Genomic DNA, 119,060 nt, shown 5'->3' with positions numbered 1-119,060 from the left:
GAGAAAGAATTTTACCAACCAAATCTCTATCATTTTAATATGTCATCAATCCCACCCAAAGTCTTCAAGTCAAGCTCAGGGACAGATTGGTGTGACTTACTTATGTTCTTTTATAAGAACGAAGAGTTTATTTTTTTTATTAAAATGTTCCCAAGCTATTGTTATTAGAGAAAAGAGGCTGAACCAGGAAGAAGTGTGCGCTTTACGGGGAAGGTGATTGCTCCCAGGGACCCTGATTGCTTGTGGCAAAAATTCCAACAGGTTCAGAAGCATTTTTTAAAATGGTCTCCATCAATCCCACGAGAGCCCTGGTCCCAGCCCATCACCAGACATGTCTGAAAGCTGAGAGCGATGAGTGAGTCCTGCTGAATGAGGGCTTGTACCTTTGTTTGGATCTGAGTCACCTTCTGACAGGTTGCTCTGTATCGCACCAAAAGCATCCCTGTGTGTTATGCACGTTCATTGCCAGCTGGAGTTGTCTTATTGTGTTGAAAACAAACAATAATAACATTAATGATTTGTCCTACAACACACGCTGTCAGCAGCATTGCCATGGAAATGGTACTTCAGCACTTGACAGGTTCCTTTTCAGTTGTGCAAGAAAAAGTAATTGAAGATATTTAAAAAACTGACATTGGTATTACAAAGCGCATCTGAATTGTCTCCTAAGGGTGGTCCTGGGACAGGTAAGCCCATGCGCACCGTGAGCTCATGGTCACATCCTCCAGAGCAAGCTCTCGCACACCGGCACGCTTGGCATGTCAGTGCAACGTCAAACATAAACGGCAGCTGCCTCCAGCGGTAATTCTGCCAGAGAGACACGGCCAGGCAGGGGCCAGAGCAGAGGCACGGTGCGCAGCGCTGCACCACAGCAGTCAGCCAGAACAAAGCTCTTTTCATGCATGTGTTTATATACAAGGCAATTTCATATACACATAGATAGATACAGGTAGATTTTGTACTACACCTTGTTGGGATGAAAGGAGACTCTTTCTGAAAACTCCATTGCCGCATGCTACCTGGCAATATTACAGCAAGTTTTTACTAGGAAAAACTCCTCAAACTCTTTTCAAAGGGTCCATAAACTTATTCCTCCCACCATTTAACTTGTTACTAAGCAAGAGAAAAAAACCCACCCACTAATCCAGCACAGCTCTTGCACTCCCATCTGTATATTTTGCTCATAATACTCAGTACTGTTGAATTCAAACACAGGTTTAATACATAACTTGCAAGTTATTCTGAGAACTGAAACAGTCGTGTGGACTTCCTTGGGTTTTAGAATAGCTCCTTCACAGAAATGCCACAGTCAATCAGTTAAGAAAGCTAAAAGTAATTGGTCACCCACAGTTGATTGGATTTAGCAGTTGGTGAATGCTTTTTGTTCTTGGATCAACTACACCCACTTTCAAAGCTGATTAAAAATTTTTGATGATCTCTTCCACCTGTTCAGGATGATAACCTGGTTCCAAAATTAATCAGCTCCAAAACTAATCACCTCCAAAACCCTGGCTAAGTCAAAAGTAGCTCTTAGCAGACTGCACCCTGGTGTGAAGACAAAAGCAGGTGAAAAGTGAAGCAACACCTGTGTAAGAAAAGTTTTTAGACATCAGTTTTTGAAGCCAGTAACACTTACGTAAGCAGTATCGCTGGGCACGGGAAGAGTGGAGATGCTGCCTGCGAATATTCAGTAACTACCACTGGCTTAGGCTCTCCTCCCTGCCTCACCCAGCGCAGTAGGAAGCCACCACAGAAGTGCACACGCTGTGCAATGGCATCATTGAATCTTCAAAACTTGATACAACAGAAACGGCACTGCTGGTACTTCTGAAAAAATAACAGCCAGCTTATTAGATTGCTTTCCCCTCTGTGACTGATCAGCAAAGTCAGCAAAAGACCCTGAATCCTGGCTCTGCCATTCCCACGGCTCCTCCAGGCAAAGCTGAGCCACTGCTGCCTGCTTGGACTGTTGGATAATTGAGAGCATGTCGTGTCCGTACCACACCTGCCCAAGCCTGAAACTCATTTAATGGCAGAGGGGTCTGTTTAGTTTTCCATTTCTTTCATCCACCTGTGGATATTAGAGATCAAAAGTAGGTGCATGATACACAGATGTCCTGTCTCTTCAGCAACCAGAGTGGAGCACTCTGAGAGAGGCTGCAAAAATGACAAAAAAGGTCTCCCAGGACGCCATGTTGCAATCCTAACCACGTGGCCAAACAAAACCCATCTGCCATCATAATATGAACCTGAAAACAAAGCTGATAAAGAGAGGAGTTGCGGGACTCCACAGAAACCTTCCTGTCTGTTGTTGGATACCATTATTTCATATTGTTAAATATGTACTTCAAATATTTGCATGAGTAATGGCCACATAAAAAAATACAATAGACAAAAAGACCAACCTGGATGTGCTATCGCTACCTGAGTCATTGCCAAAATGTACTTTAAAGTATATTTTCTGGTGAAAAAGATAAATAAAAATTACCTTAAAATTTCATTTACCTAAGGTCTAGATCCTTAAGCTGATGTAAATCAGGGCAGTCCCAGTTCATAGCACCTGCGAGACCTGATCAACTCATTTATCCTTATTTTCTTATTATTGTCAGTGTCACCTTTCCTAGGTCTTTCACATTACGCTGCTTCAATCAACCCAGCAGCTTCTTTCAGTGTGAAGAACATGATCATTCAATTTTAACCTCACATTTTTTTCCAGAAGCATTTTATTCCAAGGGAGTTTTAACCAATTTTTCAAAACGGTGAAAGTAAATGCTCTTTAATACTTGTCATATATTGCAAATCTGCTGGCTGTAAAGTCCCGGGTAAGCTCTCAGACACAGATTAATCAGGTAGGCAGATGAGCCAGGCACTCCCCTGCTTCCCTGGGGATTCTCATGCTGAATTTTTGTGTTGAATTTCCAGGTGATCTCATTGACACGTGGCAATGAGATGGCACCAAGCTCCATAGCATTTCTGAAAATTTGAGGCCAGAGTTTTTAAGGGATTTCTGGATTTAAACCTACTGAAAACTCTATCTCTGATACCCGCTCACCTCCCAGATGTCTGCATTTTCAAAGCGTGTATGACTTGGCCAGCCACAGCTGCTGAACAGCCTGAATGCTGATGCTGTCCCAGAGCTAATGACCTTCCCCCAAACGAGCAGAAGCTCAGACAGCATCTCCCAGGGCAGGGGACACCCACCCATCCCCTCGCTCGCCGGAGGATCCTCCTGTACCTTTGACCGTGCTCAGGCCAGGTGAGAGGAGGCCCAGGTCAGGCCACCGGTTGCTGGTGAGGAGGAGGCAACACAACATCTTTCATGAATGCAACCATCCTGGTAACACCTTCCCAGGAGAAGGACTGATTATGAAGGCCATGAGAGGCAGGAAGGAAGAAGGGCCTGCAGGGGCAGGACCTGCCTTGGGCAGGTCTCTCACAGAGACTGGCTCAGGGCAGGGTTTGCAGCAGGCTCCAAGGCATGGGAGGCACCAGAGCAGCACAGCAGGTCCTCCACAGCTTTCCAACCTCTCTGAGTGTACGTGGCTTCTTGCTGTGACAGTCAGCTTCTGAAAAATCCTTCCCCCAGCTGATTATGATGGAGGCATTTGGGGAGCTTCATCAGCAAGACACTTAATGCAAGGCTGAAAATCCAACCGGGAAGCAGGAGCTCATTATGTGAGCTGCTGCACCCCTCGGCTAAGCAGCTCCAAAGCATCATTAAAAAGTTGGCAGTAGGCACCTACCTGCACCTGTAATTGCCTAACAGCCCTAGACTGCCCGGCCCGGAGATTTTAGTTATTGACCCCAGGGGAGGCAAGTTACCTTGGCAGAAATGGGAGGAGAGCAGGGTTCCTGACGGTGGTTGTGTTCTGCTGACCAGCAGGGTTTTGGGATTTTAAAAACAGTCTTCAAAAAATGAATATCAAAATGCCTCAGCCCATTTAATTTGTTACAAGATCTTATAGAACAGAATCATGAGTAACTTCAAGAGCACTATAAAAACAAGGATTTCATTATCTTTTGTTGGTCTGGTTACAGGCTATAATCCACAGCAGATTACTGAAATATAATTGCCTTATATATATATATATGTATAAAAGTAAGTTAGTGTAGCATATTCCTGTGGCTACTCTCTCCATCCACCCATGAAGAATACATTTTACTAAGCTGATTGGAACAGAATGCTTTAGGTTTGGGGTTTTTTTTAAAGAAAAAGTCTACATATTCCTGTAACTTTCTCAGAGGCTCCTGTAAACAAAGAATTATGTTCAGGGCCACGGCCAGAAATAAGATATGTCAGAGGTCTGTAACCCATTCAATAGCGAATCAGTCAATGGCCCAAGGGTACTTCCTTGCAAGGGAAAGGGTAAAATAACTGAGGTCAAGGCCTCAAACGCAGCTCTAGTTTTAATTGTGCTGTTGATTTAGAGCATAACATGCTTTTTTTTTTTTTCTTCCCAATTGTCAAAACCCATTTTGTTTTTCTTGACATGTCTAGAACAGCCCCAACGTCTCTAGATAAACCATGCCTTTTCCTCACACTACTCCATGCTCAGCCCATGGGCAGCTATGTACATTGTCACTGAGATGCAAATATATAGGCTTTATCTGTAACAAGAATCACTTGCCTCATACTACTGTATAAATATGCAGAAAGAGCGAGGGGCAGAGAGAGAACAAATATCTTTTTGGTAAGGAAATATTCCAGTAAAATCCACATACTTGGAAGAAAATTAAACCACTGGGGTAAAAAGTTTTGGTAGGATGATTTTGTAGATTAGGGAGCTAAAAGGGAAAAGGAACCGAGAATCAGAAAGAGAAGGGAGAGTACCCGAGTGTTCAATCCTCACTGGACATTTGGGAACAGTTGTTTCCTAAAAAGATGTAAAGGTTTTGCTTTCATTTCACAATAAAACTCAATCATTCATAAAACTTTTTCTTTGTGTGTGTGAAATGGAATCTGTTTTTCCAGCCATGACACATTCTCTCTTAATACACCGGCTGGCCGAACAAAGGCACCAGAGAAACACCCAGTTGGCTGGCTTGCTCTCTCGGGTACAAAAGGACACCATGAACTTGCTTTTAAAATACAACAAACCCAGTGCCATCGGCAAGACTTTCTTGGGACCAATGCTGTTATGATACGGTTCTGCTGGCTTCACTGGAATCTTTCTCGAGAAGAATTGGGTTGTAATATTTTGCAAATAGGCAAGTCAAAAGCTTAAGCAAGTTTCTAGAAGAGCCACCACCCTTTTTGTGGTGCCCCTGAACTGTGTACATATATAATTCAGGTAGCTAAAGTGCCAGAAAGTCTGTATATCCTAAACTCAGCAGCAGTGTTGTAAAGAAGTGATGGTTAAGGACATTACACCCTTGGCACCTGGACTTCGCAGCGTGCGCCCATATGCGTGTTACCATTACACAGCAACATCCTTTACACAATATCCACTTTCTCAGTCTTGGCTTGGAGCCCTTGTCACAGAAACGGTCCCTCTCCATTTTGTGCTGCTCCCAACACTCTCATGCCTCTGGTTTGCATTTCATTCCTCAGCTTCTCCCTCCCCTCCCTCCTGCTCCTTTCACCTCCTCCCTCTCTGGCCACAAGTCTCCAGCACGAGCCCACCAACCCACGCAAACGTAGCCCACGAGCAGAGCAGCAAGTACAGTAACTCAGCAGCAAGGTGACGGCTCCCACGTTAGAGGCGAAATCCTGGCCCAAAGGAAGCTGCGAAAACTGTAGGATTTCTGCCAAGGTGACGCCTGGCCCCTGGCAAAGTACAGACAGTGGGAGACAGGAGAGGGAGGATATTCCCAGCTGATCCCAGGGGAGCAAATGAAACAACATTATGATCCTGCAGGTTTTTCTCAGGCATGGCACCCATGGATGCTACCTGGTCTCCAAGGAAAAAGCATCGAGATCATTAACAAGGTCAGCCTGACTGCAATCATTAACAAGGTCAGCCTGACTGCACCGTCCTTCCCACGTTACAAATATTCCGCACACCATGCAATCTGTGACGGTAACAAGAAAAAGTAATGTGCTTTAAGGAGTGGGAGTTACGCAGTTTAAATGAACTTTGGGAGTGCGCTCCTGTGAAATCTACTGAAGAGAATTAATCCCTTTGGGGCAAACACCAGGATTATTACTCCGAGTTCTGTATTTGTATCTGTTGTGAATAAACACTAAATAAAAAAACCATGCAATAATTAGAAATAGTCCATATTTCAGGTTTGTACAGCAACTACTTTATTATTTTCAAATGCAAATGTTTGCATTGTTTGCTATTTTACAATTTTACAAACTAGGTATAAAAGACCATAAATAAATGACATAAGTTATGTGTACCTAAAATTCATGGAGGGAAAAAAAATTACAAATTAAAACAAAATAGAAAAATCTCTATATCTAACCCAGAGATCATTCAAATGCACGAACCAAGAAATGCTGTTAGATTTTTTCAGTATGAACTAAATTATAATATGCCTCATACATTCTAATTTTAACCACAGTCCTTGCATATTCCAACATACTTGCAGTGATACAAAAAAATAAATGCACTCTTTTTATTTGTCTGATTAGTATTTCAGATTTTTTTTCTTCTGGTTATGAAAATGTCACATAAAAGAAAAATACTGCTTTTTAAGTCCTGTTTGCTGGTTACTTACCAGCCTTTTGTATTTTATACATATATATTTTTAATACATAAGATCCATCACAAAATTAGTACAGCAAGAAACCCGGACAAACATCAACCAGTGGTGTGTGAGCAGGACAATTTCTTAACAAACAGAGGCTTATCATGCGAGACGGTCCTGGTGATGCCCTCTTCCCTAACGGGAAGCAGCGCCGCGGCACCCGCTTTCCTTCTGCCCCCAGCTCCCTCCGGAGCAGCCGCCGCAGGTGGCCCGTGTCGGGCTGCGCAGTTGGCACCTCCTGCACCCTGGCCATGCCCGGCCTCTGCCGCCAGCGCGGCTGCCCTCGCTCCCCTTCCACGGACCTGCAGCTGCTCCTCCGCCAGAGCAGGCAGAATTACGGTTAACGAAGAACTCAGAGGGTCGGTGAGGAGGGAAAAGACGTGGAAGCGGGAGCAACTTTGGGACACCACTTTATAGCTCTGGTCAAGGCTGCGCTCTCTTTGAACGCAGCGCATCCAGCTTCCCCCACATCTGCTGGAGCGACCTGCGGTCTGGCGGCAGTTTGCTGTGCTGCACAGGGCGCCGCGGCAGACGCCAGCCCCCCGCGGCCAGGAAGCAAGCGGGGAGCACCGCCTGCCCCGCTCCAAACAGCCAGTGGCCGTACGTTCCCTGGGCTCTAGAGCACAGCTCCACTCAAACTAGCTTACACTACATTTACAGTGAATTCTCCAAACACAGAAAGCTTCTCTAGGTAGTACCAGTAAGTCGCAGCACTGTTCCTCGGGCCACGGAAGAGTGCCTTCTACTGCACTTCACCAGCTCTTCTTCACCCGCACGAGGAACAGGACACATTTCACAACTCGCTTGCTAACTACTGTAACCTTACAGGTCTTGTTGCATTTTTGTTCCTGAACTGTGCTGTGAGCAAATGAAGTGTTTTCATTATTACGTTACAAGATTTCACAGCTTGCACACAGAGCAAGGTGCTTCTGTGAATGGAAGAATTGCATATATATGTTCGCATTCAACAAGTCTTTAAAATCCTATTTTTGCAGATAGAAAAGGCTACTTAAGAATTCAGTTCAGGGTTACCAGTAGATGGAAATGCAGGTGTTGCCTCCATCACCTTGCCATTGAGAGACTGATTTATCTTGATCATGAACAGGACATTAGTACGAATAAACACTTATGAAAATCTTTAGCACCCTTATGGATCCTGTAATCCACAACTCCAAAACTAACTTGAAATTGCCCCTGTTTCAGGCTGCAGAGCTACTCATTAAGGTTAGTGTGGCAGCTAAAAAATACACTTATAGATACAGAAATTTAAACATTTTTTAATGTGTGTGTTCTTGCTACCATTGCAGACACGAGCTATTGGCCTGCTCTCATATGACAGGGGACTCCTGTGCTTCCAGAGATGTTTTCGGCACATTCACAGGCAGTTCTACACACAAGGTGACTCGCACACAAACACACGCACACAAGCACACATACGCACCTTTCAGAGGAGATAATAATCCATTATCCATTCAAGGAAAAAAAATATATTTATATCACTGCAATGGCACGTTTTGTGTAAAATGTCACTTCAGCAACGTATATAGGCAGCTCACAGGAACTGGGTTCTTTGCTGCGGCACCTGGCCTGGCGTCCATGGTAAGATGTGTAGTGCTCCGTCACCTGCATTCATCCGAGATGCAGCAGTGACAGCCAGGGGGATGAGGAGAGAAAATAACAAAATATATAAATAAAACCGAAGGTAGGAACAGAAAGCAGAAGGGGAGAAAAAAGAATCCAGAAGTCTGCAGGGCTGACACAGTACATTCCTCAGGTGATAACTGGGTGCTGAGTCTTATCGAGTTAGTTATCTCTCAATGAAGAAAAAAAACGAGGTGGGTGGCAAGGAAAAAAAAAGAGAAAGTAAAAGTCACGCTTTCTTCAGGGACCGATGACTGTTCAGCGTGTGTTTTTGAGAATCAGTGCTAGGGAAGACGCAACCGTGGATCCAGAAGGCTTCATGTCTAGTCTATGTTCCTCCATGGTCAATATGATCAATAGGACGGGCTATGAGGCCATGAAAGCAAAATCTAAGTTCCCTGCACAAAAAGAAAACACAAATATATTAAACAACATGCAACAAGACAGACACGCACACCTGCCCAAATGCCTCCTCTTAGATTTCCCAGCAGAAGCACTGCTGTAGGTAGCCAGCCCCTCCTTGACTGGTGCAACTGCTGATTCACATCAAAGGAAAAGACCTGAACTCATCCCTGCACCAGCAAAGAGGTGACGTGGCAGCAGGTTCATGGAATTAAACCTCTCCCCAGAGAGGGGAGAAGGATTTCCTAAAGGACAGAGGAGAAAGTAGGAAGAGATGCAATTCTCACACAAAATGGTGGCTGAACAGCAAATGCAGGAGGCCGCAGCGCGTTGCCATGCTCTTGCTGGCTGGTTCGGCTGTCTTGGGCCAGCCAGACAAATACAACCAGCAGTTCTCAAAGGGTGAGAACCCTTTGCCTTCCTTGTCCCTTTGCTTTCCCTCACACTATTTCAAAGTCTGGCTTCCATCATGTATCTTAAAACAGATATGTAATCTCTCTATATATGTGTGCCACCTTTTTTTTTTAATCTGCTCTCTTCCAGCTAAAATCACATTCAAGCTGATGCACCCTCACTGGTCATATTTTATCACAGGGAACACAACCATCAATGGCAGTTCTGAAAACCTGGCATCTGAGCTGCCTTCACAGTTTTCATTCTATAGGGACACAGTTTTTCATTTTGTGTGGAAAACACTGGAGTGTTTTGAATTACCGTTACTAGACTCCAAGAAAGTAATTTTACAAACTGGCCAAAAAATTGGGTGTATTTTGTTTTTACATAAAAAGACAATCTCAACAGAATGCAACAGATTTACAGCAAGAGGAAACTTAAAGTATCTCTGCACTTAAGACGCAAAAGAATTTTTGTTGCAGAAAGTACAAGTGTCAGGTCTTTAAAATGAGTAACCACTTCTTATGGTGCCTGGCAAAATGACATTAAGACATGCTGGTTTAAGTAGTTTTTTAAAAGAAATCTTAAATTTCATGAAATGGAAAAGCTTTTACAAGTAATACTGCAGAACAGTTTTTACTAAGCTGTCATGACTTGACAGGATTCAAATTTAGCATCCCATATTCTGAACAAGTTGTTTTCTGAGAAAGTTGGGGGTGAGGGAGAGTTAGTGGTTAAAATCAGCAAGTTATTGTTAAAAGTGACAAAAAGTGATGTGAGTGATGATACAGTAAGTGCAACTTGTCCAACTGAGTGAGCTGTTTTGGATTTAGAATAAATGCAATTATTAAAAAATCTGACATATAAAGCCACTAAATCATTTCTGAATTTGCTGTCAGGTGCGGAGTGGGACCAAGATATTATAGACCAAAGAACCAGTCTTAGCACCATCAAAATATAGATCTCGCCTTTCTGACATTGTGCCTGGCACAGCTGAAACACAATGTCTATTCTAGAGGATGTGTCACGAAAATCCTCCTCCTACCCAGCACAGCATGAGTAGGCCCAATCCTGTCTCTTTTCTAAGGTCCTCTCATCACTTTGGTCCTTGAAAGGACTTTAAAATGACTCTAATTTATACACTCTGTTCAAAAAGAGTAATAAAAGCTCCAATATAAAAAAATACAAGCCTAAATGTGTTCAGAGCTTTACCAGATAAAGCTTTATCTGATGTGACCTGATGAGGACAATCACATTCCTACAGCAGTCACCTGCACCTAGCAACCCAGGGGATGTTTTCATTCACTCAGCTCTCCTTCTAAAGAGGAGTTGGAGATCAGCTTTGCAAGCAGGTCCTGCTCCATCTTGTTTGCCGTACTTGCAGAGGGGTGCTTAGACTGTAGCCACGCAGCCTATGCCTGGCACTCACGCCCACAGTTGCCTTGATAATCCAGCCTATGGGGCTGGTTTCAAAAGTGAGTTTGCTTCCCACAGCTGATGAGACTGGATCACTGTCTGAAGTGTAACACTGCAGTGTAACACAGAGGTACCACCATGCCTGCCACCCAAACTGTGCAAAGCCAGGAAGGCTGCAGGCAGAGTCTCATTTCTTTCTGCTCCCCCTCCCTTAAAACCACTGACACAGCAACTGGGACTGATCTTTCTAAAATACAAATATTGGTTCCACTGTTGTTCATGAGAGGACAGGAAAAGTCTTTGGTTCTTCTTGGCGCATTTTTGAGTATCTGTACTTTACAAGGTTATTCTTACTTTCTATGGGATCCATATGTGTGGGTTTTTCCACCCAAAAAATAAAGGCATCCCTACTGCTCTCAGTGTGAAGTGGGGTCAGGCTCTTAGCACTGAACTGAGTGAGCCTCAAGATGCACTCCTACACCTTGTCTGAACATCCTAACATGCAATGGCTTGAGAGCAAGACCAGGTTTTGAAACAGAGCAATTTTCACTGTCATCAAATAGAGCAAACAATGGGAAACACTAAGCAATTAGTCTGCGAAACCAGCACAGGTTCATACAAACCAGTTGGGAACCCCAAGTAATACATACTACAGCACCTCCCCCCCACCCCTGCAACAGTGATGAAATCCTAGCAGTTTAAGAAATAAAGCACCATGAGCATGTTGGACACTGTGCTTCCACTGACCTTCTCCGTGTGGCAAAAGGAATCACTTCTTGAAAGAGAAAAGAAGTCTGAAAGCTCCACAGCCACGATTGTCACAGCTGACTACTGGCAAGATGTTCACAAAATGTCTTTAAGTGGTAGGATTCAGCATGGCACAACAACAGCCAACAATCTCCCCAGAAGTCCAGTTTTGCCCAGTAATCCACAAGGTGGGTCGTTTCATGTCTCAAGCCCATAAACGGGTAGACCACTAATTGGCAGGCACTGATAAGCCAAACGATATTCTCACTGAGGTTTCTGCAAGGTATTAGTGATGCATCAAGTTTGCAAAAAATATCCTAGGGCAGATTCTTCATTCCAGTGAAAGATGCACAACGGTGGTTTCACCCACAAATAAAACACTATGGTTGTAATCCTACAGGTCATAGGGAGAAGGAGAGTAATTTTGTTTTTGTTCTTTTAAGCAGTATCTGGCAGCAAACATAGCATCAAAACTTGAATGTGACTTTATATTTATATAGATACATGTATTTTACATATCGTTGATCAACAGAGAAGTATGTTCCAAGAAACAATTTGTTCCAGGTCTGGTTTAAAATGACGGCTTGTCATTTCTGGAGGCCCCCCTCCCAACACACACGCTCGGTTTCTGCAATCTGTACGTCAAGCAATGCTGCAGATCTTTATTTCGACGGGCGAGGAGACGAAGTAAAAAAAGTGCAGTTCTTCAATTAAAGTGCATGGATGAGGTAAACTAATTTTGAGAGTTTTGAGTTTATTCAGTACTGGCTCAGACGGGAACCATCCTGCCATGCATCTGTTGCATTTGGGTGCGCATTGCTTGAACACTGCTCAAGATCTTGTTCTGGTGCGCGATGGCAGTGATCCCGATCCTTGCCAGGTCACTGTGGAAAGCAAGAGAAGAAGCAGGGGGCTGAGAACCATGGATCAGATGCTGGTGCAGAGAAAAATATTAAGAGTCAACCGCCAGCAACACAGCAAAAGCAAGGCAGATGTACAGAAATGTTTAATTAAATAAGTGAAGGCATTGTGGAGGCATTTTAAAGTTATCCTCCGTCCAAATGAAAGGCATTCCATTCCTTTAATGAGCGTAATGATATGCAGCACAAAGCAAAAGAAGCCGATTAAATCCAGATTTACCAGTTTTTTTGTTATATCGCTGAGTACTTACTCCTGGTTCATATGCACCACAGCCTCTAGGGTGGTATAGCCAGCAGCTGTGAAGTTATCCTTGTATCGCTCCATTTTAATGGCTTGGAGCCAGTCACCGACAGAAACAACCGCTGAGAACTCAGGGGAGCTGGGATCCAGCAGGGCTGTGCTAGGTCTGGATGCCAAACAGTGAAAGGACAGAGAAATGGTGTCAGCTGGATTATGAATCGCAAACCAAAGTTTGGTCTCTGCAACAATTATCCTCAATGATTAGGGACAGTAAGGGCAAGACGTCGTGCCCAGCAAAACTGGCGGCTCTCTGCACAACAATGTAGATCAGTGCAAGAAACTTAACAAAATGCAAAGTAACAGGCCAATTTCTGCCATGAATGAACTTGACCTTAGGTTTCTATTTTTGCTTCCAGATCTAATTTGAAACCACTATGCCGCTTACAATTTCCACCTCAGATGCAACCAAGTTCATAGAAAATGCTTTTACTTCAAAAAACAAAGAAGATGGCAATGCTGGAAGGCGTTCAGCCTGCTGGGTCTGTATCTCACACACAGCAATGCAAGACCTTGCCAATCCTGCATATGTCAGACCTCGGCTCAGCAACTATAGAAACACTACTGAAGTATGCGCAAAGGAACTGGGAGCTCACAACCTGCCAGACTGGTTTGGAGAGCGAAATTCAGGGCAGGTTCAGATAAGTCCTGCTTCTAGCCAGGTTCGCAGGCAAGCTCAGTGCATTCAATCAAACTCAGGACAGCAGGGAGTTAATCCCCTCTTTAATCAATCCACTCCTGACCAGCACGTGTGCCAGGAGTGGCGGGAACCGTGCGAGCTTTGATCTTTGTTTGCATTGTGGAATGTGCTTCTCATTTTCCCTTGCACAGATTTGTGAATAATTATTTTTACAAAATTTGCTTCTCTTATTAATATCTCATTTATTATTTCATGTATATTGTAAATTAGTTTCATTAAACCATTATAAATTACTACTATCTATGTACCCAAAACAATTATCACTTAGCAATTTATTTAAAAATGCACATCATCAAAGATTAGGTGTGCAATAGCATAGTTATGTCTTGCCTAAGGCACCAAGTACATGCTGGTAATACTTTGTACAAATCTTTTACTGTACTATCTAACACAAGCCCAATGATGGCAACTTAATTATATACAATTATGCTTCACTTATAAAATCATATAACACATTGATAATGTTATATGCATATTTGAAATTCATATTCCAAAGAGAAGAAATATAAAGATCTATAAATAGCCATGAACATTAAATGACCTTGAATAGGCTATTAACTTTTGTTTTTACATACACACACACACACACACACACACACACACACACAAAATGACCTCGATCAGGCTATTAACTTTTGTAAAATCTATGTATTTTGAAAGCACACCTGTAAATCGGAAAGAAGGCAAAATGGAGGAGTTCATACTGTGATTCTCAAATCAAATTATCACAGCAGATCATATTGTGATTCTCACCATGTAAATTATCTCAAGGGTGGATACATTTTTGCCAGGCTACCAGTGCAATTAGGGCAATCTGGAAGATATGTGGTGATAATGGTCTCACAGGGTTAATAAGCCCTCTTCTGATAATGTACATTGTAAGCAAGAGTCACAAAGGGACCTACAAGTTTAAAATGAAAATAGCTTTTTCCAGGATGTTGTTCTGCTGGAGGCTGAATCAGACTCTCTGTTACTCCTTCACTGATTCAAAAAACTCAATTTTGTATTGCCCAATGGATATTCTACTGAAAAATATTTTCCTGTTGTCTTCCTCTTGTTTCTTTTCTTTTCAGCTTTTTTCCATATTTGCTGTAAGCAAATTACCTTACAAAGCAAAGACATTTGAAAAAAATAAAACAAACCTGGTGTAAATTAGTAAAGCTCCTATTACTTCAGCAGTGTTTCACCAGCTTAAACAAACTGCTGATCTGTCCCAACAAAGATATTTTGGTTTTACCCTACAACTCTGGGAGTTTCCTTCCTATTGCGCTTCTTTCGCACGTACCAGGTACACCATGCTTAGCAAACAAAACAAAACACAAATGTAATGCGGGATCGGTGGAGACATGAAACTGGCTTTCCACAAAATTAAATTCAAATTCACATAAAAATTAATCCACACCTTCCCAATGCCCGCAAGGCGTTGGCTGTAATGCCGTAACGCTCATTTGCAAATCCTACACAAATCTAGGGTTTATAAAACTTGATGATGTACTTTTCCTGCAGAAAACCACATCACTCCTGTTAGCTAGACTGCATTAAGGCTACTTGTTCAAGCCCTTTCACTAGGGGGGAGAAGAAAAAGATGCAGCAAATTTTGTCTTCAAACAGAGCTTGCTTGCATCAGAAAGTTTTCAGGACATGCTTAAGACTGTGCTATAAACTGGTCAGCACTGGTGTGATACAGCTACAGTTCTGTTCATTTGATTTTCCTTCTCGCAGATCTAGGAGAGTCTGGGGTGCCCGGCGGGGTTCAGCAGTGTGCCAGCACGACCCCTCTACTCTCTTGCCCGGTGCAACATCTGCTGTGCAGTCTGGCTCTGCAGAGCTACAGAACACACTGCAGTCCCAGTGCAGAGGTTTAGGTGACTTGCAGCTTTGCCTGTCATCTCCACTGTACTCCCTCGTACATCACCATTACAAAAGCACAGCTGACCTGGAGCTCTCACTGCCTGTCCTCTTCAGGCTGTTGGGGTTGCGGATGAGTTTGTCCAGCATGTTGACGATCTGTCCAAATTTAGGCCTGTCACTGCGTTCCTTCTGCCAGCAGTCTAACATCAGCTGATGGAGAGCAATGGGGCAGTCCATCGGGGGTGGCAGCCGATACCCTTCTTCAATGGCTTTAATAACCTATAAATGGCACAATTAGGGATACATTAGAGAACATCAGACACTACTCACATCTACCAGCTGAGTATCATTTATCCTAGGGCGATCCAAAGTATGGAAACAAATCCACAATTAAGTGAAACAACATGGAAAATGCACTCAGACTCAGGCAGTTGGTGGTCTCAGAGCTGTCATTACTCCTCAGCAATTCAAAAATAAAAGGGTCCAGCATCCAAAGCAGACATCAGATACAGCAGGGCAACGTATCACAAAAGAGTACATGGGATACAGAGATGACAAAATAGCCTAGGTTAGAATTAAGCAACTATCCCTGTTGGACAGAGGGTTGGAGAAGCAACAGGTCTACAGCAAACCTTTGATATTTGTCAGTTTTGGGCGCGATACGTTGGAGATTAAATTTTCCCCATCATTTTTAGGGTGCAGCAGATCACCCTCTCCTCCTGGGCTGGCTCATGGCTGTCAGTAACATAGGCCTTGTAGAGAACCTGTTCTCTCACCACTGTATGCTCTGAACCAAGAAATGCAGAAATGGGAACCCTTTTGTGCAGCTTTATCAAGAAAGTTACAGAAGTCCAATGCAGAAGCATAAGTATTCATTTCATATTTAACAGAAACCAGAAAAACTCACAAGCTGAAGTCATTTCAAACCCTCCAAAAAGGGCTCCAGAGCTCAGTACTCTGATGGCTTCTTAGCTCTCTCAGGAGAACGGGACATGACCACGACTCAATTCCGATATGACAGGGACATGACCCAGAAGCCTTCAGATCTTAATTAATCGATATGACTTTGCTGGCAGGACTCACCATGAGACTAGAGACTAGGAGTGCACATAGCCTGAATTGCGCTAAATTCCCTCATTCTGGTCTTGTCCAATTAGTGGCTAAAATCCACTGGGAGGACAGGGCGAGGGACATGCTTGTGCTATTAGCAGCTATTCAGTGACCACAAGCAAAGTGGCTCTCACTACTCCAGAAAGTATGAAGATCCTTTTGATTTCTCTTGATTCAACAGACACTGAGAATAATTTGAAATCCACTGCTGCTTTGTTGTGAAAAGCACTGTTCTCATCACTGTTAAGAAGAAAAAAATGGCATGTCTATGCCATGTGCTAAAAAGAAGATGCAAAGACAGTAATACTGCCTTTCACTGTCCTGTTCAAGCCAGCTTTCTGACATGGGCTAGCACCACACGTTAGCAATGTATACCAGCCTAATACGCTAGCTCTGCGTTTGTTGCGCTGAGCTCCGCTGTGCTGTGTAGACATGCCTGATATAACTGAGACACATCTGGTGTTTTATTTTCTCGCTAAGTCTTGATGACTTCCTGTTCGCAAAGGAAGGCAAGATTGGGTGCCAGAAGAGACATTTCACATCAGAGGGAAATTAAAATTATATCCCCCGTTTAGATTAAATGCCATCCGCATCTAGACACTCTTTGAAAATGTTTAGCTCTACATAAGAAAGCAGATGACTTGTAAAATGACTTAACCACTCCCATGACCATATATTCAGATTAACATTTTCTTTTTCCTTTCTATGTTTGTAAATCCCCTGGGAAAAGAATTATGGATAATCTATGCCTCATTTTCACTGGTTTGGGTTTTTCTTTTTCATTTAATAAAAATTCTATTAGCAAAAGCTCTTATTAGCATTATTATTAAATACTCTTCTGGAATAGCAGCCATTGTGCATGCTCCCTCTTGGAATACACTGAAGTAGTCCAGATGGTACGGTTAAACAGGACATGCATAATTTAAGAATGGTCATTTAGGAAAGCTGCTTTTTAATGTCCTCGGGGGGCAGCTATGCAATTGTCGCAAGGACGCTCTGACTGATAATCAGAATTGGATTTCATATGTGTTGTTTTAGATATCCTACAAGAAATAAAATCATCTGGAAGAATTACAAGCATACTGGGGCTTGAAGAATTAACTACTAATAGGAAGCCCCATTAAATTCAAGTGTTTTTTCTTAAAGACTTTCAATAAAGTTGAGATCTAATGTCAACATTCAAATCTTCCCTCTCTTGACAGTATTACGATCTGACAATTTAAATATATTCGTTTCCCTTTCCTCCATTCTTCTTTCTTACTTTAATTGCTTATAATACTTTTCCTAAAATTAAAAAAAAAAAGGAAGAAAAAAAGAAAGGAAAAAAGATACATGCACAAGTTATAGACCCTAACTTGAGAATCCCCTATTCCTTGACCATAGACCAGACTTGAAGTATTCAACAAAGTCTTAGTTCCAGAGAGGTTCCCTGAGAAAACAGGAATCTACCACCCATGATATCCTTTTAAAAACCTTCAGTAAATGTCTTATAACCATATAGCAATTGACACAGAAACACATCAGCAGACATCTAAGGACAAAGATAAAGGCGCAAGGGGAAAAGGAAAGAAAAGGAAGGTCAGTGGGAGACTCACATCTTGATTGGACATATCCCAGTAAGGTCTTTCTCCGTAGGACATCACTTCCCACATGACGATGCCATAGCTCCACACATCACTAGCTGATGTAAATTTACGGTAGGCAATTGCCTCTGGTGCAGTCCACCTGATGGGGATCTTGCCACCCTGTCACAAATAAAAGAAACCACAGGCTAGTGAGCCACTGACCCAGTAATGTGCGTGGCTGACACTGTTCTACGCTGCCATTAAAAATACAAAATGGTTTTTTGTATGCAATTCCAGAATCCTTCTTAAAAAGGCATCCACTTCTCTTTTTCTTGCCATAAAACTGTCAGATCAACCAGGAAGCAATGCTGCCCATCTGTTTTCTTTAGTCACAAGGAGGCAAACCAGTAAATTGTTAAATGTATTTTTATCGGCCCTCTAAGAGATCTCTGCTTACGGCTACGGTGAAGCATGAGAACAAGCCAGGGGTTTTACAAAGTATATATTAGAGATTTAGTTGACAAAACAAATAAGTACATGCTGTTAATTACTATTTCCTTGCTTGCCTGTCTGACCTGTTTGGCCTGTTTCAGAAAAAATGGCATTATAAACATTTTGCTTTTCAAAAAGGTAAAATAAAGAGAGGATAAACCAGGAAGATTTATGAATACTGTGGTGTTTCCCACGGGCAATATCCCAACTCCTACCAGAGACGTGAGATGGCAAGTAAGCCTCTGGGCTCTCCCAGTCCCTGTGGGAGGAGTTCAACACCAGACCACGGTACAAGGCTGCTTTTGATACCTGTTGGAGAGAGCTACCTCTTGCTACAATACTTCTTTTTAAACAAATAAAACCACTTGGGCATCTGATTTGGGCCACTGAGGTCCTGCACTGTTTTAAAAGGAACTCACTCCATCCTGTTTATCTGATTTTGCCTTAGCTGAGTGATCCCAGGCCAGAGATTTCTCCTTTTGTTTATGCTAATATGCAAGGTGTTTTTAATTGAGCTTTTGGTTTCCTGCAGTTCCATCTGGAGAATGACTTAAGCTGAACAAAGGTTTTAGGGTTTTTTCATCTACTTTTATGCTTTTTTGATTAAGTTTATTTTGGTAGGGTTTTTCTCAGCAATCTTCTAGATAGTTTTTATCCATAACTGAGTGCAGCATGTGCATACTTAATGGTTTATTGTTCTAATATCTCTCTCAAGTGTTTAATATGGACTTGTTCCAAAGCCAAGTGAAATCAAAAGGGGTCCTTCTCCTGGCTTCTTTGGCCTTGCATCAGGCCCTTTGTGAATAGGGCTGCAGCAGTATATGCCTTGTGTGGCTATAGGATGCTTTCACTTTAATGAGTTATACTACTAATGGGGAGCAGAACGCACCATTCTCTTAAAAAAGGATGCTTTAAAAATTGCATTCTATTGCATCGTCTCTGGTTATGAAAAAGCTCTATTCCTCCTTTCAGACACAGATGCATAGACATTGTTTATACATGGTTGTCATTCTGAAAATTGCTAATAAGCTCTTTTTATTTAGCTGCTCGAGTACAGTGGAGTTCATCCAAATTTTCCTGATCCTTCATTACTGATACTAAATGAAGACAATGCACTGTAATGCAAATGTCATTGATTCCCTGTAGTCTACTCTTGAGAGCAAACATAATACTATATCTCCACTCACTAAATTCAAAGGGAAGCTTTTCAATCATTTCTGTCTTGCCCTTGTGTGTTTGTCTAAACTTCGATTTCCCTGAATACAGCTTTTCAGACCTCTGCTTCTTCCACTTGCCACCCTTATGAGTGAGAAATACCAAGGCTGGCCAGCATTTAATACTACATGAGTCTATCCTTTCCTGTAATGAACTGTGAATGCATTAAAGGATGAGTGTTGGGATTAAACTGCAAAATCTGAGTGCTGCAAACAAACTCTGCACTAGGGAGAACAGATGGAGAATGGCAGATATTTAAAAACGAAGAAAATAAGCAATTAAAAAAGGAGACTTTATAAACTCTGACTTTTTTTTCTTCACGCGCATGTTAATTACAGAGGTATTGGTACAAAGGCTGGTAATGGTCAGGATGTTGTTTTGTGGCCAGAAGTACTTGCATTAGTACTATTCCACATGCAGCATATTAAAATGGCTTTAGCAAAATTAGTTAACAGTGGGATGCTGAAATATAGATAAAATGGGAAAGAAACAAAAAATGGGAATGCAGGCCTCACACTTTTCCCAGTCAAAATTATTTAGGTCAAATTTATGACTAGCTTTGTCATGGGCAAAAGTGAATATTTTTTTTTTTTTTGGTGGCCTATCTACACTTGCTGAATCAAACCTCAGTGGGACTAGCCACTTGCAAATAATTATGCGTGTCTGTAGATATCAGAAGGAATAGAAGCCCAAGCTCTAATTTCTGGCATCAGATTCCTGTCACGCACTCTAGCACACTGAAGGAACCAGAGGAATACATGGGTCACATCCTCAGAGAAGAAATACTGATGTAGGCACTGATGTAGCAATAACACTACATCAATTTATACTAGCTATGGAGTCTGGGCCAATGTTTATTTTTAGGTTGTGATATAGGTTTTCACTTATGAGTGAGATTATTTTAAAACGAACCATTGTCACCTCGCACACAGTCAGACAAAACCAATGTGTAGGCAACAAAACCCACTGGACATTTTCTTTCCCTCCTTACCCGTGTGGTGTAAGCTGCTTCAGGGTCATCTTCCAGGACACGGGACATGCCGAAGTCAGACACTTTGCAGACCAAGTTGCTGTTGACTAGTATGTTTCGAGCAGCTAAATCCCGGTGCACATAGCTCATGTCAGACAGATACTTCATTCCTGAGCCAATGCCACGAAGCATCCCCACCAACTGGATGACTGTAAATCTGCCATCGTTCTTCTGCATATGGGGAAAGGAAGAAAATCACAGAGCATTAAGCTAAAAGCTACATTACTGCCATTGCTGAAATTGGCAAAGAGCGTATCTCTGGATTCCCATCTTCTCTCAAATAAAATGCAATGTTATTTCCTCACTCTTCTGACTAGTGTCTATAATTCACCAGTAAAGTACAAACCCAGAGGTTCTGTCACAGCTTCCAGTGATGCAGTATCCAGTTTGCAATGAATCTGTTTTTAATGAGTCTATAGCATTGCGATGCTTTCAAAAATGGAGCAAATCAGAACTGTTCGCGTTAAATGTGGGTTATTTAAGACCCTGCTACTTTAAACATTACATTTATTCTATATCCTTCCACTTTATACATTTTTTCTGGTTTTTGATAGGAGCAACACCAGAAAATAGAATTTCCCAAGTACAAACATGATTTCTTTAAAAATGCTGAATTTTCAGTATCTTTCTGCAAAAATGAACCAGAATGAAAACCAGAAAATGTTTCCCAGTATAAAATCTCGTTAGCTTATTATGAAGAAATCACCTACCCTGAGGAAGGCATCCAAGGAGCCATTCTCCATGTACTCAGTTATGATCATTACTGGTTTACCTACAGTTTGCAGAAAGAAAAACACAATTCCTTGATGAACACCAATGTTAATGGGATAAAAATGGGTTGCACATGATTTTACTGCCAAGACACCTGGCTTACACAATCTAATTTAATTTGAAAAGTACCGAGCTTATGCCTCAGCTGTGGGGAGCAAGAGAAGAAATATTATAGGACAGAAACATTTAAAGGGCCCCATCTGGAAGGTTAACCCTTTGGTTGACTCATTGACAAGGTCTTTAACTAAAGTGGCTCCTGCTCTCCAAGGAATATATGAATTGATAATTGAGAACTAAGAAACAAAGATCTGTTCAAACTTGACAAAAATCTTTAGTGTAATTAAATTGCTCGCAGACTAGAAAGCCTTTCTCTCAAAATGGAATTCGTGAATGCTTTGGTCTCTCTGCCTCTTTCAAAAGACCAACGCTTTAGGCGAGTTAGAAGCTGTCAGCAGCTACAAGGTATTCCAAGACAACTGGATTGAAGAATGCAAAATACAAGCTGTCCCTCTCAACTTTCTCTGTCCCGAATTTGTATCCTGTGTCTCTCGTTATTTATAAATGAGCCAAAGCCATTTGCCTCACGACGTCAACCACAGGATAAATGATTCAATGAATTGTGTCACATGTGGGGCACAGTGCTTCAGCAGCACTCCGCTTTCCATGCTGCAATAGAGAGCCAAGCTGAGCAATCTGAAGAGAAATGTAATGTAATGTTAGTGACATGGGGATGCTTTCTAGGCACTCTCCTGCCTAAAACAACAGCAAATACATAAATAATGCTCGATGTTGTCTTTAAAAGCTTTACAAAGTCATATGATGCTGAAACTGAAAACATAAGTGTGTACAAGTAACACTAATTATTTCACAGGATTAAATCATGCTGGATATTCAGCACCTAGATATTTGCAGAAATGGGTCCAATATCATCTCCATTCTACAAGTGAGCAATGGGAGATGTAGAGAAGTGACTTATCAAAGGTCGAATGGTGAAAGCCCAGTCCCAAGATAAGCACTGTTAAGCCCACCTGAAGTCAAGGGAGCACCTGACGCTCAGCACCAGGCTGGCATAGCAACCCTTCCTCTCAGTTTTGCTTTAGCTACAGGAACTACTGAGTCTCTTCCTAAATAAAAGACAGTGTCCCAGAGAAACTCTGCTTTTGTACTTTTGCAGCTCTGAATAAGGGAACATTATGGGGAAAGAAGAGTTCAATGGACATGTCACCTAGACTGTAGATAGCTCAATTCTGCCTTGGTATCAGAGGTATCGGAACTACTCAAATTTTCCTTCCTTCTGTCACCATTAAGTATCTGCTCCAGAACAACCAGCTATGAAAATTACCCTACCATGAAATGTTGCAGCATTGAAAGTTCCCCTAATCATTTCTACCTCAGCGCGTTTTTCACCAAGATGCTTTTCTCTTCATTTGTCAGGGATTTCTGTTTTTGAAGAAAACAATATGCTATAAGGACTGACTGTACTGAAAATTTTACATCATTTCACTCAGGCCAACAAGTATGTGTGATACATCACTTACTTCACTCATCATTACTTATACCTCTTCAGTCCCAACCTATCCTTTGCAGGCCTTTTACTATTCCTGCTTCTCCTTCCCTTCCCAACTGATATAAAAACTCCTACTGTTTTGGTCCCATGCAAACTGGCATGCCTGTGAAATGCCAGTCTGGCAGCTGAACCCTCTCTGATTTGCATGAACGCAGCAGAGAAGCAATGGTATTACATAAAGCAAACTGCTCTGGATGACGGGCTTAGTGACCTTGGCTGAGTACTTGCATCCTTAAGGAAAGGGATGTGATAAAACATCATTCTCCCTCTAATTCACTTTTGCAAGCATTCTTTGGTAGAAAGAGAAAAAACTCCAGCCAAATCTGCATATGTCACTGTTTCATTTATCCTTTGCAACTGTGACCGGAACCCTTCCACTGAACAAATACAGCTAAATGAGTTTTAATTAACCTTCCTCAATCAAAAGATACTATGTCAATGTAGAAAGGAAGAAAGGAAGACTCTTTCAGTGCATTAACATGTAATTTCATTACTCAGGCACTTCTTTAGCAGGGGAGGGGGATAAAGAGAGGAGAAGTTACCATCAGTGAGTCAATTATTAAAGTACTTGACTAGCAGCCAATAATGTATTCATGGTTTTTTGCTGCCTCTCTCAACCCCCATCTACACCACTATTTATCTCACATTTTAATTTTCAGTTTATTAAATGCATTCATTTATCACAGCATTCAGAAAACCTATGGAGAAATTGAGATAAATGTCTTCTTAAGTAGCCCTGTTTACCAAACACACCAGCTCTGAGGTAACCAAGCTGGCTTGCTGTGGAAGCATCGCTTACTGCAAGTCAGGCAATGAAGCGTTCTCGGGTCAGGCTACCACCTCCTCAGTGAAAATTTCAAATCATTTTAATTCAGTGACAACTGCATTATGCAAATGCATACAGTCATTTATAACTGCTAGAGCTGTAATAGCTCAGGGGTTTCTAGCCTCGGTGGGATTTCAACACAAAGATTCCCCTGTTGCCTTTCTTTTGCAGAGGTGCTAGAAAAATCACTGTCTGTAGCAAACACTGTGGCCTGACCACAACACACCCCGCCTTTGTTAAAACAACTACAAAAAGAGAAAGAGAGAATCAGACCTGCAAAATTTAAACAGAGTATTATGTTTTAATTTCAGTTTTGAGGGAGGTCCTCAGTAAACGATGCTCAAAATTAGTCCAAACCCCTATTTTCCCTAGCAGAATTTGTCTTGAAAAGCAAACAGCGACACACTGTATGAGCCATTTCCAACAACTGTGAGAGAAGGCAGACTAGGAGAGGAAAACACAAATGAGTAAGGGTAAGATTTCCAGAAACACAAGTGGCAAAGTAAGCATCCAGCTCCCACTGACATTCAAGAGGGAGAGGGTTTTTCAGTGGTATTGATGGCTTTGACAACCCTCTATGGGAGATACTTTGTTCTTCTAGCAATATTTTACTTTTTAACTTTTCATATCTAATTTTAACACCTTACACTGTTAACACCCTGCATTCACGTTCATCATGCACACCATCAGCTGCAGAGGGTAACCTTCACAAATTCCACCCTTTAACAGCAGCTCACAAGATCACTGTCTGCTTTCTTTGCTACCCTGAGCATGAGCCCCTACATCCAAAGGGTCTTTTAGGATTAGTGATCAGTGCCAGGCTTTGCCAACATGCTACCTAGGGCAGCTGGAGCAGGGACAATAACTACACCGTTGCAGTAACACCTTATCAAGTCAGACCCAAGCACGTCTGTCTCACAGGTGTATTTTCAGTTCTAGCCTACAAACAGCATCCAGTGAGCGCTGTCATTCTCTTTCTAAGGCAGGGTTCATGGCACAATGAATGCTAACAGACTTAAAAAAAACCCAAACCAAACAAACAAAAAGATCAGCCAGGTAAATTCTGCAGAGTGAAATTATCACACCTGTAAATTAGAGAAAACAAATAAGCAAGATTCACACTAAAATAGCTTACTTCATTTCAAAGGCTTGCTCCTTACATCTGTGCTTTGTACCTTAAACATACGACTCTCTAGTTTTGTTTTGGTATTTTTCCCCCAACCATTTTAAATTCTTTGCCTACCATCTGCTTTTGCCTATCCTGTAACAATCAGCTCACTCTAGCAAAGATGTGAAAGATGCCTGCTTGGCATAGCAAGAAGGGAAAAAAAAAAAGCCAACCTCTGCAGTATTAATTCCCCCTACAAAATCTTGTACAAGCTGCCTACAGATAGAGTAACAGTTGAAACCATAAACCCATTTGTAGCTGACAGCAAGATTAATGACTTGTCCTGCACTGATTTCCTCCTATTAGCTATCAGTGGATCTGTTCCATCTGTCATTTTACGGGAAAGAGGGTAAAAAGAAAAAAAACCCAGCATACACCACCACAGACTTAATTTCTCAGTGACTTCCAAATTGGCCTTGTCACGAAAATGACCTACTTACATTTAGTAACTACACCTTCCAAGTGGATGATATTGGGGTGGTCAAATTGTCCCATGATGCTGGCCTCGCTCAGGAAGTCTCTCCTTTGTTTATCAGTGTAGCCAGCTTTTAGAGTCTTGATAGCAACACAGATCTCTCTTTTTCCTGGTACTTTGAGACGTCCGCTGCATACTTCACCAAATTCCCCTTAAGGAAAAAGGCACAAGAATCCATGGTCATGAACATGAAGCACGCACTTGTGTTGTCAAACTGTTATGTCAGTTCATTTGGGGGAACTGCCATACAAAAATCATAGGATCCCGTGTTTTCTAAAAGCAAGTTTAAAACTATATTTACAGAACAAAAAATGCAGAAGTTCTGGCACTTACCCACACCAATAACTTTTTCAATCTTTATGCAGGAGGCATCAATTTCTTTGGCAAATTCCCTCACAGCTTGGTTTGGATCCTCATATGTAAAAGGATCCACATATGTTCTAACACCTGCAAGGCAGAAATGTTTTATTTGAAGTCACTGATCTACATGCTGCTGAACACAGAACATATGAGACTGAAGCCTTAATGATATACAACAGCAAAGAGAGTGTACAATAAAAATGTACTGCAAGCCAGGAATGACTGATGAAGGAAGGAAGGACTTAATGTATTTTCCCCCCAATGTGATTTTTTTTTTTAATGTAAACATTTAATATTTCCCAATATTGATGTAAGGAATCGGGCTTTTGCCAATAAATGAGCTTCACAAATCACTGCCATCACTAACAGGCCAATAGCCTGCCTATGGATCTGTGAGACTAAAACACATCACATTTCCCTTTTGGGAGCCAAGAAATTCCAAGCTCGAGTCCTAGGTTTGGTACCTGGATGACTGAGATGGAACTAACAGTAGGATTCAGTCCCGGAAAAAAGGCAGCAAAGTTCACATTTTCATTCTTGCAGGATTGTCCCTGGCCCATCCAGAAACTGCCTTAGCAGAGTATTGTGGGGAAAAATCATGCTATCACTAGCCAAGAACAGAGGTCTTCCCTGTTACTAAAGTGCATAGTTTTGAAGGAGAATGTTGCGAGAGGAAACCAGAAACATATTCATCTCAAGAGGAACGTCGTCCCTTACTTCCCTAGCATCAGAACATGGGACGTGTTTTATGAACTGAATCAAAAAACCCAAGCACCGCTGCCTTTTACCTTGGTTCAAATGCTTCTCCTCATCTGCCTCTTGCTTAGCCTTACTGTACTTACTGCGCCTGTCAGAACAAAAAAGAGCATTACAGTTCAAAATAAGTATCTTACTTTGAGACAAGCTCAGTCGTCTTGACCTGCTGAGACTTGAGCTGTTTGCACCTGCCATGACCTGTGCTTGGCAGCTCCCCTTCAACAGCTCATGACACAACATACACTTACCAGCGGGGAAGGAGACTCCTCTCCTCAAACTGCTCTAAGTGTTATTGGCATCAACAAAGCATCAAGGGAAACACAAATCTCCGCGTTTGCATCTCGGCATTTAAAGAAAGAGGAGAAAGCTTGCGTTTCAACTACTTTTTCTTCAAACGTATATTTGCAATTCTGTGCAAAAAAGGGCCAAATTGCTTTTTAGCCCTATCATATATGGATTTAAATGCTACAACAGAGGTGTTTTGGTAGATTGATTTTCAAACATAATTAGGCATACGCCAGTACCAACACACTTATTTAACTGCAAATTTAAAACTGGAAACAGTCTATTAACACAGAAATCAGGATGGCAGCAAAAAAACCCCAACTGACCATCAAAAATGCAGATCCCAAGGATTTTGTTTATTCTTTTAATCACTGTATAATTGAAGGGGGCAAAGAACTGCTGATGGCAGAGCTCCTCTACTAACCCTCTGAGTTGGATTACTATTTCTACACCTGCACACATGATACTGTATCCAGTTATGTATTTAATTACTTCAGCTTTAAACTTCAATGGATAAGAGGCATTAAGAAAAGTTAATACAAGAGTTTAGTCTGTTAGGGAAGCTATTGAGGAGTCAGCTCAGCCAAAAGTATACTGGGATCTGAAGTTTCTCAGCATCTAATGCTATGTAGATGTAGAGATTTGATTTGGGCTTTTACCCATCATTCACTGAAAGTTCAGAACCAGGCATAAGAACAGACATTGCCAAAGAGAAGGGCTTATTGTTGCTTACTCCTCAGTTTGCCTGTTCCTATGGAGGCCCAAGTCTCCCAGCATGTCAGACCCAGGTTAGCTAACTGGCAAGAGTCTGGGCTGGTGTGAAGAAGAGGGAAGGCAGAAGGAGAAACCAAGCCTGGAGAACAGGAGGTGAGACTGGCACTGCCTGCGATGTGCAACCCGCTGCCTGGAGTGGGGCAGGAGATGACCAGGCCAGCCGGGGACACTGGGGTGAGACTGGTTACAAGGCTGAAAACAGTGGTGAATGGGTAGAGGAGGAAAACGGGAGTGGGTGAGAGAAAGATCTGTCAGGAGATGTGAGTTAAAGGGGGGGTCAAAAACTGACAGATAATAGGAAGAAAACACATGACTGAGAGCCTCGCTTGCAGCAAACCTTCCTGAGTCTCAGCATTCCTCTCCCGTCAGCAAAACCCTTCTGCCCATTAGCAAAAAGCATCTCACTTCCCACTCTGCTCCTGGCCTGCGGGGAATGGCAGCTTCCCATCACTGTCAGCTGAAAGGCCATTTCCCAGCCTTTGTCTTTGCTGTCCTTTAGTGCTGGGTGTTAAACACATTAGGCCAATAATAAAAACTATAAATTAACCATGAAACAGACAGAAAAAAAAATCCTGTTTGACATGTGAAGACTACCTGATCTTTGAACCAAGCCTCGCAGCTCCCAACAACATCAACAGGACTTGTGTTCAGACATAAAAAGCAGGTACACATCCAACCATAAACGGTTGGGAGCTTCTTTTCTTGATGAAAGTGCAATTAAACGCAAATGACTCCAAATCACAAGGAGAGCATTATTAAAAACCACACTGGATCCAAACATCAATTTAAACCATTTATTTGCCTGAGGACTTATGGCACCAGTATAGCAGAGCTGAGTTAAATAAAAGGACTGTTCTGCTCCCAGTTACTGAACTGAGTAAGAAGGAAGAGGCCGCGCAAATCTCACCCAGTGCCATATGGGACCAAGTCAGCTAAGGGGACTGCAGAGATGGTTTCAGGTATTATACAGCTTCTCTCATAGGAAAGAAAAAAGGAAGGAAAAAAAAAAGATTCTGCATTTTAAGCAGGACCTCTTCAAATTCATTTTATTAATGTTCAGGCACAGATGGGAAATATGAAACACAAAACACACTTTGCATGAAAGCACTTTAAGTATGAAAAAATGCTCTTTACCTTATTTTTAAAAAGTACAAGCAGCCTAACAACAGATAAAAAAAATAACCTTCCCCACTAAAACCCAAAGACATGCAAAAAGCAAAGGGAAACAAAGGGATTACTGTTCAAGCAATATAATTGTAGCTTATTAACTTTAAATAATACCTTCCAACCTAACTGCCTACTTCCACTTCTCCCTGTGTCACCTGTTGACCTCTCCGGCTTGGCCGGGGGCAGGACACTCCTGCCCGCCATTGTCCCCGAGAGCAGGCCAGGAGCCTGCACCCGGGGCACGCGGGGCTGGGGCTGCCTCTCGGGGCAGCTCACCTGAGCGGCAGAAGGAAGCCTTTGTCGCAGATTTGAACCCCGTAATTACAGGGATTCTGGCGGTGGTGATTAAATAGCCGGCATTCAGGAAAAGAACACAGAAGCCTTCAGAAACCGTGGGGGTCAGAGACACAGGCCGGTCTACAGGTGGGGGCTGGCGATGCAGAGCAGGTAACAACGGAGGGCATTAGCGGGCACTGAGGCGAAACAGCAGGGACCCTGCGCCGCGCCGCTGCTCCCACCTCCTCCTCCCCAAAGAAGAGAGGGGCCGGGGGTGCTGCAGCGCTCAGGCACCAGGCTGGCGGGGCGTGCTGACCCAGCGCCACCAGCAACGGTGGGCAAACACGTTCCGCTGGTTACGGAGCAGAAGGTAAATCCGTCTATCAATCCGAAGAATTTCTGACAGAAACTTTCAGATGACCGGAGGGTTCTGTAGGGCCACCTTACTCCACTCAAGCCCTTTTAGAAAGTGGCTATTTCTGTTTTACACTTTCCAAAACCCCTTACAACTCTATTTGAGATACTCTAATTTCATTCAGTGTTCCTGCAGGGCAGAGTTTAGAAACACCCACGCTACCTCCTGCACTCTGCTCTAGAGATATGCTCATCTTAACCTCAGTAAGTTTAAACTAACATTTAGGCAGATTAGTTCTCATGTTAACACAAACGCCGTGGTCGCAGGACAGAACCAAACAGCTTGAGCTGCCTGAAGGCGAAGTCCTTTGACAAATTCTGTTGTAAAGATGAATTTTGGGATTTGAGCAATGACTTGAAAAAATGTAATGCTCAATTAGTAGTAATAACCCAGGGTTCAAAACTGGGCACTTACAGCATATGCCCAGTTCCCACATTTGGCTCATAGATGCAGAGGGGCCATGTCTGAAGGCCAAAGCACGGTTTTGTTTGTACAAATATGACTTTTAGGTCATGGCTAGATTATAAAACCTCCTCATGGGGACTGTATGGACAGAAAAGCTTTTTCTCATCTGAAGTCATTTTGGAACAAAGTATAACTATTTTGCTAATAACTACTGCTGGTGTACGAACATCATGAAATATCCCCAAAGCCCACACCTCTAAATGACATTGGTAAAGTGGTTAAAACCGTTAGAGTAATAGTGAATATTAAAGTAGATTCTGTTTATTGAGAGCTACTTCCAGCTACTGGAGAGCTGTGTATTGAGGAAGGCTATTAATTAGCAAGGCACCATGAATTAGTATGCACAGAGCAGTTTCACTGTCCTAGTATTTCATTCATCTTGCTGCGCCTTTCCCCTTCCACAGCCTCTCTGAGACCTACCAGTGCAGAGCTGCGGGACATCTCTGAACCCATGGCCACCAGGACAGTTTGATCTCCATTCCCACTAGTGCTTGGACCAGCCTTTTGTCCCTACTGTCCACCTGCTGTCTCTTCTCTTTATCCGAGTTGAGCACTTGCAGGCAGAGATAACTGAACAGACAGCCTGAGCGGTGAGAAGACCTGCCTGAGTGCGCACCCACATCAGCCAGTCTGTCAGCTACCTGGCTCCAGGCAGCCTTTCCTTTGACAGCTTTATGGCCGATACTAAAGAGAATCAATATGAGGGCAAGGGGTTGACATTTCATTTTCTAAAAAGTGATCCATTGAGGGCCAATCACCAAGCAGTGTTTATCAGCCTTGGGAAGCGACTTTTTTTTATAGGGGAGGAGGGGAAGGAATCATCTCAAAGCAGCTCGACAGGCTCAATTCTCCAAGGTGGCGACTCATAATTAGAAATCCAATGTATCCTGCTATCAATCCTGCCTTAAATAATAAAGTGATCAATAAAAGCGGAGGGGAGATTAAGTCATCAAGCTCAGTGATGCTATTTTCTGTTGCAACGGCTTTTAATAAACCTATCTCTCTGCATTACATTTTCATATGTTCTGCTCTTCTTTCTTCTTGCCAGCATGGAGGCTTGGAGTTGAACACCCACAGAAAGCTATAGCAATGCTTGTCTACTTTCCAGATATTGCAATCATAGTGACTTAACTGCTCTTTGAGATAATCTAAAGTAAGAGAGCAAATCAAGAGGAATTTGTGCACATTTATGGGTGATGCTATTAAACTGATCAACAGAGACTGACAAAACGTGCATCCCTCAGATCCCAGGCTTCAGATGCAGTAATGATACATCCAGTTTTATCTCAGAATTACACTGAAGGAAAATCATGCTGATCTTTTTAAATGAGACTGAACACAAAGATGAAGACAGAAACACTCACACTGTGTTTCTGCTACACTGTCGTGCCATTCGCAGGATTGTTCCTGATGCCTGGGTTGAATTTGGGAGAATGAACAAGTACTTGGTAGAAGATTATGGTCCTGCTCTGATGAAATAACCATCGACCCAGTCTGCTCTGTCACTGCATATGACGCTGAATGACTGTGGCTTCTGTTTTACAGTCATGTCCACTCACACTGGAAGGACTAACCCAAAAGACTAATGCAGACTAACAAAAAAATCACAAGCATAGTGGTCTGATGGCTTCGTTCACAACAGTGCAGTTGTTTATTCCCTGTCTATCAGGAGTCAGTCCAAGAAAATCTACTGTACCCATACCCATTAAACTTAACTTCAAATTACACTAACCACAAATCTCTAGCTGGCTTGCTTCTCAATGCCAGTTATTGGAATCAGCTTTGCATTTGAAGGGCAAATAGAGCTGGAACTATTGCCATTACATCACATGCTGCTTGGTACTAATGTTGAGAAGATCAAAGCTACATGGGAGAAGGCTTGTAATGCAAATGCACTGTTTATGATGCTAATCAAAGAATTTAGCTTTGTTTGGAGGAGACAAAAAGCTCCCTCATGAAAGAGAGAGGGGGAGAGAGAAGCTTAAGTTCTTACCTCCTGCTGATGACAAAGGCTGCAATGAGAATGACCACAAGAACAACACTGCCAGCCACTGAAACAAGAAGCACTGTGGGATTGGTACCATCGCCAATGATGGGGGAAGGAACTGGAAACAGAAAAGGGAGCATTAGTGTCAGACACCCTCAAAAAATCAACCTAGGTAGCACTCAATGAGGCTTTCTGGCTTGTGAAGGCAGTTTAGAGTAGCACTCAAATCTACTTTCAGGCCTTTATTATATAGTCATTTGACACAATTTTCCAACAGGGCCCTAATTAGCTGAAGACATGATGTTTGATAATGATTTGGGGAACTTCAGCTCACTGGGAACAAGGACTCCCTCTCCTTCTCCCCTTCAGAGGGTATAATGGCTATTTTTTTTGCCTTTCTAATTGCTTTCCACTCTTTCCTCCTCTTTTTTCTCTCAGTGGGGCCAGATGATCACTCCCCAACTGACGCAAAGAGAACAAGTTATTTTAAAATGTCTTCCCTCTTCCTGCTGGATTGATTATTTTCAGCTGTTAACATCCTGAAGGATGTTGCCACTAACTGGCATGACCTTAAATTGATTTAAACAGACCTGTATGTTCAAAATAAAATAGGCTTGGTCACATTGCCTTCCTGCTACCGAAAAGCAAACGTTCTGGGGACTAAATTTGAATGTTTCCTTGAGCAAAGTGAAAAGCTCTACTGACAACATAATTCAAACATTCTGTCTTTATATGACTATCTAAGGAAACGTGTAAATATGTGAGCTGAGGTAGGACACCTAACTGATCTCTGTCAATAGCTTGCAAAGGGGAGTAACAGGGTTCTGTTCTCCTGCAAATGAGATATTCCAAAAACATGAGCAAACATCTGCATTTACAGTAAACAACACAGAAGAACGTTTTCCCTGAACAGATACACCACAGTCCAAGCAACGAATGGGAAACTCCCAACACATGGCTCAGTTACATTTGCACTCTTTGCTCAAGGAAAAGAAAAAGAAATCAGTGGGCATGTCATTACCTGTGTTAGTTGTGAACTCAAACGGTCCACTGAAGTCTCCATATCCTGCTGCTGTCCTGGCCCGCACGTGAAATACATATGAAGTCAGGGGGTTCAAGCCTTTGATGTCAGTATTCCTGGAGGCTGTCTTTACAATGCGATAGCTGCGCTCGTTTTGGTCCTAACAACAAAAGAACACAGTGGTGATCAAGTAAAAATGCCTCGATGCACCGTGAACCATGGAACCCCGCTTCCTTGCCAAAACTGTCATGATGAAAGAAGATGAGTAACAACGATGGAATTCTCAAAATACATCCCAAGGGCTCCGGCTGTCAGCCTTGCTCAATACCCCTAGCACTGCGTGCTGCATGGAGCTCTGAGCAAGCCAAAAAAGGATGATGAGGCGCTAGGTACGATGCTCATATATCACTGATTATTTAAGAAATCACACAACTAAATCCTTTGGAAAATAGCCAAGCCTTCAAATAGGATCGTCTTGATGAACAAGCAACATTTTACTCACACATGCTGGCACTTTCTTTTTCTTCCTACCAGCCAGGAGCCATATAAAAAAAAAAAAAAAGATGAAAATATTTTAAGAAAGAAAAGACTTAGAAAATGTCTTCCAGAAAGTCCAATCTTAAAAATTGTTCTATTTTTGCCTGGAAAATCCATCAGAAAATGTAATAATCTAGCTTCCCTGCAAATCAGATGCCTTTTTATGTATGTGTTAGGGAAGCAAATAAGTGATTATCTTTATAAAAAAAAAAATTAGAAGTATGCATGTGTGCATGAGAGACAGCGCACACAAGCAAGAGCAGGTAATTGTTCATTTTTGCAGAGAACCTTCAAAGAAAACAGCTCTTTTCATAGTTCCATACTTGAGAAGTTATTTGTGGGAATAACATCTCCCTCTAACTGGGAAAGTATGAAGAATGTAATTTTCTTTCCTTATTCTCTGTTAAAAGCCCACACTACCACTCTAAGCAGAAGCTATTGGCAAACAGATCTTATTATTATTATTGTGTTATATACTTCATTATTATACTTCTGTCTATGAAGTAAAGCTAATGTCTCACTTCTGCCCAACATTATTGATTCTCATTATGAATATGCTTGCTACAAAAGCTCAGTTCCTAGGTAGGAAAAAATAACAAAATAAACTCGTAGTATACATCTGGAACAGCCTATGAGTCTTATTCTTTCAAGCAACCGTTCAAGCGCATGAAATATTTAATTGGATTTTATTAAACTGAATCTATTTGGTTTCAAATGATGGAATCCTATCTGGAAATAAACCATAATGGAATGAAGCAAAAAGTTCCCCCCAGACCCAAACGAAACTCCTTGCTTGTCCATTTTTGAATGGTACCTTTTCATAGTATTTGACTTCGTACTCCAGGATGACTCCATTTGGCCTGTCAGGTTCCAGCCAAGCCAACGCAACACTGTGCCTTGTTATCTCTTTAGCTTGGATCAAAGCAATTGGGGATGGAGCTGCCAGAAGAAAAAAAAAAACATTATCAGCAATAATTTAGTTTTCATGAGGAACATATATTTTTAATCATAGCTTTCGCGACATGAGCACTTTCAGAAATTGTGTTTTTCTTGCAGCGGGGAGGTTAGAAGCATTAAATATTTTTGCTGTTTTATCTAACAAAATTGCATTTAAACCTCTCTAATAAAGCTTGTTCTTGGATTCTGGGCAATACTAGATAGGTGGGTTTTGAAGTAACAATACAGTTGTCTAAAAACTGCAATGTTCATGACGCCCAGGTACAAACCTCCATAAGAGGCTAAGGTACTAAAGGATTTTTGTCCTTTGTTAGGTACAGCGCATAGACTTGCACTTTTGTTTTGGTCCACAGTGATTCTCTCCTTCCGTCTCCTAAAATTAACTGACGTTACTTCGTAAGATATTTGCTTTACAGGAACTATGAAATTCCTGAGGGACCAATCTAGTTTTCTCTAAAGCTGAGAAAATATTGCCACTGAATTAAGTAAGACCAGAATAAAGCTGAATACATATGAATTTGGACCCTCCCATGAAAACCATGAAACTTGTATTTCAAGAGTCTGAGCCAACTTGTGCTTCCTAACTTGCCCTGCTTACGCCCAAGTCCGTGAGCAGTCCCTGGGGAACGAGGAAGCTCAGCGCCCGAGGGCCAGATTCTGGCTTTGATAGCTCTTTCCCAGCCAGAAGACACCAGAGATTGGTCCACTGTGTACCACACTGGCATCATCTGACCCTGTCCCATGTGGCGCTATATTGATGCGATGAATAGAAAAAAGCAGCATTACACTATCAAGGGTAAAGGCTGCGCAATTTTTGGAAAAACTCTACCTAGCAACAAGCTAAACTCAAAGATCCTTTAAACTGTATCTGTGTGCAGTAATAAGGGCTGCAATGAAGAAGATAATGGAAAACATCTCATTGTGCACCCTACACTTTCAATAGAGCCCCTGCTAATGCTGAAGTTCAGGTTTTTGACTGGCTGGAGGACAATGCATTCTCCCTTTGACTGTGATAGCAGCAGATTCATGGCTGCGCTGGGGGAACGGGTTTTCTGAAGATTTATGAACCCGGCTGCCCCTTTCTTGCTGTTGTGTTGCTGTGTGGTCACGTCTCTAGCCAGCTGTTATCAAGCTCTTTTGATGCTGACAATAGCTGGTATAAATGGTGGAGTCTCCAGGGATAAAAAGGGACATTCATGAAATTTTTAATCTTATCTAACAAAGCTGTCCTGTATAACCAGAGATTAGAGGTCTTCCTAAATCGAATATATTTTTTCTTTTGTCCCCTGAAGCTGTACCCATCTTGCTCTTCTTTTCGCCCCTTCCCTTTCTTTTTGTTTCTTTTTCTACCCTTAACGTTGGGATGATGATCCATGAAAATGTTGGAGAGTAAAAAGTATCCTTGAAACATGTATCCTTGAAAACTACCAAGAAAGACAAATAAATAAAACAGTCACAATAAATGAAAGAAAAATTGAATGTTGAAAGCCTCAAACCTACTTGACCATATCAGACAGTTCTGATGGAAGTGAAAATAACCAGTAGGTGCCGCACAGTCACAAAAGGGTGTCTCCTCTTGATGTGAAACCATCAGGGAGCTGCTTCTCGATTTACTGTTTGACAGTTTGGCATCTCTGTTAGAAATGCCTCCAGAACCTTTCTCTCTTTTTCTTGTCTGTCTCTCACATGCAAAGGCAAATACTGGATGACAGAGGAGACTATAAACACAGCCAACAGGGAGGATCCAGGTGTGCTCCATCAAGTTATATCTGTGGCATGACTGAGAACCTGCGTAATAACCTCACAGCTCCTCAACAGAGAATCGGGCTTTTTCTTCTTCCCCTTTGCAGTAAGAATACTGCTCAGCTACTAAATTAGAAATCAGATTTGTTACCCTAAAACACACTCACACACACACACACACACGACATTACTGATAAACCAATCGGAGAGAAATCCGCTTAGTTAACCAGTGCCTCATGCAGGGCAGACAGGCAGTTCTTTTTACTGAGAATCTGTCACTTATGCTGATCTGACCTCAAGACTCGTAGAGAGAAAGTTCACTTTCTTTCCTTTATCTTCTTTTTAACCTCCTTGGTTTCCCATTTCACTTTTGCAGGCATTTGTATTGGAATTTAGTGAGTCTTTCAATATTGGGCTGGTAAATGCTGTATGAAAACGCATTTCTTCTCTGTTGTAAAATGGCTATTTGCAGCAGAAGAATATATCTTAACTGCCCCTTCTTGTGAAAGATGCGTAGCTTTATATAGTTTAACAAGGGCTTTCTCATGTCTCTCAAAAAAGGACAGCTGATCTTAGGCACTACACCATACTGGAATAAACAACCTGCTCCTGGCCTCCAGGACACAAAGAGGACTTGTACATTAATTCCTTTATTACTCCTTACAATTGTAAGAATGGCCCTATTTATTCCTTCCTGTCCTTTATATGCAAATTCATACTACTTAACTTTTAATCTCTTCTTTTGTCCTGTATTCTGCAGATGAGTAATTGGTTTCTGCGTTTGTTTTGACTGTACATCCTGCCTCTCCATATGCATTACAGAAATCCTAAGAGTGCTGAAGTCCAGCTACAGGATGAAGTACCAGAATTGCAAGAGGCTGTCCAGGAGCTCTTTGACATCTCTGCAGCAGAGACCTATAACGGTCTATGCAATACGATGGTGATTTGCAACTCTGTGGACCTTGAGGAACTGGGCTCAGTAACCACAGGGAGTACTATAGTTATCCCACCACATGGATAAAAATCCTCCATTACCAGTTCTCTCTTATTTCTGCAAATAGCCCTACGAATCAGGTTTATTTGTTTCCTTGTTTTCCAGGAGCCACCAGAGGACCTGAGAAGTTGAAAGGCTGGGCTTCTGGAAGAACAACAGGTCTGGGTCTCCTTGGACATATATTACCAAAAGGGCATAAGAGTCCGGTCAGTAGCGTCCAGGACAAAGAGGACATCACCACTGCCAGCTTATAATGGCAATCCAGGCAGCAGTCACAGCCTTCTGGGTGAGCTTCTGCAAAATATTTACATTCTTTGTTCTTCTCCCTTTTGCCTTTAAATTGCCTCTTAGGGATGATGTGAAGATAAACATGTAACAGGTTGTAAAACGATGCTTTGATCATGAGCAGAATAAAAGACAGAATCTTCTCCTATATGTGCGTGGGCTAAGTGTTCATTATATACACACATTCTTACACAAAACATACTGAGGACAGCTTGACCAAAAAGAATAATGTACAAAATTAAGACATTCACAGTAAGATCACATAATGCTTCTGGAAGAGAGTGGGAGACCACTTTTTCTTTCACCTTTTGCACTTTCCTCTTCCCTCGTCCCTGATATTTGGAAAGGAACACTAAGCAAAAACTTGTTTCTCAATCATCACTGCTTACAACAGCAAGCTTTTCTGCCACACGTGCACAGACTGTACATACCAAGCACCAATTCTACCAGAACGGCCCATTTCACAGGGAAGAATGACAAGGTATTTTGGCGTCTGAGAAGGGGTCCCCTTGAACAAAAGCACCAAGTGTAACTTTCCCTAGTTCAAAGCTCAGCTGTTCCTCTCCCTTAAAAACCCCACTCCCTACTGATGTGAATGTTGCAATTTTCTTTTATCTACTTCCTCAATAACCTGCCATTAAACACCTACCAGTAGTTTTATTACTGCGGTTCTGAGCTTGCAGCCTACAGAGAGAGAGAGAGCACAGATGTACTACAAAAACTTCACCCAAATGCCATAAAGCCATATCCCAAGGCTAATAAGTGCTGAATTGTAACAGTTTTGAGGCACTTTAAAGGATGGCAGAAGCAGAGTGTCAGTTTTTCATTACTGGTTCAAATTAGGAGAGGGAAGGGAGAAGAAAAAACCAGGAAATAAATAGATGCAATAAAGTCTCTGGCATGTAGGCATCCATGAGTGAAAACAGCCCTTTATAAAACTACAACACATGAGTACTCAGATATCAAAGATACACAATGCCCAGTGTTTTAGTGAAGATGCCTTCTTAACCACAGCAGGGTTTACTTTCCACTCCCCATGATTTGAATTTAAATGGATCATGTTTACTCAAGGGGTCTTTCACTGATTGAAAAATATACCCACAGTTTGTACATTATCTCAGCTAAATTCAAATAACATATTTAAATTTAATTACTTGAAGCTTAGGGGTTTTCATGCTTTTCTTTTCCCCTCAATTGCACACAACAACACTTATTTGTTCTTATCAATGGCTATGTGCTTTGTCAAGCATCAAAATTAAATGCTTGAAAGCACTAATGATGCTACTGTGATTAAGGGTTTTTACCTTCCAGGGTAGATACTAAAAGCCTGCTCCATGATTAATTACTTTAAAAAAAAAAAAAAAAAAAAAAAGATTTCTGAGAATCTAACACTGAAGAAAAGTCCTCTTAGAAATCAAAACAAGACAATAAAAGATCTTCTCTTTTTTGGGACAAAACACATTTACAGGAACCTGGCACATTTCAGGTTTTCTCTTTGAATATTTACCTTGTAATATTGTAGGTTTTTACATGGGATTTTGTAAATTATGTTATCAAATAACGTCACACCAGGAAAAGGATATACAACACAGAGAATCAAATATATTTTTAATCATTTCTAAAGGCAACATTCTCCAGGCCAGATTCTGGTAATTTTATTCATGTAAGAGACCAACTTACTCTACTAGCTGTCGCACTGACGTCAAATCAAGCCAAGGCAGAAGTATCCAGCCCTGTTTAGTTACATGTACCAGAATAAATTAAAAAGAAAGCAGTTCTGCTCTTTCCTAACATGTTGGTGTTCAGTTCTGCTTCCCATTAGTCCCTTGGGCCTTTTACCCACTCCTCTCTCTTGTCCAGGCAGAAATGCTCCTGTTTCAGAGTAACACCAGCCCTGTGCTTCGAGTACTCCTGGCAAATGGCTTTGCAAACAAAGAAGAATGCATTTTAGCATGACCAAATTTCCAAACATATGCATAAGCCATGTATGTCCATAAGGATAAGCACATGAAAGGCTTTTGCACATGTGTACCTATGTACACACACAGATTAGATGTCTGTGTACGTCTGAAGAACTGAGCTAGAGTTTGGCATTCCTGTTCTTCACCACCAGTATGACAGCTACGCCCTTCTCCTAGGGACCAGCAAGAGTCTGCAGGCTGGATGTGCACTTTAAAAACTAACCACATGCATGTTTTATTTTTTTTCATTATTCCTTCTGTATAAGTGCAGCAAACATTTGTACTAGTAATGATTGGGCCAGGTTAGGACTTGGACAAGGATCTAGAGGCCTGATTGCTCAACTGAGCCCCTGGAAGCCTCCCAAGACATTCCCGAGTCCTCTGTCTTCCCACCGTCTGCCTCTCCCTCCCCCAGGAATGACGACTGGTGAGGAACACCTCCCAGCTTGGAAACTGAGACATGCCAAGATTCAGGGCAGCATTTTCAAGCTTTAGCATTTAAAGCAAAGACTTTAAATCTATGCCACTAGAGTAAAGCGCCCAAGGTTATCCACCCACACATGAAAATCCTGGCCGACGTAATGTGAAGCAGTGTGACAGCTGAGCTTGGCCTCTTTCTCTCAATCCCTTCAATCAGCTGTAATACTTCTGAACTAAACTTTCTCTCCTTGTTACTAGAAATTACACTGCTCAGGAATAGCACCAGCTCGGCCACAGGATACTCTCGTAGGACACCTTCATCCCAAAACGACAGGCACAAGTCATCTTCCCTTTCTTTCCAGGCTCCGCAACCCAGCCACTGCCAAAAAGCTCTGAGAAAAACAAGTGACAAGCTCTGAAACCTAGCGACCACCTCACATCAGTTATGATTGTAATGATGTGTTCATAAAGAAAGGGGCTAGAAAATGAGATTTTAAAGACTGTTAACACAGCATTATTATGTTTTAAACATTTCCTCCGTTTTAAAGTTTTCATATCTTGCCTCTCCCAAAAGAACCTGTGCTGCAAATCTTGCCAAACCACAAAAGCTGGCTCTGACTTGCATCAAATCAAAAGCTTGAAGGAAACCCCAGGCTGTTAGCAGCAACAAATAGTAGTAGCTGAGGATTATTAGAGTGCTGTATTTTTACCACCCTACTCCAGCTTCAGTTCTTGGAGACGTGCAGTAGCTGCTGAGGATCCACAAAAAGCCTGTGTATTCTCTGGGTTGCACATCCAGTTCTGTGTCAGTTGTAGCACGGACTACTTCAGCATACCAAACTGCTCTAATTTAGATCAAACCAATTATAGGAGCTGAGGTCTGACCACAGTTCCCTGTGGTTTACATCAGGAACTGCAATGAGACAGGGGTGACGAAGAAGATTTTGCACACCCAGGAGACGGCTCGTTCTGGCTATTAATTTCTGAGGACCAGTTCTTGACAGCAATACATTATTTTCAGGTACTGGCCCTCCAATTCTGAAGGCCAAATAATGATGTCAGCTAATGCAATGCAGGTCTGGAGTAACTCCAAAGATCTGAATCTGCAACCTGCAATCCCAGAGATTGCCTTAAACCAAAAGACTATAGAATCTACATAGCATTTAGCAAGAGATCTCTATTACAACTCAAGCACAGGGTCTGTTTAGTCTGAGAACTGCTTGTTTTCTTTCTGCTAGCTTGCTAAGAAATCCTGTTGGCATGTTCTGACAAGGATAACTTAATAGTTGCCAACAGAAACATGGCAGAATACTGTGTATTTCCTGTATGTATGAATGCCAGTTTAAAACAAACAGGAAAACAAGTCTTTCAGTTGGAAGGCAATTTATAAAAATCTGTCTGAACATTACATCCACTTAAAAAAACCAGCACCGAAACACTTCTAAATGCTTAAACTAGAATGATAAACAGAAGAAGGGTGAACGTACTTAGCGTTGTGAATTGCTCTAAGAAACTCTAGAGCTATAAGCAATTTGTTAAGATGAGGAATTAGTCGGCAGCTGTCTGACCTGAGCAGGTTTGGAGCCGCTGGTCACAAAGCAGGTCACGTTGCAGTTACTCTTCCCTCTAGCTGAGGTTAGACTCTGACCCAATATAAACAACAATAAATTTTGTAGCCTCAAGAAGGCAACACTGATGCTCCACTGCATTATACTGGATTGAGAAAAGCAGAGAAAATGGGCCACCCAGTCCAGACAAAGAGAGATTGCCACAACTCTGAGAGTCCTCCTTTAGGGCCCGGACCAGTCACGCTTAGAGGTAGGATCCCATGACCCAAATTTGGGTTGCATGCTTCTGGGAAGCATGTGCAGTAATCATCCTCTTACTTCCCAGACGCTGGTCCAGCAAGCACAGACCGCCAGAAACCACTGATGCTGGGACACAATGTATAGCACCCCAGGGTCCAGTGGCTCTGGGGGAGCCAGAATGAGAAATTAGAGACCATAACATCTAGTTAATAAAACAGATAATGTTGGATATGGGGCATTCCCCAACCACTCAAAATAAGTAGTCTGGAGCAATCTGACCCACTTAGCACCATTCCCTCAGGGCAACTCTACCTCACCCACACACCCTGCTGTTCTTCCCGGGAAGACCAAGGTAGCCACCAGAGCCAATTCCTCCCCAGAAACAGCCTGTCCTTCGCCTTTGTATGGCAGCACAGGAGGAGGATCTGCTGAGCTGCCTTTTCAAAACAAACTCCTCCACTCCCCCTCCAGCCCCTTCCACAAGAAAATCAAAGCTACCCTCAAAGACACATCAGATGCCCCCAAATGAGACCCCTGTCCCATTCTCTAAGCCCTTCCACAAGTCAAGCAACCATCCGGCTACTCCTCCTCCCATTTTCCCATCCTCCTGCCCATGGTCAGAGGAGTTAAAACATGCCTGCATACACTTCATGAGTCAACAGACAAGGGGGGTAGAGCTGTTCTTAAATTGTACAGGACCAACAAATTAACTTACTGTATCTGTACCCTGCAAACCACTTCTTGTGCCCAGCTTTTGAACCACTTACAGTAGCGTATCAACATTCCATAAAGCAATACTGAAAATATCGACCCTGCTCTATTAAAATCCCACAGGGGCAACCCTTTGTCTCATGCTGCAAAGGACAGCTCTCACCTGATGCCACATGTCTATATCTATTAGCAGAACGCCTCATTTCTGCTCCTTGGTCCTTCCTTGTACTTACCATCAAGCCACCTGAGCATGCGGTCACCCCAACAGTTGTGGCGTAAAGCTTAACTCACCGTGGGGCAAATGTGTGATTTGGTACCCAAGGCAACACATCTCCTAATGCTATTCTCCTTGGTTCTCGCACAGTTACTTTTTATTTACTTGAAACATGGATGTCTAGATGATATATATATACGTGCTAAATAACTTCCTTTGTCACTTACTTTCAGCATTAAGAATATTAGATTTTATAAAAGAGCTGCTTAAAAGCCTTTTTGAAATCCAGACAAATAAAAGCCTCTGCCCTATATGCCACTTAGATGCTTTGGAAATACTGAAGTATCTTCTAAACGAAATAAATAAATAAATGTTATGACTCATTTTGCTAAAGCAGCATTTGCTATTTTAATAAATAGATTTGGCCACATTGTCTCATCCTGGCTTCTGAAGTGCTACAGTAATAGCAGAGACTTTGCCATTTGAGTTTCTCAGTTCAATCACCCAAAGTCAGAAATGGCAAGAATCTTGGAGGAAGAAAAGATAATAAAATTATAAACACTTTACTTCAACTGTGATACACAGCTCCAACAGCAACTGCAGGCTGGGTCTCAGACATGCCCTCCTGATCCTGCGGCACCCAAAAGAATCAAAACCCAGGACTCACCTGACAATAAAAATCACAATTCCTGTCTTAACACTTGAGAGTAAGAAATTGTTTCGAAGTCACCAAAGTTAAGGAATTTCACCCTTCTTTACTTTAAGCTCCATCACACAGAAGAGGCTGGTGCAGAAGGTTTGTGTTTACATATTTACATTTCAGCTGAACGACCTATAAATTTTAATTGTAGTTGATATTCAGAGCGTTCAGCTGGAACTCTGGTGAAGTACCTTCTGTACAAAGGTTAGATGGATTCGACATGATAACGATCTCTACCTCTGGGCTGTTAAGAAACTCCTGAGATTCGATCAAGGTTTAAGTTTTCTGGGCTCAGGTTAGTAGCACTTTGTGAAGGACACTGGTTTGACAGCACTTGGAGATCCTCAGTTCTTCCAGGACACTGCAACACACCCTGCCATACTCCCTATCAAAGTTCCTCTCCTTCAGGGGAAAAAGATACTCTGTGCTTTTGGAAAAATACCACAGAGAATCAGACTGCAGCACACCTAACTCTCACACTCGGAGCTCTTCCACCAGGTCCTCTCACTGGAACTGAATTAAGCCCCCTTTCCTTCATCTGCAATGGGCAGATTTCTTCAGGAAATTAAAAATCATTAATAGACCCGATGAGAGAGAAAACTATATTCTGCACACAGTGTTGCTGCAAAAAGTTTGCTGTTCAGTAAAAAAAAAAAAATTAGTGATGAGGGACAAACTGGGGAAGAGTCGTAAGCTTCCTGAAACACATAAACCTTAAAATTAAAATCTTAGTTCGTGATGTCAGTAACCGATTACATCATAGGTGGCACATAATTAAAATTATAAAGGGGTTTCATTATTTTGGTTTCATGCCGGATACTGAAAACTAGTGCATTATTCATTTAAAAATCGTGTCAATTAGAAAAACCCCAAATGGAATAAGCAATTAAATATTAAAGGTGGATGCCTCAGTGGAAAATAGTCAGAAAGATAATTGGTAAAGTTTCCTGTGCAATGCAAGTGCCATTACAAAGTCTGAACAATTTCAATCCTAAAAAATAAATAAAAAAATGTAAAAAATCAACCTCATGAGGTTATCAAGATTTGGAGTTGCACAAAGAAATCAGCCATGTTTATTTCCTGGAGGAGTACTGAGCTACAGTCTGAGTAAGTAAAAGCCTGTGAAAACAATAATCCCAAATTAGCTCAGCAATCACATAGATGGGTCTGTACTCCGAGTCTGGACCTTCATTTTCAGTCCTAGATTCGCTGCAGATAGGAGGACACTGAGAGCCCGCCCCGACTCCTGAGGAGAAGATCTCTGCGACAGGTCTCGCCTCCCCTCCGAGGCCGGGGCCCCAAAGGGTACTTACAGCGTGGAACTGAGAAGTGCTCAGGACGGGGACTGCAAGGAAAAATATAATCTTCTTTCAAAACCTGCAATTCAAACATCATTTCTTCTTCCAACAGCAGGCAAAGCACTTTTCAATGTTATGTCTCTCCTCCCTGTAAGGTTCATTGTTTTGTTTTTAGTTCAGTTTTGTCATCAACAGGTCCAAAAATTTGATTATCTTCTCATTTGATCCAGATGAAGCTGGTAACTTCCATTTAAGGATCAGTCAGACTGAAAATAAGCTAGGAAACTCCTGTGCTACAGAGCCTCTCTAACCTGTGATGTTCACAGCTTGTCGATGTAACAAATACAAATAAAAATATTCTCTGGTTAAAGAAAAATGCCACATCTGCAAGTGGGGCTAAAGAAGTCTCCTTCTGAGCCCAGGCCACTCTCTTCAAATCAGTTCTTCCCAGTACTTGCATAATTGCAGTTTTAACCTTCAGCATATGCAGCAGTGAAAGCAAACGCCTGAAACGCTCTGGGAAAGACCCCGCTGAGTCTGCACATCATGCCTGAAGTACGACGGAGAGCTCGTAGAGGACTCCCCTTGGCCAACCCTGTCCCACCGTGCCCGGAGAGCTTGAAAAACAGGGGATTTAACACTCAGCCACTTACATATTCCAGTCACTTTCTGTCTTATTTATGTGCATGCACAATATCCTGATAAACTAGAAGGGAGGCTGCCACCATTCCATCTGCGTTCCCTTTTATGCTAAGAAAGATAAATTGGGGCTGATTCGGAGGACAGATTTAAAGAACACAGTATGTTATCAAGACAAGCGCAATCTTCCCAGGGAGCCGTTGTAGTGGGTTGTCTTGAGATCATGCCTTTATTTGCTTGCTAAAATAAATGGACACCACACAAAACTCAATTCATATATGAGACATCTCTTCCAGCCCACTATACCTTCCTATTTTGCTTAGCCGAAACTGCCTTATTCTATTATTTATTGATGCGACCATTTAATGGCACATAGAAAATTAAAAATAATAAAAAGCTAATTAAAAACTTCAGTGCTTTCCTTTTAGTTTTCAGTAATCTATGGAACTGAAAGACATTTATACCCAAAGCACATTACAGTTTAAGGGTTTTTCTGCCTGTAATAATCCATGGATACTTTCAATGGATTTTAATACAGACAAAACCAAAGAGATTTTATGGAACAGTAGAAGTATTTAATAAAAAATCAGAATCAGTCAATCGTCTTTTTAAGACTAGGTGATAGAATTCAATAGCAGGGATAAAAATCCTAATAAATTCTGCAGGAACAGTTCAGAAGGCTGAGCCAAAAGTTATCATTTCCTTTTAAATTAACAGTAGGACTTTTCCATAAGGGATGTTCTGAAATACAAATGACCAGAGGAATAAAATACAAACGCTTGAGCTTCTTACGCCTCTCTAGACTGTACTAAAAAAAAAATCCAAAACTACAATCAGCTTTTGTTATTATCAGTTTACAAATCACAACTTTCAGAGACCCCAGATCCATTCTCGGAGTGCACTAAGAGTTCTGGGACTCTGGTTCTTGAATTTAGTAATGAAGGCAGATTACCTTAATCTAAGGCGACGCCATGAAATCCTTCAAGTAGATGCAGATAGAGGCTACACATTTGCCTGCTTTGTTTGGGAGGGGAAGCCCACTGGAGCCCTGCCATAATAATAAAGCGCTCCCTGCACACCAGTTCACACGTGGGGCTAAATCTGAAGTGACATTTCTCAATGAAAGGAGCAGTATTCACTCGTGTGCTCAGCATTTTGATGTCCGCCAAAATCTGGCAAACATGATTATAGAGATCCAGCAGGCATGCCACAGCTCTATTTAGTCCTCATAGTTCAACGCAATGCTATGCAAAAAATAAATAAAAAATAACGGGCTGCCTTGGGATGGCGTTCTGGGAGTATGACTTCATGCATATGGATGGACTCGACACATGTTTTGCAACTCCTCGTACAAGGACAGACTATCTGAACGAAAGGGGACCGCGTTACCCACCCTTGTGGGGTCTGTTCAGCATCCTGCCCTCCAAACCCTGAGCCAGTGCAGAAACTTTCGGCTTCAGGGACTAGTGATGTTTATTTGTGCTACTCTGCATGGCATTTTAATTAGTAACTGTGCGGATTTAAAACCTTTGAATGGACACACAGGGGCAGTTGTGCAGCCTGGCTTTTGTGTTTCCACTCTCTCAAAAAAATCCTGTTTGAGGACATCAGCAGGGGGTTAATGGAAGCTTTGATAAAGTTCTCCGAAGCCTTTTATTGTTGCTCAACTACAGACCAGACTCTGCTGTCTCTCTGGATGCTTTCCAATTAATTTAGTCAGCTGCAAAAACAACTAGAAAATTTAGAAGTCCATCTAAACATTCGGTAGCCACAAACATTCTTGGGCAAAATCTCCTTCCACATGAAAATATTTCCTTGCCAAATGTTTAAGGGAAGCACTCAGACTGGACGGCAAGCTTCACAAATGTGAAATGTCAGTGCACTGCCAGCGAAAGCAAACGCACAGTTAAATAGTCCAGAGCAAATAACAGCTGCAGGACCGTACCTTCATCTCTGTCAGTTTGGTAACTATTCATCTGTACCAACATCGCTGAGATCAGAATTTGATCTGATTTGATGCCTCCTAAAAGTAAATTTATATAATTTAAATATGGTCAATGCTACCCAGTCCTGAAATTAAATGCCCTTTCCCTCAGGAGGATATGTAACTAACCTCCATTTTCCATAGCAAACCATGAGCTCTTTTTAAAAATGAACCAAACTTTTATTTAAATGCTGCAATTACTTCTTGGCTCTATCTGACATGCAACTTGTCTAAGCTGTTCACTGAACCCTGAAGCTGGTTATTTACTAAGGATCTTTAGAAAGCACTTTTTTTTTTTTTTCCTTCCGACCAAGACTTGTATCCCCCACCTTGAATACAAATTCATGGAAATGGGTGGTGCAGACAGCTTTGCCAGCAAGCAGGCAGTTGTTATTTTAATTATTATTTCTTTGTGGAAAGCTGTAGTTACCTTAAAATAATAATTTAATCCCTCCCAACAATAGTTTTCCCGGTTTTGTTTTTAAGATGGGAGCACGTATGCTTATAACTACGCATTTATTACAGACCATCAGTTAAAGCCTGTGCAGGAACACAGAATTGTTAATAAGAAACTCCCACTTGCATCTGCCAGCTTGGAGGAGCTCCTTACTCAGACACATTATCTTACACACGTAATTAAACGCGCAGTAGAAGAAATCTGAAATGGCCAACACATGACATCTCTGAGGCTCTGAGAAATCTCACGCTCAGCACTGAGACTTGCCCATTCAAAAGTATTCCTAACTGTTTGCTCCCATGTAATTCCCAAATTTCTTGCGCTGGGATCACTTATCTTCTTTCTGGATCTCCCACCATGTTTATATTTGAAAGCTCTGTGGTTTCTCAAAATACATTATTTGGTTTGCTTCACCAAGTCCTCATGGTAACTCCCTCCAATGTAAATCTTCAGACAGCAAAAGCCAGAACACAACTCCCCGGGAGACGCAATGCAAGGGAAGAACGAGGCGGGTCCTTGTCCTGCACAGCCTGGCAGGTCACCTCACCCACTACGGCAGGTGAAACCCTGCAACAGCTGACAACTTGTCCCAACCCTTCTGCTTGAAAATGTGTGTACGGGGGGGATCGCTGCTTATGTCTAGCAGATAAATGCGAAGCCTTAGAAACCACACTGGTTTAGATTCAAAATGCAAAAGTGGCATACAATTAGCCTGGAATTCTGCAAGATGCTGCAACAAATCACTCGGAGTGTCACGCTCGCGGATCACCCCTTTTTCAAGCCTCTGCTTACTAGTTTTGAATCTCTTTCCCTATTGAATTCACGCTTGACACAGCTTCATTTGTGGAACAAGGAGACTGCTGATCCATCATCCTTAGTACAAACACCTTTAAAGCAAAATAAAAACACCCCTTTGCAACTCCCCTTTTCCATTACCCTGACATTTTGCAGAAAAAAAGAATGCAGCAGCTAAAAGTACCACATGCACATCCCATGCTCTGGACATCTGGCATGTATCCAGATGTTTGCCAAGAGATTATTTTAAATCAGGCTTGCGAGGAACTGGGTGGCCAGGGTGCTGTGACTGTTTATACACACCCAGCTACGTGCATAAGTTTCCTTCTGGGTTTGTGTGCCTGTAAAAGGACTCCTGGAACAGGCTATTTGTATCCTTTGGCTGCAGGGAACAAGTAACTGGAAAGGGTGGGACCATGCTGGTAGCAAGTACCTTGGGGGGGGTGGGGGGGGGGGGGGGAATTGAACTGACTCCTGGATGTCTGGGAAGGCTACAGCCAGGTACTGCTTTGTCCAGAATCTGGAGTGCCACACACTCCTCTGTTTGGGCAAAAACATGAACTTGCCCACATTCACAGCTTCCAGGTTAAGCCGTTCAATACTTTCCAACTGGTCCAAAATGCTCGCCTAGTAACAGCCTGTCCCAGCACCTTAATCCTGCCCTCCACAACGCCCTAAGCCTCACCAGCACTACCCCTTCCTCGCACCACCCAAGGGAGCTGGGCAGGGAGCTGGACTGGAAAACCCACCAGCCGTGAAAGGGGAGCTGACCTGCACGAGCCTCCCGATATCCTCAGCAGGCACCAGGGAAGGGTCAGATCAGAACAGAAAATTACTTATTTTGCCAGCTTACGCTATCTTAGAGGGTGAAACTCTGACACAACTGTATGATGAATCCTGTCTTCAAGTTCACAGAGCTCCTTCCCCAGCTATTTGGAGATGACGTCTTCCTTGGGGTTATACGGCCCTTCAAAATTCTGTTTCAGCACAACAAACAGCTCATCACCAGGATTGCATTAAAAAAAGGAAAAATTTTTGCAAGAGCTGAGCATAAAACTATAGAACTCTGAACAACTACAGACCTTGCTATTTTTTAAAGCAAAATTAACTCCTTTTACCACCTCCCTATCGATAAGATTCTCAATATGCACATAAATATCACCACATACAAAATAAATGTTATGTTCCCTCTCAGCGAACAGAAATGATTTACTGTTATTTATACTGAAACCAGGACTATACTCAAAGAACATGATGGAGTTTAGAGAATCAGATGGATGGATCGATCTTCAGAGTATCTGTTAATTTTATTTTCCACTAGTAGTTTAAGTGTATTCACGCAGTCACCTAAAGAAAGCTCTGCGACTGAAATCTACTTAACAATGTCTTTTGATGTTTCACTACAGAGTAATTCTTTATAGCCAAGTTATAAATATCCAGGAAAGTAGCACATTAAAAAGAAAATACTGAAAACCTTAGGTTTCCTGGCCTTTGCATGTTTTGCTTTTGATCTGCCTGAGCACCTATTACTTTGTCGATATGAGGAGTGCACACTGACCAAGGGCAATGTATGTCCATGAATTTTTACTGACTGCAAATTTAGCTCTGCACGGGCTAAACCACGCTGGCAGAATGTAAGACCTTATATGCATTTTCTGTGCTGTTCTGTACAACACGTGAGGAATGCTAATCAGCTGTTGAAAGGAAACGTGGGCTCTCAAAGAAGACCCACCGAAATGCAAAATGGGAATACATATTCCCCTACCAAAAAGTCCAGTAGAACTTGCGAGTCCTCTGGAAGCAAATAACACCCCACTTCTCCCCCCCCCCCCCCATTTCTAACTTAAAACACAATCATCCTCAAAGGATCAGGATCTTTCAGATTTTCTTTTTCCTTTTAGTAACAGAATTAAGAACATAAACAACAAACAAACCTACAGGCTAAATAAACCTGAGTAACAGTTGACATTTTCCTTCCCTGCACTGCATGTCAATATTTCAGGTTCATCACAGTTTGGTCACCACAACTGCAACCTGTCCCAGAAGAACGCTCAATTCACGCGGGTCTTTTCGGCGGCGCTCAAGTCCTGGTGGCACCGTGACCCATTTTAGTTCCTGCCTGGAAATGGATACTGAACAACCGCAGGGCTCTGAGTGACGGTGAGGGACCGGGGAGGATACAGAAGGGGGGGGAGGACTGCAGCACAGCCAGCCACACCGCTCTGCCTCCGAGATGAAGCAGCTCTGAGACAGGCGAACAGACAGCTAGACAGGCAAGGTGTGGGGGATCGCGGAGACAAAGGAGCAAGAACAGAAACAGGGAAAAATGGGACAGAGAGCCTGAGATATTCATAAGAAAGATCAGTTCTTGATCTTGAACACAGGCAGCTTGAAAACATCCCGTCTGATGCAATGGGAGAAGGAGTAAGTTTATTTATTTATACTGTGTTTTCATCCTAATTGGCACATGCTGCCTCCATCTAGCTGTGCTGGTCCACTTAAGGAAGCAGTGAGCCCAAGGTAACCTAACAAGGTAACAAATCACCAGGCAGTCTGTGTGTTCAGAAATACCAACCGTTTTAACTCCAACAAGCAAAGGAGCAAGAAGGACACCCACCCCTCATAAAATGCAAACAAAAAGAGGGGAGGAAAGCAAGCAGCATTAAGAGTTTGGATTTTAAATCTCATTTAGAGCTTGTGTAGGCTTCCCGCCCCCCACTGCTCCCCTGCCTTGTGAAAGCCTTTAGCATCCCTGCAAAACCTTGTCCTTGCGGTGCTGCCCCCGCGGACACGCACACAGACGAACTTAGCAGTGAACCTGGCTGTCAGGTTGGAGACCTAAACAGCTCAGCTGTAATCTTTAATAAAAATATAAACTGTTCAGTGCCTCTTCAAAAAAACAAAAGCTTCCTGCTTGCTGTGAACAAGGTCTCTTTATTGAGAGATTTACTTTTAATTTTGAACAGCTTCGCAGCATTATCCTTAGCGGAAAAAAAAAGCCCAGAGATTTTTGAGCTATTCAGTCAACTGCCTGGTAGGGTTTCTCATTGAAATTAGCTTCTCCTAGCAGCATCGCATGAGAATTGCTGGTTTGCATCTCTTCCACAAGTCATTTCACATTTTTAAAAGATGGACAAAGTGCTGATTTCATTTGATCGAAAACAGAAAGCCACAGAAGTCACCACTGCTGGTGGAGACCCTTAATATCAGTATTTCCCAGTACTCACTGTGCTAAGGGCACTGGTTCCAAATTTCAACAGCTCAGTGCTCCATCCTTTGCTTTTTTAATTTCTTTTTAATCTTACATGGGAAAAGAGTGGCGGTTCCTATCTCAAAAAACTTAAATAAATTATTATACTAAACGTGCAGAATAGCGAGCTGAATTCACCATTTGAAATTCTTAAAATGTCACAACATTGAAGTATTTTACTAGGAGATAGAAATTTTTACTTGGTTCAAAGCCTTCTCTCTTTAAAAAAAAAAAGCTATAAAAACCAGGACCTTTTCAAAGGAAGCAGGAAAAATACTTTTTCAAATGCTTTTTGATCCTACTTTGAATGGCAAAAGCTTATTTTAATTTAAACATTTTTCTACAGTACTGGAAACTGAAAAGAGTTTCTAAACAAAGGGGGAAAGTAAACTGCCTCATTTCATTATCTCCAGGAGTAAAATGGCAAAAGCAAACAAAAAAACACCTGTGCCTTTCAACTGCACCTTTTATGTCATTGCAACACATTTCTTCAATTTTGTATTGAATATACCAGTAACTGATTTCTCATTGCTTTCTGTCCGTCTCCAAATGCATACCTTCTGTAGGGGCTGGCATCAATGCAAGCAAACATACAAATATTCAGATTTCTGATTCTGACATCAGAAACTGCATTCTAAAATTTCTGTATATTTTCTTCAGATTATATGGTTGCATATTTGGAAGGTCAATTTGAGACTGCTGTTAGAGGAAGGATTTCCTGGTCCCTTGCAAACTTATCATCCCTACTGAATTTAACTCAAAGATGCACCTCTTGCAAACAATTCCAGCAAATTCCCCAGAATACAACCCAAAAGCACTGCTCATATCTAAAGAACTAAAGAACCACATTAACAACATATTTTTTTTTCTATCAAATGTTGTAAAGCACAAGCAAAGATAACAAAACCGATAAAGTCGTTTACAGATTTTCAGTGTTGGTAGTTTCATTTTTATTAGCAAAACAGGGAAAGAGTGTTATTTAAAGGAGGAGCTTGGCTCTAGTCTGAATTTAGAAATTGCTGCAAAGAAGCCAAGGTAGCTTTACATTAGTGTAAGAAAGGTGCAAGATCAAAACCAAGCCTGTGGCAGTGCTCTATCATGACATGATTTCCTTATAATGAAATATAGTGAAAGAAAATGAGTGGCACAAGAATTTTAATGCACCCCAGACACACATTTACAATGATTAAACAGATCGGCACTTGCAAAACCCAAGAGTCCAACTTTACAAACCTTTACTCAAGCAAGCAGTTTCACTGAAATCAATAGGATTAATTTGCATATGTAAGGACTATTTATCTCAGTTGAGATCTGTATGTTTAGGCCACACATTTCTATTTAGAGCTTCTATGCAGCAGAATACACAAAGTCATATGAAGAACGGGGAAAACACCGACACCTTGGAGTTAATTTTCATTTGTACCAGTACAGTTTTCTCCAACCCTCTGAAGCATTTGATAGACTGGGCATGTTTCATAATTGGAAATGTTGGCAAAAATACAAATTTCCTGATGTGAAGAACTGCTACTCATGGATAATAAACAAAATCAATTCTTATTTGCATATTCAATCAGATTTCAGTTTGCATATTAAAGCATAAGATGGTAGAATTTTCACACGGTAGATGGATCCCACTCACTTATTCATGCATATATGCATCCACTAATCCTTACACATGCCAAAATCAGTCAGAAATACTCTCTTTGCTAGGCATTCATAGCACAAAAACACTGTCCCTGCTGCTGTTCTCAACCTTCTCTTTTCGTATAGCGTATGACAGCATTCTCCGGCAGCTTTCTCCCGAGACTGTAATAGCCCCTGTTCTCTATTAGTCTTCTTTCACTAGGCAAAGCGATAGTTTGAATTTTTGACTCATAATTTAAAAGGGATGCTGTCAACTGTATGTGTAAAGAACAAAAAACACCGGACCAGATTTTCAAAGGAGCTTCAGCATGGACTTGACAATTTTGCTTGTAACTGTCACTGCAAAATTGAATGTCTCACTGCTAATATTGAAGTGTTCTGGACTGCAGTTAAAATTTGTAGATTCAGACTATGCATACCTATTTTTCACATGCATCTACTAGGAAACAGAATTCAAAATATTTATGTCATCCAGTACTATCAAAATATAAAATATTAATATTGTCCCATACACCATCAGTCTAATGATAAATGATAACCTTGTAAACTACGCTTTAAGGTGCTGAATGCCTGCAACATCTGTGGGACGTGAAGGCAATCAGCGCTGCTGCGCTGTGAGCAATTAGGTAACAGGTTTGATGGTCTTGTAGCCAGTCTGACAGTCTGGATATCTAATCTGCATACAGAAGAGTGTCCTATTCAAATGTATATAATTTTGTGCATGAAATTAAAATTCAACTGGAACCCTGTGCTTGAAACCCTAGCTAGCTGCAAACGAGAAATGTTTTCATGTAATTAAAGAAAAAAATCATACGAATGATCATAAAATCTAAACCGCAATCTGCTGCAGCAGCCTGTACTAGGTCAAGCGCAGGGGACTGAAAAAAGTAGAACTGCCTAGGCTATCTGAAATAATCAGGTATAAACAGAAATGGTATTTCACTCTCCCAGATGAGTGAAATGCAAAACTCGGCCAGCATGAAGATGAAAGCTCATATAGGATTTCTAAAGTAATGCCAGCTCTGATCAATTGAAACGTTGTTAGCAGCAGGATAAGGAGGTATTTATTTAACAATGGGACAGAATCTAATTGACTTTGCAGGGAGAGGAGAGCGAGCAGGCAGGCAAGGGAGCACCAGCTCATTCTTCTTTCGCATCTGACAGAGCCCTTTTTGGCGGGAGGTGGAAGCGCAGCCCCTGCGCCCCCCGAGGGCGCGTTCTGCCCTCTGCCAACCCCGGGGGCGCATTCGCGGCCAGGGGCAGGGTCTCCCCTGCGAAGGGCCGAGCCGGCGGCCCCGGCTCTGCCCCCCCGGCGCCGCCCCGGGCAGCTCTGCCCTTCTGCTTCTGCAGAATGCCGCCCAGTGTCCTCCCAGCGTGCTGCAGCGGAGCTCTGCTCCCCGCTGCCGCAGTCAAACCCTCCTCTGTTTTTCTAGCTCTAAAGAAGGTAAACTATCCATGTGTATAACCATGAAATAAGGGTTTGACCCAGTTACGCATCTTAGGGCTCCTTGCATTCATTCGCTAATGCTAAATGCAATGGATATCACAGCTTGCTTAAAAAACAGGCAGAAGAGAGAGGAAGAGAATTTGTGTTCAGGTTCCTACCCGCTTGGTTAGTTGTCACAGTGACTGACACAGCTTGGTCCTGGCTGGGATTTTGCTTGGACACTCCATTCACCGCCCAGACTTCAAAGGTGTAGTTAGTGTGCGCCAGAAGGTCAGTAATGGAGACCTTGGTGGTTTTCAAGCCGTTCTGCTGGGGGCTGAAGTGCACGCCACTGCCACAGGAGCGGCAGCGGCTGAGGTCGCCAGCACCGCACCTCTTGCATACCACATTGTAGGAGATGTCTTCCCGACCACCTTTGTTCTGGGGGGGGCTCCACTCCAAGTTCACCGATGTCTCGTTGACGTTGGAAATCAGGTTCTGGGGAGCAGACGGAGGGCCTAGATAGAAAAAGTCCACATGTTTTTAGTAACTGGAAAAACCTTACCTAATATTTTCAGACTTAGGGACCTGGGGGATACTGAGTGTGCAACTCCCAGGTAAGTCAAGGACAGCTGAGACCACACAGAATTTTACTTTTCCACGTTCTTAATAAAGGTGAAAAATTAACTGCTAAGTCAAACTCTGATCTCATCATCTGATGAACTAACAGTATTTTCCAGGTCTAAACGAGCCTGAAAGCCCAGTATTGCAATTAAACAAGAGTGGGTTTTTTTCACTTTCAGTCTTTATACTTGCTATGAAAAACTTAAAATTTACATATTTTACATTCATTTTTCCATGATCTCACGAGCAAAGCATCAAATGCACAAACTCCTGCTTCAGCTGAGATTTTCAAGGTCCCCCATTACCTACAGGCAGACTCTCGTTGAAACTGTTGATCTCACGATATTTTTTTCTTAAGAATAGAAGTGCAATATTTTGCAGACAAGTTAATGTCAGATATTCAGTGAACACCGAAGCCCATCAGGCAGGGTGCTGGACATGACACTTTGGGATGCAGGAAGGAGATCTGAGTAGAAAGCTGGACACAGAACTAAGGCTTTGAAGGATGGAGAATAAAGGTTACAATAGGAGAACGTGAAAGAATTGGGGAGGAAAATACGGTGAGTGGCTGAAAGAAGAGCTGATACAAGAAAACTGGTCGGGAACAGGACAGCATACAGAATGCTTGGAAATTAGGCTGATTCAGAGAGACAAGGTCAGCTCTTGCACCACAGGGACAGGAGGCTTTAAGATTGTAAACAGGCTGCCAAACAGTTCCCAGCTGGTTCCAGCATGGGGAGTATGGGATTTGGGGGCAGAGGCGGAGGCTGGCTGGAGACAACCTCCCTGGGCAGGAGAGGGCAGAGCCGGGCGCAGGGAAGGGGCAGCAGGAGGGGAGCGGAGCCCGCAGGAGGCAGCTCCTCCCAGCACCTCCAGCAACCCACTGGGACTGTAATGGTCGGTTCTGCCCGACCGGGCAAACTCCCTCCAGCAGTGCCCTGCCTCGCTCTGTAACCAACGCACAGGCAGAAATCTTATTTATATGCTTAAATCCCCACAGGCCCAAAACCAATAAGCACACTGAAAATGCAGAAGAGCCAATCCTGTGACTCTTAATCTAATTTCAGTACAGGTAGACACACTTTTTGTACCCTTAAATTTAACAAGGATGATTCAGAGCAACCCCATGAAACAGATGGGTATTTTATACATCATGGAAAGCTTCACCGATCATCGAAAGGCAGCCTGTTCTGGGGTAGGGCATGAGGGCGCTCTGACTACGCACGCAATACTTTGGGACAGGTCATAAGGCAAATACTGCATCGAATAGAAATGAAACAGAGAACAAGGCTTGCAAAATGTAATGATCCAAACCAGAATACAGTACAAATATCAGTCCTTAGTAATTACTCATAGTTAGAGCTTTAAATACAAACATTATTACCAGACAAATACTGGAAATAATTTTGCAGAAAGTAACAAATTCAATTTTTACTCAAGACACAGGAGAGCTTGTGAAAGTTGCTTAAATTTTATCAAAATACATTCAACGGTTGGAATTCACAAAAGGTTCAACCAGATCTCCTTGCAGAAAAGGAAGGGAAAGAGAAAGTTCTGGCAAGTTTCATTCCAGGTTTTCCATTCGTTTTATTTGTCAAATGTTATAAAACTGGAAAAAAAAATTGAGCCAGCACCAATAGTTTCATGAAGTGTGCAAATAAATCAATCATAATCTCTCATATGCGAAAGGTATAAAACCAGCCATCAGAGTAAGGTGGGAACTGAATACGCTATGATGAAATTCTGCTGAAATTACAAAGTGACTCAAGTGTAGCAGCGAAGAGGTTAAGCCGTTAAGAGGTGACTATGGTGAAGATTAATTCTGGCAGCCTTGATTCATCAGGTGTATCTAAAAGCCTGAGACCCGAGCACACTGTGGAGGACAAGGTTTTGAGGGCTGCATCACATCCTTGGGTCTGTGCTTGAAGCTGCCGGGATGTAACACATGTTCAACAGGAGACGACTTTTATTTTAGGAGAGGCAGGTAGGTTAAGAAAAGAGTCTTAAATTCCATACAGGTCAAATGTATCTACTTATCTTCAGTACCTAAATGAAAGGCCTCTGCCGCAAGAGTAGCTGAGCAAGGATTGTTTCTCTGTGCTCACTTCAGAAATACGAAATTAATATATTCATTTTGAAAAGAGGGAAATCCTCCCTTCCTGCCAAACCTTTGAAAGAGTTTCCAAGTTAATCGGGGCTGGCAGGTAGAATTACTGCAAGGAGAAGAGAGAGCCCGGGCCAGCCCCTGCGCCAGGGAGCCCTCCTGCCTGCTGCAGCACCGGGCTGCCATTCACGACTTTTATTTATGCACTGGCAGCATTTAGGACTCCTAAGGACAAAACTCTTTTACTGAAAGATCAGTTACCAAACACAGTAAGAGACGGTTCCCGCTCCAGAAATGCTTGGAAACTAGCAGGGAAAGAAAAGGGCAGGAAACTGGCTTTAATCTCTGTTCATCATGTGGAAATTGAGGTAGAGAGAGATGTGGTGAGACAACAAGGGCACACAAGACGTGCCTTGCACATCTGGGCATCAGACACAACTCTCCCAAATCTCAGCCTAGTGCCTCTGCCCCGTAACCAGCCCTCTTTCTACAAAAAGCTGGGTTTGCCAGCTCCCCTGGGCAGGAGAAAGCAGTCTCTGCTTAGCCTGCAAATACACAAGCCTCCTTTTCAAAAATACACTCCGAGTGCAATGAGGTGGAAGACACTCCTGAAATCATGAACCCGAGCATCAGCACAGGAACCGCTGAGCAGGAACTGACCTAAACCCCATCTACCCCAAAACTCCCCAAACTGCCTCACACCAGGGCTCTCTCTTCAGTGCAGGCAGGTGCACAAGGTGACGACATTTGTTCCTCCGTACTCTCAAGGAGGCAGGAGAATAAACAAAAGCCTCTGGAGGAAACCAGCATCCTCAGCAGACTGCAAGGCTAAGTTCACACTGTGCAGCAAAGGTCTGACCTCGCCAGAGCGGCTGCCAGAGCCGGTGGGAGCTGCCAGAGGCCGTTCAGTACCTGGCAGCAGCAAGCCCTGAACAGAAACTGCTCCTGTGGGAAACCACAAGAGCTTTAGAGTGAGAAAAAGCAAAAGGCATCTTCTTACAGAGCGTTCACTTGCTGGAATCACACAAGTCAGAGCATCGACTCAGAGCACGGCCGGGAGAGCTGAGATAAGGTGGTGCCAGTGCAAACACCTCCCCTCCCTGAGCAACGCTCGGCTCTGCCAGGGCTGCCCTCATGTCAGGGGGATATTCGTGAAGCAAAGTACTCCACACAAGGAAGGTTCATACTGCCACAGTTAGGGTCTGAAAGAGGTGCCTTTTAGCTCAGATACAGCAGCCAGTTTGGGGTTAAACTCAGACTTGCTCTGATGTCCATTAAGATATTTTCCAAGGCTCTAGGTCCAGTTTCACGTGGGAAAATGTGCCAGAATGAATCAAGCTCCTCAGAAGCAAAAAGTCAGTAATTAGTATGTGGGACAGGGCATTGCAGTGTCTAAACAGAGACGCAATGAAGCGGAAAACCAGGGAAGCAGATGCTTGCAGGTCACAGAGATGAGTGCACCACCTCCAGCATGAAAAGGAAGATGTGGGGGAGTCTCCAAATGGTGGGCTGACATTACAGTGAGGGGAAAAGCAATTTCTTTTCTTTCTGGAGCATAGTCATCAATGGAGCTGTTGGCACTGGGAGTCAGGGAGAGTTTCAGATTGATGGGCCTGGTTTCACATGTTGCAACACAGGGCGTATCTGCTCCTTCAATGGTGATCAGGATTTGCTTTGTTTCTGACAACAGAGCCACTGTGGATAGATGAGATGAAAACCCTTTCAGGGCCGTGGCAGGCTGGAAATGCCAGCGCTGTTTCAAAATGAACCCAGCTAGCAGGATCCTGCAGGAACAGCGTCCTGCCGGCCAGACCACCGCCTTCACGCAAACCCTCTGTCCTCCTGCAGAAGAATCTAGCTTCGGGGCAGATGAGAGGGGAGACAAGGAGCTGCACTGCTGAAACTGGTGCCAATGTCTGTGATTTTGTCCCAAACCCCATGATTTACAGCATTTTTCTTAAAACTGCTGATGGAAGCACGCTATTGCACGAGCCATTCGGCACTCTGGAAGCATGCAGCTAATAGTGCCACACAGCCCAGAAAAGCTTAAGAACATGACAGTCCCTACAGAAGAAAAAAATCTAGACATTTTTATTTTGTAAGACAACTAATTTTAAAGTTCATTTGGTGATGTTAGGAAGCCAAGTGCTCTTGCTTTCCTTGCCCAAGACAACAGAACCTGAGAGGTGGCTCTGCAGAGCCGCTCGCACGTCTCCTGTCAGGGGACTGCAAAGAGAACGTGGTTTGGTCACGGGGCCTGAAAGCCGGATCCCTCACCCAGCCCATTTACCAGCACCGTGAGCGGACATGGGGGACTCCTCTGTGGGAACACAGGGAACGGAAGTTTTTAATTTTATTCCTTCCTGGGGCTCCATAAATCTTGCTTCACAATAAACCCATCAAAATCAACTGAGCCATGAAGCAAATGGAAAGACCCTGGGTGGAGCAGTTCATTGTGTCTGTCAGGGCTGAGGAAAACACTGAAGAGTCTGTTTAGCAACAAATAATCTTTGTCAAGCTAATCTTGCTATCTTCCTCAACCCTCCTATTAGATTTACTTAAATGTATTGGGCAATGAAGATTGTTTGGCTTTCTCTTGCTGCAATAAGCTACAGCCATTATATCTATCTGTCTCTTTCACCCACAGATAGATGTGTCTGTCTTAAGGACAATGTTGTATCCTATGTCAAATGAATATGCAGGAAAACTAGAGCTTTTAAGGGGTTAATAGCGTGAGCATTACTTGTACTAAAAGGACTGACGTATTTTAGCACTCTTACCACAACCTCAGGCTGCATTTTAACTTTTCATCCATCAATATTTCTCTCCCTCCCTTCCTACAAAATACTCAAGTCCCTCTCCAGTCAGAAGCCTCCCACACACCACTGCAATTCTGATAAGAGGCTTGATGAAAACCATGACGAGGGCATGTATCAACACCTGACGGGCTCCCTCCTACCTTCCAGACCACGGGACATCTCCGTGTGCGATGTTACCTGTCTGCCAGCTCTGTGTGGATTGTAGGTCTCTGTGGGCATAAAGTCAGTCACATACAGCTTCCGCAGTGAAGGCCCTGTAATGAACTCGCCATCCAGCACTGAACTAGCGCCTGTGGGGCGCAGATGGCAAGGGGCCACGGCTGTGAAGCAAGGCAGGCTGCAGACTAACACTGGGCATAACGACATTTCATCAGTAAACTGTTTATTTGCAAGGAAAATAATATTTTCCATTTAAATCAGCTGCCATACACACTGATGGACCATCAGAGGTTGTTGGCTCCAAGTTTGCCCGTTGTTTGGATACCATCCTGCTGAGGAAGTCATCCCAAAGCCCCTTTCTTCCTGCCACCAAAGAATAACAGTGCAACTGTAGGAGGTTCAACCTAGTGGAACTGGCAAAATCGTTCCGCCAAGGAAAAAGTCTATCCTGAACGCAATTTCAAAGGCAAATAGCACAAAGACGATTAGCTGCAACTGAGTGAATATTCCTGCTGCCCTCAGGGATCGGTTGCGACCAGCCCTTCATGCATGCCAAAGGGAAAGTACAGACACCAGGACCCTGGGTGTGCCCAAGGACAGGGTCTAACCAGGCTGCACCAGGACTGCAAGTTCAGCACCGCCGCTGAGCCACAAGTCCAAAGGAGAGCGCCTCTCCCTTGACAGCTCCAGGTACCTCAAACCCATGTCAAAGGGTGTGCTGTAGCTGGGCTCCCAGAGCTGGAGGGACTCCAGCAAGACAGGCAGACAGGCGTGATTCATCGGGCATGCAGATAGACTCCAACCAAGTCAGCCCACCCTTTCTCCCTACAGCTGTAAACCTGACCAACCTATGCAACTGAAAAATACCTCTGGAAACCAACCCTGGGATCTGAGGATAGAACTGTAAGTGCACCGTGCTGGGGAACTGTATTTAAATGGTTATGACAAAGGTTTTAATATCCCTGGTTTTACATCTTCCTTTTTTATTCCTGATCGGCCCAGGAAGGTGCTTCTCTAAAAGTCTCTGTGGGTGTATGCAGTAAATTCAATTACAGCTTTCTACAACTGGACCAGACAGACTTGTTTGACATAAAGAATACTGTCTTCACTAAACCAGTTAATTTGGTTCAGCAACAGTGTATGGTTAGGAGGTGTGGATTAAAGGACAATGAAAGGAGAAGAGAAAGAAATGATTCCCAGCAAAACAGCTCCAGAGTGAATTTGTTGTCCCATAAAATGACAAGAAATAAGGAGGACCTTGCAGCTTGGTTCTTTGCTGTGCTAGGTTGACATGATGCCAGAATGCCACTTTTAGACAGCTAGCAGCCCCAAGTTTTGGGCAAACGGCTTTTGTTCACCAAAGCTATAGGCAAGTAAAAAAATTCTTTTTCCTTTTCTCAGTGGTCCCGTGGACAAAGCACTGAAGATAAAGTTCTGGGCTTTGGTTTGGCCAATTCTATCAGACCCGAGTAGCCATTATATGCTATTTTCTCAGGCTGAAAAACAAAAATATCACAAAACAAACCAAAAACCACCTCACCACACTTAATGCCTTTAAAGTGAATTTAGCACTTATGAGAAACCCACTCTGATGGCACCCAAAATAAAGCTCTCTCTAGCCACGAACAGCCACCTGCCCACACTCCTCTGTCTTGGCGTGTCCCCTGGCTTCTTACCAGGAGCTCCTTTTTTCGTGCTGGCTTAGTCCTCAGCCATTAACAGTGGTAGTGGATTATTTTGGCAGGAACATTATCCATTAAGGACTAAACTGATATTATCAGTATTTGGACTGTAACCACATCTGTTTACTACTAACCTATGGTACGGTTAATATTTATTACCTTGAAAGATCTGTCTGGGGGAGGAGATCTATTAAAAACGCAAGCTGAAACCCACACTCTCTATGGAAGTGCTAATGGACATATTTCAAATATATACCCTCAAGAAGGCAAGCATTCGTTATGAGCATCCTGTCAGTCACCAGATCAGTGCATTTAAAATGTACCCTCCTTTAAAAGAAAGATGGTTTCAAAAGATATGTATGTGGCTAAGTAACAAGCGGGATGAGGCTTTTGAGCCCTGGCAGGAGAAAATGATTAAAAAAATAATTTACTCCGTCTGTGTGTGCATGTGTGTAAAAGCACATTTCTCTATCAGGTAACGGATGTCTCTGCAGCCAGGGCAATGGATAATTATTTTCAAGTGGGTTGTCACCCTGCATTCAGTCTGCGTTCGCTTGACAGTGTGAAATCGGAAGGAAGCTTCATTGGCAATTCCCACCAGACATCAGAAAACCTCAAGCATGTAGAAAAGACTTTAATCTTCTTTAACCATTCCTGCACTCTCCTTGAGGAAAATGTCACCTCTCTTTTTTAAGGCAGAAAAAGTAGACCTTAGCTTGACAAGGATTAAAAATTATTCTAACAAACAGTAAAAATAATAGGATAACCTGCTGCAGTTTGAAGCTTTCTAACTTCACCCTCAAACTGAGAAAACCCTATAAACACACTGTTAAATGCAGCAGAGTGCCAACTACGGGTGTTTGTTAATCAAAGTCAATCAGGCAGACCAGCAGGCTTCAACGGGCTTTGGACTGGGACTGACAAACGGATCCTCTTTACGAGCCTGCTCCAGAGACACTGACCCTCTTCATCTCCAGGGATTTCAAAGGGAACCCAGGGTATTCAGAAATCTTGAGCTAATTTGCTACATAATAAACAAGATTCATAGAACACGGAAGGTTGCTATGACTCACTGCCGTTTAAAAGGAGCCTCATATGAACGGGCCCGTTTTGAATCGGCAGCTTGGCCTTGGCTATACTACAGAGGAGCAGTTAAGTCTTCGATAACTTACAGGAGCAGCAGTGCCTCGGAGTAAGCATCCAACTGTCTAATAGCAAGAAAACCTAACTAGAAATGCACTATCAGAAGCGGTGAAAAGCTTAGCACATCTTCTGCTATACAAGACCTGAAAGCCAGCTTCTGTGTACAACACAGCAAGAATAAAGAGAACAAATAAAGACGTGTAAAAAAGAAAAGATACATACAATGAACAACTCCGAATATCTCTGGAGCATATCTACAGAGAGCAATGAAATGTCACTGGAAGTACATCAAGTACCTTTGAAGGGGTTAGCTCAAGCCCTAAGAGGCAGTATGACTCTGCTGAGGCTTTTAGTTGTGTTGCCAGCCTCACCAATGTGGCCACACTGCTACTCGCTCAACAAGGCCTCACGATGCCGTTATTGTACGGATAGCCTTTAACAATTCTAATCAATACGCTTTAACTTGACCGTGATCCTAAAATTCATTTCCCTGGAGGCAGGGCTGAGTGTGAAATAGAGAGTTTACTATTTTCAGAGTGGATGCAAAGAAAGTAATTATTAAATAATCAATGTCTTTAAACTCTTTAAGTTCCCTCACTAAAATGTCTGGCAAAGCGGTGCCAGGCACAGCCATCAAGAAAAAGCACTTTGGCCTCCTCTTTCTGTCTCATAAAGCTTCATTAAACATGTACAACTGTGGAGCTGTCAATAATGCTTCAGCATCTGAGCTGTGAAGCCCTTCAGATAAGCCTTTGTTGTTGATCTTTAACCATCTGAAAGACAAGTTATAACACAGAGTAAATACCTGGGCTGTGTAAGTTTAGGCTCAGAAATAAAGCCTACACTTTCCTGTGACAGTTGTATATGTTGCTGCCACTAATTGCTTCTTTCAGCAGTTGTGGACAGGTCTCCTGTTGCTGTGGGCTAATTTACACGAGCACTGACAGTTCGGACAACCCTCGCTTCTTGTCTGCCTGGCTATTCCTGACCATTTATCATTATAGATTATGTGTTTTTACAACTGGCGAGACCAAAGTCAACAGTCTGCAAGATGCGGCAGCCACTTGAAATATCAGTCATTTGCTCTACTTCCACCCCTGCTCCTTTCTGTGTACGGTTAGCATTACAACTGGGTTTTAATAGGCAACTGATTTGGTAAACAATTCTTAATTTATTTACTCGGGCAAGACTCCTTTGACTTTAGTGGGAGTTCTGCCAAGCTAGGGATCTTGGACCAGCGCCAATGATAAAATGCCCATTTTACTGGCATGTACGATTTCCTATTGACTTGCCAAAAGAACCCTGGTTACCACCTTCACAACAGGCTTTGTTCCTTTCACCTGGAGAACAATCCAACCGATATTTCCTCTTCTCTCCAGGCTAAGGGAGTTAAGCAAAGAGGTCCAGTTACCACTGGTGGAAGTGTGGGAAAACTGACGCTTGCAGGTGCCACCCCTGTGGGCTCTGGGTTTCTCTTCCAGAAGCCACCATATAAGAACATTTTGTATTGCCACGTATGCTAAGGCACGTTATCGCATCTACTCTAATACACTGTGCCACAGACAATACCACCTGCGTTCACTCAATCTTTCGAGATAAAAAGAATTCCACTGCAGATACCAGAAAGTTATCTGACAGTCTGACAAGAAAGAAATCCAACCAGAAAAATAAGTTGTTCTGTCATTGGCCCAACGGCTAAATTTCTTATTCTGTTAGCCCTCTAATTTACTTCAACGACTCTACAGAACTGGGTCCTGACTAACCAAATCAAAGCCCCCACTTAATTGAGTAAACGTCTCTGTTAATTTAAGGCTCTGGCCAGAAAATCAGAAGACAGCTAATAAACAGTTGCTGTATTTTAAGGAGTGATGGTTTTAAGTCTACTGATTATAAACACACATTGTCAAATTACTCCCGTCTTTTCTCTTAAGCCATAACCACGCCCCTTCTTATTCAACGTTTTCTCAATTCCTTCAGCCCATCACCACAGACGAGGGGAGACAGCCTTCTCCTTTGAGATTCCCATCACTCACAAACCCTTTCTCTCGGTCTGGCAGCGATTGACGGTCTATTTTCCCAGCCTGTGTGGAGAAGAAAAATCATTCTCTCCATACTGCCTATCCACTGTTCCCTCTGCTCTTGCAACTGCCGTACTACACCTTAAAAGGCATTTTGACGTACTGTTTACATAATAAACAACCTTATATGATGTTTTAAGAACAAAACAATTTACTTAAGGTACGGACATATATAAAGACGTGGAAGAATTATTATGTCATAAATTTAACTTCTGAAGATCACAGGCTGTATTGGCATACACTTGATATTATAGAGAACGGCCTCCAACAGCAGAGGTTAGACGGAAGTAGTGCCAGAACAAGTATGCAAACCCGGGGAAGGAAGTGTGGCAAAGCCAATGCAAAGCTACCTACGACACACTAGCCAGCATGACCGCGCGTTGTACCCTACTTTCTTATTCTTCTAAAAGCCAGAACAGTGATGATCGGCGTCTGTCTGGAAATTCAGAAGAGGCACAAGTTAAGTTGAAAGAAAAAGAGCACATTTGTTTATTTAGAAGTCTAAGCAATCATAATAAACATATCCTCAAATAATCAGCTCCTGTGTAATTACTCATTTGCAAGCACAGTTATTAGGTAGGTAAATCCACTCTTTTTTGAAAATGCAGGTCAAATATTTATCTCTGAGATATATTAAATGCAACACAAGATTGCGCTGAGGGCATATATTAGACTGTAACATTTACAAAATTGAAGTCTTTAGACCTTTCAGACCTTTTTTAAAGCCTTGACCTTGGAAACAAATAAGGACAGTGTTATTTTAATGTGCATTCAAATTTTAACAACACAGTCACACAGCTCTAGTGGAATCCACATTGAGTTTCCACTGTAGATTGCTCATCATTTCATTATGGTTCATTATGCTGATAACTGTCAGAAAGCATTAGAAGCAGGAGCCTCAAGTAATAGCACTGAAATGGTAATTTAAAAACAATATACTTTCTGGAGGAAATACAGCAGTGGACTAGATTCAATTAGAAGAGGCGAATGTAAAGACAAGTAAGTGATGTTTGCTGTTTGAAGTCAGGCTCTTCGATTTCTTGATAACCTAAACTGGAGAAAGCCCTTTTAAAGTAGGCACTTTTCTCGTGCATCTCACTAAATTTGCTCTCATTATCTCTAAGCTTCTCTGGTATAAACTGTCTTAAATGCAATCGTTTTAGAAATATTTCAGGCCACGCCAAAATATCAATCAATCAGTCACTGTTTGGGTGGCACAACGGACTAAATTATTCAGGGTCATTTACCGAGACATATTTCAAGCTGGACAGTCTATGCTGGTTATCTTTCTTTTGTAAAGGGCTCCCAATTAAAAATCATTAATAATCTGAATCGAACAGACAATATAAGCAATACAAAACCGTTCCGTATTCACTCATAATGTGAGCATTGTTTGTTAAGAAACAGTTAGAGAACTCGACTCATTAACGGTGGGGACGCAGGACCAATGCCCATGAGCTTGGGTGGGAACTGCACCTGCCTGCACCAGGCTGCAATTCACAGAGTATCTCCTTACTGAGAAGGAAATGCAGGGATGAGGACCATGATTGAGACTGATTTTTTTCCAGCCTGATGGATTTGTGTGTTCGTAAGGCAATTTATTCTCCATTAGATTGCTAACCTTATGAAAGACCCATCCTCTCAGCAAGTACTGAAATATAATGAATGTCTTAATAGTTGCCTTAACATTATTTTTGTGATGCTTCCAAAAGGGATAAGCGTCCATGTTTTCCACAGTTTGTGCTCAAGTGTGTTACAGGTCAATCATACCATCTCCATGCCCAAGCACACAGCTGACAAGCCCACTGTGCTTCAGAGTTGAGAGTCTAAATTCCTGAGTTAGGTCAAAGCAGCAGATCCAGGGCAGCTCTGCTCCTCAGTGGTGACAGACTCATTGATGATTATCCCCAGGTGGCAAGCTTGAGGGAAAAGATGCATCAGTCCACACATGTATGTCAGAGTGTCTACACCTGGCCTTCTGACACAGCCGACTCCACCATCTCCTACGCTCACGTCCCTCCACATTCTGCTCTTACTTGTACGAGATTTAAGCCAGACATAACTACGTACTCTAGCAGAGCTAAAATAGAGCAGAATACTAAAACTAGAATTTGAGTTATCTGTTTAGATGGGATGCCTGGCTTACCTGAAGGTTAGGCACAGTTTTTATAACTGAACAGCAGACAGAGATGTCAGAGTGGCGTTATGGAAGGAGAAAATTCTGGAACGCCTCTGCTGACCAGCGCATCAGGAAGTAGGTGTTGCTTTTATTACTTACTACGGGAACTGCGAGAAAGGAAGAGGAAGGGGAATTCTCCAATTCCCTTTCATCCACTAGCACAATCAGGCTAATGGAAAGTCATAACAGTCTTCCTCCCCCAACCTAGAAGGCAAGATAAGTGACGAGGCCAGCCAGTTTATTACTAAAGGAAATCAATAGCCAAGGGTCAAAGTTTTACAAAAACACATCCTAAGAAGGCTGAAGTTCTTCATCTTAAAAAGTGTTTAGAAATAATAAAGAAAGGATCAATCCACAGTCCATTCCAGGTGTTCTCTCCAAATTACCCAATGTTACTTTTATTCACCTGGTCTAATAGTTCTTCAAGTGAACAGAAACCTGATTTTACAAGCCAGTGGAGCAGAGTCTATCTTTTTGCTAGAAGAATGGATCTCAGATACTGTGTTTTATTTCTTCATTAGTGCGCCGTCACACTGAGCGATTACTAAATGCAGGGCTGAATGAGAATACCAGGGTTAAAGAGAGCATAATGAACAAAGAAGGTGCCTGATTATTATGGCTGTCAGCACAAGGGAATTGGGTTTGTCACCTGGTTTAACCAACTGGTAAGAACTGATTAGAGTCTGAATCCGTCTGAAAGAACCTTTGATGTTTACGCTCCCTTCTGTCTCCACATCTTGTCAGGAACGGCAGACAAACGGGGAGCTTCTTCCGGAGGGGCTTCCTTCAGCAGAGGCTCTTGAAATGCTTTCTGTCACTTGCCTCAAGGGCGTGGGCAGAAAGCTACTTGGTGTGAGGAGCATGCCAAACAAACGGCCCCCCAAGAGACCCTTGCACCCCACTATTAGCAAGCACACCAGTGGGTGGGGGAGCAAAGCTGCCCCACAAGGCAGCTCAGAAATAACCTCTGTGTCTTCCTTCACCTTGGATCACAGAAATAGAAGCCCTTAAGCTACAGGAAAATTCAAAGCTATGAAATGGGACCTCCAGAGACAGGCCTGTTTTCCAAGACCAGGTGTCCGGGGGATTGTGGTGGTGGCTTGCCTCTGCATGCCGACTCCTCCTAGACTGCTGCACAGATGAAGACTGAGGCCAGCACCATGGCCCTTGCCTTCTCTTCTTCCCTCTTTGTATTTTCAGGGCAAAAGACCAATATGAGGGAGTTCAACTTTGACTGACCTCTGAAGACAGGAATGGGGAAGGGTGCCAGAAGTAGGCCCAAGACTTGACAAAAAAGGGCTAAGCTTGCAGGGGAACATTTTGCAATACAAGCAAACATACATATCATTCGCTCACAATTCCCCCATCTGGAAGTGTTTTGCTCTCTCCTCATACTTCACTCACTGCACATGCCTATTTAAATTCAACCAGTTGATTACTAATTTGATTTCAATTTGGTCAGGATACCACTCACTAGGACCAGGGCTTTATGAAAAACCTTTGCTGCTATAATGTTATTTAGGGTGTACCTTCCAAACAATAGTTTTTTTGTTGCAAAAAGACATTTTTCCTATCAAAATGGTCAAGCTTCATATCTCCTAGTGTAAATTATATTATAAAAAGCACGTTCCTACCCATTTCAGCAAGGTTTCACAATACAGTTAGAACTCCATCCCTAGTCAACATTTGGCAAGGGATGTAGACCTCTCTGCTTTCCTACTGAGCAAAAGCAGCTGCTCCTGGCTATGCCCAGACCTGCTTTACCACCACCCAGCAAAACTCACAGCTGAAAAGGAGGAGATCACTGAAGAAGAGCTGGAATCAAGGGGGTGTGGGGAAGGGATGAGTGCTGGCTTAGTTATGGACATACTTTGTTTCTGCCTTGTAAGGGAGAAATTAAGATTTAAATAAATGTGAGTCATCTCTCCAAAATTAATTTGGAATATACTGAAATGTTACAAAAGAAATATCTCAGCCTTCCCTCACTCACAGACACACACACACTCTCTACATAAATACACAGCTGAACTCCTAAAATCTGGAAGCATTTCCAATAGCTTTCAGGGAAAGCCACACATGGACATTCCCCTGGTAAAATACAGCCCTTTCACTTATTGTTTCAAACTGCTCTGCTCCTATAGAAGTGAAAACCAAAGAACTATATGATCGCTATTTAGCACCAGGGCATGCCTGGAATCCCAGGTCTTTGGCTGCATGAGCCATTAACCAACACATAGGACAAGGAGTTGTTCCAGCAACCCTGTGGGTGCGCTCAGTGCACTACGCCTCTTGCTCCCCACTGAAGGCATTTTGGTGGAACTAAAGCAAATTCTAGTTGTTGTACACGATGTATTTATCTACAAAAGATAAAGTAAACAATACTTTGGTTGTTTGTTTCATTAAGATTTAAGATTTATTATTACTACCCCTTTCAGAGGAACACTTTTATGTTCCTAAGAGTCACCAGCTATATTTTGAGCAAATTAGATATATAATGACATTATAAATATTACCTATTTACCCTAGTTCATACCGTTATTAGAAAAGCTTTCACAATTTCTACAAATATGAGTATTTAAAGAGATGAAAGGTGATGTGATCTACTGGAGACAGGTCCTCAGACTGGAACTTAGACCTGTATTTTATTTCCAACTCTGTTACCGAGGTGTGTGAGTCGCTCCTCTTTTGCAGCTTTGTCTCCTCCCAGTTTCCTGATTTATTTAGACTATAAGCTCTCAAGGGTCAGTGCAACCATGTCACTGTCAGGAATTCAGGGCTGAGAACCAACGCTTTCTCTCCCAGAAATGTGATCCGAAATGCAAACTGCATCTGCAAAGGGCTGTAAGAGCTACTGAATGCGGCTCTCAGGAGCAGGACACTTCTTAGAGACACAGATCTCCGGGCAATATTTCCTACATACAGCATAAAAGAAAGACAGGAGAAGAAATGGATGATAAAAGGGGAAGAGACTGTTCAAAGACCAACTTACGAGTGCAGGGCATGGAGGCAGCATCATTTTCAGCTCGGAAAAACCCCCGATCGCAGGTGCAGGAGGTAGAGCCTTCCCAGATGGAGTAGCTGTGAGGCGGGCATTTGGCACAAGCAACATCTGTCGAGAGAGCCTTGTAGTATCCGATTTTGCAAGCTAGATGGAGGAACAGGAAGGGAGAGTGTTACTTGCCCAGGCTGTGATCATAAATTGCTGGCTTACTTATTCAAAATCAAGGCAGGAGACATTTCAAAGAGATCTAATGATGTCCTCTTAGCCCCAGGTGAAGAATTAACAATCGTCACACTCTTAATGAGTAATCCTATGTCAGGGGATACCGATTTCTAATTCCAACAAGAGCCATTTTAAAAGCTGGCTTGGAGATGGTAAAAAAAAAATTATACTCTTCTATTGATACTGCCAGAAAATCAGCTGCCTCTTTGTGCTTACTGTGGAGTTGCATGTGGCTTAACCCATGTCCACCTGCATTCACACACACACAGAGAGCACGACAAAAGGGGTGCAATTGGTTTATTCTGTGACCACTTAAGGAATGGCAGCTGACAGTCAGACACTGCCAATTTTTAAGAGGGAGTGGGACAGGAACCCACGGGGATTGGCAGCGAGGCCCTCAGCCTAACACGCCCGGAAGCGGCACGTCTCCCTCCTGGCAAGGCAGAATCCGTTTGGCTCTTTCTCCCCAAGGGAGGAAATCAGCAATGCTCTCCCCTCCTCAAAGGCAGGGCATAGCAGTAACTGCACCACTGCCACCAGGTCCCACATGCAGTTGGCAAGCTTTCGGTGACATCATCTTCATAAATGCAATGCTTACACGGATGGCTACTTTTACATCACTTGGAAAAAACTCATTAGCATCATTAATAACACATTTTAATAGTGGCTAACAAGTATGTCATCCTAGAAATTTCCCCCTTGGCTAGAGATAAAAGCCCACCATCACCACTGGCTTTCAGTGCTACGGAGAACAGAGAAAATACCCAGGCACAGAAACGTGTAAAAAGGAAAGGCTGTTCCCAGTATTTACCGCATGACTCACTCTCACATCTCATCATTTATCACCTACGCTACCTTTAGGGTTCCCCTGCTATGCGCAGGCTCCAGAACACAGGGTGCAGCCCTCCGCAGAGCCAGGGCTCGCTCTTTCTGTTTTACTCTTCCCTTAGTCCCCCTCGTTCTTTCCCTCTTTCTCTCATGAATCCGTCCAATGGGAAATGGAGAAGGATTTTAGTAACACATTTATAAAACAGCACGTTACTTCATTCTTATTAACCAAAGCCATTTATGGAATTTCCTTAACGAGTCCTAACTTTACGACGTGCCGTGCGCCATCTGTAAGAGCGCTGGGACATCAGTCCGCTTTTGCTCGCTGTGGCTGTCACTGATCTTATAAAAACACATTGCTCAAGTGACTAAGATTTATGCTTCCGGAGTTTACATGCATCACGGTATTAGATAAGGTTCAACTTGCAAGGTGCTTTTTGGCCATGCTTTAAACGGCCTTGGGGTTTCGATTAAAATCAGAAACCACAGCTTTGACAGGAAGAATCACGGGGGTCAAACCCAGCCTCCCCACCTCAGAGACAATTAAGTCTCTGAGCACAAATGCAAACCCACTGGGTACGGCCTATCAGCCAGGCAGTCTCAGTACACAAAGGCAACTCGGTGTAAAATAGCTTATTCTGCTTGTGATGTGAACTGGCCAGGGAAAAAAACAAAACAAAACAAAACAAAACAAAACAAAACAAAACAAAACCACCACCATCCAAAATTACCTTTCCTTTTTTGATGTGATTTGCAATATCCGGCAAGTGAGTTGTGCTATTGCTACATGTCCTCTTGTGCCTGGTTTAACAATAGCAGCAGTCAAGTGGCAGATTCTGATCTGAGATACCATTCCCCGTTTTCACTGTCACAGCTCAGATCAGAAATGCGCCTAAGCCTGTATCTGACCAGGACAGACACTGACAGGAGGAATCTTGCTGTCATATACAAAGATAAGGCATGGAAAAACAGAATACAAGAGGAGACCAGGCTGACTGCTCTTATCCTTAAAATTCTGTTATTCAAGGTTGTTAAAATAAAACATGTAAACTCTAACATTAGTGTTAATATGAACATCACAGTTCACAGGAATTATTAAATGAAGAGCTGTCTTTTGCATCTTCCTAGTATTAAAATCCTTAGAAGATGACCAATCTCATACAAGGCTGAAGATCCTGCTCAGGCTCTAACATGCTGTTGGAAAGGTAGGAAAATGTCCCAGGTAAACATTTTTGCAACCATTCTTCCCCCTCACTGTCTTTTCAGACTCAGTGGTTTAAAAGGCAGTAGATGGATGCAGTGGGTACTGCAAGGTCAACAGTCTGTATTTCAAGGATTTTTTTTTCCCCCTGGTTTCATGCACTGTATTTTGTTTTCTACTATATTAAGTCAAGATCATTAATATTTCAAGACCTGAAGAAAGCTCTCCAAACGCAGTGGCTGCTCCTAAAGCACATACAGCCATTTTGCTTCAAAAATCACCTACCCCTGAACAGTTAGTTTTCTTCATTTTAGCATGCTCAGAGATCCACCACGTTTCAGCACATGGCATAAAAGGACATTAGAGAATGTGTTGCATTAAACCAGTAGTTCTTTGCCCCTAAGAGCTCCATGGTACCATCACTTAAAAACTCGAATCTAATCCTGTAAAAGCTGTTCTTAGCATGAAGTACTGCTGACACACCTATTACAACCAGCGCCTGTTAAGGCTATGGATGGGCTTTTTTTGAAGGTTAATGATTTAGTAGGCAAACAAGAAGGCTGTACAGAACCTGTTCCCTGAAAGTCGTTATTGTTTGCTCATGACAAATCTTCATGTGGCTGCTTTTCTAGGAAGGATTTGCTGGGTGAGACCCCGCATGAATGGCGTTCTTACACAGCTTTCGAAATATACCATTGTAAAAAGATTAGTTCACATGTGCAATGCAAACTTTGAATTCAATTCCTTAGCTTTGACTTAATTAGTTCTTTCTGTTAGGTTTGGGGTTTTTTTAAGAAAAAAGAGAAAAATCTTTTCTCGCATTCAGATCACCCACAAACATAACAAGGTTACAATCATCTGTGCTAGATCCAAGGAGAATTTTCAAACAAAAATATTTTCACTATGAAAAAGCTCATAGTTTTTTCTCAGAACAAATCACATCAATTTTAAATGGACATCAGCTTGAAATAATTATGTTGATACCTTTGAGTTCCAATGTTAAAAACTTTTAAATTTATATTTCTCTTACAGTGAGACAGGATTTGTCAAACATTGCTGATCATCACTATATGCCTTTTTTTTTTTAATTTACCAGTGTGATACATGTTAAAACTGCAAAAACTGCTCACAAGAATTGTGTAATTTCAGTCAAGTCTGGATGTAAATTTTCTCAAGCTGTTTTTAAAACTCAATTTTCTCATTAAAACCTGCTTTTCAGATTCTTATGGCTTTCTCAAAAAAAAAAAAAAAACACACACACACAAAAAAAAGAATGCATGCGTGGGCTGGAAAGTCTGCTTGGTCTCTCCAAATGCTGAATCTTCTATCAGAAAATTTCAGCCAGCAATTTCAGAATTTAAAAACTCAACTTATAGTGAATCGGGTTCTACTCACATTCTTTTTAGTCACAGCTGCAACAAAATATATGCATTAAATTGTTTTTAACTATTTTTAAATAAGCTATGCTTTTTTCTGTTTTGGGGGAAAATATCTTAAAAAATTACTTTTGCAAATTTAAAATTGTTAAAAAAAATCCTCCAGTTATGAGGGGAGACCTCATTGCTCTCTACAACTACCTGAAAGGAGGTGGTAGTGAGGTGGGGGTCAGTCTCTTCTCCCTAGTAACGAGTGATAGGGCAAGAGGAAATGGTCTCAAGCTGCGGCAGGGGAAGTTTAGGTTGGATATTAGGAAAAACTTCTTCACTGAAAGGGTGGTCAAGCATTGGACCAGGCTGCCCAGGGAAGTGGTTGAGTCTCCATCCCTGGAGGTATTTAAAGAACGGATAGATGTGGTGCTTGAGGACATGGTATAGATGGACTTGGCAGTGATAGGTTAATGGTTGGACTCGATGATCTTAAGGGTCTTTTCCAGCCTTAATGATTCTATGATTCTATGATTATTGCCAATTTTAATGAAAAAACGTTAAATAATATTCTTGGTGAAATGAAGGACAAAGCAAATAATTTAAGAAAAGATATTTCAGTGGCAGGCTTATAAATTTCAGTGAGAAAATAAATTTATGTTTAAAGATTTGAAAAAATAATTTGATAGCATATTTCATGTCTTTCATCACTAGTTACTTTTTCAACAGCTCTTCTGGAAATATTTTAAGCTCATGTTTTAACTGCACCCTTAGGAACAAAAAGTTACTTTTATTTTTCCCCTCTAATGTTGTTCTTATTCTTTGAGAGGATGGATTTTCTCTCTCGGATTGTAACAAAACCACATCTGCCACATAAGTAGGCAGCATCTTCTTAGCTCTCTTTTACTGTTATTACCATTTCTGAACAGATTTTTGTGTGTTAATTATAGAACTCAATTGTTTGGATAGTCTCTTTTGATGAGCTTTCTGCCCCGCACCATGAACCCCTCTGTTATTGTACAGCTGTTTTACTTCCAAATGCTCATCAGGGTTTTCTAATTGTCAAGCTGTCCCAGCGACTAGTTCTTTTGACCTAAAAGTCAAAGAAAGGGAGTCACCCTTGTCTCCCCGACATGAATACCACAGGAGTCCCAGTGGCCCCCCTAATACCTACAAGACAATGCCTTTCCAGATCATTGCCACTACAAGCATAATTGGGTTTTGGGTGAAATGAGGAGATTTTAAATAGGATGAATTAATGAGTTTCTTGTAAAATTAAGTCGTTCTCCTGGTCCAATCTAATTACTCACTGTAATGCCCCTGAGGGTGATAAATAAAGATCCTTAGAAGCTGGGGGGGGGGGGGGGGGGAGGAGAAAAAGCTTTCTCTTGAGCCTTTCCTTAAAAGCCAAATTGTAGAATTTGATGCGATGTACCAAATGCTGTTTCCAAATAACGTCAGATTCCTTTGATGTTCACATTGTAAGATCTTTGCCTCCTCTTAATAATGACTGTACGATCGCTACAAATTAACACGAGTTCCCCATCTTTAACTCGTGTATCTGATGAGAAAACCACTATTTCTACACACTAAGCATATATTTCTGTTGCATGAATGGCACGAGGAAACACAAACACAATCCCACTAGGGAAAGAGCCTAGACTGTTTGACTTCAGAGCACTTTTACTCCATGATTGGGTACAAACACAGGAAGTTCAGAACTGAAATAAAGGGACTTTGGAGCACAAATATACTATGATGCAAAATCCAAACTCTGTTTGAGCCACTGAAACTGTGCACACAGGTACACTCATAGGCACACACGCACACCTCCTGCACAAAGCCACAGCATAAACTGAGTGGAGGAGCTTTCACACAGCCAGTCTGAACAACCTTAAAAAAACCCACATCTTTGGTTATTTTTTCCCCAGTGTAGCAACCTTGGCTACAAGTCTGCAGCTTGTGCCCTGGTTTGTTTTTTTTTTTTAAATGCCGGGGAATGACCCTGTGATGACAGGAGAGCTGCAGCCCTGGCAGGAGCGGAAGAAACCACAGCCGCCCCGGACACTCCTCTGCTGGGTTGTACTGGGCTTCCTCCAACGGTTCCACAGTCGGGGGAACTGGAGGTCTGGCAGCCCATCCCTGCGGGTGAGGTGACCCTGCTGCTCCTGCTCACCTCACACCCACGTCCCTCCCAGAGCCAGCTGCCAGCAGAGCGCAGGCCCTCTCCCCGACGCCCTGGACAAGCCCAGCCTGTCCACCGCGTGGCTTCCACTCAGCTGCCAAGAGGCTCACCCTCCTCCGTCCCCCAGGCACCCAACCCGGTGAGAGGAGAGGGGCGGCAGGCACCCAGCCCCAGGAGAGCACAGGATCCCCCGGGGGCTGCCCAGAGACGAGGCCACCCCGGGCTGGGCTAGCACTGCCAGAGGTGGCAGCCATGCAGGCACTCACGGGGCTGTTCCCTTCCAACCCGCACTGAGCGTCACCCTCGCAAGGCCAAAGTCCGCGTCCTCCAAGGAAGACCTTATCTGACTGGATTTTTCCCAGTGCACTAAAATTCTAAGCATTAGAAGACAGACACCAGGCACGTGGTCTTCAGCTGCACAGCAGTGCAGAGGAAACTCTCCCTCAGCCACCTGCACCCGCATGAGCACCTATAGCAGCCACTGCGGGAGGACTCAGCCATGCCAGACCAAAATGATGGTGGCTCTTCTGCAGATGCCTGTTGCAGCCCTTTTGACGTCAGGAAAGGCTCAGCTGCAGACAGCAGGATGAGGGAGAAGAGGGCAGCGTCCCAAGGCAGTGGCTGTACGTAGTCACAGCAGCATTCAGAAACCTTTGGCAATCCAACAGTGCGCTCCCTGGTGTGCATCCATGGTGGGGTGATGATCACCTCATTGATAGGTGGCTAGATTTTTATTTGTACTTTTTTGGTTCCTAGGAGACAAGAAATTAAACTGTCTACTTCAGTTTCAGAAGTTAAAAAGAAGTGAGGAGCAAGGAGGTAGAGAGATCTTTGGTGTGGAAATAAATCATGATCACCCTTCAAGGTCTCTTCTTGAATCCTCAGGAGGGAAAGAGAGATGAGGCGCTCGCTGCTAATTGCAAGGCACCGACTGCCACGGCCTGTCAAAGACGGCAGGGAGTGGCCGTACACTGACATCAGCCAGATCCTTCTGCACCCCTGGATGAATCCCATCAGGTCCCGTGGACTCGTATATGTCCACTTCACTTAAGTGCCCCTTAACTCAGTCCCCTCCTGTAACGCTTCACTTCCAGAGACTCTGCTGGACCCAGAATGCCAACCTTAACAGTGAAAACCAAAGCAAAAAAGCATTCAGTACCTCAGCCTTTTCCATGTCCTTGGTCACTAGGTCTCCTGCCCTACTGAGTGGTGGGACCATATTTTCCTCAGCCTTCTTTTTGGTGCCTGCAGAAGCAGGTGTCCTTCATATCCCTCACTAGGTCCAACTCCAGCCAGGCTTTGGCTTTCCTAACTCCTCCACTGCATCCTCAGGCAATGGCTAGATCACAGTCCTGCCGGGCCCTTCCCTTGTGTGCCTGAGCTGTGCCAGGGGCTCCCTGCCCATCCACCCTGGCCTGCTGCTACACCTGCTCTGCCTTCTGCAGCTGCAACGGGCTGGCTGTACGCTTTCAGCTTGTCCTTTACAACCCACCAGCTCACGTGGGCTTCTTCACTGCTCCCTTGCCAAGCAAATTCCTGAACAAGCCAAAATATGCTCTCCTTCAGTCCAGGGCTTTAATTTTTTTTAATATACATGAAGTCCAGTAATATAAAACAGGAGAAATGAAGAAGTCGCTAGCACAGCAAAGGGCACAAGCACAACAGGACAGGACATCTGATATGGCAATCTGTTCAAGAGAGAGCTACAGGCACAAAGAAAACCACCAGGTGTACGATACAAAAACCAGAACGGTCTATTAATCCCAGCCAAGGAGGTCTTGTTTGCCCGGGTATCGTTTTCTTGATCCAGCCTTCAGAGTCAACTGCCAGACATTTTTACTGTGCAGCCCTGCAGTTGGAGACCACATACTGCGGGCACAGACCCACGGCACCACTGGCACCGTTACACTTCCAAATCCTCTCTGGAGGGACAGAGGTTGTATTTTTGGAGTGCCACTCCTAAGCAGTATCAGTTCTCCTGGGTTTTACACAGAGAAATGCTATGCTTGTCTTCTACAGAAACTTTTCAAACTAACTTTTATCACATACAGAAGAAATATAATTATGATGATAACCCAATCATTTTAAAAGCCGAAACATACTTTATCAGTCATCCTTTTCCAAGGAAACTAGACAGCTAAAAGCATAAAAGAAAAAATTAAATACATATACAATTCATATGTTAAATGAGTTCAATAGGCACACACATGGAAAAGCCCAAAAATTGAAAAATTAGCTTTTATTCTTAAAAACTATTAAGAATTATTCTGAACTTTGCTACACAGCTGATAGATCACAACCGCTATAAAAACCTCTCAAAAATATACCAACTTGAAAAATTCATACTTCTATGAATTAATAATAATAGCTTACATATGCAACACCCATCTTTGCTATAGCTGTGGTATTGGAGGCAGGGGGGAATAGTTGGGGGTAAGTTCAACATTTTCCACATCGTGATTGCTACTGATCTTTGGTAGTGCCGTGATCTTGCATTAGCACTGCCAACACCGCCTGCATAAGCTGCTCCCAGCCTGTGCTAGGAGGGTCAGCTGAAAAGTCTCATCAAGACATCGTGAAAGGAAAAACAGAACAGAATATTTGCTGCATTGGGTTTTTGCCTGAAATTAAAACAAAAATTAGAAAGCTAAAAATTCAGGGTCTGGGTGAAACAATTCCTGAATGAAAAAAAAAAACCCACACCAAAAACCCTTTCTGAGTGAGAAGTCAGCACTTTCCACAAGGAATGAAAATCCCAACCTGCTCTGCTCTCTACAGGAAGATATTTGCCAGGACCAGCAATCGCAAGTGAAGCGGCCGGCACTCCACTCCACCAGCGGGAAACGGAAAGGACTGTTTGTCCTTGCAGTGTCTCCAGGAGGTGTCCCTTCCTTTCCAGGCAGCTGTAGGATCCAATTCAGCAGAATATTAAAAGCACGCGTAACTTCACATTTAAGTGCTAAATGAAGAGGGATGTACTGCTGAACTAGGGACTCAGCACCTCAAGGGTTTTTATATATTTTTTTTAAAATATTTAAGCAATAAACAGATGCCCTGGTATGATAAAGACCCCTCAGAAACAGCAATTGAGCGGCTGTATCCTTTTTCAGTGCAGAGTACTGACATCGCTAGCACACTTGTGCAAGTGCTGGGAGGATCTTTAAAATATTACTGTCTGTGTCAGGCGTTTGGATGTTCTCCACTTCAGAGTGCTCAAGCTGTCACTGTGCTCTATCACTGACTTCATCGAACTTTGAAAGTTTAATCACCTTTATACAAGCTGTGAGATTTAAGAGATGAGTCAACTAATCAGTTTCAAATAATTACTCAATTAGAAAAACAAGTTGATGGTTTCCCTTGAACAGAAGCAGCATGAGGAGAATCACAAAACTAACAGATTTTTAAGCAAACCTAAGAAGTTAAGGGCTTTTTTAAATAAAATAAAATAAAAACAAACACAGAAAATCATGATGTTTGTTCTTTAAGCAACTAAATTTTACAGAAAAAAAAATCACTACTGAAGTTTTACAATATACTCCAGTGAAAGCTGATTAATTGGCCTGAATCTCCACATTAACAAGGCCTAATCCTCTTGTCAGGAGACCTGCTTACAAGCTTCTCTCCCCAATCATGTAAAAGCACTGATGGGAACAGAGATCTGTATCTCAAAGCACTGACCAGCCAGCCTAGGATTATCTCTCATCTCCTAAATCTTAACAGCCCTGTAGAAAGGCATCTAACTTCCAAAGTTAGATGAAGTCTGTGATAGAGCACAGTAGCAGCTTGAGCAGTTTGACATAGAAAGGCCTAACACCTAGCTCTGACATTATTGTTTGAAATGTCTGTTTGCTCCTAACACAAGCATCAGCTGGCATCAGCTGAGGGTCTTGGACTTAGAAAAAGAGTGTACTCGTAAGGTATTAAAGAGCATCTAACATGTTATTTTCAGTTATTTTAAAAGTGCTTGTATTTTATACATGCTAATGAGACATTGCAAGTTGCTGAAATAATTATTACATTAATACCCTTTACCAAATTGTCTATTGTCAAGAATTTGTGGATTGATCCTGCGCATAAATCCTTTAATGCTGGCTCCTTTGTGCAAGTGGAATTTCACTCCGCAGCAGAACTCGCCATAGCTGTAATATTTTCTGCTACTGTTTGAACTTGTATCATGACTGTGATGGAGCCACGTCATGCCAGCAAACTAAAAACTACTGTGTTTTTCTGGGCTTTTTTATTCTTGGGTTAACTGTGAACAGCCCGGAACAGAGTTCAAGCTTGTATCTCCAGAGCTATAGCAAGATGCCTTAATATGGCTTAATCATCACATCCTCTCTAAACGGCTGTAAGATATTATTAAAAAAAAAAAAAAAGCTATTTTGGTCTCCCCAGAGAATTGCTTGACACCAATGTTTTGGAAGATGCCTAAATATAGACAGTTCTGGTGAAGTCCGGGTCTATGCAAGATAACAACTCTGCACTATTTTTGACCGTTTAACAAAGATGCTGGGAGCACAATGGCTTCAAACAAACACTGCTTTGGCTCTCCCCAGCACTACAGAAAATAGGCGGAGGTGCTTCTGAGAGACTCCCATCAACATCACTGTAAAAAACTATCAATCCTCTACTAAGTAGTACATCAATCAAAATAGTGGCATGCAAATCATGATCCATTAAGTACTTCACACTTGATCACCCATGACATTTTAGAGAGGGTCATACACTGATGAGTTGCTTCTCTCTTCTTTGCCCTTTGCTATTTGGAGGCATGACCACTTTTAGTTCATTACCAATGCAAAATTTAGCACAAAGCTTAATTTCAACAAGAGGAAAACAGCAGCTCAATTGTCCTTTTCTCCTTAAATTTGCTCAAGCTCTATGCTTCTTTATTCTACACGGATCACACCTTTTCAGAAGTGTTGTCGGACATGGGGCACGTGCAGGTGCACCCTTGTTTAAACGTGGCATTCGGTACCAAAGACATTCTGAAAGAGGAAGAGGAAGACTCAAGCCACCCAGGATTTCTCTAGATATCTTTTTTTCCTGATTCTATCCCAGATGTGAAAATCAGGCTGCAGATTTCCTCCTCATTGGGCTAACTTACAAAACCCCAAACATGCAGGGAAGCATCTGGAAGCCATCCTTCTATATTTGTTCCCACTTACAGCCTGATGCCTCACAACGAGGTGCGATCTCATGGCTGCAGGAGAGACCGAGACAGTCACCCAGGTCTAATTCCTGGCTGTGTCACAGAGGCTGAGGACAGCTTGCCTGACCTTCCTCTGGCATTCACGGGCACGGTGTGTATCACAGTATTAAGAGGAAAAATCATTCCTTTCCTTCCCAGCTGTTCTGGCCTCACCTTCTGCTCAGTAATTCCAGGTCATCTCCCTGCGGATCAGGGGAGGTTCCCGCGTGTGGATAACCCTTTCTCACAGGAGTTAATGGCAAGAAAGAAGCAGGGACCAGTGGAAGAGAAAGCAGGGCTGTTCCTTTGGGCCCCCTAATTTGAAGGATGTAACTAGACAGACACCCAGCACGTAAACTTCAATATCCCTGCCTCAGTTTATCCACTTACAAAGTGGCAATAAAATTCACAATAGATACATCTAAAAGCTGTTGAGAGGTTTAATTAAGCAATAAGTGCATATAGAGCACTTGGAGATCTCCAGATAACAAGGCACCCGTGCAAGAGAGGAGGTGATTCCTTCTGATGAAACAAAATCTCATGGCAACAACCTCACATACTCAGCAGGGAATATCCAGGGCTGTCTCAACTCTTCTTTTACGGCCTCGGTAGAGGAAGCTTGCGGAGATTGTTTACCTGCTCTTTTGCATCACAGGCTTTGGCAGGATGTTTGAGAGGATGCAGAGAAATGCCTGCATGGGCTGAGCGCTCAGAGCTGTGAAATACAGTCCCTATTTAAAAATCAAAGAGCTGGGAATCTACTCCTGTCAACAAGCCTTTCAACAGAGAAGAATAATTTAGCAAGAATAGATGAAATCTCCCACCTTAGGGTGATCTGGGTGGCTGTGAGGAGAAACGCGTTTTGGCAGTTCCCACATTCTTTTGTCAAACTTCTGTTGTCTGGGAAAGAGTGGAGTGCCAGAAGCCCTTGCAGGTGAATACCTTGGGTGTTTCAAGCACACTTGATTCAGAGTGATAGCATGTTTATCTAGATGTTTGGAAAGTTATTAATGAGATCAGCAAATCCTTTCCATGTATAAATTACAAATCACCTTCAGCAATGCCATGTAAATTATCAAGTCAAGAAAGAACATGCTTATTTATCTGTGACAGTCTTTTATCACCAATAAATAAAAGCAAGAGAGGGAATTATCTGGGGAGCAGTGTATCGCTCATAGCACTGAAGCACAATCTGTTAGGTCATGAACGGAAACACGGGTGCAGCAGAACCCCCGTTAAGTTGCGTATCACGACATCCTGAAGGAGGTGCCAGCAGTGGCACTGTGCCAGTCTAGCAGGAGTAGGAAGGCAGCACACTTGCTGTCCAGGCTGCACTGCTGACCCTGTTCAGGTGCACTCAGAATGGTTTCCACCACGCTGGTGCATCAGCACTGGCTCTGCAGAGAGCCGATGTCTCCCCCAAGCCTGCACTCAGTGCCTCTTCTCATCATTGCACCTCCCTGCAGAGTGAAGGAAAGGCACTGGATGTACAGAGGCTGGTTTGAGGGACCTGTTTTAGCAGCCCCAGCAAGCAAGAGGTTCCGAAAAAGAATAGCCAGAGAGATACTAGTTTTATGAATGGCTGCTGCAAGTTCTGGATAAGAAGAATTACAATTTGAGCCAGACTTAGCTTTTAAATCCTCTCCTATCCTGAATTCACAAGACGCATCATGCACTAATTCCTTTTAGCTGATGTACGGTATCTTTATATCACAGCTCTGCCATCCATCTTCGAGGTCCAGATAACCCACAGATTTACAACACAGCTGCTGCTCTCAGAGTACAGGATTTGGCCCAGTTGTGCAATGGGCACATCACCAGGTAAAATTTGAAAGTAGGTTTTGTTTATGCAAGCAGCCATTTGATGAATGCTTTAAGCGAAGCTTTTCTTCAAGAATTCTGCAGAAAGTCTCCCTTTGTATGAGAAGGTACATAAAACAATGTATGAAATTAAATAAAATCCTGGGGAAAAGAACTGCAGAAACCGATGTTAGGCATGAGCAAAAACAGTTGTAATAGGTCTCTTCTCCTCCAGCTCAGCCTTTGCCAGGCAGCTCCAGGGAGGCTCTCAGCAGACACACCAGTGAGCCCGTGGAAATTATGAATTAGGAGAGGGGTGGCAGGGGCCCTCTGGTTCATACAGAGTATGTATCCATCCCTACTGGCGCAAAACCGCACTGGCTGAAAGCTTACACAGTGGAGGTGTGTATTGCTCCTGTGGGAGACGGAGCTCACACTGGGTGCTGCAGGAAGCACGCAAACCAAGGCATGATAATGCAGTTTCAAAGTAAGACCAGCTCCAGCATGAGGAACAAGCCCACAGCTGACCCAGTTGCTAAAGCAAATGAAGACTTCTCAGGTGGCTGGGTTAATGCTAGCCAGAACTGACGAACAAATGGCAGGTTTCTTCCCCCTCTTCATGCAATCTCTGGAGGCCAGTCCCCCTGACCAGGCAGGTGATGAGCTGTCCCCAGTGGGGCTTTGCCACATCGCCCTGAGCCTCCCGCGCCCCTGGCCACCAGAGTAAGTACCCAGAGGGCACAGCCCAAGGGCTGGGATACAGGTCAGGACACAGCCCAGCCTGCAGAGCCTCCACCCCAGCAATGGTGACGCACACTAAGAAAAAACTTCCTTTCAAATTCCTGCTGGATGTCGCACAGCTGCTAATTAGGAGAAAGTGACAAAAACAAACACAATTTTGCTTCTAATCTGGAAAAGCATCCGTCTCCGACAAAACTATTGGCAAATAAACCTAACAATAACATCCCATTTTGGCTCAGAGGCCCTCATGGCTGACATGATACAGCTGTTTATTCAAATATCTACATGATACGTAAATTAGTGCAAGATAATAAGCACAGAAATTAATTGTGGTAACCACGGAGCTCTTTAGAAATGGCCAAAAGCACCACTGACTTCAGTCCAGGCCACAAAAATTTACTCTAGCAAAGAAGTCTGGCGGTAAGTCTCACGGCGGCTTCGCGCGCTCTGGAGCTGGCGTGTGACTCACATCCGCCCCGATCACCCCGCGCTCTTCCTGATACGATAAGTTATCAGTTCGTAGTGCTTATGAGCGCTACTTTTATCTGCTCTCACTAAACCATATCAAGACTTAATTTTGCCTCAACAACTAACAGAATGCTATCAGCAGCCTCCAAATTGCACCTAAGATAATTAAGGAGAGTGAGGTTTTTAAAATATTGTCAACAAGGTGATCTTACGCCAGTTACCCAAATACATGGGTATGCAAGATGATCTATTTTCAGCCCATATCTTTCACTTTTCAAGAGATCCCAAATTCACACACAGTAACCTCCACTTCCAAACTTCAGCCAAACAGACCTGAGGCAGAAATGTTCCCCTTTTTCTCTCTGTCTTTGAGAACTATCAGTAGATTCATCCCAGATTAGAGAAAAAACACCCTGCAAAACTTCACTGCCCTCCTGGTGTTCCTGTGACTGTCAAGTTCCGTACGGTAAGGCACCATACAACTACAGGTGGGCGATCCTCAAGAGCAGCCCAGCAGCCACCTACGGCCACTGGAGACTTCTCCCCTGTGCCCGCCCCACAGAGGGGTTACCTGCACTCTGCCTTCGACCACCAAACCCGAGTTCACTGTGAACTTGTTACGGTGCCCCAGCCAGAAGTCCTTCGAGGAGCACTGTTTGCTTGAATTTTCAAGCGTTTCATCACTTGATTACCAAAATCTTTATTAGCCTATCAAAAAAACATAGGAGAACTTGTTCTTTCAAAAACTAATGCTCAGATCAGGATAATAGTTTTCAGTGTTCCTTACTTGCAATTACTTAACACTTTTTCTTGCCTGCATTCATTCATTACGAAATATACACTCAAATAAACAAACCCAGGATTTTCTAACAGAACCAAAACATAAAATTTGGACATAATCAAAACTTGAGGCAGTTAAGCAGAGCAGGAGGAGAAGTGCTGGCTGGAATGCATTAGTTATGGCGCGTCTGATGTGTCAAGTTTATTTTCTAGATGTATTTTTCCTTTGCGAAGGTGCGGCCGAACAGCAGCCACTAATGGGTCAGTAAATTTCCACTGTGCCAGGCAGAGCCCCGAATACGTGAGATCAGCAACCAACTGGGGGAAGAGGGGAGATGGTTATTTGCTATATTTTATTCTTATGCATTTGCTTACATTTTGTGAATGTGCCACTTAGAGCTATTTTTTTAGGTTGCGCCCAACTCATCATGGGACATAAGCAATCTTTTGAAAGACCCACAGGAATCACCTTTGTCAACATTAAGTGGGTTTTGACATTGCAAATGCTTAGTGACTTTACTCTGAAATACACAAACAGAACCGTTCATCTGCACAGTAATTTTAGGGCTTCAGAGGAATACAGGGTTTGAATATTTAAGTAAAGGAAAGCAAATTCTAGGCCTGAATTAGATGTCCCCTACCCAGACTGCCTTAAAGCAAAAAGAAAAGAAGGGAAGTCACTCCCACATGGGAACAGTTACACTGGACTCATCCATGGCCTTAAAAACGAGCTCACCAAGACCCCTGGCCAAAGGCCTCCCAGGTCTGCGGAGGTGAAACAGAAGCCTCCCTGCCCGGGCTGTGCCCTGCACCAGGCTGCTGCTACAGCATGCCCCGGCGAGAGGCCACGGGCAAGGGGCACCCAGCAGGGCTCCGTCCCCGCTGCGCATGGGACCCTCGGACAGGGACCGAAGTAGCTGAGTCCAGAAGACAGAGCAGCTGCCCTGGTATATTAAAAAGTTTCCCAGAACTGCTGTTAAGGAGCAGCCTCAGCATCCAAATACTTTAATAGTTACCTGAACACTTGCAGAGCTGCCGCTGACTCATAAGCCAACTGCACACGAAATTCTGCAACTGGGGATTAAACGTGCTGCCTCAGAGCTCGTCCGCCTTGTTACACACACAGAGCCCATGACAAAAAGCATTTGCAATTCAAAGCACTCACAGATTCAAGGTCAGAGTTTTTCAGTTTCAAGAATTCTTCATATGTGCAAAGTCTAAAGCACTGATACCAACAGATTGAATTTTTAGCATCTACCTCAAGAAAGCAAAGATGAAGGCAATCATTATTTCAGCTTCTTGAGAGGGACTTCCCTGTCAGTGTGTGTTAGCAACTTGTTAAACAAAATGTTTTACAGTAAATCACATGGAAATGTTAACTCAGCAAATGCCAGAGGCAATGACAGGCAGATATAAATGACAATTAGAAAGGCGTGTCCGGATGCTTGAGGTATGAGCCATGATAAAGTGCTTGTGAAATTTCACCTGCCTGGATTGGGACAGAGGTTGTGGCCTTCAGAAGGAAAAAAAAAAAAAATCAGATGTGCTAATTAAAAAGAAAACTATATGTCTGAACAGACATCCAAATATTCCAGCCTCAGCAGGGAATAAAACCTACAGATTGTGGGAATTAGTCTGAATCAGACCTCATTAAATGGTCACAGCAAGGCTGAAGAAAGACAGTACAAGCCAATGGTTACAGCAAGCATCCCTTTAGCCGGTGAGAAGACTGAATTCTTTTCACATCATCATTCATTTGCACTCACGGCCTTCCAAAATGGATTTAGCAGATGTCTCTTCACCTTCTCTGAGGTGCTTTTGAGTTTTTAGAAAATATATGGACCTGATAACAATCCTTGCAAATTTTGAGAAAGAAAAGCAGACAGACATATACTTTAGCTGATTAAATGTTTAACATTAACAACATCCATTACCATCACCAGCAGCTAGGGATGACTAACAAAGAAGAACATGAAATCGCATTACTGCATTCAGCATACCTTCAGAAAATGCTACTTTTCACAGTCAAAAATAGCCTACCTTACCAGCCCAGATTTCATCAGCCCATTCTGTCAGCAGTAAAAGCTCTTTTCTAGGCCATGGCATTTTCTATTAATGCAATCTGATTTGCCACTGCATTTTTAGAAAGCTAAGGTGAACGTGTGATACTGAGAGAGGGCAGTCGGTAATCCAGAAATGAAAGTCTAAAACTCCTCATGTAAGGCAAGGGCAAAGAACAGCTGTCTATGGAAAACCCCCACATAGAGGGACTTGCATGCCACGTTCTAGCTTTGTATTCCCAGGAGCTTTATACTAAGGATATTTTAAATAAACATTAATATACTTCTCAACAAATGATTTAAAAATGTGGAGATAATGACTTCTCATATGGCTTTATTACTGCTTGCAATTATAAATACATCACCTGGGTAGTTTTATCTCACAACTAATGTTGATCTTTAAGAAGTTCTGATTATTGTTCACATTGTTCTGAGCGTTGTATCTGTTCCTAGTAACAGAGAGAAGAAAACAAGCCAAAACAAAATATAATGGTCTTTTTGAAGCTACAATGTAATAGCTACCTAGGATAAAATCCTACCTGCATGTTTCTAAGAACTGTGGTACTATATAGAAGTAGCAACAAAAGAACTGGTGGTGGTTTTTGATACAGACAACTATCATTCATAAGTTACCGGTGAACTAAAAAAATTTAACAAGCTCCATAAAGCAATTAAAATCCAAACTGTAAAGTAGATGTAATGACTCAACAGCCTGATCACTACTCTCATAAAACCAGCCTAATAATAACACATGGTCTGAGTCCCCTCACATTGACATCAACATAAATTTAAGTAGCAAACCGAAATTCTCATCATTAGTGGAGTTTCACTGATATAAAAGTTGTAAGGCAGGAGAAGCAGACCCAAGGGCCATGCACTGAGAAGACTCACAAGAAACCAGATTTGTGCACTGCACTAAATCTCTGGTTACATCAGGTGTCACTTCATGGGCCAGAGACCACCTATCAGCTGTCCGCTGCATGATCTGCGCAGTATCTGTTGTTTTATCAAAATCTGACTCTCTGAAGACAATTCAGTGGGCACTGTCACTCTCATCGTAGAGTCAAACCACATCCTTCCTGGCAGTGAAAAAAAGCCTGGAATGATGGCCTAAATATTCTCCAGTGGGTTTAAAACAACCAACCAACCCACCACCACCACCACCCCCAAATTGCAGAGGGGAAAGAACAGCATGTAAACTCCCAATTTCTGCATTTTAAACCTGTCTCATTGTGGAAGGATAGCCCTCCCCCCCCTCCGTCCCCCCTTCTGCATTGGCAATTGTAATACTGCTTACAACTTGTATGTGATTCAGACTTAGAAGATCATTCTCATTCTAGACCTGTACCCAGCTGAAAAGTTTCAAAGATGTTGTAAGACTCAATACAATACAACAACTGTCCTTGGTTTCCCAGATAACAAGCAAGGCTTTTTTAGTGTTTAAAATAGTCAATATGCATTCCATGCATATTTAAAGACATCTTTGTATCGTTTCTTTATAAAGACAACTTTGGCCTTCACAAAAGAGGCTATTCGTGGTCTTAGATAATGCAGAGTGTATTAATTGGGCAATACCTCTCACTTATTTTGGAATGCTAATTCGGACAGACCCCGGCCCTCGCTGCACTGACTGGTCACTTGCTGACTCTCTAGAGGGGTGGCAGTGAATTTGGAACACAACAGCACATTTGCGAGGCGAATTTCAAGCATGCTCGGGTGTCACAGTATGGCTTGAGCAGTGCCCCCGAACCACAAAATCTGATGGGTTAAGATTTAACAACCTAGTTTATGTGTCAGATGCCATCAATAGTTGGGGATCAGCTTTTAACTTTGGATGGAGGAAGAGAGTTCAAAAATTAACTAGATACTCCCTGCCAATATCCGTCACCAAGCCTCTGCCAGGAATGAAGCGGCTATTATTCATTGCTTATGTAGCTCATATCAAAGTCAGCCCTCAAACTCATGATATTAAAGAGTCCATGCTACATAGTAATTTGGGACACCACCTGCCTTCAGAAAATGCAAGCAGGATGTTTAAGCAAATGGAACAGCCCATGAATCAGAAACCTCCACAGCTGGGGTTTGAACAGAGGAGCTCAAAGCAGCCAAGGATTTGCATGAATGCCACTGCACCCTTCCCTCCCGCTCACCTGAAGTCCTCCCCGAGGCTGTGCCGGGAGCAACGCCTGGAGGAAGGCTGAGGAGGGAAAGTCGAGCGTGGCTCAAGCACCACCCTTCAGTACAAGCAGCTGAAGGAAGCAGAGCGGTACCCCTCTGAAGTCGGAGGGTGCTCAAGGAGCCCACGGTTCCAGGATTAAATGAGACAGCCTCAGGCTTCTTCTGATGTGTGCTCATTGGCACTGGCTTCTCAGGACCATAAAACCTACCTTCGTTACTCTTGGGACTGCAGGTGTTGACTCAGCAAGGCTTGGGGTGCTTCAGGCTGAGGACAGCCTCGTGGGAAGAGGCAGGTTTTTACAGTGCTTCCAAATCCACTTTTTAGCAAAGCCTGGTCCACAGCCCCACTCCTTTCCTTCCCTTTCCTTCAGTATTTTCCAGATGAGGACCAGTGTTAGTGAAACACCTTTGCTGTCCTTAACAGTTTAAGTACCTCAATTTGCCCAGCTTATTTTGTACCAGTACTGCCAGCAGCTATGTAATATCGCTTGCAATATTACCTCCCTTCATATATTCACCCTTACGTTGTCTTTCCTCTTTCTCAAAACAAAACTTTGTTAAATCACCACAAAATAAATGCAGAGAACCAGAAAGACAGTTCTTTCCTTTAAATGCTTTCAACTGGCAATAGACAAATATTTTTGGTGACTTATTTTTTTAAGAGTTGAGCAATCACATCTCAGTCTACAAAAGACCACTTCCAGGTTTTGATTATTTATGTGCTTCTTTGTTACACACACAAATAGATGCACAGAAATTCAGACAGAAGCTCCCACTCGATTGACGCCAACACCCGTTGGGCTGCGAGCTCCCTGCTTGCCCGGCGCTCGCCCAGCGGGAGAGCACCACCGCCGCGGCGCAGGTGCGGGCTTCTGGCACTGGCACCTCCGCTCCTCTGACACATCCCTTCTCGCCGCTTGGCACTGTCGACCCCAGCCCTTATTTCCTGCTACTCCCTTTCTGTTGCAATGACGTTCCCAGCAAGAGCTTTAAATAACAGCCTGGGATACGAAAAGAGTGACTAATACTTTACATTTCCAGTCATATATGGTGATCTCCTAACAGGCAACGGCACTGACAAGTCCTTCCTGCAATACTCTATTTAGCAGACACTTTTCTGTGGAAAGGTGTTCCTGATCATATCTTAGGGCAATTAGAAACCCAAATTATTTTTCCCTTTCTCCTCCCCGTCACCGGATGGCTGGGCCCTTGAAGTAAAGCCGACGCAGCTGCGGTGCAGCGGGACAGGTAGGGCCAGCTGCCCCGGGGAGCGCGGAAGCAGGAAGGGCTGAAGGACCTCGGCACGGGTCCCCAGGGGATGCGACTTCAGCTGAGCCTGCGGGGATTTGGCAGGATTGCCCTGCAAATGACAGCTCAGGCAGAAATGGCTGGGTAAGAAAAGGATGAAACTAAACAGATAAGCAAGAAAGACTGTCTTTTAAATGGGGAAGAGCAACCCGGCGGTCAGGGCAGGCAACAACTTGAGATGTCAATATGCTGCCCCATAAGCGTTCGGTGTTTTTCAGACCGGGTTAACTGGAGAGGTAATAGGGGGCAAAGCACCTTCACCCCGCTCACATGATAGAGTGAGGTCCTAATATCAGGTAAACGGGGTCACTGTAAACTTGTCATATGTTATTGCAGAATAACACATTCAGACTCCCGTGAGAGCACTACAGTAGTCTTTATGAGTTATGAAACTTTAAAATGTTAACACTAAAATCAGTAGGATCTCTCAGCTAAAAAATACACTTCCAGTTTATTAAAAACTAAAACCCTGTGATTTGCTAGCACTCACATAATTCAAAGGAATAATCCTTCTCTGGCACTTCACTAAGCTTAGGAGTTTACACTAGCAAACAAAATGAGTGTCATAGGTTGAAGTTACTCTTTGATCTGGTAAATAAATCCATACTGAATTCAGGTTCAAATACAGTATTTAAATTTATGACATCTACAGTGCTGTAACAAGTTAGTGACAAATACCAGTTTCATATAGAAAACATGCATTAACACGCACAAGCTACAAAAACGAAAAATCAATTGGCTCTATACGGACGTACCAAAATATACTTGGGCAGTTTTATATAGTCTTTCACACGTATTTGTCAATACATTTGATTGCAGTTCTAGTTACTATGAACAACTGACTATTAGAAAGAAATTTCTAGTTTGGTATACTGAAAAGTAAAATTTGTTTTACTGATATTTGTGTGTGTGCACTTACATGCATATTCACAAATGCAGTTGTCGTTACTGCCGAAATTTCATTTGCATGCAAAATACCTCTGGTGCAAATTACCAATAACATAAGGGAGCCCATGAAATGTTAAAGACTTCAAAGGATGAGAGGAAAAACTATTTGCATTTTGGGCCTGATCCAAAGCACATTAAAGTCAAGGGGAGTCTTTCCATTGGCCGCAACAGATGTTCCGACTTGAGGAAGTTTTGATGCAAGTTACTGACATAACAGTAGACCAGCAAGACCACAAAATCCACTTTCTGAAGAAACCAAAAGTTAACTTTGCTAAATACTGATTTACTGCTTTTCATCATGGCAGTTGTCTCTCCGCTTCTCCTGGGACAGTCTTTGCTGCCTCTCCCGCTGTCTGCGGCACATCTTTTTGTTCCAATACCCCACATTCATTCCAGTTTTTACACCTCCACATTCTTCTCTCTTGTTGATGGCTTTTAAATTCTTTCTCACTCTGCAGATATTTAACTTTGTAATAGTATTATTTAACTCCACAAAAGTGACTTGTGAGACCAGCACCTATAAAGGACAACATAAGACCTGCCAAAATATGTTTGGATAGATCGCTACCTATAGAGCATACAGGTATCAAGTGCTTTCAGTCTTTGAAAAACTGCTAGTGGTTCTCATAACAGAACTGCTAGCTGCTCTCATCTATTTGAGAATAATCAGCTTAATCAATATTGCTTTAGCAATCTTTCTTCTATTCCATCAATGTTTTAGTGCAACTTTTCATTTGGCCTAAACATAATAAAGCCTTTTACACCAGAGCAGAAAAAAAAAACGTTCCCGTAAACGATGGGAAGCACAATGTGGTAAAAGAGAACAAGTGACTGGACTTGCAACAGTGCAGGTACCAGGTAGAGAAATAATAGCAAGTTTATTTAAATAAGCTTGAATAATTTATTCCTTTTAGAAAGGAACATTTTTCCTGGCATGACCCAAAAAGAAATGAACTAGTAAGAGGAGCATTTATCTAGCACAAACATTATTAACAAATGTCGTATCTATTCTATATGTGTCACCAGTAATCAAAATCAAACCCACTGCAATAGAACAAAAAAAGTGTACTAGGACGTAGTGTACATTTTTCTTCCTCTCTATACTTCAAAGTCACAAGCACTCCTCGTATTTCATGGCAAAAGGTTTTATTTCTTGGTTCCCGCAGCTCAGGTAATGATATCGTAACTCAAAGGTGGTGCAAGGCTCGCTATAGCTCTGACCTCGTAAACAATTTTAATATCCCTTCTCCACATCCCAACAGATATAGGACTGCACCTGAGCAGCCAATATCTCCTCAGTAGGTACTTGTTTATTCAACCTGTAAGTGAGCACATGTGCCGCACATTAAAACCAACCTGGATGCAAAGAGAAGGTTTCCGTCTGCATGAGGGAGGCCATCTTTCAACAAGCAGAGATAAATTTGCCAAATATCTGAGGTGCGTGGGAGGGAATGTGAAATTAAGCCAAAACACAGCACAGACTCAAAGCAAGGCGCACAGCACCGCATCTGCTACACACATCTACTCTGGGCTTCTTGAAGTGTTAGAGACAGCATGTTGTTTCGGAGCGATGAAAGCAGTACTGCTGCAGACGGGGGCGGCGGAAGGACCCAGACGGAAGCAGCATTTCTTCTTGTCTTTCCGGGCGACCCAGTAACAGGCAGAGCTCCTTGGGGCTGCTCTGCAGCATCCCTGCCGTACCATATCATTACCACGGGCTCAGATAAGGAGGGAACACTAAGGCCAGTAAAATGAAGCTATGAACCTCGTACGTAGAGCCACGATCCTTTGGAAAAGCCAGGGCCTCTTCACTGTCACTCTGGCTCTGCAGGGGACTGGAACAAACTGATAGAGAGGTATCCAAGATGTCTAAAGAGGGTTCTGGTTAGCTGAAATTAGCTGGTTAGTGAACTGGAAAACTGAAATGCAGGGAAGAGCTCTAGCAGCCAAGAGACCTCTTGGGGAGAAAGAGGTCAGGAGACAGCACAATCAAGTCTCTTCTATTTCTAGGTCAGACCTTGAGAGCTATCTTTCAGCTGTAAGATGATGGTGATCCCACAGCAACCGTGCAAAAGCATTTACCACAAGAGATGAGGCTGGAGACGACCCTAGCTAGTCTATTCCCCCACCCCACAGGAGGACAACCTGTACTTAAACCATACTACTAGATGTCTAACAAACTTATTCTGAAAATCCTCCAGTGCAGAGATACCCCCACATCCCTGGGCAATCTGCACTGGCACTACAGATCTCTGTGATGATGAATTTTTTTTTTTTCCCTTTGGTCTAGCCTAACCTTCTCTTTTTGCAATTTAAGCCCATTATTTCCTGACCTGTTACCAGTTCCATCTTTACAGCCAACTTCTATGCACCTCTGGTTAAAGAAGAAAGGTGAGAGACATTTCAAGATATCTTCAACTCTAAACAAGTCCAAACTTTGAACTCCTTAAAGTGAGCTGGACAGTAAGTGCTAACATAGGCAGAAGGGATGCCTTAGTCTCTTAAGCCTGCATGAGGGCTACGAATCCATCGATCAAGGTCTGGACTAGTTAAAAAGACACCGCCTAGTATTTCAATTATTTCCTTCTGGAATAAGGCCAGAATACACTAGTTGATGTGAACAGGTAAAACACAATCCACTACTTTCTGAAAAACCTCCTTGAGGAACAAATTGAAAAGTGCTCACTTAAAGAAAATTTATTTCCCCTTATCACGTGCACTTATTTGTTGTTGAAGGTCTGCTGGCAAGATTCATGATGCTGAGCTCAGGGCAATAAACAATGTATTTTGAGAAGTCACATACAGACTGAATGAAGATATAGGAATTACAAGCTAATACAGAAAGAAGAAGCAGGTCAAATCAGCACTGGGCTATCTTGGTAGTATATCTATGGAGCATCAGTAATGCTTAAGAAAATTAATTTTATACCAGGCTTCTGGATCTTCAGAAGGTTTTTACTAAAAAAAAAAAAAAAAAAAAAAAAAAGTAGTATCTGGAAGAGGACAGGGGTTACTTCCCAAAAACAATTGTGAGGTCTGATTTTCTGTTTCTTTGGCACGACTCATCCATAGCCTCACCACCGCGGCTGACAACTTCCCTGTACAGAATCAATCAGGGCAGTGGCACCAACCAGCTCCAAGTCTCCAGACTGTGGAAACACTCCTGGGAGACATTAAGAGCCTTTTTCTGATACCTGCCAACACTATGGCAGGGGAGATGAGCAGCTTTCGTCTTTGTCACCATAAAAAGTGCTAGGTAAGTTGCCAGAGCATCACATTTCCATATTTGTTTCAGATTGTTTTATAATGGGCAAATTCTGTCCTCTGCTAGACTTTGACAAACCCCGCTAACTCTGTCCAAGTGACATAGGTATACTATTTGACCTAATTGCATTTTAAAGCCCAAATAAGGTTCTTGCACTCTAAGCTGAGACAGGCAACTTTTTTCTTTGCCCTACCCACAAGTCCCGGTGACACAATACTTCTGACATATTGCAAATTTCTGAAGAGTTATTCCTTCCAAACAAGTATCTTCCTTGTTATTTAGCTGGGCTGAAGGGCAGTTCACCGTCATTTATGACAGACGGGCAGAGACAAGTGAACAGCAATTACTCAGCATTTGTTAAAACGAAGGCCTCACCTTTAATAATTGCACAGTCACATTTCTTTGCACAGGGTCAACCAGAACTCCGGAAGGGAGACTTGCTGATTGACACAAATATGTTTGTATTTCAAAGGGCAAACTACAAAGTCAAATAAAAGGCAGTGTTTGCACAAGAGTTAACTTAGCCATTTGGCATTCTCAAAGAGCTCAACAATCCCACGGAAAAAAGTTTCTCCTGTGCTCTGCTACAGTGCATTTTTAACTCAAACTTTAATACAGGTATGCCGACAGGTCAAATTACCATGATCCCTGCAGAAAGCTAGCTAAAACGCACAACCACAAGAAAGAGGCCTTAATAGTGACCTTCAAAGAAGCAGAGCAACATGGTGGGCAGAGCTCCTTCTCCCCAGTATCCCTACAGTGAGCTGGCAGCTGCTGAAAACTCAGTGCAAGTTAGAGCTACAGGGGTCCTCTGACTGCATGGAAGGACAAACCAATGTCCAACCGAACAGGAAGGACAGAGAGGAGATCTCCTTTCACACATACCCCCATCCCATGTCATCTTGACCTAAAAGGACCAGCTCTGCACAGTCACAGTTCCAGTGCAGCCTAACGGGAAGGAGACGTGATACTTAATAAGGTCACATACTGCTCTTGGGACTACGCTGTTCCTGCTAAGACCAGGACAGTTCCCTGCGGTGCTGGATCAGACCCACGGTGCATCTCCTTCAGCCTCCATTGGCGCCAGCACTGCTCTTTCACAATGGACAGGGTCTCCGGCCACTTTCTGGAGCCAGCCAGCTGCCCTCCCTGGCAGCGCTGTGGCCATGCTCAGTGCTCCTTTCCCTTCTGCTGCCACTCCGCGCTCTACTGCAAGTGACTGTAGGTGGATTTTATTCTCCTCTCTCACACACTGAAGTGCTCTCTCTATCCTAAAGCTATAAATGGGTGCTTTCACAGTGCCCACAACCCCTTGAGCTCACTTTCAAGCTATTGGGTGTGTTGAATTCAAGGTTACCAAGTACATTAATTCTGGGTACATTAAAACTGGGTACCAAGCACATGTCTTCAAAGAGCCACCAAGAACTTTAAGGTGAATCAACTAAATGGATAAAAGATCTGCACATGGGTAGATATTCAGCCAAAAAGGATGGAAATAGTCTCACAGGGATTAGCAATGCACCTTAAGTTATATACACTGACTTCAACTCTTTAGTTGATTCCTTTCAACTTTCCTCCCCACATAGACAGGCCTTTGAACCTCAAAGCATTACAAATTATCAGCCACGTCTATATGTATGCATGCATACCCAGCACCCACTAAATTGTCATGTCCAGCCTAAAGTACTGGATCTAGTATTTTAGTCTCATATGGATTTTCAGAAGTAGTCCAAATTTGGGTCAGCGTGACAGAACTGTGTCTGGGATTAGCACAGGAGGACAGTTTCTAATGCGCCATGGGAACGACTTCAGCAACAAACTGCAAAAAAAGTTCTTTTGCATTAAGTGTAACTATTGCTACTCTGGGATTAAATATTACCTGGAAAGTACTCTCATTAACTGCAGAGTCCTTGATTAATGAGCAGGTGGAGTGTGTACAGGGACCTGGTCCTGATTTCAGCTGTCTTATTAGCTCTACCCTGGACACTTCTGATCACCACAAAAATAAATGAGGAAATCCAAGAACTAATTATGAGTGGACAAAATGTGTCAACCTAATAACTGTGTTACAGTACTTCAGAGATTAAGGGGACGTTGGCAGATGTGCAAGATGCAAACACCTAAGCCACTAAAAAGAAACAGCAACAGAATTCAGCTATCTTCTAGCATCTCTGGTGTACGAGACCACAGGAAGCCTCTCAAGAAGTAGCCTCTATTTCAGAATGGCTCCAGTATAATTTTGACTACTGCAATCATTTGATCATTGTTTTAACACTGATGGACACAGGAGGAACCTCCAGTGCCCACCCCACTCCCATGAAGGGGTGGAGGGGCCATCTCTCCCACCAGGGCACAGACATTGAGTGCTGCCAAAAGGCCCCATGGGAGCCTTCGTCAAAGCACAGCAGTTTGGCAACCAGAAAGCCAAGGGCAGGGGAGAGCATCCCACCTGCAGCTCCTGGAGGGTGCCGCTGCAGGTTTGAAGGCACATAGGCTGGGGCTGCAGACCACACACTGGGGAAACCAGAACCATCTTCTTCAGTTTGTCGGCAAACACAGTTGTAGCTAAGCTTCTCCTGCTATACTTATCCAGCAGCCACTGCCCCCAAGCATTTCTGTGAAACAGTAGGGACTACCCACACACCCTCTTTTTAATTTGTGTTTACTTGTCTCTTGAAAAAGCCCAAAGAAATCTTTTACGCGCACCAGCTAAGTACAACAAAACTGAATACTCCAGCATCTGAAGAGGAGTTCAGGCAACCTGTGCCCTACAATTCATCTCCTATTTCTCCCTACACTTTCCTTCTAATTCTCTCCAGAATTATACGAGCTGCCTGGTCTTCCCAAAGCTGTCAACTCCCCCGAATCCATTTTCAAATGGCCATCCTTGAAAGAGTCTGGGCACTGGATCAAGCCGTCTCAGCTTGATGCAACCCGCGCCGCTATTGATGGCTCCCCTGAAACACACGGGTGCAGCTGGCCAGACCCAAGTAAGGGTTGCCCGGAGCCCGCCCCAGCCCCGGCGAAGAGCAGGCGAGGGGAAGGTATTGATCCGGTTCTTTTAACATGCTAATTTGCCCAGTGGCTGCTTCAGTCATTGCCAGGCTGGACACTTCAAAAGGAAACTGTTTTCAAAGCAGCGATGTCTTTTTCAACTGCGGAAAACACTTAAAACTGAAAACAAATGAACTGAAGCACCAAGTTCACAGAAGCGCTGGTCGGTATTCTTCAGCTCCCCAGACAGAGATGTTTGATGTATGGAAAGACAGACTTGTTAATTAATGCTATTAAAATGTGGCCTGGCGAGAAGCCTCTGAGATTTAAAATAAGAAAATCCACACCCTTTAAGTGCACACTTTAATATAAAGATAGCCTGTATTAGTATCAAAAAAATTCAGCCATAACCTCTTGTAAGTGTTCCACTGATTTCCCCACACACACACACTTCTCAGAAGAAAACTAAGATGTAGTTAAAATTAAATTTCTGTAATTCAGCATCATTTTGGCCTTTCTTAGCATTGACAATGGGGAAGATAAAGCTGATTGTTCAGTCCCTTCAGACAGCTGAGAACACATGGCCAAGGCCAGACAGAACCCTCAATGTGATATTAAACTATTTTGAAAAAGCAACAGCGTTATTGACTAACGCCTTTGCTACCAACACACAGTCTTCGATCACTGGCTAAATACAATGTGAGGAATGGATACAATGACAGGATTTAATTAACGGTCTGTGGAAGTACTGAAATATGTTACATACAGAAGATTTGCAGACAGAATAGAAATCAATTGAGTGTTTTGCATCCGTGTTTGTGGCTCACATCATGCTTCTAGTAAAACTGGAAACGAGCTGTGAAAACCAGGAGTGCTCTCCAAGCTAAGGAAGATAATGAGTTGTAGCTCTGACCCATAGCATATTACTCTGCTTTCAAAGATTAAAGAGGCGAAAACTTGAATTTCCCTTCAAGTATGTCTCTATTTCCAAGGCTAAAGCCAGCCTTGGTCGGCAAGCAAGAAGAGCTGAACCCAGGTGAAGGAAGAGCCTCAGCCACTGAGCCCAGCCTGCTCCTCCGGTCCCCGGCCCAGGGCAGCCGCTACCCACCCAGCCCAGCCCCACACCTGCAGCGCCAGCCGCCCCCCTCCGCGCTCAGAGGGAATCTGGGATGCCGCTGGCCTCTGACCCCTGGCCGCCGGGGACAAAAAGTCCATCGGAAGCCATGGGAGAGTGCAGGTAAACGGCGCGGAGCCGATTGTCAACCTGATGTTGGCTCTGGAGCAGGCAGTATCATCAGAGCAAACTTATTCACAGAAACAAGGCACGAAGAGATAACACCAGAAAATATGAACAAAATGGAACTTGTTTCCTTGCCACTAAATGGTTAGCTTTATGGGACTTCATGCTGAACGGTATGAAAAAATCCAATTTGCTTTGAAGCGCATTAGTCTAACATCCTAATTATTGTTTACATTGCCATTTGCCTTCTATTAAGAATTGAATAATTACCCAGCGCTCCATAGTTTAAAAATACAAGCAAACAGGATTATCTGGGTAATTAAGACACTGTACTGCAGCTTTGTACTGTGGCTGTACAAAGTATTCACATATACAAGCAGAAGCAATAGTTATCGATTGCCTTAGTTCAAATTATGTTTTAAGGACTTCCAGCATGCAAGATGGGTAAATCATTAGAGAAAGGTGACCGATGCCTTTTGACGAGCGCGGAGAGGGGAGAAGCAACCTCACAGCTAGGACACTAGATTGAGTCTGCCCTCTGGTCTCATCTCAGTCACAGACACCCTGTGTGCCTCTGGGAAAGTTACCCAGTCTTCTTCCCGCCGTCCTCCAGCGGCCACAGCACAAGAGCATCCCTGCATCCCTCCTCCTCTTGCTGCTGCTGCTGCTGCCCGGGAGCCCCACCTCTGCCCAGGCTGCCGACACCGCAGCCTCCCCGCAGCCTGCGCGGCGCTGCGCCAGGCCCCCCGCAAATATAAGGCCTGTTTCCGAGCACACCTTTTTCAGTGGGTTTGTATAGGTGAACTTACTTTTTACAGATTCCTTTAGTGAGATTTAAACATCTAAGAAAAAAAAAAAAGTAGACCAGCAAACTGAGTTTTCTCTAGGCATCCATGACTGAATGAGCCAAAGCAAATACCAACTGTACAGTATAGCTTCCCCCCCCAAACCTTAACAGCCCATCCATATTGTACTTTAAACAGCATGACCTCCCCTTCTGGGTGACTATTAGGACAAAAGCAAAGTTTTTGCACGTTCCTTTGTTGTTTTAAAGAGCCTTTCCTCCATTTAATTACACCACCAGGTTTCACACTGTGCAGTTTACTACCCCTGTGAAATTACCTTCGAGTTAAATGCTAATTGGACATCCAACAAAAACGAAACCCCCCCCACAACCTTGTTTTTCCTTCTGGTTTCTTATAGGATGTAGCCCCAACATGATCAGGGTCCCAATTTCATACCACTGATTTATAAAGACACAAAATGAAAAACAGTACTTTAAAGAAATACAGTACATTTGTGCAGCATGTGTTCTAACTTATATCAATAAACCTTTCAACAAATCCGTTCTGAACAACCCTGTGTTTTGGGAGCATTTAATGAGCCTCAGCTTTATTTCAAGCCAAAGGCAATTTTAAGTAAAGTTGAAATAAAGGAAAGTTAAAAAGAAAAGAAAGCCACTAAAACCAAAAATAAAACAAAATATGGGTTCTTGTGTAATCATGAGGCTTAAGAAAGCAGAACTTTTCTCACAGATTATTTTCTTTTGATAAATAAAGACAGCAGTGCATTTGTGCATGCTTACCCAAGCGCTACCAGCCCCTTCTCCCCTTTGCACCAAAGGGAAGGGCACTACACCAGGGTTGAGCAGGTCCTTGACTCAACACACAGAAAACGTCATAAAGTGTAATGCTTTTTCATGCACATGTGTGTGCACACATTTAGAGCGTAAGGGGGATCCCACCTCCTGAAAATGGTCATCCCCCCACTTGAGGATGTAGCTACAGAAGGGCTTCATGGTCACTGGTGAACATCTAGAGGAGATGACACCGAAGGGCCTGCAGCCCTACCTGGCACGAGAAATGGTGCTCCCTGCACCTCCAGCCATCGTCCCCAACAAGACTAGGGTTTCAGAGCATAGCACTTTCCCACACGCCAGCTTGAAGTGAGCAAGCGGGCTGCAGAGATTGAGGAAAGAGTGACAATCAGTCATAGCCAAGAGGAGACCTCGAAACACAAGGAGCACACTGGGCAAATATTACACTATCTCTTGAACAAAGAGATCAAAAAAATCAGAACAGAATCCATTTGCATAAAATCCAAATCTTTGAGCTCCGCATAAACAGAAGGAGATTTTGGCTGGTGTTTCCAAAGGAAGCTCTTATCTCCTTTGTGAAATGGGGAAATGGGTGTGCTACTTTGCATGAGGGTGTATACAAAAGATGTAAATGAGGAATTTGCTGCATGCAAAAGGCAAAGCTGCCGACAGCTGCCAATCCCCATTCACAGGGAGAGCTTCCTTAGTCTCCAGCAGGAGGAAAGAGAAGGCAACCAACATGTTTGCTTCCCAGGGAGGTGAAGCAGGCTCTGAATATTCATAAAATGGCCATTTAGTCATGGGAGTGTTAATTGTCTCTGACTCACAAAACTGCGTGACCTCACCTGCTCCCTGAAACATATCAAAAGGATGTGGCATAATGGAACGAAACCAGATAAGATACTTATCTCACAAGTTCGGGGGGCTTTTTGATGCAGTCTCAAAAGACTGAAGTGTACTGCTGAGCATTTCTTTAATCACTTCTCACAAGCGCAATAAAGACCAAGCTCAGTGGAGCATGGTATTAGACAGATAATAACACTTACCCAGCCAAGATCTAAATACTGAAGTCACCACACACAAGATGAGTTGTCTGGAAAGTTTTGGGGTGCCCTTTTATTTTTTTTAATAAATCTTTAATATTTTTTTTTATTTAAAAAAATAATTAATAAAAAAAGAAAACACAAAGAAACAGAAGATGGTCTATATGTCCTGTAAAGACTACACAGACCTGCCATGAAATTCATACCACCACAACAGCTCATCTGGCTTTGATTCCGAGGACCATGCTTTTTACTAGTAACACACAGAATAGGGACCAGAGATTGCTCCCCTGTGTACCAGCAGAAATTTTGTCGGGAATTCAGAAGGAAGCAATCCCAGCGTTTCTTCAAGGGATACATGAAAGGACAATTGCTTGACAACGGCAGCTTGACTTTTGAGGGGGCCAGGGAGGAAGAAAGCATTATGGACCCTGCAATGACGTTTAAATGGAGATTTTGAAATGCACCAGGTGGTACAAAAATCACGGAGGGAGTAACCCTTGGAAGATCAATTGAGCTACACAAGAACATAACATAACCAAATCACTCCTTCAGCAGAGAAGAGAACCAACTAAATTTGGCTCAGACAGACTGTGTTTCAGTATCACTCCCATGCCCCTCCTGGTAGCTTCCGTCTTCTCAGCTCCTTTTAAAATGTAATATGTTGAGTCTGTGAATTTTTTTCCCCCTGCCAAAAATAATCAACCTGAAAAAAAAATTCTTTTGAAATCTCAAATCTGCACAGTCTTAGTCACCTTTCTGATTACCCTTTCGTGCAGCCAGACTGTTCACCAGTGTTATTCTGACAAAAAAGTTGTCTATGACAAAAATGGGGAAGTACACACAAATTACTTCACTTTCCCGCCCCTACAAAACCCACCATCAAAAAAAAAAAACACCTTATCACAGAAAAAATATAATTAGACTGTACTCTTCTGATGCAAACTGAACTGCTGCTCTCAAATGATCACAGCCACTCTTCAAAGCCTCTGAGATAAAAAGAATCTTATCATTCAAATTATTACTTCTTAGGGATGCTCTTATCAAAGTTCGAAGGAAAATTCTAAAAACAGCAGCGATATGAAACCAGGACTAAGCCATATTTTAAATGACACTGGATTTTCTGCCAATTGGCCAATTCACAACTCAAAAAAGCAAGTGTAGATGAAGACAAAGCTGTTGGCTCTCATAACCTTTACAATATCACAGCAAAAAATCTCAACTGTCTCACATATTTATACTAAGTGGCAGGTCTAAAATTGAGATTTGTAATTTCACAGCATCAAAATCATCACAGATGGCTACAGTCTATTGCTTCTTTAATCTGTCTTTCCTCCCTTCCTTCTTGTTTTCCCCCCTCCTCTGAGTTAAAAAGATATGCATTTTATCATAAGGCAATCGTAACTAAATCCAAACCACATTATATTAATGTGTAACAAAACAATTTACATAACAATGATGCATACAAGCGAAGTTTAAAATTACTTTATGTCTCAACTTTGCCCTAAAGCACTGATTACCTTAGCCTTGAGATGCACCATTAGTTAGGATAGTCTCATGCTCCATCAACAATATTCCACATTTATGCTCACCTAAATTGATAGCCATTAATGCAAGAAGTTTGGAGGAGAATAAATAATAACAAGAAAAAAAATCAAGGGCAAGTTGGTTTGGTTTGGTTTTGTTTGTTTGGGGTTTTTTTAGCATCAAGTTCACAGCTACAAATTCACCTGTAAGAAGAGAATCATTGCTCACCTAATATTTCTACTGATCAGGATCAATTTTGTGGAACCACTCCTCTGACACACCTGTGAAGCTACCCAAATAAACACGGATTAAATACTTGGCCTAGGTTTTTGCGCACGCACACACACACACACTCTCAGTAAGACAATTATCATCAGTAAAGTCATCTGGAAAAAAAATAGGAGTCAGAGGAAGGACAGTTTTTTGTCATCATATTCAAACACCTCCATACCACTGACACAATTTTGTAAAAATCCTGTTCAAGGTCAGAGAGTCATTAACTCCCACTACAGGAACCACTTTAGATGTGAAGTGGCTTCCCATTATGCTTCCCACACACACATCAGAAATTAAGCAAAAGCAGCTCAAGGAAAATCTATTATTTAAAAATCAGAAGGTTGAGTGAACCTGAAGCAGCTTTTAGGGCAACCCAAGCGCCAGCTGGTCCCTCCCAGCACTGTGTGGCAGGGGGCCGGTCCCAGGAGACGACAGGGAGCTCCGACGTCTCCCATGGATCTCCCAACAAGTGCAAAGCCCCGATCCACTGCCCTAAACTATTTCTGCCCACTGAGCTTTTGTCAAACATTTAAGATCTTAATCAATCCTAACTCTGACCCTAGGATCACAGGGGAAGATGGATGAGGAAACTGACAACCTCTGACCCTCCCTTATATTTGTCCTGCCACAGTCAACCTATTGAAAAACAACTGAGGTGGAACCTGCTCACCAGCTCCAGTCCCAGCCCGGCACCCTTTTACAGCCTTTCCCAAACTCCAAGTCTCTCCCCCTGCCCCCAATCCTTTGTACCAAAACCACAGGAATCCTCCTCACTTCATCCTCCTCTTCCCCTCCAAAAACCTGCCAGAGCAGAACATTTGCTGAACTATGACGTTAAGTGGGTAAGAAAAGGGGAAGCCTCATTCAGCAGTGTCAGAAGTCCAAACTGCTTTAACGGTCCCGCTGGAGACCAGAGCGCAAGCTGCCTAGTTCTGGTAAACTTCATGAATTCACAAAGAGGAGCTTCCTGGTAAACTGTTCTGGCTGGAGAATGGCAAATGTGAGGAAAGGAAACCACAAATAACCGCTGATGAAATGGGTTTAGCGCTTTCAAATTACATGCTGGCTCAAATCCTCTCAAAATGACTAGTACAAGCCAACTTCACTGTGGAGAGCCCAAGAGACAGAACGTTTCTATCTCCTTTGTAAACATGGCATGCCCTCACCTTCCTTTTACTTGGGAAACAGAGAATTGGGTCTCCTGAGCCCAAGCTTCCCCGGGTGCAGCTGAGAGAGGTAAACTGATATTCATCCCCAAGGTCTAGTCCAACACCACAAAAATAAATAAAAAAGCATCCCACTATCACCACTGCCCACCAGAAAACCTCAAGAGATTTCCCTTGAACAACACAGGATTTGTTAGGCAATTAGCTCATCGTGTCTGGGCCACTGACACTGCAAAATGGTAGATCTGTGTCCATCAAGAGTGACCCAGTACTGACCTAACAGGCCTTTAGGAGAAGGCGGAATAATCTCCATGCAATAAACCAAGATGCTTTTTCCCCCCATTCACTTCCTCCTCTCACGACCCACGCTGTAAAGGTGTCACGAAGCTTTGCCCAGATGCTAGAGTTACTAGAATGTCACAGCATCTCCCCAGCAGCACCCAGTCAGTACCACAGCCACAGGTTCGCAGGTTTAACAATACACAGGTTTTCAAGTTTCCATCTCACAGGATTCAAAAAAAAAAAAACAAAACAGACTACCCCAGACGGGATGCGCTGTCATTGTGCTGCTTGTCTTGCCGTTCTCTCCACAGCCCATGGTAATTTTGTTGCCGATATGGCACACTTAGGCTTTTTCCATATAGCAAAACCACTAGAAATGAAGGCCAAAGTTTAAGCTCTGGCAGGAAAGAAACGCTAAGTATAATTTCAATGCATAATAATGAACTTCATATTAACTGTAAATTATCATTTAAAAGAAATCACGTAGGACAGTCAAAATACACTGTCCTCTTAGGAGCCTAGCACAAAAGCAGTCAGTTAGTTGCTCTGCTATCTTGTTCTCAGTCTCAAGAGAAAAAAAAAAAAAAAGATCTAGTGAAAAACACACCCAGAAGATATGAAGCAAAGTCATCTGGCTCCAAAGAACCTTTTCCACAAACATGGGTCCAAATCCACTAAGGGGTTGAGCACCTTCAATTCAGCACCCAGCAAAATTAAGCCCACTGACCTGTGCAAGAATCCATTTGAGTTTAATCTTAATTTATGTTTACAGGAGCAAGAGTTTAGAAGCTGAGGCTAAAGATATTTTATTTATAAACTCCCTCCTCTCCTTCCCTAACCTTTTACAACTTCTTTTTCCAGGAAGGGGAGGTGAAGAGAACACAGGTTTTGAGTTTTTTTTCTTTTTAGGATAATCTGTCTTTTATACAGACTTTAATCCCTAATTCTGCGGCACACAGGATGGTGTGTGTGGGAGGGTGGGGTGGAGACTTCTAGCATTTCTAAGAGTATCCTAGCACCTCTATTATTAAGCTGACAATAGAGACCCTCTGAGAAATGAAAATATTTAACAAAGGCAGCAGTGTCAAATATCAAAGGGTTATTTAGTGCTAAAAATTTGCAACAAGTAAAACACCAAAGACTTCCCCTTCCCAAAGGGGGAAAGTAATCCAGCTAAAACTCCTGTTCCCCACCTCCCTGACTGGTTCTTACCCCACTGCATTATCCAGGGGAGATTTTGCCAGAATTTCCTGTGCTTAACGAAGTTCACTCCAGATAAAACTTGAAAGCTGTCTCTCTTTAAGCAACAGTAGCTCAACTGTGCTGTTTTGCAGTCATTCACATTTTGGTGACTATTGTGAGCCAATTTAAATTTAGGCGCCTGCTAGAAAATGTGTTTTGCCTTCTGCCTATTATGGCAGTATCATTTGTTTTGCATTATATAATTCTTAGCCTTGCCACCTGGAGCTATCAGACTTCTTCATTAAAACCCTCTGTCCCACTGCATCCCACAGGGGCTGCTAATTACTGGCTTTACTCCATTTACTCTCATCTCCAATTCAATTATGCATTCAACTAAGTCCTAATGAAGAGTACAATATGGCTCATCCTACCTTGGCATTCACCATTACGTTCTTCATAGCCAGCATTGCACAGACAGTTGCCAATGGGCACCAGCCATTCGCCATCTGCCCCACAGTACATTTTTGGCACATCCTTCTCTTCCGAGTTGTTGACGCAGGAGCCACGAACCTCCACCAGAGAGGATGTATCAGCCCCGGTAATGGTGTCTGGAAACTGTGCCAGGTTTCGAACTGTCAATGGGCACTTCTTATAGAAGACACGAACAGACACCAAAGCAATGCAGGCACCGACGTCCTGGAAAGCCAAGTAAAACCCTTTCTTGCTGAGCGGTCCCACATCCCGTATCTCTGTATTCAGCTTCATGATCCTGTCACCAATGTCCACCTGGGTGAAGCTCTCATCAGCAGCAATGGTGTCAATCTTGGCAAACTGGCTCTCTCGAATAAAACGCTCCTTATCGTTGTTTGATTCATAGTAATAAAGGTTGAAAGTCTCTTTGCAAGTTCCCATGACACCTGGCAGGCTGTTGCAGTCTCTTAGCGTGAACTTGATTTCAATATATACCCTTTGAGCCCCCTCACGGGGAATCCAATCAGTTCGTAACCAATTATTCTGACTGGGCTCCATCACATTGCAGACTTGATAGGTGCGGATCGGAGTGTTCTTCTCATCCATAATGCTTACTTCCTCCCACTGCGAATAGGGAAAGGGGAAAAAAAACGCATCAGTATTAAAAGGAACTACAGAGCTTCACAGCAAACATAATCTGCACTTCTACAACTAATGTGGAGATTGCATTTTTTTCTATTACAGGAAAACAAACCAAAAAACCCACCCCAGCAGACCAAGCCATAGCCAGGACCTCGACTACTTGGACATTAAAAGAAGAATCTGTTCAGGAGAAACAAGCTCCAAATCAAGTAACACCTCAAGGAGCAAGCATGTGTTTTAAAGGCCCTCTGAACCAACCCAAGAATACTCTATCGACTGACTATGTTTATTTGCACTACCGTTCAGCCCACAGGACCCTGCCTAGACCAGGGCTACACGCGGCACTTTACAAACTCATAGTACATCACTGATGCTGTGGTGTTTCCCCTGTAGCAGACAAGGCGGGAAATGCAAGGACCCCACTTTATATGTGGGAATATCAAACAGTGAGGTCGCATGACTTAGATGCGCAAAAAGCACGGGGCAGACACAGAGTAACATCCACACTTCTGGCATCACTACCACATATTTTAAACTCTTAAACCACCTCTTATTATTTCTCTAAGCTGCCAACTACTTTCCTGGGATAGCAATATCCCAGTCACACTCAGCAAACAGTCTTTACTCAGGAGCTGGGCAGAAATAGCTGTCTACAGAGAACCGAGTCCTTGACTTGGGTGGCACTTAGAGATGGAAGGACAGGTAAGGAAACATCATCAGTCTCCCAGCAACATTGCCATAACTTTGCTATCCAAAGTAAGTTTCTTGTTAGTGGGAAGGTGGGAAAAGAAGGAATATTACACATCTTGTCCTAGAGGAAATGTCAGAAAATAGCTAAATTCATATTCTCAAAAACCCAGAAAGGTTAGCAGAGAGGGTAAGTGCTGAGAGATCAGGGTAGCAGCATGCTTCAAAACTCTTACACCCCTCAAATCAAGTTCAGGTATCTTCATAAGTGCCAAACTAACAGGCAACAAAATTATGAAACAACAATACATGCCATCCAAGGAAGGTACAGAAAGAAGAGACCTGGCCCTAATTCAGTAGGTTAGCATGATGAATTTACAAAAGAAAGCATGCATAACCAAGAGTTTTGGAAAAAAAAAAAAAAAAATGTTTTAAGCATTATCATAGACTGAAGAAAGTTTATCATAGCGCTTTCCTGGTAGGGAGAGCGAGGGAAGCAGGGGCATTAGGGAGAGAGATCTTTCCAGCAAAAGCCCCATTGCACTTCAATATCAGAAAAATCCTTCTTAAAAAAAAATAACATATTAGATAATGATATACTGTCTGGGTTTGCAGGCGATACAATGAAGCATGTAAAATTATCCTTGGAAAATAGTAGTAACTTTAAAGAGACTTCCCAGAAGTGCCTTTCAGAACTACTGAAGCCGTGGCTTTGATAAACAGAAGCCTTCTTAACGTTAAGGGGCTTCTTGTATAATATCCTGCATTCTTCTCACAAGGATCACTCTTATGCAAGTGATTTTTACTTAAAAAGATTCCAGCTTAGCTGAATCCGTTTATAGAATGACAGTAGTTAGCACCATGAGTCACTAGGAGCAGAAAGAATAATATTTTATTTGCTGCCTAGAGAGAACTGCAAATTAAAAGGAAGGGGGGGGGGGGAATCAATACTCAGCGTGTCACTCCTTTTCACAGAAAAGGAAAAAATAAATCTTAAAAAGTCATCTGTCAATGTAAAACGTAACATGGTGTTAGTAAGAAGACAGAGTTGTTTAATTTACAGCTGCCACAGAGATAGTTTACTGTTACAATATTGTCTTTCTGATCCATCACTTTCCATTCTGCTTATCTTTAGCCTATCTACGCTACCTATATTGTGTGTGGTACAAGAGAAAGGAAGAAGTAGAGGGAAATAATACTTGTTGATGGGATTTCCTTTAGTACGTTTATACAATGGAGGATGCTGCTAGAGGATTCAATAAAGAGACCGCTGAGGTCAACAGACAGACTGCAACTAAATTCAGCAAGTTTCAGATCAGGTTCTGAACACGCCCCTGTCTCCTGACAGACACACAAATATAGAGAGCTGGGTTTCTTATTTCATACACACACATACACAAAACAAACCTAAATGCGTCTTACTGCCAGAGCTGAAAATAACTACAGCCCCAAATTTCCAGCCACTGTAAATGATTTGTAACTCTAAGTATGTGGTCAAAGCTGTAACTTTTTGCTTTCAAGCTGAAATTAACTTTTATAATTCAACTCTTCCCACGGTTTAATGATGCAGAGTAAAACATTCTGGGCACAAAACCTGCTTTTCAACTGTGAAATGCAAGAGTAAATCATTAATTACATTTATAATGCAATTCATTAATTCCTTCAGGGCTACTATATATTTGATTACTGCTAGTCACTGCTAAATGACTATGTTTATCTCCAGCCCTTCTTATCCACACACCCCTCACACCTTGGGAACTGCACGGTATAGATCTAGAAAAATATCTTTTGTAATACACAAGAAGGTGCACACAGTTAAAGAAAAATCAGCACTGAAGGACAGAATCTTCCCAGGAAGATGCAGAAGTAGTTCATTTCTGATGCTTGAAATAAATCTGCAGCATATGAAGTTAAAATAAATGCTTTCCAAGCACTGTATCTCAGAGACAGACCATGTACTCTTAAATTTTTCACTACTGGCTTAAAAATAGAACACACGTATGTAGGTTTAGTGAAACGAGTCACGTCCACAATAAGAGCACACATTTCCTTCTCAAGCTTGCATGCTGCTTTCAGAGAAAACATGGGGGAAAAGGGGGTATCCAATGCCCATTAATAATACACAGCTGTCCTCTGATCATCAATTCTACTACTGACTTATTAAAACTTGTATTTTAGGTCCTGCTTTAATATACAGCGTAGATATCCCTTGGAGAGCTGTAGGAAAGACCCCTATCTCATTAACTGACCTTTCAGGGGTACAGGATTAACAAGGAAGCCCGACTCTCACCGAGACAGAGCTGCACCTTTCCACACTGTCAAAAGATGAGGGCAATTGCCTGCAATCAGCAGTGAATGTGCACCCTTGGTACTGCCAGAGGCCTGCCAATCACTTCCCCGCTCTTTGAAAACCCGAGTTTCGCGGACGGCACAGTGTGCTCAGGCAGAGCACAAGCCATGACTGTCGTCAAGTTCACCCAGAACAACAATGGGGGAGCAAAACAATCCCCCATTCTCCCACGTTATGGTTATTCAGAGCTTATGCATAATGCATCGCCAGCCAACGCAACCTCGGATTCCTTCCACTCACTGCTGTATCCTTAGCTCTGCTTCTTCTAATTACAAGTGGGAGCGCACACAAAAAAGTAAATTTGTAGGTTTCCTGAAGAATCCAGTGCTTTGTTGCGCTCAGGTCCTGATCTTTCAGCACTTTTATTTTTTGATCAGTTTGACTTAGTTACTTCTGCTTAAGCATACTAAGCTGCTTTACTCATTTAATATTAAAAGTATTTGAGGTGGGGTTTTTTTTTATACTAATGTTTAGTGTGCATTGCCGGCATTTTTCTTAAATTGTTCACTTTAAGAAAGAAAAAGCCTTTCTAATTGCTTATTAAAAAAAATCCCAAGAGATCCCATGAAGTACAGTCTCCACCAGAACCCACCAACTCCAAAGTCCAGAGTTCTCAGGAGTTTCCCACAGAGGCCCTGGGCACCCTGCCGGATGGGACACAGATGAGGGAGCAGCAAGGTGCCCATCCACTAATATGAAGTTAAATTAGTAGAGGTACCTTGCCTGCAGCTCACTAAGAAAAGGGGCTCTAAGCCCCAGCTGTGAATACGTGAATCTCTTAATGTCATCACATCGCCTTCGGGCAGTGAATTCAAGAATTCAAGCAATCTCCTCTTACAATTGTCTCTTCTTTGACAAGTACATAAAAAGAAACTCCAAGGAATCACAGTCAAGCACTGGGTGCTTCAGTTTATCTGTTCAGAGACCAAAACATATGGTGTTTGCACCCTGAAATAGGACAACTGTCCCATCACACAAAAGGCCTATCTTGTATATTGATCCCCACTCCTTCATCCAGAAATAGAACAGCAATTGCCCTGAACATCTCCCAGCCGAGACGGCCCATAGATATAATAATTACAGTCAAGAATGCCAGTTCAGTCACCAGATCACATTTCTTGTTGGTATTTCAGTTTTAAATAGGCATCTAAGCCCATGCCTCAACCAATCTCTTAATTCTGAAACCTCTTTTCTGCCCTTTTGGTTTCCACTTCTTCCATGACAGAACTATCCAAAGGGAGTATAGAGTTTCTCCAACAAAGAGTAATTCACTTGGTAAGCCAGGGAAGAAATCTGACCTCCTCACCACAATCAACAACAATCGAGCCATTAGGACTCTCTGAAAGTTACTAATCACCCCCTTTACCCTTTCGATCAGATAGCAGTTTAAAACTTACCCCTCCTTCCAGGGGACTTGCTATCCACCCCAGTTCTCCCTGAACTGATCTGGAATCCAGCAAGGTAACTGCAGAAAGGTACAAATAAAATAGATTAAATTCCAGCTGCCAAAAGGCAATATTAAAATAAATCGTTTACCTGAGCGTTTCCATATGCGTGGAGCACGATCGCACCCACCTTCAACTTGAAATGAAATGTTATTTCCGACTGCGCCAATACCTTAAATAATTTGGAGCTCTGGTTTAGCGCTGAGGGGCGGCACGTCCGTTCCTCCGCGCGTTCAAGCGGCTGCCGGGGCGCGGAGCGAACAGCGAATCCCCGCAGCACCCGGCAGAGGACCCGCGGGAGCGCTCCCACCCGAAAGGACGCGGCGGCAGCGTGCGGGCCGGCCGGGGAAGGGTGCGGGCCGGCCGGGGAAGGGTGCGGGCCGGCCGGGGAAGGGTGCGCTCCCGCAGCGCGGCCCCGGGCACGCTGCCTTTTCCGCCGTCCGGTACAGGCGCAACCGCACGGTAGCGACGAGCGGAAAACTGTTCCCAGCTGGGGAGCTCACCCAGCCCCGGCCGGGAGCGCGGCCGGGCACCGAGAGACCCCGCGGGGGGCTCCCCGACGGGGACGGCGCCCCCCGCCCGCCCGGCTGCGCCGCGGGACGGCCGCGGGCTTCCCCCGCGGAGACGCCGCCGAACCGTCCGGCAGGACAGGCTGCAGCACGGCCCCGGGGAACGGCGCGGAGCCGCCGAGGGCTCCCGGGAGAACCGGTTTAATGAGCCGCCCTCCCGGCTCGGGGCCGCCCCGGCGCGGCGGCGGCGCTGGCGGGAGCGCTGCACCCCCGCGGCCCGGCCCGGAGCGGCCGAGGGGACCGGCGGCGGCGCCGGGGGAGGCGCGGGCCGCTCCGCCCCGCGACACCTGTGCCGCCGCGGGCGGCCCCCGGAGCGCCGCTCGGCCGGGTCAGCGGCTGCCGGACGCCCGGCCACCGGCCGGGGCGGCGCGGTCCCGGCGGCGAGCGGAGAGGCGAGGCGGCGAGGGGACCGTCGCCCGCGGGGCACCGAACTTTTACCCCGGCGCCCCGCCGAGGGAACGCGGAGCCCGGCCGCGGGACGCGCCTCACCTTCGTTGGCGGGATAGACCCGGGAGCCGGTGACGGCCCCACAGACGCCGACGAGGAGCGGGAGGAGGGCGCAGAACGGGACCCCGGCCATGCCGCCGCCGCCGCTCCGGCCGCTCTATCCCAGTGGAATAACTGCCTACATGGGGCGCGCGGCGGGCGATAGACATTGCCAAGCGGGCGGGGCGCCGCCTGCCCGTCAGGGCCCGCCGCCAATCGCCGCGCGCCCCGCGCCGCCCGCCCCGCCCCCGCCGCCCGGCGGCGCGGAGCAGGGAGCGGGGCCGGGGCCGGGGCCGGCGGGGGGCGGAGGGGCGCGCGGCCCCGAGCCGGCAGAGCGCAGCGGGCGGCCGCGGTCCCGCCGGGGGGAGGGCGCTGCGCGGAGCTCTTTGGCATTAACAGTGTCCGAACACAAAAAAATGACAGAAAAAGGAAAAAGAAAGCAGGGAAAAAAAAGTTAGGAGCAGCCCTCAGGCTCTGCCCCGGTGCCGCGGGCCGGCGGGGGCAGCCGCGGTCGCGCCGCGCAGACGGACCTGCCCCGCGCCGAGCCCGGGGCGGCCCCGGGTCCCGGGAGCCTCCCGCCGCCCCGCCCCGGCCCCGCGCCACCGTTGAGCAACAGCGCCACCTGGCGGGGGCGGCGCGGGAAGCGGTGCTCCCGCCGGGGCCGGGGGAGAAGCGGGCGGCTCGGGCGCACCCGCGGCAGCTCCCGGCGGAGCTTCTCCGGCCACCGCGGCGGAGAAGGGGCCCCCGCGTCTACCGCGGGCGTGCAGATCGTTACTGCTTTTAAGCACGAGGGCAGCAGCCGGGCGGGGGGCTTAGGGACGAGCCGGGGTGAGAAGCGATTCCCTCTGACCGCTGAGACCCCTGAGGAGGCGCAGGCTCGCGCGTACAGCCCTATGCCACCCCTGTACGTGGGGCACACACGCAGAGATCCCCACGGTGCAGAGCAGCCGTGTGCCACCCAACACCGGTACCGGCTGGTGTCTGTAAGGCCCTGCAGCGCCTATTCCTGTTAACAAGGAGCTACATCCCCGCTTTGCTTTGGACGCTTCGACCGTGAGACTTCTTTTAAAATACTCTCTAAATGCGTATTTACAATAAATCCATAGTTTTTAAAAGTCCGCCAAGTCCCCGGTGTACCCCGGCAAACGCTGCCCTCACACAGCCCAGGCTCAGGCCGCTGCCCCGGGCCCGGTTGGCCGCGGCCGCCCCCGAGAGCAGCAGGGAGGGAAGCGGGGGCGGCGGAGCCCCGGCGGGACGGACTGCCGCTGCCGCCGCCGCCCCTGGTGCGGCACTACCGACACCGGCAACGCTGTCAGCAGCAGGCTCCGCTGCTTTCCCTTGGAAGAGCTTCGCAGACGAAGCGCCGTCTGCTCCCGGGCACTGAAACCGCCCCCGGTCACCACCGGAGGTACGCGGCGGCGGCGCTGCCTCAGCTCCCCCGACGAGCGCGGCAGCGACAGCCCCGCCCCGCCCCGCCGCTGCGGCCGCCCCGCTCCCGCTCCCGCTCCCGCGCCCCGCGCTGGGCCCGCTGGCCCCTCGCTGGGACAAAACCCTGCCGGTGGAGAGGCGGGAGCGCTGCGTGCGCCCAGGCTGCCGCAGCATCGCCCCGTCCCCCCCGGTAGCCCCCCGGTAGCGCCCCGGCAACGCGGGCCTGCCCCGCGGGCGGAGCGGGCGCCCTCCGCCCCGCGCAGGACGCCAGTCCTTCCCTCTGCCTCCCAGCCTCCCGGCTTCATCCCAGCACCCCGGCTTCATCCCAGCACCCCGGCTTCATCCCAGCACCCCGGCTTCAGGGGATCGCACCCCGACTCTCTAAAGGCTTTTCTTCTCTCTGGGCTAAAACGAATTATTGCCACGTTAACTTTAGTTTAAGCACAGAACCCCCACAAAAGATCGATTTGTTAAATAAAGTATTTTGAATGCATCTTAAAGTTTGACTAACAGGTTTGTGCAACAGGAACCGCGCCTGCCGTGAATCGGCTGTTTTCTCTTGAAATCACTCTACTTTTTCCCAAAGTGAAATGTCTGTAAAACCTAATACTTATAAACACAGTACTTTTTGCTTCAAGATATAGAGTATCTGTCACCTATTTGAATTTTAGGTCAGGATCTAGGTAGGATCCATTTTCGGTTTTTAAAACAGCTTTAAAAAGTTGTATTAACACAGTATTTACAATGAGGTTTCTATAGTCCGAGGCTCAGATTGTTTTCCTTTGCCTTAAACATTTATTTTGGAGCACCCACTGGCAGAACCTTAAAGATAACTCTGCAGAGATAGCTGGTGTATTTTGCTCTTTCCGTAGAAAATAAATCTTTTAAGCAGCTGCTTGGATAATGGGAGTTAGAAAACAGTGCAGCGCAGTCAATGCAACTGTTAAAACTTGTACTTCCTGACTTTAATTATCTACAAGAATTCTTGGCCTAATGAGGAGGAAGAAAAGGATTAGTTCCCTTTTTATTATTTACACAAAAATATAGGCCATCCTCAATTAAAGCAATCTTGAGTGTTCTTGTTTTCACATCTTTGATGCATCTGACAGATCTACTATAAGTCAGGATAAACTTTATGGGAATGGTGAAGCATCAAAACATCTTCTTTTTTTCATTGAAGTTATTTTTGTTGAAGTGCCAGAAAAGTCAGTTGTCATAAAAATATTAAATACTTTGAAACCTTAAAAATATTTATATTATATTAATGCAATTTTGATTTGTTAAAAATTAACACATAAAATAAACACAGACAATGTAAAAAGGGCCTGCAAATGTCATAAACTAAAATGTTCGCAATTCTACCAAATCCACTACATTTTGGCTCCAAGAAAAGGTTTTTTTGAGAAGCCTTGCCAAAATAATCACAATTTCCTTACTTTGTGTCATTCCAATGGATCGTAAAAGCCCAGCTTGGTTTTAACAGGTGTCATCGATACTTGGACTAAATTCTGTTCTCAGCTTCAGCAAGTAACTCCACCTTACAACAAAGTACCTGACATCAAAATTTATTCCTTAAAATTTTGTTACAGCCGTTGGATCTGTTACATTTTTCTTAACTGCCTATTAACTGAGCAGCCTGCACTGCTGCCAACCTGCCGGCTTATATTATTGTAACTCACTATCAGGAGGGATTCGGCTGTGATGGGAACTAATCATGTTTGCACCATAATCAAGTTTACACCATTTAAACGGTCAATTTAATGCAGCTCAAAAAAGCACAGCCAGCGTCTCTGATATTTGTCTCAGCTCCTTATTGGAACTATATTCACTTGCAGCACACACTGTAATAATTATGACAACGTGTTAAATGTTTGATCCTATCTGCTTCATAGAAGTCAACCCCAGCTGAATTATTTAGGGAACTGTTTATAGGACTCGAATGGTATAGACAAACAGGCACGTGAACACACAAACACAGAGTTTCTGAGAAACTGTAAATCATCTTGAAATGTAAGGACTGAAAGATTGTTGTATTTCCTACTCATTCACAATTTGTTTTCCTCCTGTTTTAAAACACCAAGGGGATATATTAGTATACTAATAGCTGGGCATCGGCACATGTGGTTTGTCTTGGATGTATTTCTGTAGTTAATGTCATTTCTAATAGAGCATTTTGAATAGATATTAAGCGTCTCCCACCACGCATACACTTACATACATGTAGCTGTTTTACATTTTGACCAATCACAAACAGAGCATTCATAAGTTAAATACAGTACAGACCCCAAAAGGGCTGTGATTTTGGATGAACATTCCGTTCTGTTTTTACTTTATCTTTTCATTCTCCATTTTTCTATGTCCACCTACTCGTGCTCGTCCATCTCCCCAGAAGCTTTTTGCTGTCAGTCAAGTGACAACCTCAGTAGGAAGCTCTGTGTGTTCATGGGCCTCCTGAGGCCCAGCACTACATTTAGATGGGGGGGGGAAGAGGAAAAAGAAGAAAGCGGGGGGGGGGGGTGGGGGTGGGAGGAAGCACAAGCTCTTCCTTTAGTATGCAATTCCACAGCCTGCAGGAAAAAATTCACCGGGCTCCTCTGAAAAGCCTTTTCCCACAAAAATGCAATCCCACTTACTCCACTCCCACACAACTTCCACACTACTCGGCTATTTGCAAAGGAATGTAAAATAACCCCAGGAAGTTTAACACACACACACACACACACACACACAGAGTCTCATTGTCAAAGGGAATAATGCCCCAAAGGTGCACCTTTATCAGGCTTGGCACCAGAGAGCAACCGCCGGCTCCTTCCCGGTACAAGTGCTCAGATGTGCCTAGCCTTTCCCTCCCTGGATTTACTGATTCTTAATGGACCCGTGAGTATTAAACATTTGCTGATAAATAACTTAACAAAATTTATTGTTAGCTATTTAACAGCTTTTTATTTGATATGAGTAAGATTTCGTTCCTCAGGTCATGTTTATGTCAGATGAAGTTGCAGTCTGTAATACAAAAAGCCATAGTGGGAGAACATCTATGTGAAGGTAATATGCATTTCTATAAACATCAAGCTGGCGGAATGGTTTTGTTTCAGCTGGGATTAGCAGGAGTTTTGCTGCTGACCTCAATAAGAAAAGGATCAGGTTTATAGCTCATTTGCAAATCCACTCTGCAAAAAAGTGAGCTTCAGGCACTGCAGATTATTTACACTTCCTTTCCTTAATCGTGATCATCATCACAAGAGTTTCCGATCCGTTACTGCCTTGATGCTGATTACAGGACCTGTGACAGTGTCTTTATTCGGACTAGGCACATGTGGCGACTTGACGATATACAGACAGACAGATGCATAGATTTTTTGCCTTTTCTAACCAACAGTGCTGAGGAAAACTCAATAATCGTAAGTGAAATGTAAAAGGATTTTAATGACAATTGAAGTAGTACCTTTTATTACATTGCTCCTGATGACACAACTCAAATCTCATAGTTAGTCTAAAATTTATAATATGCCATTATCAAGTCCCTGAAAGGAAATCCTATCACAAAACTATTTACAAAGCCAGGAGCATTTACGATACAGTTTATGCTTCCTAAAATAAACAAACATTAAAGGGCACTGGCAAAAGGTAAAATCTGAAAAGCAGTACAGACGGAGCAAATAAAAGAGAAATAAATGCACCAGGATGTCAACCCAGGTATTACCTACTGCTTTTCACCTAATAAGCAAATCAAATGTAATAAATACAAGCGCCCACCTCTGCAACATAGGTGTCAGCTTAGCTCATTGCGGCTCTCACCCTCATTAAGAGCAGGGGGCAAGCAGCAACCTGCAGGTTTTTTCCTGTGAAAGTGTGACCAATAAACCAGTTCAAATAACTGTGTAAGGCTGCAGGTTGTTTGCAGTGCTAGCACAGATGCTTGGCAACCCGGAGAGGAATGTGCCTGCCTACGTTTCATTCAAAGGTTATTTAAAGCTGTGGAGGTTAACAGACACCTTAATTATTACAAACTGCTTTCGAATATTGCTGGCTTTGTACTGCCAGTCCTTAGCAGCTGTGCTTCTTACTCATTCATGATCATTTGGGAGTAGCGTCAGCTTCCAGAAAATAGAAGTTACTGGGATGAAGATGTCGGACTGGCGCGCGCTGGCCTTGCACGCGCTGGCAAGCGGCGTTCGTGGGAGGATTCCTGCTGGCAGCGGCCAGGGCCACCAGCCAGAGCGGAGGCTGCACGGGCAGGCTCCTCCTAAGTACGCCTTGGAGCGGCTGCAAGAGAGCGTGCTCGATTAATAACGAAACAAATGTAAGTGAAATAGCCTCTGCCAAAAATTGTAGGGAATCTGTAGCAATTTCAGAGGAGCCTTGGTTGAATTTGAAGGGTAAAGCTAAAGTCTAAGCAGAGAGAATTGCAAACTACATCCAGATTTCTTTAAAAGCACACACCCATTTTTCTGCAGTGGGAAAAAATATTTAGTCAGACAGACTTAGTTCTTCTCTTTCAAGAACAGGGTCACAGTTTAAGATTTCTGAACTAGATTCTGGCCTGTACTTAGGTAAAGTTGAATTTTAGTAGCAGCTTAGCTACTAAGCTTTAATAGGTAGGCAGAATTGGGCCCTTCATGTGAAACAGAATAAATCTAAAATTAATATGAATGAAAAAAAAAATGTTTCCCAGACTTGTATTCATACTGAAATTTTAGGTTTACTGCCATAAGTTACTGCAGGGATTATTAAA

The 119,060-nt window shown here is 43.4% G+C and overlaps 1 protein-coding gene and 1 non-coding gene across 2 annotated transcripts; one reads left to right on the top strand and one right to left on the bottom strand.

The window, feature by feature from the left end:
- Positions 1-6,246: 6,246 nt before the first annotated feature.
- On the bottom strand, positions 6,247-113,041 carry EPHA4 (EPH receptor A4). The gene is made up of 18 exons (XM_087738996.1): positions 112,901-113,041; positions 111,795-111,862; positions 106,679-107,342; positions 70,390-70,545; positions 54,792-55,130; positions 34,141-34,265; positions 32,790-32,949; positions 31,775-31,886; positions 26,432-26,490; positions 25,617-25,730; positions 25,249-25,434; positions 21,187-21,248; positions 20,438-20,647; positions 17,770-17,919; positions 15,150-15,343; positions 12,467-12,622; positions 11,296-12,179; positions 6,247-8,735 (listed from the first exon to the last, which is right to left on the bottom strand). The coding sequence occupies exons 1-17, from the start codon at positions 112,989-112,991 to the stop codon at positions 12,065-12,067; spliced, it is 2,961 nt and encodes a 986-aa protein (XP_087595122.1). The 5' UTR covers positions 112,992-113,041; the 3' UTR covers positions 6,247-8,735; positions 11,296-12,064.
- On the top strand, positions 31,043-31,117 carry LOC148050853 (small nucleolar RNA SNORD36). The gene has a single exon (XR_015700814.1). It is a non-coding gene; the product is annotated as a small nucleolar RNA SNORD36 (small nucleolar RNA).
- Positions 113,042-119,060: the final 6,019 nt, after the last annotated feature.

This window comes from Nipponia nippon, unplaced genomic scaffold, assembly GCF_047370975.1.
Source record: "Nipponia nippon isolate SJK-2023a ecotype South Korea unplaced genomic scaffold, ASM4737097v1 scaffold_7, whole genome shotgun sequence".
Taxonomy (NCBI): Eukaryota; Metazoa; Chordata; class Aves; order Pelecaniformes; family Threskiornithidae; genus Nipponia; species Nipponia nippon.
This window is presented reverse-complemented; position numbering and strand designations above follow the sequence as displayed.

Coding starts and splice junctions, on each gene's coding strand:
- EPHA4 (XM_087738996.1), bottom strand. CDS start 112,991: ATGGCCGGGGTCCCGTTCTGCGCCCTCCTCCCGCTCCTCGTCGGCGTC. Junction 25,731..26,431: donor GGAGAAGCATTTGAACCAAG/GTAAAAGGCAGC, acceptor TCTGCCTTGCAG/GTGTTAGAACATATGTGGAT. Junction 12,623..15,149: donor ACAGGCAGTGAGAGCTCCAG/GTCAGCTGTGCT, acceptor TTTGGCATCCAG/ACCTAGCACAGCCCTGCTGG.